Below are 144,179 nucleotides of genomic sequence, written 5' to 3' on the forward strand. Positions count from 1 at the left end.
GACATCGGGCGGCAAAACCGTTAGAACCGGCCGCAGGTGTTCCCCCCCCCCCCCCCCCCCCCTACATTGTTTAGCAATCTAATGTGGCAGAACATTAAACGGCCAAGAAGAACTATTGTTTGGTGCATCCAGCTGGAACTTGTTATCATCCATCTCCGCATAGGAGAGGCATAGCTCCCAACTGTCCCTTTTTAATGCTGGTAATTCACGGGTCGATTGTGGCGCTCGATTCTGCACCCGATCGATTCTCTCATCTTCCGCTCGTTTTCATCTTTTTTCAATTCGCTTCAATGAGAAAGCGGCAAAACAATTGAACGGTGATTAGACATGTTGGAAATTATCTATCGAGCCATCTTAATGGCTCAAAATCGTGCCGTGTATTCCCAGCATGAGGGGACAGTACTCTTTACTTCCTCATTTGTCCCTCTTTCAGGACTGAATGATGTACAGATCTATGTAAATATATGTATTTTTCTACTGAAAACCTGTTTATTTTCTAAATTATATATAATTATGAAGGATTAATGATGATATAGAGGATTAATGTGGTATAAATTTTAAATCTTCTTTTGCGCTCTAATTCTTTTTGGTATCAGTGACTAGGGGTGTGGTGATGCATGATTAGGGGTGTGTCTTAGTTTCCCTCATTCCCCCTCATCTCAAAAAGTTGGGAGGTATGGGACAGGCTACCTGGCTATAGCCAGGCAGCGTGTCATACACAGCATTCATTCCTAAGGGCTGGTTCAGACAGATGGCTGCGTGGCGTCGTGTCTGGGGGCATTGTGGCGGCTGCGTGGTCAGGCTTTCTGTAGCCTTTGGTCGCGTTCCGATGCGGTCACGGTTTTTTTCTTCCCCTAGGGGAACATTAGCCGTCGCGGTTGGCCGCTCCCTGGGAGCTACATGTTGATTCCAGGGGCAGCTCGAACGCTAACGAAAATCGGGACTCGAACGCCGCGTTTGGGTAAAAGCGTGCAAAAGCTCGGTGTAAACGCTCACATTCACTTGAATGGGAGCATTTACCGCGACGTTCCGAACGCTTGCTGTAAACGCTCCGCAAGCGTCCGTCTGAACCAGCCCTCAGGCTGCCTTCACAGTGGGATGTTACAGGCGCACGTTAGAGCAGCCTGTAACGCAGCCCCACCACACAGCAATGATAAATTGATGGGCTGTTCACAGTGCCCACGTTGCGTTGGAGTATAACGCTGCACGTTCAATGAAAGTGCAGCGTGCTGTGCGTTATACTCTTATGTGGCTGCGTTCAGATGTTTGCACATGCTCAGTACTGTTTTTTTTTAAAATTAAATTTGACGCATGTGCCGTTTTCGTTTGATAGTATGCGTCAAAAAGTACGCATCACGTACGATCATGTACGCATGAAGAGACGCATAACGCGGCTCTATCTCTATATGTAACGTCCAACTTCAAAGCTAACGTGTTGCGGTAGGGGCACGTTATGCGACCTTAACGTCGCATCTAACGCAATGTCTTGGTGTGAATGAGCCCTAAAAGTATCACCCAGAACAATTGATAACGATCATCTAAGTGGCAATTTTTTACTATTTGTTTAGGACTAGTTCAGTGTTCAGTCACTTTTCAGAATCCTTTTGCATGTAAACTCCCTGCTCATACAATTCTACGAGCCTGGTCACATCTCTGCATTGTAACCAATAGCGTTTTTCTAACTCGCTGCATAGAGGCTTTCTATTAAAGTCTATGTCCAGTCTCCATTGCAGCTCACACAGGTTATAACGTGTGTGTGTGTGTTATGCAACTGACCACTGTGAATCCAGCCTTAAGCTTGAGATCATTGTTGAAGATCAAGAGAAACTGTAGTGAAAATAGTAAAATGAATAAAATTGCTTAATCAATTATTTAGTCAGTGTTTGCCAATAGTAAAATATTTACTCACCCTGATTTACATTGTAAAATTTATCAGAGGTGATGACATCTTTAGTCCTGTCAGGTGCAGCTTTGTGGAAAATGTACCTTGTCTCCCAGAATGCTCTGGTAGGAGAATTCTGTATAATTAAATAGCCTAGGCTAAACATCACTGGGAGGGTGGGCTTACATACCAATATACAGCAATACAGTAGAGTGAGTTATCCAGCACAGACAGGGATTGGCAGATGTTGCATGTATGCTTTCTGGCTGCTTGAGACTCGGAGTTAAAAATAAGCCTACCTAATACAGTATTATACTCCACTGTATGTACATACCATGAACTCTGTGTTAAATGTTTAAAGAGGATCTGTATTAACAAAAAGTGCCCCTGTGAGGTACTCACCTCGGGAGGGGGAAGTCTCTGGATCCTATGGAGGCTTCCCCATCCTCCTTCCCACGGCGGCAGTGATCGAGCTCCCCGAACGGCGGGGATTTACCTTCCCGGCTCCAGCGCAGTAGTGGCTCTCTGCTCCAAAATAGGCGGAAATAGCCGGTCCCAGTCAGGTCCGCTCTGCTGCGCAGACGCAAGACTCCTGTGCAGTAGAGCAGACTCGACTGAGATCGGCTATCTCCCCGCTGGAACAGGGAAAGGTAAATATTGCACAGCCTAACAAATTGTCAGCTGTGCATTCCATGCGTCAGAGCGAGACCACCGTGGGACAGAGGAAGACAGGGAAAGCCTTGGTAAGATCCAGAGGCTTCCACCTCCCGAGGTGAGTATCCCCAAGGTGTGTTTTTGTACAGCGTCTCTTTAAATATAGTAATTGAATTGTCCCCACAGCAGCATTGTGATTTTTTTTTTTGTAAAATTTTTTTATTGAAAACTGGTTGCATATAGCATTTTTTGGAGCAATTCAGCATGAATGAATGTGCAAAAACGCTCATCCATTCAAAAGTCGCTCTGAAAATCCCTGTCCAAAATCACTTGGCAAAATCGCTAAGTGCTAGCGATTTGGGTGTGAAACAGGCCTAAGGCTCAACACACACCATACAATCTTGGTTGTTCAATCTTACCACTTTCATGTAGTATAAGAGCTTATCCAATCAATCATACAAGGTATTTTCAATCTATTGGCCCTTATACTACATAGATTTGGTAAATCTGTACAACCAAGATTGTATGGTGTGTGTTGAGCTTTAGTGATATTGTAACTATGACCTTCATGTCTTTGAAACAAACTTACATGGTGTCACAGAGGATAGCACTCTTGCCTTGCAGCAATAGGTCGCCATATGAAATCTGCATGGAGTTTTTACTTTCTCCCCATGTTTGCATGAGTTTCCTGCAACACCCCCAAAACAGACAGATTGGTTAACTGGATTCCCCCAAAATGTGCCTTAGTGTTTGATTGGAGATACTGAGGCTCTGGCTATGCTCATTTACATCTTCAGAAACAGTCATGACTGTATTGTGACCCGATTACGCTGGATCAGGTAAGTATTTCAGGCTAAGACCCCCCAGCCAATCCGTCAGTGGCATATCTAGAAAGGTGAAGGCATGGCCTGTGCCATGGGTGCCACAGCACCATGCCTGCCCCATCATACTGGGGGAGCTATTTATACTGAGATACACCTCTCATAACATTTACTTGTAACACAAGTAACTTCTGCAATTTTTTTCTGTCATTTTCAGCTGGCCCTGGAAGGAACATGGTGCTTCCAGTTGCGTCTCCCTGCGGGGGTGAAAAAACGCTGGAAGCCACCAATGTTTTCCTGTATGCTTACAGATAAGTATTTGACTTATGCTGAGCATACACGGCTATTTGTGCAGGTTTATCAATCGAGCCTGATAGCTCGATTGATAATATCCGACAGGTCCGATGACCTGCCGGATAGATTCCCCGTTCGATCCCCGCTGGCGGACAATAGCGGGGAATTGAGCGGCTGATTAGGAGCGCCCGCGGGGATGAGCGGGGTTCAATTCGTGCGCACTAATCGGCTGCCGGATCGACCCATGCATGCCCAGCATAAGACTGTACAATCAAGATTGTATCATTGCTTGGGAAACCAATCACTGGCTATCATTAGCAATGATTTGGCTAGCAATGGAAACCAGTTTGCCACTTTGATCTCTTCATGTATGTGAATGAATGTTGTCATGTGTCCAGGCCATGCTATAGCTCAGGAAAAGGCTATGCCATTTCATCTGGACACATTTTCTGCCTTTGACAACGTTTCTGCCACTAGCACAAGAAGAAGCCATTGGTGCAAGTGCTGAAAAGACTCCTAGGATATTATTACAGATTTCTCTTGCCCTTACTACAGAGAAACAGACTGCATTGTTTTTCAGGCCACTTTTCACTCAGGAGAGAGACCCCTCTCCCTCCTCCACAGGGCGGCTTGTCCCCTTTAAGTGGGCCCAGGGGCCGTTCCTGCCGCTCGCGAGACTTCCCCGATCAGATCTCGCGAGCCCGGGGGCCGTGGCCGCGATTGGCTGACGAGCTGTGAATGTAAGATGGCGCCCAGGGAGCTGTGAGGCGAAAATAATCTACCCGAGAGAGGACGGAGCGGAATCACGCGGAGGCGGCGGAGCGGGAGAGAGCTGCAGGCAGCAGAGCCGGGTCCGCCGGGCGTGAGGCGGAGGACAGCAGGCTCGGGACGAGCAGCGGCCAGGGGAGGTGAGTGCTCCGGCGGGACCAACCTGGGCGGCCGCTCCGCCGTACCCGCATCCTCCGCTCGCAGCTGCAATGAAGAGGAAGGGGGAAAGCCCGGCAGCACCGGGGACTCCCGTTCTTCTATTCTGCAGACGGTGCGCGCTCCCGCCGCTCCCCTGTCACAGCAGCCCCGGGTGGCGCGCGCGCGCCCCCTCCCGAGAGAGAAAAAGCGCGGGATTCGCCGGCTCGCGACACGTCATGCAAGGCGCGGGAGCGCGCTTGGCTGTTCCACCTCTGTGAGCGCCGAGTGAAGCGAGGCCGGCAGATTCGTTTTTTTTTTTTGTAGACAAGAGAGAATAAAATATAATTTTTAGTTTTTATAGTCTGCAGGGGGGGGGGGGGGGGGGGGGGGCTCACGTGACCACACCCCCTCCCCCCTACGACGTTCTGAAGAGCTCCGAGCGCGCGTCGCGCCTATTCCTCTGACGTGCGCGCGCAAGCTACGTGAAAGGCGAAGGCGGGGCTTCATTCATGCACAGCGGTGGAGGGAGCGGGAGCGCGCCTCGCTGCTGAAAGGGGGTTGGGAGGAAGATGCACTGTGGTCCCCTGACAACAGGGCTGCTGGGCTCTAGAGATGGGAAGTTCGGATCTTTTCAATGATCCGGATGATTCGAATCGGATCATTGAAAAGATCCGGATCTTTGATCCGAATCTCGGATCATTTTACTACCGAAGCATTCGGGGTGAAATGACTAGCAGGAGAGGGTTTTCCCTGCTGTGGACAGGAGAAGGGGAGGGGGGTGGACACACAGAGAAGGGGAGAAGATGGACAGAGGGCAGGGAGTGGACAGAGAAGGGAGGAGGGAAGCAGAGAGCATAAATGTTTGTTTGCACACAATACCCACATGCTGCAATCATATACTTTACATATATTTCACCTACATGCTCATCTGTATACTCTGAATGCAAATGTCGCACAGTGAAAGAAAGCATTCCCAGAAGTGAAGTGCAGCTGTTTAGAGCAGAGTCTGGGAGGATCATATTACATAGCAAACAGTGCCTGCAAAGTTACTGAGCTGTGCTGAGCTGAGCCATAAGCTTCCCATGTGATCATTGTGCACAACTACGGAACAGCCAGCCTATAATGAGCAGCACGTCATAGCCAGTATATGTGCTCTACACATATCTGGCAGTGCCACCCATGTCCCCTCTCTCTAATCTACCTGTGTGGCTGCAAGGCTGGCTCCCATCCAACAGAGCGATCCATCTCAGCTCTGCTTCCAGGACCCCGCTGCCCGCTGAGAGGGGGCGTGTCGCTTCTGGCCCCGCCCCTTTTTGCGATCCGAATCACTCATTTTGATGATTCGGATGATCGACTCATAAAATAGATTCGGATCAAAGATCCGAATCGTTCATGATCCGGACAACACTACTGGGCTCACAGAAAGGATGTGATAAAGCAAGATGTGTTGATGTTTCTTCTTGTTTGCATTACATGTATATTGTAATACAGTAAATTATTTGCAATAATAGAAATGTATTAATTGTAGTCCTCACTGAAGCGTTTAGCCTCCATGATTTTTCCTTTACCAACAGACAGCTGTTACCGCATTCCCATGCCTCCTCCTACTCTCCCCAGCCACCCTGATTGTGTTCTGACATCACTGTGCACACTGATCAGTGTTCTGCTACAGAGGTGTGATATGGGCCTAATCTGCTGTTACAGCATTCCCATGCCTCTTCCTGCTCTCCCCAGTCACCCTGATTGTGTTCTGACATCACTGTGCACACTGATCAGAGTTCTGCTACAGAGGTGTGATATGGGCCTGATTTGCTGTTACTGCATCTCCATCCCTCCTCCTGCTCTCCCCAGCAATCTTGATTGTGTTCTGACATCACTGTGCACACCGATCAGTGTTCTGCTACAGAGGTGTGATATGGGCCTGATTTGCTGTTACAGCATTCCCTATGCCTCCTCCTCCTCCTCTCCCCAGCCACCCTGATTGTGTTCTGACATCACTGTGCACACCGATCAGTGTTCTGCTACAGAGGTGTGATATGGGCCTGATTTGCTGTTACAGCATTCCCTATGCCTCCTCCTCCTCCTCTCCCCAGCCACCCTGATTGTGTTCTGACATCACTGTGCACACTGATCAGAGTTCTGCTACAGAGGTGTGATATGGGCCTGATTTGCTGTTACTGCATCTCCATCCCTCCTCCTGCTCTCCCCAGCAATCTTGATTGTGTTCTGACATCACTGTGCACACCGATCAGTGTTCTGCTACAGAGGTGTGATATGGGCCTGATTTGCTGTTACAGCATTCCCTATGCCTCCTCCTCTCCCCAGCCTCCTTGATTGTGTTCTGACATCACTGTGCACACTGATCGGTGTTCTGCTACAGAGGTGTGATATGGGCCTAATTTTCTGTTACTGCATCCCCATGCCTCTTCCTGCTCTCCCCAGCCACCCTGATTGTGTTCTGACATCACTGTGCACACTAATCAGTGTTCTGCTACAGAGGTGTGATATGGGCCTAATCTGCTGTTACAGCATTCCCATCCCTCCTCCTGCTCTCCCCAGCCACCCTGATTGTGTTCTGGCATCACTGTGCACACTGATCAGTGTTCTACAACAGAGGTGTGATATGGGCCTAATGTGCTGTTACTGCATCCCCATCCCTCCTCTTGCTCTCTCCAGCAATCCTGATTGTGTTCTGACATCACTGTGCACACTGATCGGTGTTCTGCTACAGAGGTGTGATATGTGCCTGATTTACTGTTACTGCATCTCCATCCCTCCTCCTGCTCTCACCAGCCTCCCTGATTGTGTTCTGACATCACTGTGCACACTGATCAGTGTTCTGCTATAGAGGTGTGATATGGGCCTAATGTGCTGTTACTGCATCTCCATCCCTCTTCCTGCTCTCCCCAGCCATCCTGATTGTGTTCTGACATCACTCTGTACACTGATCAGTGAGTGTTCTACACAGATATGATACTGCTACAGAGGTATGATCTGGGCCTAATGGGATGCTACTGCCTTCTCCTGTTCTCTCCAGCCACCCAATTTGTTTTCTGACATCACTGTGCAGTGTTTTGCTATACTGGTGTGATATAGACCTATTGTGGTGTTACTGCATTCACCATGCCTCTGCCTGCTCTCTCCAGCCACACTGATTGTGTTCTGGCATCACTGTGCACACTGATCAGTGTTATGCCACAGATGTGTATGATATAGGCTTAATGTGCTGCTACTGCATCCCCTATGCCTCTCCCTGCTCTCTCCAGCCAACCCTAATGCAGGCATGTCCAAAGTCCAGCCGGGGGGGGGGCAAATGCGGCATGCCAAACCTCATCTGGTGGCTTCCAAAGCCCTCTACAGTTATTTACAGCCACCACTGTAACAGTAGCAGCTACTGATTTGCAGGATTGATATATTAGCTGAAAAAAAAGTTTTTCTTTAAGGCTGCTTCCACACAGGGACGTTACAGGCGCACGTTAGTGCGCCTGAACGCTCCCCCAACGCACAGCAATGTAACACAAGTGGGCTGTTCACACTGCCCACGTTGCGTTACATGTAACGCTTCACGTTGTCGGGAAAGTGCAGCATGCTATGGCGTTAGAGCGGCTGTAGCCACGTTAGACTGTTTGCACATGCGCAGTGGGGGGCGGAGAGGAGGCGGGGAGAGCCAGCTACAGTAGCCGCGCACATGGCTACTTAATATTCACTGCACTGGCGGCCGCTGATTGGCCGGCGGGACCACGTGATGTGGAGTGTCTCGCTCCGCATCACGTGGTCCCGCCGGCCAATCAGCGCCACTCTGGGAGACCTTATAGGGATAGAGCCGCCTAACGCGGCTCACTCTACCGTCCTCTCTTGCAGCACCATACGATGCGTTAGGTGCACGTTATGCGACCTTAACGTGGCACCTAATGCAACGTCTTGGTCTGCAAGTAGCCTAAAGGCTATTATGCTATTGCTTAACTTTTAGAGCAGAGAGGAAGTTTTGAGTTCAGGTCTGCTTTAAATTGATAACTGGAGAGCAGGAAATTGTGGTCATTTATAGCAAGACATTCCCTACTGAATGTCATTTTTGTCTCCACTGCTGAAACTCGTAGACTTCAGTAGAGTCTGTTTACTGCAAATACTGTATTTTCCGGCGTATAAGACGACTGGGCGTATAAGATGACCCCCCCCCCCCCCCAACTTTTACAGTTAAAATATACATTTTGGGATATACTCACCCTATAAAACTACCCCTCTTGACTCTTGGACAGTTGTATACTGTACTGTAGCTATACTGTATAAACCGGTACAGATACTGGTGCTGTACGGTATGTGGTACCCAGTATACAACAACCAACCAATCACGGCAAGCTATGTACCTTACCAGCTATTGGCTGGTTGTATACAAAGCCTTTTGAGCTCCCCGCACCAGATGCGGCAACCATAGATTCTCCAGTCTGGCTTGGAAGTTTCAGCATCCGCCCTATAAGACAACACCCGGCGTATAAGACGACCTCTGACTCTTGAGTAGATTTTCCTGGCTTAAAAAGCAGTCTTATACGCCAGAATATACAGTAAGTCATACACATTGTGACTCTGCATGACTGGGGCATTACCAAAATAAAAGTGGCAGATATCTCCCATTGCTGCAGTGCAAAAAACAGAGCTTTGCCCCCTTTCCTGGGGATAAACATGGTGATCTTGGTTTATCCTTTTGAAAGTAAATTTTCAGGCAATTAGATTAGATAAGCCTAGTAGGATAATCTTGCATATCATCAACTTCAGCATGAATAGTAAATAGTATATTAGGTAAATAATTTTTTGTTTTATTTTGATTAAAAAAAAAATGGGTGGGCCTCGAGCCCTTCTACACCGGCTCCCCATTGCTTGATGCTGCAAGTCTCTACATAGCACCCCACTGCTGCCTATGTGCACACCGCATGCTGCAGAGGGAGGAGCAGGAATGCACACGGGATTGAGTTCAGTTTCCTTTTCCTGCATGGGCTCCTCTTCAGAGGTTGCTCTGTCATATTGTCACCATCTCTGCGGCCACCATGGGATGCAGAATGATAGCAGCCTAGAGATTCTGGCGTTAAAGGGAACCTAAAGTCATAGGAATACGGAGACTGCCATCTTCATTCTTACTGTGACCGGCCTTCCCTCCATGCTGCCAATATCAGGCCTGGAACCCACTAGAAAGCGCTATCACTAGCGTTTTGTGATAGCGTTTTGCAAGTGATTTTGGGAGCGATTGTCCTTGCTCCTATGCAATTCATTAGAATGGAAACGATCCCAAAATGCTGCATGTCCTGTGATTTGCGATTTGCTTAATCGCAATCGCTGCAGTGGAATCTGTCCCGTCCATTTACATTTTTTACATCCGATTGAAAGCGCTCCCTAGACGCTCTAGTGGGTTCAAGGCCTTACTCTTCATTCACAGCTCTTTATGATCTCAGTCAGAACAGGGCGCATGCGCTGGCCACTCTGTGCTCCCTTGTGGATTGTGCTCCCAAATGGCTGTGCAGAGCAGCTGAGAGCGCCCTGGGCATGTGCGCTTCCAGAAGCATCTCGTACAAGCAGCTCTGCAGGAGAGTGCACAAAGACTGGACTAAACGGTGCTACAACTGCAGAACGGAGGGGAGACCGGGCACAATAAGGATTTGTTCACATCTAAAATCGAAATCGCTGATGACAGCCGGTTTTGTGTTTTTTTGTTGTTTTTTTTGCGCATAACTTTCTTTAGCGCCTCCCGGTGCTTACCCGCGCTATTATAAAGTGCTTTTCTAAGTGCTTTTGCAGAGCAATTCTGTTTTTTCACTTCCTGACTTCTACAATGTATTTATTCATGAAAGCGCTCAGGAAATCACTATACAAAGCTTTTTTTTCAAGCGTTTTGCGATTTCCCTATACCTTCCATTGAGGCAAATCGCCCCAAAATGGTACAGGCAGCGCTTTGGTGAGCGGATTGGAATCAAACCGCTCAGATGTGAACACTCTCATAGGGAATCATTTCACAAGCACTTTTAGGGCGATTTTGCAAATCGTCTGCGCTTAAAAAAAAAAGTCGAAAACGCTCCGTTAGTGTGAACAAGCCCTAAGGGTCCACTAAGTGTCTGATTACCCAATAATGTAAACCGGTATGCATAGGAGCCTGAAATGGGTGAAAGTGAGAATACTACATTATAAAAGGTACCGTATTTTCCAGGGCTGTGGAGTCGGTACAAAAATCTTCCGACTCCTCAGTTTATGAAACCACGACTCCGACTCCGGGTAACCAAAATGACTCCTCGACTCCGACTCCTTAGTCTAATATTTAACAGGGGTGTGGATTTTGTACAAAAATCACCCGACTCCGACTCCTCAGTTTATGAAACCACGACTCCAACTCCGACTCTGGGTGCCCAAAATTGCTCCGACACCTCGACTCCGACTCCACAGCCCTGGTATTTTCCGCCGTATAAGACGCACTTTTTCTTCCCAAAAAGCATCTTATATGTCCCAGAAAGCATCTTATACGGCAAAGGCAAGGAATCCCCGACTTACGATCGCCCGCCGATACAAACCGCCGACCCGCCGCCATTGGGATTCCCTGCCTTTGTCGCCACTGTGCCTGTCTTCCCTCCCTGCCTGCGTCTCCTCCCTCCCCCTCGTGTCACGGGCTCCCCCATGCGAGCAGCGGCAGCAGCTTACCTTCTCCATCAGGTCCGCGGCGATTGTAGACATCCAGCTTCTCCGTGCGGCTTTCTCGAGTGCCGGGCTTCTAATGACGCGTCACTAGAAGCCCGACACTAGAGGAAGCTGCACGGAGAAGCCAGATGGCTACAATTGCCGTGGGCATGATAGGGGATTTAAGTAAGCTGCCGCTGCACGGGGGGGGGGGGGGGGGGGGGGGGCGCGTACGACACGAGGGCGAGGGAGGAGGCGCAGGCAGGGGGGAAACCAGACCGAGCAGAGGACACGGGGGCCGAGCAGAGGACACGGGGGGGGGGGGGGGGGAGTCCAGGATATGGGAGAATACAGGGGGGGGGGGGGACATGGGGCATACGGGGGGGGAGACATGAGGGACATAGGAGGACACCATTTGGGGGGAGGACATGTACAAGACGCTCATGATATATGGACGCTCCAGACCAGGTTTCGTTTATTTTTTGCCCTCTAAACCTGGGTGCGTCTTATATGCCGGAGCGTCTTATACGGCAAAATATACGGTAGCTGTTTCCGGTAATAGCTGGATGTGATCAGTCTCTAGTACTACCTGAAGTCTTTTATTGGGGCAGCATCTGTCCACTGCATGTTTATTGTTATGAAAGATTTACTGTATACTAGCCTTCCATGTGTAGCTATACTATCAGGAATACTATAAAGCTGGGTTGTCCCTGAAGCTGTATAGAGATGGTTATCATAAAATGCTAATCATTCTTGCCTTAAAATTTTAATATGTATGTATTTCAGAACTGGCCCATTTCCAAGTAACATGCAGTTAACATTAAAGAGAACCTGAGGGAAGAAACCTATGAAGGCTGACATATTTATATCTTGTTAAACAATGCAAGTTGTCTGGCTATCCTGCTGATCCTCTGCCTCGAATACATTTAGCCATAGACTGAACAAGCATGCAGAGCAAGTGTTTTTGACAAGATTAGCTGCATGCTTATTTCAGGCGTGTGATTCAGATACTGCTGACATGAAAGATCACCAGGACAGCCAGGCAACTGGCATTGTTTAACTTTTAAGCACCGTGTCACGCCGATGGGCATGACCGGGGCCGCAGCCCCAGGACCGCAAAACGCAGATCGGCGTAAAGTCCTGGGGCTGGCTTTTGCAGAAGATCACGCATACACTGCACGCGCATCTCCACTTGGTAGGTGGAGCTTTGCTCCGCCTTCAGTCTCCCTGTGGCGATCGCCGCTAGGAGACTGTTAGACGGCAAAACTGCCGTCTATTTAGTGTGTACGGTGCTGCGATCTAAGGCAGCGCTGTACAGGGGGACAGCCGTGTCACTCTACTGTCCCCTCCAGAGGGCCAAAAGCAATCCGCTGTGATAGCCTGAAGCCTATCACAGCCAATCACGCTGATTGGCAGGCGGGGGGAGGGAGGGTGTGGGGAAGAGAAAAAAAATAGTAAAAAAAAACTACAGAAATAAACACATAAATCTTTAAAAACAAACCCCTGGGGTGCGATCAGACCCCACCAACAGAGAGCTTTGTTGGTGGGGAAAAAAGGAAAAAGGGGGGGAATCACTTGTGTGCTGAGTTGTGTGGCCCTGCAGCAGGCCCTTAAAGCTGCAATGGTCTGGTCTTTGGGGGGGGGGGGGGGTAAAGCCTGTGGTCCTGTAGTCCTGTAGTGGTAAAAGGAAATAAGTATGGCAGCCTCCATAGATCTGTCACCTCAGATCCTTTAAAATTAGTGCGTGCACCGGAATACTTCTCATGCTATTGACCCTCCCCAGTAAACCCCTGTTGCTTGTTTCTTATAAGGCTGTGATACGTTTGGTCATCCTTGGGGGTTTCTGGCCCGGCTGTGCTTGGGGAGAAAAGCAATGTTTGAATTTCTTTCTTCACAGCAGTGAGCAGGCATGCTTAACCTACTTAGCGCTATGGACGAGCTCAGCTCGTCCATTACCGCCGGAGGGTGCCGCTCAGGCCCTGCTAAGCCGATTTTCTCCAAATAAAAAGGTGCACACGCAGCCGGCACTTTGCCAGCCGCGTGTGCTACCTGATCACTGCCGCTTTGCGGCGGTCCGCCGCGAGCAGCGGCGAAAGAGCGTCCCCCCAGCTGCCCGAGCCCTGCGCAGCCGGACCAATCAGTTCCGGCCAGCGCTAAGGGCTGGATCGGAGGTGGCTGACGTCCATGACGTCACTCCACTCATCGCCATGGCGACGAGGAAAGCGAAACAAGGAAGGCCGCTCATCGCGGCCTTCCTTAAGTACGCGTCAGGAGCGCCCTCTAGTGGGCTTTCATGCAGCCAACTTTCAGTTGGCTGCATGTAATAGATTTTTTTTTTATTAAAAAAAAACCCTCCCGCAGCCACCCTGGCGATCTTAATAGACCGCCAGGGAGGTTAAAGGACACCCGAGGTGAAAATAAACTTCTGAAATAAACAATTGTATATATCCTCATTCTCCTAAAATCACTTTTAAAAATATTCCACAGTTTTATTTTATATTTAAATCTACTTTTTAAGTTTTGTATTGTTTTTGCTTAATAGCACATTCATTGAAGTATGCCAGGGCTAAAATGTATGAACCATTAACCTTTTTTTAATTTCTTTCCTGCTCTCAGAAGCCATTTTCTGCTAGGAGAGTGTTTTATAGTTGTAATTTCTTATCAGTGAGGGTCGCACTGTAGTATGACCCAGTCCTGAGTCAGACAGGAACTGCCACTTACATACCTGATGTTTACCTCTTTGAGCCAGAAAAGAAAACAAGGAACACAGCCCTGGTTATTTGTGTGCTTGGCACTGTACATACACATGTCTATCTCATCATGTCACCTCGGATATCCTTTAAAGTGTGGGTCCTCAACCTTTTTCGGCCCGAGGACCACTATCAAGAACAAACTTTTCTCTGGGGGGGTGGGGCCGCGTGTGCGGTGGGTTCCCGGGGAAGGGGGGTTGGGTTCAGCGGAAAAACTATTTGGAGTGTATAGGTTTGTAGGTAGCCAGGTATAGGGTATCTAGATATAGTTGCCGCCAGTACAGGTAGCCAGTATAGTTGCCACTGTATAGGGAGTATAGTTGCTCATTCTGGGTAGTATAGTTCTTCCAGTATAGCTAGTATATTTGCCCCAGTATAGCTAGTATAGTTGCCCCAGTATAGCTACAGTGTTCTCCCCAGGATCAAACAGGTGGGCGGGCCGCCCAATTAAAATCAGTTACCGCTCGGCTGCTTTCCTGGCTATCATCACCACATGCCCAGCTGTCGGGATGTGCCAGGCTCTCCTCCTGAAAAAAAGCAAGCAGCGCTGTCCTGAATTCAGTACCCTTACTGCTCAGCTCTGTGCATGAGATCTCACGCTTCCCGGTGAGCTTGTGCCTTCATTGGCTCAGCGGCTGTAAGAGGTGGGGCGATAGTGCGAGGCTAAGCTCACAGTCTACAGAGGTGCGCGTTACAGGCTGTCTGAGCTGTCTCTGCGTGCACGGACACTGTGACTGTGTTCCCTGCCTCAGACTTGTAAGTATATGCTCTCGGCTTTGCAGAGCAGCTGAACAATATTTCATATATGCATGATATTACTGGTGGGCGGGGGGTCGTTGGGGGCACGTGGTATTGCAATGTGCAGGGGCCATATATAATCATTATATATGGCCCCTACTCACTATCTGCAATACCCCACAAACTCCCTCCCCTCTGCAGGAAAGATCATGCATATGAAATAATATTCAGGCAATGGAAAGAAGAAAAAAATACACAGAATGATTGAAAAAAAAAATTGCTGAAAAATCCAACTGGAAATGTACAATACATGAAACATAAAGGACAAGGGGGTTGATTCATCAAAGGATATAGGGCGAACAACCTTTTGTTGCTCGTGCTAATAAATCAGTGCAACTTCATTATGTTTCCCCGCATGCTATGCGCGATAGTGGCAGCGTAGCGTGTGTAACTAAGCAACGGACGCAGCTTACAAAAGCCGTATGGTAGTTGTGTATCGCTACCGTGATGCTTCACTAGCTCGGCCGCTACTCTATTAACATCACTACCGTGCAGCTTCTGTAAGCAGCGGCTGTTGCTTAGCTACGCTAACACTACAGTGCCTAGCGTGCAGGAAAATTAAGTTGCGCTGATTTATTACCGCGACCAACAGTAGGTTGCTTGCGCTATTTCCTTTGATGAATCACCCCCAAGGAGTCATATTCCGTATTCTCCCCAGGCTCTTTTACCCAAGTGCTCCACCCGGCTAATTTTGGTGACCACCTGGCTGTCATCGGCTCGCCTCCTCACCCGCCTCTTGTGCTGTTAGCAGAGTTGCGCAGAACCTGCATTCTCCCCATCCAGCTACTTTTTCATGCCACTCGGCTGGAAAAGGTTTCTGGGGAGAACACTGAGCTAGTATAGTTGCCCCAGTATCGGGAGTATAGTTTCCTCAGTATAGCTAATATGGTTGCCCCCCTCCCCAAAGACAATATCATCTGTCAGTCTGGATCTCCTGGTGGATCGGGGGACCACCATGCACATGCTAGATCCACTGCAGAGGGGTCCTAACTGGCCACCCCGGCCAAGAACCTAGAGTGTGGTTGTGTGCGGAAGGCTTTATTCTGCATGTTTATAATTCTGAGCTGATGCAAGTTTATGCATATTCTGTATACAAATGTATGCAGCTTGAAAACATTCCACCTTGGCTTGTCTATTTTCAAGCTGCATGCAATTTCATCCAGAATATGCATAATCCTGCATTGAATCCTAAGATTTTTTTTGCATCTCATTGCTCGTCGATACTCAGTTCCCAACAATCTGGATATGGGCAAGCTAAACTCTGTGTCATAGTTGGCATCTGGGACTCCTAGTGATAGCATAGCACAGAGAGTGCAATATGAAGGTAAAGTCACAGCTTATGGCACTGGCTTCACAAGGGGCCTTCTTAGTGTGATAGAGAGCTTTTCAGTATGATTCTTAAACCGGAAATCGCCTTCACAGTTTTATTTTTATAGGTGGTACTTTTTCGTGTTATTCAAGTGTAAATTCCAAAGTAGGGAAGAACTAGAATGACACTTACTATGATGTTTTTTATTTTTTTATTTTTTTTTATTTTTTACCCATTGCAACAACATACTGTGGCGGACACTGCACTGCATTTCTCTTCTCCTCTCTCTGTGATAGGCTGGCTCAGTGGCACAGGTAAAAGCAGAGTACCTCTCTGTGATAGGCTGGCTCAGTGGCACAGGTAGAAGCAGAGTACCTCTCTGTGATAGGCTGGCTCAGTGGCACAGGTAGAAGCAGAGTACCTCTCTGTGATAGGCTGGCTCAATGGCACAGGTAGAAGCAGAGTACCTCTCTGTGACAGGCTGGCTCAATGGCACAGGTAGAAGCAGAGTACCTCTCTGTGATTGGCTGGCTCAGTGGCACAGGTAGAAGCAGAGTACCTCTCTGACATAGGCTGGCTCAGTGGCACAGGTAGAAGCAGAGTACCTCTCTGTGATAGGCTGGCTCAGTGGCACAGGTAGAAGCAGAGTACCTCTCTGTGATAGGCTGGCTCAGTGGCACAGGTAGAAGCAGAGTACCTCTCTGTGATAGGCTGGCTCAGTGGCACGGGTAGAAGCAGAGTACCTCTCTGTGACAGGCTGAAGACAAGCCCCAGCGGGTTTCAGTCCGCTGCCTGCATCATCCCCCATCATGCGCCAGATTGGCTTTGAGCATGCAAAGTGGTCTGTGGGACCACCAGCGTCTGCCCAGTGCTAGTGCCTGTTCTGTTATATTTGCAGGTAGACACATCAGACCCCTCTTCCCCAGAGTATGATGGGGAGTGCAGCAAGAGTGCTGTGAGGAGGCATTGGTATAGACTGACAGCCGTTCTTGCCTCCTGTTACCTCTTTATGGCACGTTGCATTGACTAGCTTCCTTACAGAAGTTCCCTTTTTAGTAGAAATGCAAACATCGGATCCTCATCCTGCCATAGCCAGAGCACTTTGGTGCTTGACAAAAGAGCATTGTTCTGCGGTATTCTGCAGGAGCTCTTGAGCCTGCTTGTGTAACATGAAACAAGGATGTGCCATGCCGTCTAACTCCTCGGCTCCTGCACATGTTCCTGGATGAGCCTCCCTCCCCCTCTCCTTTGTGCACGAGCTTCCATTGTAGTCCTGCATCACACAGGCTCGCTCCATGCAAGCTTAGGCGCTCTTGTAGGAAGGGAATTCCCTGACAGAGGAACAGAGGGAGGGAGTGCGGAGAGCTCTGGGTTCAGCTGAAGGCCACCACATCCCCGGGTCACTCCTGGATGTGACATAAGGCCCCACCTGCTGCACTGTGCTTGTATCAGAGGCACCAGGGTACTCTGATGTTTTCTATGGGGGATTCTTAATCTGCATACTACATATACAATGTTTTTTTCCCCATTATTAAGTTTCAATTATTTACATTAGTGCATAAGAATGGCTGATACACACGTCATTTACCGCTGGGATCTCGCATTTGAGATGAGTGGCAGCATTCTTCGCAATGCATTTAGGTCGATTGCCCTTGCGCTACGGTTGATAGAATTTTCTGAGATGCTGCATGTAGGTTCCAGCTTCCGCAGCATTCGTGGCTCTGTATCCCACAAGAGGCTCAAAACGCGACGATGATCTAGCAGGAGAGGATGCCAAACACTTTTTCCGCTCCATAACAGAAAAATGTTTGTTTGCTATTAGTGAAATGAGTCACTGGCATCCAACCGTGGGAGCCCTAAATGTTTAATTATACAGGTGTAGATTGTTGGATGTAGAAATGTGTCATTAGACAACACCAGATGTATTTGGATGTGTGTATCTTCAGGTCTCTCTTGCTCTACTATTATTATTGTTAATAATAATATGTATTTATATAGCAGTGATTTCTTCTGCAGCACTTTACATAGTTATGTCACTGACTGTCCTCAGAGGAGCCCAGAGTCCTTACCATAGTCATAGTCTAATGTACTATAATATTATTATTTATTTATATAACACTGACATCTTCTACAGCACTTTTCAGTGCACAGTTATGTTAGGCCTTGTTCACACTAGCAAACCCAGATGGCCGTGCATTCCGAATGCAGCACGTGTGATTGCACGCCACCTGATTTGCACTGCTTACCCCATTCACATTAAAGTAAAACTAAATCAAGTAAAAAGAAAGTTTCTTACTTGGGGCTTCTACCGGCCCCCCCTGCAGCCATCCTGTGCCCTCACTGTCTATCTATGATGTTACTGTCACCTGCAGCTCCCCTCTTTCAACCAGATGCACAGCAGCTGTCTATGCGTCTCCCGATCGAGCTCCCATGGACGGGAGCACTCTGCGCAGTTGCAGTATTGGAAAATGTGTACTGTGCATGTGTGAAGCGCTTCTGGATTCAGGAGCGCAATCAAGGATGTGTGCAGCCAGGGCAGCTCATGCGCAGTGGCTGTCTATTTGCCGTGTCACCCAGCAACTGCGTGGGAATTGGGAGGGAGGGGTACTGCGTTGAACTAAAGTATTGCACAGAGACCTTGCAGGCACAGAGCGGCTGCAGGGGGCTGGTAGAACCCTCAGGTAATTTACTTTTTTATGCTTAAAGGGCACCTAAGGCGAAAATAAACGAATGAAACAAAACTTTTGTATCTATTTTCCTTCTCCTAAAAATGACTTTTTAGGATATTTCATAGTTTTATGTTTAAATCTACTTTTAAGTTTTTTAACTTTTATTGTTTTCGATCAATGACACATTCATTGAAGTATGCCAGAGCTAGAATCTATGAACTATTGACCCTTTGTATTTCTTTCCTGCTCTCCGAAGCAATTTTCTGCTAGGAAAATGTTTTATAGTTGGAATTTCTTATCAGTGTGGGTCAGCCACTTACATACATGATATTTAACTCTTTCAGGCAGAGAAAGAAAAAAAGGAACACAGCATAGTTATTTGTGTGCTTGGCACTGTACATACCCATGTCTATCTCGTCATGTCACATGTCACCTCCGGTATCCTTTAACCTCTTGAGGACCGCAGTGCTTAACCCCCCTATAGACCAGGCCTTCTATTGTTAAAATGGCCACTGCAGCTTCAAGGCCAAGCTGCAGGGCCGCACAACACAGTACATGAGTGATTTTCCCCCCACCAACAGAGCTCTCTGTTGGTGGAGATTACTCCCCCCCCCCCCCCCCCCCCCCCCCCCGTTTATTTTTTAAAAAAATAAATATTTGTTGTTAATTTTCTATTTTTTTGAAAACATTTTCATGATTCCTTTTTTTTTTTTTTGATCCCTCCCACCCCCCAGCCAGCCAATAATGGCGATCGGCTGTCATAGCCTTCTGCCTATGAGAGCCAATCGCTCTCATGTGGCCCTGGGGGACAGCCATGTCACATGGCTGTCCCCAGTACAGCGCTGCTGCTGATCGCAGCGCTGTACATGTAAATTCACGGTAGGATTCGCCGTGTAACAGTCTTTCGTGCGACGATCACCGCTCGGAGACTGAAGACGGAGCTCTGCTCCGCCCACCAGGCAGGAGATGCGCGTGCAAGGTGTGCGCGATCTCCTGCAAACTGCTGCCCCAGGACTTTACCCCAATCAGCGTTAGCTGGTCCTGGGGCTGCCGCCGTGGCCACGCCCATCGGTGTGACGCAGTCGGGAAGAGGTTAAGGGCCCGTTTCCACTAGCGCAGAAACCAGGACGAATCCGCAGAGTTTCCCCGCAGGCAAATCGCACAGGAAAACTCTGCCATAGGAAATAATGGTGCCGCCGGCCGATTTGCTTGCCTTAGCGATTCGGCTGCCATTGTCATCCGTTTCCATGCGGGAGGCTGCGAATCCCAGAGCGTGCATGGCACGATGGGATTTGTCTGTGTACCTGCAGTCCAGGAAGTGCCAGCCATGCGTTTCGCAGCTGTGCACGGCACAAGTGGAAACGGGCCATTAGGTTCACTTTAGAACTTTACACGTTCTGCACAGATCTCTGGGTCATGTGACTGTTTTTTTTTTTTTTTTATTCCCAAAGGGAAATTTCTGTGTAAGGGCTGCATCAAATATGAAAGTTGTTGAGTGACGGCGTGGTCACCTATTCACCTTTTCTAAGAATGGAAATATTCAGGGGGGCAGGCCAGGCTTTTATCTACAATGACTTGCATTTTGTTTTATGTATTCCTTCAGCCTGTAATCCCATATTGCCATATATTTCAGCTGTTAAACTTTCTGCGCCATTTCAGGACCTTACGGTGAGCTATGAATAATTCCCTGGAGAACACCATTTCATTTGAAGAGTATGTCCGCATGAAGGCCCGGACGGTCCCGCAGCACAGGATGAAAGAGTTCCTGGACTCCCTGGCTTCCAAAGGGCCGGATGCCTTGCAAGAATTTCACCAGCCTCCCGCCAGCACCATGGTGTACCAGCAGGGGGGCAACTGCATCTACACAGACAGCACAGAGGTGGCAGGATCCCTGCTGGAACTGGCCTGTCCCGTCACTACAAGCGTCCAGCAGCAGAGCCAGCAGGAGCAGCAGATCCAGGTGCAGGCCCAGCAGGTGCAGGTGATTGACAACACTGCCTCTTTGTTTTCACTCTACACCACCATCGCTCACTATGGCAGCAGGGCTAATGTGCTAATGCAACTGATTTCAATGTGGCATGGTGAAAATATCCTTAAACTCTCACTAATCTGAAACCTCTGCAACCGCCATTCATCAATTACTGATCGATGCTCTAAAATGCAACATTACTTTTTAGTATTTATATAGCGCTGACATCTTTCACAGCGCTGTACAGAGTATATAGTCTTGTCACTCAGAGGGGCTCACAATCTGATCCCTACCAGAGTCATATATCCAGTGTAGTCTAGAGGCAATTTTAGGGTTAGCCAATTAACGTATCTGTGTGTTTTTGGGATGAGGAAGGAAACTGGAGTGCCCGGGGGAAACCCATGCAGACACTGGGAGAACATACAAACTCTATGCATTGTGCCCTGGGTGGGATTCGCAACAGCTGCAAGTCGAGAGTGCTATCCACAACACCACCGTGCTGCCCTGTATAACAAGTATTGATTTATATACAAAACATTTCCCACACTCTGCACAAGAATATGGCTTTTCTCCAGTGTGAGGCCACATTTCCCACACTCAGCACAAGACTATAGCATCTCTCCAAGGTTTTGTAAGCAGTCCGCTGTTGCTTCTAGTATAATCTCTCTCCCCGGTTTCCTGTTACTAAACCTATTCGGCCACTACACCGGAAGAGCCCACAGCTTAAGTGAGTGTATTTTCACTGCACATGTGTGACTTAATGATCCGCTTCAGCCAAGTGTACGGAATCGCTCATACGCGCCTTCTTTCCTTTGTGCACAAGCAACCCCTTCTATTGTTTGTGAACTCGGGCATGTCCGGTTCAGATTTGCTTGTTCAAGTCTACTGGGTATTTACGGAGCTGTTGTAAAGGGGGAACAGGAGGGACACTGGAGTTCAGAGTTATGTAATGGAGGCTAACCTATTTATTTAGTTTTAACAATACCAGTTGCATGGCAGTCATGCCTCTAATACTTTTAGCCATAGACCCTGAACAAGCATGCAGATCAGATGTTTCTATCAAAATGTGACAAGATTAGCTGTATGCTTGTTTCAGGGGGCGATGCAACCACTACTGCAGCCAAATAGATCGGCAGGGCTGCCAGGCAACTGGTATTGTTTAAAAGGAAATAAATATGGCAGCTTCCATATCCCTCTCACTTCAGTCGTCTTTTAAGCAGAATTTTTCTTTGGTCATCGGCAAATCGGATCACTTGTTGATCTGGAGTACATATTGTACAGTAGTGTGTACCTTCCCTTTTAGGGCTTTAAGGCCCCGTTCACACTTGCGTTTTGGCAAGTAAACGGACCGGATCCTGATCGGATCAGGACCTGATCCTGATCAGAACCGTACGGTTCCCATCCGGATCCGGTCCGTTTGTATCAGGCATGCATCAGGCTGCCATCCGGATCCTTGGGCAAAAAATAGTGAAATTTAAATAAAAAAATGTTGGGGTCAGCAGAAGGTGCACCTGTAGAATCCGGTTCCTCCGCTGTAGGCCTCACCTCCACCTCCGACATTCTGCCAAACAGCTCCAGCACGTCTGTCACTGCTGCTCCACTCCAGACATGCTTGGCCCATGTGTCCCCATCCGAAATGGCCGCTTGGATACGCATAGGAAGTGGGGTAGAACGTCAGGTTTTTGTAGGCAGTGTGTTCTGTGCCTTCCATTCCCCATTGGTTTCTGTGTTCCGGATGGTGCTGTCAGGCTCAGGTCCGGCTCCGGGTCCGGGTGCGTGGGCCGGAGATCCGGACCCAAAAAATAGCGCATGTTGGAAAAGTGTCCGGAGTCCGGATCCGGTCCGGCTCCGTACTGTACGGGACGGACACGTGTGAACGTCCGCATAGACTTTGCATTGCTATGCGGAACATACGTTCCGTTTGTACAGTATACGGTCCAGATCAGATCAGGAAAATCCGGACAGGGAACGCTAATGTGAGCCGGGCCTTACACTACATGCGATTGGAATCAGAATTGCCATTTGCACTGTTAAAAATGCCTTAGTTTGTTTCCAACAGTCAAATGTTTACAATCAATGTGTTAATTTCTGCTTCCTTTTTACTGTTAAAAAAGTTCATTTCTGCTTCCTGTTTTCTGTGAAGCTTGCTAGAGAAGTCTGTTATTTGAAGTGATCATTTATCCTGCAGACAGGAAGTGAGGTCAGGTCCAGTGAGGACAAACCATTCAGCAGGAAAATGCAGGAGATTGCAGGGTTTAAAGAACAAGCGACACCCATGCTAACCTAGAAATAAAAAACACATACCCTTTTTCCCTGAAAATAAGACCTACCCAGAAAATTAGACCTAGATGGGATTTTGAGCATGGTTGAAATATAAGCCCTACCTCTAAAATAAGCCCTAGCGGAAGTTAAAGAAAAGGACGAGGCAGCAAACAAGCAGGGACACAGCATTGCAGTGCTGTTTGGTCACCAGTCCTGTCATCCCAGCACACAGCAAGGTTATCAGCTGTATGCAGGGATGATAGGGCAGGTGCCTGAGTGATCAGTACAGTAGCATACCTTCCAATCCAGGAACAACTCAGTAAATGTTCTGCTGAGAGACCCTCCCTGATAAAAATATAAGACATCCCCCTAAAAATAAGCCCTAGCACATCTTTTGGAGCAAAAATTAATATAAGACACTGTCTTATTTTTGGGGAAAGACTGTATATAAGTAGATAAATACTAGTTTTACTTACATAAACAGATGTATTGTGCTATCCACGTAATGATTCCTGTGAATTTTATAAAGGAAAAGCAGAAAATTCTAGGCAGTGGCCATCTTGCTAAGCTAACACTGGCATCATATCCTCCCTGACTCTTGTTCCCCCCCCCCCCTTTTCTTGATCATTGTGTATTCATTAGCTGCCCTCCTCCCAGAGTCTTCAGACGCTCCCACTGAGGTCTATACTAGGATCTGCACTGTCTTTTTTTTTTTTTTTTTTTTTTTTTTTTTCTTCCTCCAAAGGCTGAGTCACCTCAGCCTTGCTTGTAAACACAAGTGATCAGAGGGTGTTTCTGATAAGCAGCTAGGCAGGGAAATAAAGGTAAGAGGAGGAATATATTATAGATAAAAAGAACCCCCAGCATTCAACTGTTTGGCACTGACTACTAAAGGGCCAGTGCTCCTCAAGTATGTGATAACTGTAAACCATAACCGCACAAAAAGTTGTGAAAGTTTTGAATTCAGGATTAGCATCTTTATCACTTAATACATTAATTTGATTTTTATGGTGACAATACTGCTTTAAAGGACACATCCAAGGACTTTAAAAATAAAAAATGAAATCCACTTACCTGGGGATTCCTCCAGCCACTGCCAGCCGTCCTGTGCCCACGCCGCAGTTTCACTCCACGCTGGTGGTCCGGGGTCCCCTCTTGCGCAAGATGCCGACTGCGCGAGCGGCTTTGAGTCGCGCTAATGTCATCTGGACTGTACTGCGCAGACACAGTAGTTCTGCGCCTGCGCAGAACAGTCTGGATGACGTCAGTGCGACTCAGTGAGCCGCACAGTGGAATGCAGGAAGATGCCGACCTGGTGAGGTCAGCATCTGCACTGGAGGGGACCGGTAACCACTGGAGCTGCGGTAAGGGCGCAGGTCGGCTGCCAGGGGCTGGAGGAAGCACAAGGTAAGTGAATTTCATTTTTTTAGTTCCTCGGACCTTCCCTTTTAAGGACAAACTAGCTATAGATATATGGAGGCTGCCATATTTATTTTCCTTTTAAACAATACTAGTTGTCGGGCTATCCTGCTGACCCTCAGCCTCTAATACTTTTAGCCATAGATCCTGAACAAGCATACAGCAGATCAGGTGTTTCTGACAGTATTGTCAGATCTGACAGGATTAGTGGCATGCTTGTTTCTGGTGTGATTCAGACACTACTGCAGCCAAATAAACCAACTGGACAGCCAGGCAACTGGTATTGTTTAAAATGAGATAAATATGGCAGCTTCCATATGCTTCTCCCTTCCGTTGGCCTTTAACCTCACACAGGCAGCTGGATCCCGGGATTATTTTTTTTATCGGATCTGCCTGTCTGTAAAAATCCAATTCTATGAAGAGTGCAGCAATTTGAAACAGTCATGGAATGCGGTGGCAGATTTTAATTGGAATCTATTGGAATGTCAGCACAAAACTGCCGTTTTGGTTGAGATTGGGACGTTCTGTTTTCTAAAAGTCACATTTACTGATTGTTTCAGTTGATAGCCATACCTGCTTTGTGCAGTGTGAGAGTTGTTTCTCTTTGCCACATTGAAATCATGTTGTAGAATGTCACTACTGCCTTATAGCGATCGCATGGTTTTGACTTTCTTTACTTATGTATGTCTTGAAATGTCTGCTGACAAACAGGACCTGGTGAAGCGCTGATTGGATGCCCTAGTAATTAACTTTTTATTTACTTGTAGGCTATCCCACCTGACGTTATTCGCTACACTCAGTTGCCCGTTTTTCTAATTTATTTATTTTAATTTTTTTTTTATTGTCGCACGCTGAACATGGCAACCCTTCAGTAATGGGGAAGCCTGGCCAGTCAATGCAAATGTTTTAAGCCCAAACTACACGGACGATTGATGAGCAAATTTGCCATGCAAGCAAGATTACTGGCATTCCCACTGACTGATGGGAAGGCTGGACTGAGGCCTGGACCATCCGCTGCTCATATAGTGCTGCAGTACTTGTTACCATGGGAGCGCACCATTGCAAGAAAATCAATGGGTAGCAGATTAAAGTGCACTGAGCATTTTCACAATGATCCTCTCCATAAGGGAGGTTCATGGTGTGCTGGGAAGGGCGTGCGCCATTGCTTACCTAGGGGAGAGGGGGGGGGGGGATGACAAATTGCTTACCTATAGGGGGGGGTTGCTTCTCTAGCACCCCCGTCCATGTGGAGTGCACTAAGAGCTTGCTTAGTGGGCACCAGTTCAAAGATTCCACCTGTGGAGCGTGTTCCCAGCTGCTGCAATGCATGACTGGAGATGTAGTCAGTAGAAATATCCTCCAATGGCACCCTGCATTACAAACCGCCCATATGCAGAGGTTCATTGTAAGGGGGAAAAAAATTATGCTGGGTGCTCAACACACCTACAAGCAATTGATTTTGTATTACTGCTTACCTAAGCCCAATATTGAACAAGGCAAGTTCTAATAGCATTGTTAGGTCATTTAAATCTAAAGTGTGTGTAAAGAAGCAAAAAGGTAGACTAAATTCATTTTGAATAAGTTGGATTTGCTTGCTAGTGCACTTCAGCTACCTCCCTGGCCCTTTTATATATTCAGCTGGTGGGTGGGTCAGTCAGGAGTGGCTCCCAAATTAGGAAGAACATGAAAGAGCAAGACTACATTTCTCAGGATTGCAGGAGAAAACGTGCCCCGGAAAGTGGTGCTAAAGGGTGATGCGGAGACAGTGGCCAGTGTGGGGCATGTAAGTAGTTTGTACATTTTGTGTTTTCAGCTGCACCTCATCCAGAGGCAGAGCTTGTTGGTCACAGAGGAAATGAATATGGCAGCCTCCATATTCCTCTCACTTCAGGTGTCCTTTTAAATTACAGTCTGCGCCTCTCCCATAAAAAAAAATATCTTTTTGTGAGTGAGTGACCGTGCAGTAGATTAAGGCTGCTTTCACAGTGGGACGTTACAGGCGCACGTTAGAGCAGCCTGTAACGCTCCCCCAACGTACAGCAATGTAACTGCAATGGGCTGTTCACAGTGCCCACGTTGCGTTACATTGTAACGCTGCACGTCAATCTAAAGTGCAGCATGCTACGGCGTTAGAGCGTTAGCCTGCTTGCACAGGCGCAGTGATTAGCCACATGGCTAATTAATATTCACTGTACTGTGCTGACGTCAATGGTGGGACCACGTGATGCAGAGTGTTCCGCTCACGTGGTCTCCACCAGCGCATGCGTACTATAGTACGCATCACGGACACACCAAAGAGCCGCTTAATTCTTTGCTAACGTCCTCTGCCACCACCACCATGCTTTGCGTTAGGTGCACGTTATGCGACCTTAACGTAGCACCTAACGCAACGTCCTTAGTGTGAAAGAAGCCTAAAGCATTTTAACCTCCGCCACATTTTCACATACATACCTCACTTCCTGTCCTTAGGACCATCGGGGCTCACAGTAAAGCCGTTCGTCTCATGGAAACGTAAGTAAGACAAAAATTCCCTAGTAGCGAAGTAAGGTGAACTGCCAGGCAAATTATGAAATCTTTACCAACTATCCAAAATGAGGGGGGGGGGGGGGGGTAGTGTTTGAAAGTGAAGTTGGGTTGGAATTGAGCATGAAATCCTTGCTGCGTGGCTTGCTTCAGAATCCTCTGTGTAGTTGAGGCTTTAATATGGCCAAAGACCTTCAAGAGTTGTTAGTGGCTGAGTTTCCATTGTTGATTTCAGATTCACGAAGCCCTCATCAGGCCCTGGACACTCCACCCCGCCCCTCAGCTGAATCGAATCAACCTCTCCCCTGAGGGGTCGCAGGACTCTGGTATTTCAGAAGATTTATTGGTCAGTTTCCCAAGAGCAGACTAGTGGTATTTATATCTCTTCAATGAATAAAGACTTCCAAGGGAAGAGTCCCCAAACAAATAGTGTAATCCTGGCTTGTTTTGCTTTACAGAGCCTATGGACCCGTATTAGAGTCAGACTGTTGAGTAAATATGAGAGTGGTTTTTCCTTTAGCCTGTTGTGTAACGTGTGTATTTGCAGGACTGGACAGATCACGAGGTCTGGGTAGACAATATAGTTTAGCTTATTTTTATGGAAAACCAGTTTTTGTGTCTTTTTAGAAGTTGAACTTCAGCCAAATACCTTTTCTCTTTGTTTTGGACAGAGTGGCCAAGGCATAGATACTCTAGTGCTGTCTGTGTCTGATTTCGTGGTCTGCCATCTGGTTTCGCCACACAAAATTCTGCAAATAGTTTTGGCTGGGGATTAGCATGGCCTTCTGCTGACTATACTGGAATGCTTGACTTCTGACTAATTTGTCCAGTCCTGCAATCTTCCGTACGTCCATTGTGCTTGTCTTTAGACATCCAGGCTTATCACACTTATTATTTTATTTTTATACAGATTTCTGCTGAGGATTTCACTTTATCAGCTGGGAGATGAGTGAATGTTTTATCGGTTCTATAACCCTTTATTATAACTGTGTCATTTGCTCATATAACACTTTTAACATTTTCCTGCCCTTTTTAATTCTTTTCTTGTAACGTTGCATGCTTTTCTGCCGCCCCCTATAGGCAGAGTAGCGCAAGGAGCATTTTGATATTTACCTATTTTGGGGTGCTGAATCGGGTCTCTTTTTACTCCACCGAGTGGTGCTGTGTGCAGATATGCTCCTTTGGTTCATGATCACGTTATATCATGTGATCAGACCTGGAGGAGGATATCCACATACAGCACTGCTCTGTGGATGAAGAAGAGGCCCGATTCGGTGCCAGGAATAGGTAAATATCAAAGCTCTACTCTACATATAGGGGTTTGCAGGTAGAGTATAGTTGCCCAGGGCATCCCTGTCCTTGAGTTATCTACATTACATAACTCGGGCACAGCTGCCAAAAGGGTAAACTGAGTTTGGTTTATTGAAAGGATATGGGTATTGACTTTGAGCATGTATATCATTGTTTATCCAAAAAAATAAAAAAAAATAATTTCAGGCTGGTATTGCAGGCTGACTCCTGGTGTCTGATCTCCAACCCACTGGTTCTGATGCAAGGAAAATGAGAGCAAAAGTAAAGTTATTGCTTAAAGCAGCCAATCATAAACTGCTGGGACCTAACTGGTTGCACTAGGCCAGTGATCTGCAAACTTGGCTGTTCAGCTGGTAAAGGAGTCATCAGGCAAAACCTAAAAAAAAAGCTTTATTTGCTGTCAAATTGCACATTTTTGGCTATTTTTTCGCATACTGCCAATAAAGTTCTTTGAAATACTAAAAAAAAGCTTTACTCACCTGGGGCTTTCTCCAGCCCCTTGCAGCCGACTGTCCAACTCTGACCATTCGCTCTACGCCGCTGTCCCGGGCTCCCCTCACGGTGCGGAGGCCGACATCGAGGTCATCCTTACTGCGCATGCGTAAAGCGCCGCTGCGCTGTCAATCATGGCCACGTTGTCTGCGGCGTACTGCTAGTACGCCACGAGCAACGTGGCCATGATTGACAGCACCCTTCACGCAGGCGCAGTAAGGACCTCGGCCTCTGCACCGTGCGGGGAGCTCGGGACGGTGGCGGTGAGCGGAGCGGTCAGCGTGGGACAGTCGCCTGCAAGGGGCTGGAGAAAGCACCAGGTGAGTAAAGCTCCTTTTTTTTTTTTTTTTTTTTTTTTTAAGCCTGATGACCCTTTAAAGGGATACTTAGGTGAAAATAAAAACTGATATATCGCCCCCTATGCTGCTATTGCCTTCTTGCCGCAATAGCAGCATAGGGGGCGATATATTGTAGCTGGGAACGCGAAGAATCATTCGCGTTCCCAGCCTGTCGGCGGCTGTCGCCGAACCCGGAAGTAGCCGCCGTCGGGGACAGAAGGATCGGAGCGAGGCTGCGAGGGCACCGGACAGCTGCAGGGGGCTGAGGGAAGCCCCAGGTGAGTAAAAATCATTTTTTTATTTTCACTTAAGTATCCCTTTAAGGAGCTACAAGTCCCATAATGCATTGCGGGAGTCTGACAGCCACAGTCATGATTCATAAAGGCAAATGCATTGTGGGGCTTGTAGTTCCTTAACTTACAGTTCCTTAACAGCTGGAGAGCCAAGTTTGCAGATCACTGCACTAGGCTATTGCTCCAGTTTTTTCTTTACGTCTCTCAAATAATTCTGAGTTGATAGATTATGCAAACTTATGCAGCTTGAAGATGGTCCAATCAGCGGAATTTGATTGGTCCATCTCCAACTCAAAATTATTTGCATCTCATTGGCCTTACCCTCAGATAAAATCCATTCCTCTGTGCTGCAAATAGGAGGGGACTTGGGCTCGGTTCCCACTTGGCATGGATGATGTGTGGCCAGCGGGGAGTGGACAGTGTAGTGTCTGCTCTGATGGTCCGCTGGAGCCCAGGTTAGATGCGTTACTCCCATAGGCTATATGGGAATCCATCTGCTCTTCTGGGATTATTGCGGACTACACAGAAGTGCGGCCTGCTTGATGTTGCTTAATGGCTCATGTATATAAAATAGGAGTAGTCAGTTTTGCAATGAACGGAGAATGGACCAAAAAATGTCAGTTCTCAGTTAGTGGGAACAGAGCCTTAGCTTGCACATAAATCTATACATCTTCATTCCAGTCCTGTCAGTTTTGCATCAGTTTTCTAGCAGTTTTATCTGATGATTGGAACTGTACACCTTTTATGTGTGAACCCAGCCATTTAAAAAAAAAAAACAAAAACACGGATGCAAACTGACAGGACTGGAATGCAACTGTACACTTTTTATGTGTAAACCCAGCTTTAAAGAGACACTGAAGCAAAAAAAGTAAATAAAAATAAATGATGATGTAATTAATTGGTTGTGTTACTAGAGCATTAGTAGCAAAGCAAATATTCTCATAGTTTTATTTTCAGAATATATATATATATATATATATATATATATATATATATATATATATATATATATTGAGATAACAAGCTTCAGAAGACAGAGCTCTGCGACTTTCAAACTCATGGAGCTCAATGGCTCATTTGCATAGATAACTGGCGTTTCTTAACTCTTCCTGTACTGGAAACAATGTTAGACTAATGTCTCTGCTCCTAATGTTTTAGTTCTTAGCTGTACTACACATACAAATCATTATATCATAATTGTTTTTTTCACTACAGTGTCTCTTTAAGGGCTGCATGATTTAATTTAATAATTATTTAATTTTTCTTTTATCTCCTTTTCATATGAAAGCAGTAAGATGCTTAATTTTATTGTGGAACTCCAAACTTAAAGGAATACTGTAGGGGGGTCAGGGGAAAATGAGTTGAACTTACCCAGGGCTTCTAACGGTCCCCCGCAGACATCCTGTGTTGACGCAGCCACTCACCGATGCTCCGGCCCCGCCTCCGGTTCACTTCTGGAATTTCAGACTTTAAAGTCTGAAAACCACTGCGCCTGCGTTGCTGTGTCCTCGATCCCGCTGATGTCATCAAGAGCGCACAGCGCAGGCCCAGTATGGTCTGTGTCTGCGCAGTACACTCCTGGTGACATCAGCGGGAGCGAGGACACGGCAACGCAGGCGCAGTGGTTTTCTGACTTTAAAGTCAGAAATTCCAGAAGTGAACTGGAGGCGGGGCCGGAGCAACGGTGAGTGGCTGCGCCAACACAGGATGTCTGCGGGGAACCATTAGAAGCCCCGGGTAAGTTCAGCTCATTTTTCTCCGACCCCCCCCTACAGTATCCCTTTAAGGAATTTTTACCACCCACTCCTCTAACAAGCATGTCTCTGGCTTGGTACACATGTCCAATTTTAACTGGCCAGTGATTGGCCAATTTTACCAACTCCATGTAGTATGAGCGCTTACCTACACAATCTGTTCATAGTATTTAAAATCTGTTGGCCCTCATACCGCATGGAGGTGGTAAAATTGGTCAGTGATTGGCCAATCAAAATTGCATGTGTGTATGCACTCTTCATTTTATTCTGTATCTGTTGTATTTACCACTATGGCTTGCTGGCTGTTGATCATATGCCAGTCAGCTCCGCCTCCTAGCACTGGACTGTGTTACTGCAGCTCCTCCCTGCTCTTGAAGGCTGTATGAAAGAATGACGTTAGTAGTGGACTGCGCTCCTATAATTATGCACAGATGGGTCTGGTTTCTCCTTCCACAATGATTATTTCCCTCCCCGGTGGCTCAGTTCTTCTCTCTGGTAATGATTATCCCCCATTACAGACGTTCGTTTCCTTTCATGGTTAGTTGTTTGACTTCAGTCATCTGATCTACTTGAATTGAGCGTCTTTCACAACTGTGTCCTCTGTCTCTTTGCTTTTCTCGACAGCCTCCACCTGTTAAGCACTTTTTAGGTTTTTCTATAATTGTCATAGTGAAAGTGATTTTATTTTAAATGTCAAAGTATTTGTATGTTTGTGTATCACTTTAATGGCCAGTGAGCCATTGCTGATGACTGCAGCAGGTGTGACAGGTACTCATGCTTTAAAGCGACTCAGAGCTGAATAAAAGAAAACATTTTTTTACATGCCCGGGGCTTCCTTCAGCCCCATCCGCTTGGATTGCTCCCACGCCTCCGCTTCCCAGAGCTTCGGTACCGTGTCCCCGCACTTCCGTCAGTTGGAGCCATCTGAGCAGATGGGGCTGGAGGAAGCCCCAGGTATGTATAAAACTTTATTTTTAATCAGCTCTGGTACACTTTAAAGAGAACCCGAGGTGGGTTTGAAGATTGTGATCTGCATACAGAGGCTGGATCTGCCTATACAGCCCAGCCTCTGTTGCTATCCCAAACCCCCTAAGGTCCCCCTGCACTCTGCAATCCCTCATAAATCACAGCTGTGCTGTCGCATCACAGCCGTGCTGTCGACACACAGCGTGTCGCAGCGGGCTGTGTTTTTCTCTATAGTGTCAGTCTGCTGCTCTCCCCACCTCCTGCAGAACTCCGGTCCCCGCCTGCATCCCTTCCCTCCCCGCTGATTAGAGGGAAGGGAGGGGGGCAGGGCCCGGAGCTCTACAGGAGGCGGGGGAGCAGCCGAGACTGACACTACAGATGTAAACACAGCACCACAGCTGGGCTGTGATTTATGGAGGGATTGCAGAGTGCAGGAGGACATTAGGGGGGTTTGGAATACCAACAGAGGCTGGGCTGTATAGGCAGATCCAGCCTCTGTATGCAGATCACATTCTTCAAACACACCTTGGGTTCTCTTTAAAGGAGTCATCAGGGGTTTCAAATGAAAATAAGTGCTACTTACCCGGGGCTTCTTCCAGCCCCAAGCTCCCAGCCTGTCCCTCGCTGCAGCTCTGCGGTGAGCTGTTGGCCGCCTCTCCCTCTCGGTCCCCGGCGATGACATCAGGCTGACCTGGAGGTCGGCCTGTACTGGTCGGCTAGTTCTGCGCCTGCGCAGTACGCTCTGGTCCATGTGGTGGTGATTGACAGCGCCGCTCACGCAGGCGCAGTACAGGCCGACCTCCAGGTCAGCCTGACGTCATCGCCGGGGAGGTAGAGGCGGCGAACGGCTCACCGCAGAGCTGCAGCGAGGGACAGGCTGGGAGCTTGGGGCTGGAAGAAGCCCCGGGTAAGTAGCACTTATTTTCATTTGAAACCCCTGATGACTCCTTTAAAGGACACCTGAAGGGAGAAATATGGGGGCTGACATATTTATTTGCTTTTAAATAATACCAGCTGCCTGGCACTTCTGCTGATCTTTCATGCATCAGTACGGTCTGAATCACACTCCTGAAACAAGCATGTGGCAAATCCAGTCAGAAACACCTGATCTGCTGTATGCTTTTTCATGGTCTATGGCTGAAAGTATTAGAGGCAGAGGATCAGCAGGACAGCCAGTCAATGTGCATTGCTTAAAAGGAAATAAATGTCAGCCTCTGTATTCCTTTCATTTCAGGTGTATTTTAAAGGGAACCTAAACTGATGGATATGGATGTTTCCTTTTAAACAATACCAGTTGCCTGGCAGTCCTGCTGATCTATTTGACTGCACTAGTGGCTGAATCACACACCTGAAACGAGCATGCAGCTAATCCAGTCTGACTTCAGTCAGAGCACCTGATCTGCATGCTTGTTCCGGGGCTGTAGCTAAAAGTATTAGAGACACAGGATCAGCACGAGAGTCAGGCAACTGGTAATATTTAAAAAGGAAAAATCCACATCCTTCTCAGTTTAGGTTCACTTTAAAGAGAACCCGAGGTCGGGTTCTGACAATGCTATCCGCATACAGAGCCTGGGTCTGCCTATACAGCCCAGCCTCTGTTGCTATCCAGATCCCCCCTAAGCCCCCCCCCCTGCGCTCTGCTATCCCCCATAAATCACAGCTGCACTGTGCAGGCTGTGTTTACCTCTGTAGGATCAGTCTCGCCCCTCCCCCCCCCCCCCCCCGCCTCCTGCATAGCTCCGGTCCCCGCCCGTGTCCCTTCCCTCCAATCAGCGGGGAGGGAAGGGACGCGGGCGGGGACCGAAGCTATGCAGGAGGTGGGTGGAGCAGCAGACTGACAGTACAGAGGTGAACACAGCCCACTGTGACATGCTGTCGCGGCTGTGATTTATGAGGGATAGGAGAGCGCAGGGGGGGCTTAGGGGGGATTGGGATAACAACAGAGGCTGGGCAGTATAGGCAGACCCAGGCTCTGTATGCGGATAGCATTGTCAGAACCCCACCTCGGGTTCTCTTTAAAGCATACCTGGAGTAAGAAGTATGTGGAGGCTGCCATATTTATTTATTTTTAAACAATACCAGTTGCCTGGCAGCCCTGTGGATCTCTTTGGCCCTTCTGAAACAAGCATGTGACTAATGCAGTGACAACATCTGATCTGCTGCATGCTTGTTCAAGGTATATGGCTGAAAGTAATACAGGCAGATAATCAGCAGAAACCGCCAGGCAATTATTTGCATTGTTTAAAAGGAAATAAACATGTCGCCCTCCATATACCTCTCACTTTAGGTGTACTTTAAGCTAAGACCAAGTGGTTGACTACTCCTTCGGGAGCCCTTGGAAGCACTAATGTTGTGGCTCTGTACTGTCTGTATGCGTGCATGCGCAGAACAGAGCTGCCAGTCTACAGAAGCACTTGGGGGCACAAGGGCTTACGAGGGTTCCCGGAGGCGGCACATTTGAATGGAGGACAGTGCTGCAAATACAAGCTGTATGCAAACTGTGTTCAGCTGGAAAGTGGCCAATCAAATACACTGAGGCAAGGGTCACACTTGTCTTTCAGTTTTCTGCGCACAGTTTTCTGCACACTATGGGCTTGACTCACTAAACTGTGATAACTCAAATTTCACACCTTATCAAAGATCACATCTTATGAAAAGTTATCACACTTTATCAAAGTTAACACGCCTTATCAGAGTAGCATAGCTAGCTCTACGAAGTTATGCCTGCTAATTGGCAATGGCACTCGTCCTGCCCCGGGCCCCCGTGGGTTCGTAGCACTCGCTATGCTACTCTGATAAGGCGTGTTAACTTTGATAAGGTGTGCTATCTTTTCATAAGGTGTGATATTTGAGTTATCACGGTTTAGTGAATTAAGCCCTATGTGCATTTGTATGCAGAAAATGCAAACTGTTTTTTTGTTTTTTTACAGCAGGTTATGTAATTGGTAGAGAATAAGCACTAAATGTGCAGAATTGTGCTGCAGGATGTTTTTTTTTTGGGGGGGGGTGGGGGGTGTTTTGCAGAAAAAGCGCACGAAAATGGGCAAGTGTCACACCTGCCTAACTGTTTCTGATTGGTCCAATTCCAAGCATGCAAAATGCAAATATGTTTTATCTTTGACCAATTCTGTCCCCTGCTGCAGGTGATATCATGAAGGCGGCTACAGTATAGTAAGGCTCTTGCTTACTAACGTATTACTTCTCTTCCTTCTTTATGTTTTCCCTTTCGCAGTAACCACATATTTTATTTCAAAAGGTTACACATTTAGGAAGCCATCTTGATGATAATAAATGTGATTGCGAATAATGCCCATATACAAAGAGAGAAGGATATGGAGAGTGCCATAAATGTATTTATTTGCTTTTAAACAATACTGGTTGCCTGGCAGCCCTGCTGATCTCTTTGGCTGCAGTAGTATGAATCACACTAGAAACAAGCATGTGGCTAATCTAGTCAAACACCTGATCTGCTGCATGCTTGTTCAGGGTCTACAGCTAAAAGTATTAGTGGCAGAGGAACAGCCAGGCAATCTGCATTGTTAAAAAGGAAATAAACATGTCAGCCTCCATATCCGTAGCACTTGAGGTGTGCTTTAAGGATTGCCTCTTATAAGAGACGTATGAGAAAAGTTTTAGCAGTCCTCTTTTGGAAACGCACTAGTTTCATAGCTGTAGTGCTGGTTCTCTGATTCTATTTACTAGGTCACTCCTCTAGAACAAGTATGCGGGTCTGCAATGCTAGGTCACCTGTTCTCTATACTCCTTCTAGCTGAGTGATTTTTAGAGTATTGTAGACAGAGGCTCATTATTACCAACCAGCTAGCTTTTAGGGGGTTAACAGGGAACACTTCCACATTTCTGTCATGACAGGTGCACTTTGGTCTGGGGTTTGGCACAGGGTCAGGGAAGTACAGAGACTGGACTGTCGACATGTGCACAGCGATCCGGTGGCCCTGCAGGCACACAAATAGTTAAGGATGGATCTTATTAGGGGATGTTACTCCTTTTCCTGTAGAGGGTATTTATTTGCCACAGTTGGCTTGCTCAGTAAATTAAAGAGTAAATGTTCAAAAGGCAGCCAGCCACAGCAACCAATCAAAATGTGTTCTGCATTCATGTGACTGAAATGTTGTTTTTTTCATGGATTATATTGCTTAGTTGCGCTGAATAGACTTGTATGTAGGGTTTGAATCTTCTACTATTAAGCAGTGTTGTCTTGTCACACAGGTGCAGCAGTCTCCCCAGCAGGTGTCGGCTCAGCAACTCTCACCACAGCTCAGCGTCCATCAGTCTAACGATCAACCAATCCAAGTGCAAGTCCAGATCCAGGGTGGAGCACAGTCTCAGACGCAGCAGGGTGGCCAGACGATACAGACTCAGTCCCTCCAATCCCACAGCCCCTCCCAGCAACTGTCAAACTCCCAGTTACAGGTGGCCCAAATCCAGGTGCAGCATGTTCAGCCTGGCCAACAGATCCAGCCCTCTGACATTCAGGACGACCACATACAGCATCAACAGATCCAGGCGCATCTGGTGGGACATACGGTCGGCGGTGGCATTCAGATACAGACGGCGGGCGCTCTCTCCCCGCCCCCCAATCAGCAGGGTTCCCCCAGAGAAGGAGAGCGACGATCTAGTTCTTCAAACGTTCTTCAACCTGTTAAGAAGCGTAAAGTGGACATGCCCATTACTTTGTCGTATGCAATTTCAGGGCAGCCTGTCGCTGCTGTACTCGCAATCCCACAAGGACAGCAACAGAGCTATGTGTCTCTGAGGCCAGACTTGCTGACAGTGGACAGCGCCCACCTTTACGGGGCCACGGGCACTATTACGAGTCCCACAGGAGAAACGTGGACCATCCCTGTTTATTCCGCCAATACCCGTAGTGACTTGCCGCAACAGAATATAACACACATCGCCATCCCTCAGGAGGCCTACAACGCCGTCCATGTTACTGGCTCCCCCACCACATTGGCCACCGTAAAGTTAGAGGACGACAGGGACAAAATGGCTAAAAACGCCCACGAGGAAGTGGTGCAGACTCTGGCGAATTCCTTGTTTCCGGCCCAGTTTATGAATGGGAATATCCACATTCCGTTGGCAGTACAGGCTGTGGCGGGGGCCTATCAGAATACAGCACAGACTGTACACATATGGGACCCTCAGCAGCAAACGGCACTTCACGAGCAGGTTCAACAGGCTCAGCAGCACTCGCTACAGGTAACCTAGAGAACTACAGTTTCTTATCCCTTACAAGCTGTGTAATGAAACGGTTCAATTCTTACAGTATATACATTTCACACTGCTTTCTATAAGTAACCTGTTTAAGGCTGTAAAATTGCAGCTACGTCCGATGCGCTCCCTTCAGTAACTGTGCTCTCACCAAGGTAATGGGAGGCTCCAAGGCCACATGCTGTCATGTGATCAGTGATAGGAGGGGCCAGGACTAAAGTGTGACTGTTCTGTGTTCTCATGTGATCAGTTTAATTACACTTGAACTCGGAGAGATATGGAGGCTGTCATATTTATTTCCTTCTAACCCATTATCAGCTTTGAAGGGACACTGAACAGTGCCATAAAAAGGAAATGTGGACTTACCTGGGGCTTCCTCCTAACGCCCGTCCCCCCCCCCCTCCCGTAGCCCGCGAGGTCCCTCGGTGTCATCTTGCTGCCTCCCATGGTCCCGCTGGTGGCTCCGGTAGCCAAAGTCTTGCATGTGCGCCATCACGCTTCCTGCGCATCTCCTATTCTCTAAAGACTGAACCGCGGAGACGAGCGTAATGGTGTGCCGGGGGCGCGTACGCATGACGTAAGCCGAAGTCGCCAGATTGCCGGAGCCACCAGCGGAACAACAGAAGGAACCAAGAGTTGATGGGTTAAAAGGAAATAAATCTGACAGACTCCATATCACTTTCCGTTCAGGTATCCTTTATTAAGCAGGAGTTGTAACAGATGCCTCCCAACAACCTCTTGTAACCACTGTTGACCATTTTGGTGTGTTTTCTCTATACTTTTGCTGCATAGTGTAGCAGTGTGTTGATCATAATTTTTTTGTGCATTTTATAATTTGGATACGAGCAGAAAAAAATGCCCCCTCCCATAAAAAGGTAGAATGGAATGTGTTCACCTGTGTCTGTGCATTTATCATCCAATCATGTGTAAACTGCAAACATAATCGCATCACATGCATTTGCATTTTGTGATTCGCAGTGGACAAGGGCCCTAACTGGGTGCAGCCTGGAGAGGAACAGCAGTGCGGCCATCTGAAAAATGTCCTCCCTATATTAACTTCCCTCCATCACTTCCCTGATGAAGCAGGAAGTCACTCTGGGTGATGAAAATGATAGCATTTCTAAGGCCTCTTTTCCAGGAACAGTTGATAGGTAGTGAAATGCCTCTCAAACTCTCACTGCAGCCTGGTAACTGCTCACTGCTGCCTGATAACGGCTTGCTGAGCACACAGTTCAACTGTCCGTGGAAAAGAGGCCTTAGAGCCCTTTTCCACTAGTAAGTGATGCGAATACGGCTACCTAGCCGCCTCACTTCCACTGCCGGCCGCATCACTTCCGCATCTTCCGATGTGGAAGTGATTTGAGGAGATGGGATGCGGCCGTGTGAAAATCTGCAGCATGCTGCAGATTTTCGGATCGCTTCGCACTGCACCGCACCACACAACATGCACGCAGTGGAAACTCTTCCACTGGCGTGCATGTGTTTCAGCACACTCGCGGTGCGATGCTGCTATGTACCCGCATCGCACCGCTCCTAGTGGAAACAGGCCCTTGCTCTACAGTGCAGGTGACCACATTTTTGAGATTTGAATAATTGTGATTTGCATGCATATCTTATTCAATTTGTATTCAGCTTTGAACTGCACCAATCAGATTTTGATTGGCCCAATTTAATTTGGCCTGATTTTGATTGGTTCAATTCCAGGAGACATGCACTTTGAATTAGTTGCATGCTAGTCATAAAGGTTTAGCATCTCCTTCATGATCTCTACTTTAGCAGCCCTAAAGGTGTACACACACACACACACACACACACTCTCTATTACTGTCACCCGCAGGGATTGGGACTCTCGTTCTGTGCTGAGGCATCACTAACCTACAGACTGGTGACGCGTTCTGTCGCTATGGAGCAGGAGGTGTGACAACAGCATGGCAGGGCGAGCAGAACAGTAGGCTTGGCCAGACAATGGGGTAGTCTAGATCTCTTGCCGAAACATTGGTGGGGGAAGGGGGGAGCTGTACACAAGCTAGTATCTATGCAGGGTTAGCCCTGGCTAATAACCATCTAGTGTGCATACAAGGCTGTAGAGTATGCTTTCTCAACCAAGGTTCTTTGCAGGCGTTTCCTGGCATTTTCCGCTCCCGTGACTGTGGCAGGCTGAGAAAGTTTCAGTAGTACCCCTATGGCTCCTCTGTGTTTTCACTTGTATGCTTGGCCTGAATGTGGTAGGGGCAGACTATAATGGGGGGGGGGGGTGCTGTATGAAGAAGCTCTAAACGGTAAGTCAGAATAATGGGCACATTAATAAAAAGCAATAGAATAGGGAGTCAGTATAACGAGTGGCACCATAATGAGTAATGTAATAAAGAGCACTATAATTATGGGGTCTCTAGCACGAAACACAATATATGCACTAATATAGTAGTAGACGTAAGGAAGAAACATGGAATGGGGCAAACTACAATAAACAACCTCACACACTTTTAAAGCCCATGCATCCTGTAAACAAAAGCCCCAGTCCCCCCACCAATGCAGGGGTTCCTAGAGATCATTACTTGAAGGGTTCCTCCGAGGAAAAAAGAGTTACCAAGCAGCTCAGGGTGACCCAAACTACTAGGAATGTATAGGGGGATAAGAGACCGAAAAGCCCTCCTATTAATAAGCAAAGCTTGGTGCGATTTGCCTTAATGTTTTAGAGCAAAGTTGAAATGCAGGGTTATATTCCGCTTTAAAACAGAAGGAATTTGCAATAATTCAGCTATAAATGAACATTTGTGGTTACCCACAATGCACCACTACTGAATATGTGGTATAACAACAGAGGCGCCAAGTAGAGTAAAATTAGTTAAAATTTTTAAAAAGGGGGAAGTGGGTGGACTCACCTCCCTTCTGAAAAAATGGCCAGACAACGGGCAGGTTACTTCAAGTTTAAAGTAACATTTATTATGAGCTCCAAAAGTGCAACGCGTTTCACGGGTAACAGTCCCGCTTCTTCAGGCAAACAATTTTTGGAGGGAGCAAAGTCGGGTCAAGAGCCAGATATAGCGCCTCTGTCGACAGAGGCGCTATATCTGGCTCTTGACCCGACTTTGCTCCCTCCAAAAATTGTTTGCCTGAAGAAGCGGGACTGTTACCCGTGAAACGCGTTGCACTTTTGGAGCTCATAATAAATGTTACTTTAAACTTGAAGTAACCTGCCCGTTGTCTGGCCATTTTTTCAGAAGGGAGGTGAGTCCACCCACTTCCCCCTTTTTAAAAATTTTAACTAATTTTACTCTACTTGGCGCCTCTGTTGTTATACCACATAACTGTTTAGTCCACCCTTGGTGGAGGGGTGTATCCCCATTTTCTTCTATCTACAGAGAGCGACTTCTTAACCCTGAGCGGGGTCAGGTTACAATTCTCCCCGCCTGCTTATCCAGTGGTTGCCTTGGAGGCGACCCGTCCTTGTGAGTATAACCATTGTGTGTGTTTGCATCAGACATCACCTCATTAACATACTACACCATATTGGGCTCTCGGTTCTCCCCCTTTCTTTCACACTACTGAATATGCAAATTATCACTTTTTTGCCCCGGCAAGCCAGGCTAGCATCCAGAACCGCTGGTGTATAGCAAGCCTATAGCTTGCTATACTCCAAGATAAAAAGGTTGAGAAAGGATGTTTTAAGGTCTGTGGGCCTGAACCTGCAAAACAAATCCAGCTTCATAAAAGACTGGCAGCTGCACCCCAGTTGATGTCATATTTACTTTAGATGCAATTACGTAAATCTTTCTATTCCTTGCCAAGTAATCTGATGTGTTTATCCCTGCTGAAACCATATCAAATTATTTTCTACAGTATAAAGTCTCAGCTGCATCTGTAGGGTAGTGGTCATGTTACAGTTTTTGGTTAATGTTTAGACTGTGGTCACAGGACCCAAGAAGCTGGATTCTGACTAGTGATTGACCTAGCGGCTAATTAAAGGAGTTCTGTGGGGGGTTGTGGAAGAGAAAAACAGACACTTACCTTGGGCTTCTATCAGCCCAGTGCAGCGGTAATGTCCCACGCCGTCCTCCTCCCATCTGCCGTTCTCCGCCGCCGGCCCCGGTCTAAGCGGCATGGGATCCAACTGCGGCTGAGCTAGAGTGGCCGCGCACCCGCTCGCTTCCGCCTGCGTCATCGGAAGCTTACTGCGCAAGCGCAGTACAAGACTCCGTTGTACTGCGCCTGCGCAGTAAGCCTCAGATGACGCGAGCGGAGGCACGGCAACGCGCATTATTCGTCTGTATGTCAGACGAATAATAGCCCGGTGCCGGCTGCGGGGAACGGTGGATGGGAGCAGGACGTCGCGGGACATTACCGCTGCATGGGGCTCATAGAAGCCCAAGGTAAGTGGCAGTTTTTCTCTTCAGAAACCCCCACAGAACCCCTTTAACCTAAAGACAGATCTCTCTCTTATCAGATCTGATTATAGAGGGATCTGTTGGCTGCCCATACACCGCAGGCCGATTCCCGATCAGTTTCAGCATGAAAACACTTGGGAATCGCCTTGTGATGCCGTCTTGCCGCCCCTCGTCGCTGGTCCTGTTAATGATTTAGTAAAATTCCGGCTATAGTAATCGAAGTGTCCAGGTCCGGATCATGCACTGTTATAAGTTTATGGGAGTAACGCCTGGTATAGTAAATAAATCTTATGTTATAGTAAACCTGTTTCTTGGTCGCAGTGTTATTCTGTACATGGCTATAGTGGAAAGTGGGCGGTAGCATGTGTCATACATCAGTTGGAGACCCATGAGCCGTGGATAGGCTGGCAGCCACTTGTAGCCTGCTCGCTATCTGCACACTACTCTGGGCCTGTGTGGATAACCTCAAAAGGACCAACTGGTGGAACCTATCCTTACTGTGTAAGCTGCTGCCTGATTATTGAGGGAGTTGCCTGTCATCTGTGACTTGCTTGTGCATGGCTGCAGCGCTAAAGTATCATCCAGGCGGCACAGACATGTAGCCAGAGCACACTAGTAGTACTGTACCTGCAATAATTGGTGAGACCTATACTTCCTGTGCAAGCTGTTGCGTGATTACATGCAAATCCCTGCATATGGTGCATTTTGATCCAGCTGAGACACTGTGTGCTCGTTTGCTGAAGCATTGAAAAGAAGAAATGACTCACAATTATTGACTGAATTAAAATACAGTACTATTGTACATTTATGTGCTTCAGTGTGACTATTTCTGATATAGTAAACTTCTGATATAGTACAGTGTTCTCCCCAGAAATGTTTTCCAGCCAGTTGGCATGAAATAGTAGTCAGGTGGGGCGAGATGAGAGAATGCAGGGCCGGTGCTTTTCTGCACAACTCTGCTTACAGCAAAGGAGGAGGTGAGCTGATGACAGCCGGGTGCTCACCAAAACTGGCTGGGTGGAGCACCCGGCAAAAAGAGCCTGGGGAGAGCACTGTAGCAAATGACTTTGCCTGGTCCCGTGGAGTTTACTATAAAGGGATTCTACTTTATATGGTTTTGGAGTTATGAAAGTAGAGTGCCACATGTTAGGGTTTTTTGTAGGCCTGTACATGCGTCCTCCCCCCCCCCCCTGATTTCACAGTTTAATCTTGAGTTGTACTCTTCAGTGAATGTGTCTCTGTACCCTGTACAAGTGTTTGCATACGCAGACCACATCTTTGCAGTTATTTTTGGCAGGGTGGTGGGAACATCCCAAGAATATTAAGCAAAGGCCCCTCCCCTCTTTTTGTCTGGACATGGCTGGCGGTTTGCAGCAGCATAAAGCCTCATCTACACAGTACAATTTTACATCAGATAGATGGATCTATTAAGGTGGCCACACACCATACAATTTTTTAAATATCAGTTCAATTTAAGAATTGCAATCAATTTTTCTGACTGATTTTAACATTTTCAAAAAATCTGACTAATGTACCACACACCTGTGTTCAATTTTTTCCCCAATTATGATAAAAATGATTGGGTGTGTATATTGATAAATTGGCAATCTAACACACACCATACAATCTTTAGAGAAATTGAAAAATTTCTGGCATTCCGGATAGATAAAAATCGAAAGAAATGGGAAATCCGATCGGATTTTTCAGTCGAATGAAAAAAAACAAAAAAAAGCTTTCAATGTTTTCGAGAGATCCGATCGTTTTTATCGAATTGCCGTAAAATCGGATCATTTTATTGTATCGTGTGTGTGGCCACCTTTAGATAGATCTAATAAGAAATTGCATCCTGGGTAGGCGTCCAAATTGTTTCAGATCAATTTTGCGATAGATTTTGCCTTGATAAGTACCCAAAATCTATTGCAAAATGTAATGCAATCCGATTGGACCGGTTATCTAATAAATCCGATCTGACGGAGAATTGTACCGTGTAGATGAGGCTTTAGTCTGATCGTGGCACGCATGGCTCTATTAGGCTTCCATGCCAAGCAGACCACATTGAAAGATAAATATTTTCTTTTCTGAAAAGAGAATTAGAAAAAAAGAAACTTTGCAGTATGTTGTAATTGGGGATGGTCAGTGAAACACAATTCAGAGTTGATGCTGCATAAATGGGTATTGCAGAACAGATTTCAGGTGTGTCGTCTAATTTTCAACCACAAGCACTAAGGAGACGCCTTGACCTGTTGGCAGCCCTGCACGCATTATTTTGATAGATAATGCATGGCAGGGTGTCTTCTGATGGCCTATCCTGTTCAGCTGCCTACTGCAGGTGTGCAGAGTGGCACAGGGAGTTTCTTTATATTTACCTTTTCTCGGCGGCTGGATCGGCTTCTCTACTTCATCCACCCCTGGCGCTGCACTCCCAGCATCCTCTTCTGTGTTCTGATCACGTGCTATGACGTAATCGTAACCCATGGTGTCAGCGTTGCAGCTCCCTGCGCTGATCTGCATACCCTGCCAAGCTGAAGGCGGCACACTTCCCTATCAGCAAACAAAAAAAATGCATAGATCTTTGCTTTATGTGACTGCTAAAGGGATAAAGTAATCCCAAGCCGAAAAGATTACAAAGAACAGACACTGTACTTAAACCCCGTTGGGACCAAGGATGTTACCGTTATGTTTTCTGTGTGGCTGCCTGCTGGTGACAGGATGTAACTGTAACATCCTTGAGTCCTGACGCGATCGCATGCACCCAAACCGGGAGATTCAGCTGTCATATCCCCTTGCTTATCAGAAGCCATGGCGATTGGCTCCTGATCATGTGATCAGTAAGTGACGGCAGCAGAAGGAAGAAGAGGACTGGGACTCTCCTCTCCCGACATTCTTCCGGTGATCGTCACTCCCCCTCCGCTCCACCCGGCATCCAGCCCCGCACTGTCTCTATTGTCGGGTCCCAGCTTGATGACCTCATCAAGCCAGAATCAGGAACTTGCCAGCAGTGCACGGCTGGATGACTGGGAGATCTGCTCCTTGCTGGATCTGCGGAGGTTAGTAATGCCTGCTACCTATGCTGGGGACGCCTATCTATACTGGGGATACCTATGCCTGGCTATCTATAATGGTGGCCCCTCAAATGCAAAAACTGCTCTGGTCCTTAAGGGGGAATGATATGCCGGTCATCAGGGTTAAGGAGAGGGAATTCCCATGCCTTTCTCCAGAACTCAGCTGCTGCCTAGGACTCTCTCTTATAAATTGCAACTCTTCTTGCACAAACGCCACCGTGTCTGCACTATAACATGGGACCCGCTTGTTGATGAGCAGTCCCGGCTTAAGGGGCCCATACACTGAGCCGATTTTCTGGCCGACCAATCGATCCAGATCGATCTAACGATTGAAAATCGGTTGGCCAATCGACCGATCGATGGCCGATTTCGATGGATTTCTGTCGAACTGGCAGGATGGAAAATTGAGGTCGATCTGATGAGATTGCTTATCATTTTGCATTGGCCTTAATGGAAATCTGATGGCAAAAAAATGCCATCAGATCGAATTTCAATAGATTTCAAACTGAAATCTATTGGAATTCTATCCTGGTAAAAAATGTTCTAAAAACGCATCAGATAGATCATCAGATGCATTTCTTATCTATCTGCTGCCAATCTGACGAGTGTATGGGCACCTTTACTGTGCGGACGCAGCCATGTAACATATCTGATAAGATCTTGTTGAATGTGCCTGAGGTGCGCGCTCAGCAAGCCTCAGGCACACTTTAAAGCAGTAGGATTAGCCATACTATGCCAGGGGAAAAAAAGCCTTGCTTGTAAACACAAGTGTGCAAGGGATCGTGTTTCAGATAGGCAGCTAGGCAAGGAAATAAATGGAAGAGGAGGAATATATTATAGATAAAAAGAACCCCCAGCATGCAACTGTTTGGCACTGACTACTAAAGTGTCAGTGCTCCTAAGGTATGTGATAACTCCAAATCATAACGGCAGAAAAAGTTTTGAATGCAGGATTAGCATCTTTATCACGTAATACACTCAGTTGCTGTTGAAATTTGATTTTTATGGTGACAATCTCGCTTTAATGGAAGTGGGGAGACCTGCTGAGGAGACAAGTCTGCACAGTCAACACTGTTGTTGTTCATCAAGGGCACCTCCACCAGTGTGTGCAGCATAGTCCATTTTAGTTTATAGTCACAAGGACCTTGCAGTCCTTACAACTGTCCAAGGAGAGCGAACAACCAGCATCTGCTTTGACAGGTAGTGTCCTTAAATTGGTGGTGTTCGAGTCCCATACACATTCAGTACCATTATGAGCAGAGAGTCGTGGTGGTGTTCCACATTGTGCTTCAGGTTGATGCTTCCTCCTCCAAAGCTGGATTATGAAATCAAGTCCTCCTTAAATTGTCCTCCGATTGCTCCCTGATCAGCATTGTAGACATGATCCATTACTTGGTAGATTTGTTTTCACTGCTTAAAGTGGGAGCTAGGTCTACCACTGAGCTGTACATGTGTAATATTGCTTGTTTACAGGATAGAATGGAGCCAGGGGCCATGGTAGCAATAGCTATAGTATTGTTCAACTCAGTTTTTAAAGGAAACCTGACCCAAGGCACAGTTATCTAAGGCAAGCACAGAGGTATCTTCATTCTGGATCCACATACCTCTGTGCTCTGTCCGTTCCGCTTATCATTCCCCAACCCCCCTCCCCCAATCCTCCCCATGTGACTCCTGCTTCACTACCTGAATAAATGGTAGTAGGAATTTTTCTCCATTGCAGTGACATTCGTATGTAGTATATACTGGTGGGGGTTATTTATTGTAGGTGGCAGTTTAGCATTAAATTATTCGTACAAGCTTACTTTTTAGAGAAGCAGTTTGTCACTTTACTTATTATTATTTTTATTTTTTTTTTGGTACTTGCGTATTATCCCGTCTGGAAAGTTTGGCAGCTTTTTTGTTAATGTTCTGTTTGATCCCCTAGGCAGATCTAACCATTTTTGGGAAGCTGAAAGTCCCGGCTTTCCTTTGCACTGGGTCCCGAGTCAATGCGATGCCCCATTCCCAAGTTAGGGGAGGGGGGGTTAGGTGTCCCCTGCACTTTGTTGCAGAGAGCACAGTGGAATTGAGTCTCCTGCCCATGCCAGTAAGACAGAGAGGAGATGAGGGTGCATAGCTGCGCTGCTCCTTCATCTGTAATGAGAGACCCAGGGCATTTGACATAAGTTTTGAAGACACAGATTTAAGCTGCGAAGGAAGAAGACCTCCCGGGTGTGCTTCTTATCATGCCGGGTTAGTCTCGTACTTCTGTAATTGCACTTTCTGCAGCCAAGTTCAGGGGACACCCTTCCTTCAAAACCCCATAACTTGGGAACTGAGCATCATACTGACTCGGGACCCAGTGCAACAGAAAGCCGGGACTTTCAGCTTTCCAGGTTACTGCTGGGTTGGATTGGGAAATCTGAAAGTGCACTGCAATAGTAAGTTTGTGGAACATTCACAGTGCATGCGAAGCGTTGGTATCCAACCGCATAACGCATGGATTAACAGAGGCAGTGAAGCATACTTTTCATTGACTGTATGCCACCTAAAAGTCACATAATGTAAGGGGGCGACTTTTTCCTTCCTTTGCGCTCTTGGTATAAAGTGAATGCAGCGTCCCACTGTGAACATAGCCTACAACTTTCCATTTTGTAACATCAGCAAAAATACATCGGTTCTGTGGCAGGACCTCACAAGTGACGCAATCTGGGGCCCCCCTCTGTTTGCAAATCCAGATACATGACTCTGCTTACGTCAACCCTGTTTACAGAGTAGGTAGCCCACAGTCCTAGTCTAGTAGCTGGCCAGCTCTCACCCAGTTATACTGGCACTCTAGAGTGGTGGTTGCTTTCCTGAGATCTTCGTAGCAAGAGAGGAATACGGGAAAGTGATGTTTCCATTAATAGTCATTTCCAGTAACACATTCAGAGCAAAAACAGCAGCTTGATGTGTTCTCTAATGACCGAGGCCGGGGAAAAAGCTGATCTGGTCCTGAGATTTCCTGCACTCTTGGATTATGCTGCAATCAGAGTTGTGACTGTAAAGCCTCAAAGCACGCCTGAACTGAGAGCTTTGGCAGCTGCCATATTTATTTTCTTTTAACCAACGCTCATTACCAGGCTGTCCCGCTAATCTTTGGCTATAGTAGTGTCTGAATCGCACACCTGAAACAATTTTTGTGACTGAAAGTCCCAGATTTGCTTCAAAGGGAACCTAAACTGAGAAGGATATGGATTTTTCCTTTTAAAATAATACCAGTTGCCTGAATCGCCTGCTGATCCTGTGTCTCTAATACTTTTAGCCACAGCCCCTGAACAAGCATGCAGATCAGGTGCTCTGACTGAAGTCAGACTGGATTAGCTGCATGCTTGTTTCAGGGTGTGATTCAGCCACTATTGCAGCCACAGAGATCAGCTGGACTGCCAGGCAACTGGTATTGTTTAACAGGAAACATCCATATCACTCTCAGTTAAGGTTCCCTTTAAAGAGTAGCTTTCAGCCATACTATCTCAGAAGAAAAAACACATATATAACTCAGAAAAAACACAGCGAGTCGCAGCCGGCTGTTTACCTTTGCCAGTGTCAGTCTAGCCGCTCCCCCGCCTCCTCCATAGCACCTCTCCCCGCCCACGTCCCTTCCCTCCTCTCTGATTGGAGGGAAGGGACGGAGGCGGGGGAGCGGCGAGACTGACATGGCAAAGGTAAACAGCCGGCTGCAACACACTGCGTATCGCTAGCACGACTGTGTGATTCATGGGGGACAGCAGAGCGCAGGGGGGGCTTAGGTGGGGATCACTATAACAGAGGCTGGGCATTATTTGCAGACCCAGTCTCTGTGTGCTCTTAGGATTATTAGAAACCACCTCGGGTTCTTTTTAAGGAGGGAAAAGGTTCTAGGTCCTATTGAGCCCTTGCGTTCCTTTGACTGTCTTCTCATCCAGCGTAGTCATATTTTTATAATAAAAAAATATATACTTATACTGCTACATCTAAGAATACAACACCACACATTCCGGTTAATGCAAATACTGGAATTTTCTGATGCACCAAAGCAGAGTGCGCATTGCTAAAACCCCCTGGCAGATTGTTATAGGTGCCAGGACAAGAAGCGATGCCAGATTATAGAGCAGCTAGAAGTGCAAAGCGGTGCGATTAAATATCTCTCCTGCTGAAGTTCTTCTCGCACATCACTGAAGGAAGTTCAAGAACTGCCTTGTTCACAATAACATTGCTTATCATTCCATAGCACGTCTTCCCACCGCCGCCTCCAGACTAAAAATCTACTCAGCAGCACTGAAAAGGCTTGGTGTTTCTTTAACAGTTTCACAGCATCAGAACTTTTCTCACCCAAGCCTCATTTTTAGCTGCACAGAAGAAAACTGCCCGGGCATTTTTCCCCTGATGCTGTGCAAAGCACAATGGCATTTCTGATGTTGCTCTCCTTCTGCTGTTTTGGTGCAAATAAGTTTTGAAAAATGTTGAATTTGAGATATGCACACAGGACAGTTGGAACTTGTTCATGCTCCCTGTCCCCTCCTTTCAACCAAAAAGATGGCTGTCCCCATGAAATCACAAACATTTGCCTGTTCTTTTAAATCAGGATGGGTAAGAGATTATATTACCTATCTATTTTAATGAACATAACTAATGTAACTTAATGAGTATGTGTGTTTAGACTGAAGTTCCCATTTAACCATTTTGGTGTCTGACGGGCGAAAATAATGATGGGAAATGGTTTGCTGTGTTACTTATGCTACACAGTTCACTGCCCACCACTTTCAACATTCAATCTTCTTTTCTAAAACAAAACGTGTTGCCAGTGCATCATACATTTCATAGCTATATGAAGTTGTCATTATTGAGGTAGGCCACCTCTTATATTTATTTTAGTTGTGTTTAACTATATTTTATGTACCTCTGGGTGCCTCCCAGAGGTACTCCCTGTTGCTTCATTGGAGTGCTCCTGTGATGTAAGTTTACAACAGAAGGATTCCATAAAAGCTGGGAAAAATAAATATCCCCATACCTCTCCATCTACAAATTGCTAATCATCACACTTCTGTCTGTCAGGACCTATCCTAAAGGGTACACTGGTCGATTTCAGCCATAGATCGATCATTCGATTCTATCAAATCGATCGATCAGAAATCTATTATATCAAATCAGCCGATCGTTTTGTGGCCAATTTCGATCGATTTGATCTATCTGACTGGATGGAAAATCCAGGTCTATCTGCTGCTGGCAGCAGATCGATGGCCCATAGAGTTGCATTGGATCTAATGGTCCAATAATGCATTTAGATCTCATTCTGAAATCTATCGGAAATCTATTCTAGTATGTGGCACACATCAGATTCCTGTCAAATTCCTGCAAATCTATAAGTGTATGGCCACCTTTAAATACCAGGAAATGGAATATAGATGGATCACTATTGGGTAATAGTCTAAATGGTATCTAGACTTATTACAAATACAACAAGGATGCACTATTGCAAAGAGCCTAGTAATGTGAAGGACGGACTTGTCAATCAATCCTTACACAGATAATCCAACAAAAGGAGCAAGGGGATTACCAATGGTGGGAAGTCTTTGTTGATACACACACATACACGGCATTGGGGTGTAGCTATTCCCACCGAGAGACTCTCAGGGCTCTTTCAATATAACGCGTGCAAGAGCCGTTCTCCTGCACGCATTATATGGCCTGGGGCGTGTCGTCAGATTGTAGCAGTGCGATGCATTCAGCGGCGGTAGCTATTAATTCACCCAACAGGGAAACTCCAGCTCACGACGATTAAATGCTCCCGGGTGCTTCGAACTGTAAGGCACCGAAACGCAGCGTCGATTGTGAAAGGTCAGATGAGTCTATGGACTTTCATTTTATATTGGTTAATGCAAAGTATTGACTTTACATTAAAACGCTGGAAATGAGTTTTGTGAAAGAGCCATCATTAGTGTATGGTCCCCTCTACAGTGTTCTCCCCAGAATTTTTTTTTCCAGCCGGGTGGCATGAAAAAGTAGCCGGGTGGCATGAAAAAGTAGCCGGGTGGGGCGAGTTGAAAATGCAGGGCAACTGTGCTTACAGCATAGGAGGAGGTGAGCCGATGACAGCCGGGTGATCACCAAATCTAGCCGGGTGGAGCACCCGGCTAAAAGAGCCTGGGGAGAGCACTGCTCTAGGATGCAAATATACGATAAAGAATGCGATCAATGACATGGGGTTTACAAAACATTTGACCGGTCATATAGTGTATACGGATTCATCCAGCCAGCATGTATGAAGGTCGTCAACCATGCACAATTATGTGTTGAAGTGTTCACTACGTGCCCAGAGAAATGGCAATGTGGGCACTGCTTTCTAGATGCATCCTTCACAGCAGGCAATCAAGTGTAGATGGTGGCAATCACATAGACTGGGTGCAGAATATGTACAGTGCAGGTGTAACACTCTACATGTTTCACCCTAAAAAGGACTTTGTCAGGAGCAAATTAACAGTGCAAGATAATAAATAACATAACCCTCAACCAACACAATCAAAGATTCCCCCAGTAACAGCCCAAGTCAGAGATGTCCATTACAAAATGCAGTCCATAGTATACCTGTGTTGAAACCATTGACCATCACTAATCACATTCTCACACGATTTTTGGTTTTCAATCGTCATTTTATGTAAGAATTCTTATTTTTTTACGACCAACACTCCACTGATTTTAGTCCTTAATATCGATCGGAGGATGTGATTTATGGCCCATAGTTGCAATCGCAAATATTTAAATACACTTGAATTTGCAATCAGATGTTTTGTGTTATCGAATGGTTAATTGGGAGACACACGCACACATTAGTGTCAGACTAATGTTAGGTGCTTCCCCTTTAAATAAAGTGATTCTATTAGCTAACAATTGGCTCAGATGGGAAAGATGTAATCTGAAAAATGTTCAGTGAGTGTGAAGTTCGGCTTAATCTATTGGAAAGCATATGCTATGAATTACTCCTTTTTCCGCCTTGGATTGTACAATTGCTGAAGAACAATGAATGCTTTCTGCTGGCACGTCAAATTGCAGGCCAGAAGAAAATTGCTTATTTAACCATATTTATTTTTTGTATTACACCATATCCCAGTGAAACAAGAGACAGACAATCCTTCGATTTCACATTCAGGGAGTGAAGAAACTAATGAAAGGAAAAAAAGAACTGACTGCCCAGATAACAGTACAGAACAGTGAGTATTAAAGAGAACCCGAGGTGGGTTTGAAGAATATTATCTGCATACAGAGGCTGGATCTGCCTATACAGCCCAGCCTCTGTTGCTATCCCAACCCCCCCTAAGGTCCCCCTGCACTCTGCAATCCCTCATAAATCACAGCCACGCTGCTGACAAACAGCTTGTCAGAGCTGGCTGTGTTTATCTCTATAGTGTCAGTCTGCTGCTCTCCCCGCCTCCTGCAGAACTCCAGTCCCCGCCTGCATCCCTTCCCTCCCTGCTAATTGGAGGGAAGGGACGGGGGCAGGGACCGGAGCTATGCCGGGGGTGGGGGAGCAGCTGAGACTGACACTACAGATGTAAACACAGCCTCACAGCACGGCTGTTATTTATGAGGGATTGCAGAGTGCAGGGGGACCTTAGTGGGGTTTGGGATAGCAACAGAGGCTGGGCTGTATATGCAGATCCAGCCTCTGTATGCAGATAACATTCTTTAAACACACCTCGGGTTCTCTTTAAAGGCTTATCCTCTGCCTTTAATACTTTTAGCCATAGACCCTGAACAAGCATGCAGATCAGGTGCTCTGACTGAAGTCTGACTGGATTAGCTGTATGCTTGTTTCAGGTGTGTGACTCGGACACTATTGCAGCCCAACTGGTATTGCTTAAATAAATATGGAAGCCTTGCTTTGGGTTTCCTTTAAGATGACCCTAGACCTTACATCTAGAAATTGATAACGCAGATCATCCCCAATCCACCAGTTTTTGTTTTGTTTTTTTCCTAAAATATGTTGATTTGGTAGACCGTGGCAGCTGGAATATCTTGCTTGATCGGCGGTGGGTTGGGAAGCATGCCGCTAATTGCACTCAATTATGCGACATTTATTTATTGTAATTTTAAAGCTCCAACATATTACACAGCACTGAACATTAGTTAAAGTTACAGACAGTATTTAGGGGTGATTAAAGACGCAGAATCGGAGCTACTCTCGCCTGCCCGCTGGCACTTCCTACTGTGTCTTCCCTCCCTGCCGGCTGCTCCTTCCTGTCTTTTCACTTCCGAGCCCTGGGGTGCCTGTGTGACGTAACAATTGCTAGAGGTCAAATACTTCAAGCCTCTAGTAGTGTTAAGGGATAAGATGATCTTCAGAACGTCAGAGCTGCGTTTTTTGCCGCTACTGGTACCTGCGCTCTGCTCCCGGCTCCCTCCTCCTCAGTTGCATACCTATGTTAAAGCAGAAATCTTCCCAGTAGGTGCTGGAGAGGAGGCTAGTGAGGGGTCAGTTAGTCAGGCCATGTCCCCTCCCTCACAGGTTGACAGCCAGGCTGGTGAATGGGGCAGACATATGAAGGACAGCTCATCCCGCCCCTTTCCCATGACACCATGGTAACCATTGAAACAAATTTGCATAAACAGAAAATCTGTAAATTCCCTTAAAAGACGATAGATATAGTTTTTTTTCTTCCTAGAGTAATAAGCTGCATAATAAGGGAGCCTATTGCTAAGTTCTGCACTTGGGTTAAAGCTTGGTTCACACACCACGGGGTTAAGTGTCATGGATAGTCAGAGCGATCTGATACATCCTTATGTATAGAAAATCATGTATTGAATCGAAATTGCAATTTCTGACAGAAATCGCGTAATTTTTTCCTAACATTGCTCAGGCCTAGCCTCTAAGGGACCCGGCAGACAGTACACACAGAAAATCTATGTGCAGTGTGTAGCGGGATTTGATCCGATAGATCACACTCTGATAAGAGAATGATCTGAGCGGGATATTTCTGATGGGCACATCGACCAGTCTATGGCCACCTTTAAAGTGGACCTGAACTATTGCACAGGACAGAAGGAAGCCTAGAGAAATGCACCCTGTATGTATTTAGAGAGTTAAAGGATACCCAAAGTGACGTCACATGAGATAGACATGGGTATGTACAGTGCCTAGCATACAAATAACTGCAGTGTTCCTTTTTTTCTTTCTCTGCCTGAAAGAGTTAAATATCAAGTATGTAAGTGGCTGACTCAGACAGGAAGTGACTACAGTGTGATCCTCACTGATAAGAAATTCCCCTTTTTATGTCTTTCTTGCTTTTAGAAGCCATTTTCTGCTAGGAAAGGGTTTTATAGTTGGAATTTCTTATCAGTGAGTACTGATAAGTCACTGTATTCACTGTAGTCACTTCCTGTCTGAGTCAGGACTGAGTCAGCCACTTGCATACCTGATCTTTAACTCTTTCAGGCAGAGAAAGAAAAAAAGAAACAAAGCATAGTTATTTGTGTGCTAGGCACTGTACATACCCATGTCTATCTCATCATGTCACATGTCACTTCGGGTATCCTTTAAGACTAATGGTACTTATCCGTTAGCCGGGCGCATCCGGCAGGTGGCGCTAATTACTATTCCCCCTCCAGGCCGACGTGGATAGTAGGGAAAGATGTAACTCTGGTGGAGTTTTGTCGCCACCTAGAGGATGCGCCCGGCTAACTGATAAGTGCCAGACTAATTCCCCATCATCTGTGACTAATCACCAGTGTAATTTGATCTCTCGGCTGTGTTTTTCTTTAAAGGTTATAATGATGTTGCTTATCTGTTAGAGCAGAGAGAAATTTCGGAGTTCAGGTCCACTTTAAGCACTGAGCTGAGAGTAAAGTTATGTAGACGCTATAAAGCACATGTGTCAAACTCCAGGCCTGGAGGGCCAGATCCATGCCAGTGTTTAGGACGGACTGAGAAAGAAAGAAAGGAATGTGCTCTACCTGATGGACCACGCCTTTCCTGATTCAGACCCATCAATTCATTTGAGCTATATCAAAAATGTGTGAGGATCTCGGCCCTTGTAGGACCAGTTTGACATCCCTGCTCTAAAGGAAAGTCAAGGGAAGCATCTGACGCAGGGCTGTGGAGTCGGAGTCGGGGCAATTTTGGGTGCCTGGAGTCGGAGTCGGGAAAAAATGCACAGACTCCGACTCCTAATGAATTTAAACTGTAATTAAAATAGAAAATATGATAAAATGTTCTATTTCTCAGATAATAGTCGTCATAAATAATTTATACATACAGTAATAGCAGTGCTTAGTCCACACAAATAAAATAAACCAATCAAAATTAGTTACTTGTGCTGCTTCAATAAAGCAGTCCCCGTATTTTTAAAGTCAGATATACACATCTGTTTGTGACTGTATATATGATGTGTACACAGGAATCTCTTATATATACTAAATAACATCTATTCTGTAAGTATAAAGCCTGATGTGTAGCCATGTCATTAATAGAGATGGTCAATGAGATGGAAATAATTCTGCGTTGATTCTGATTTATGCAAATGTATGCACTCTCTTTGCTCATGAAATCAAATAATTTGATATGTTAAATTTGGTTTGGTGACTACGAATTAAATGGTACCTGAGAAGAATGAAAAGAAAAGTTTTATACATACCAGGGACTTCTTCCAGCCCCATTCAGGCTAATAAGTCCCTCGCTGTCCACCTCCACCACCTGGATCTTCTGCTATGAGTCCTGGTAATTCAGCCAGTCAGCGCAGTCCGGCCGCATGCCGCTTCCACAGCCAGGAGCGTTCTACACCTGCGTAATAGTGCTGCACAGGTGTAGTACGCTCCCGGCGGCGGAGTGTGTGCATGCGCACTACGCCAGACTGGCTCAAGTACCTGGACTCATAGCAGAAGATCCAGGTGGCGGAGGAGGACATCGAGGGACTGATTAGCCTGAAGGGGGCTGGAGGAAGCCCCAGGTATGTATACAACTTTAATTTCATCTGTTTCAGGTTTACTTTGTTACACAGTATTACTATACTCTACATATGCACTCCCCACAGAGCTGCAGGGAATCCACTGAGAATGCTGTGCACATTGAACACAGAGGTGTTGTCTATCACCCATAAACCTGGTTCAGATTGTGCATGAAGAATGTGTAATAGAGGAAGAATCTCCTCATTCCCCTGCAGAGTACCTGCACATCATTCTTACATGTACCCACAGTTACATTGCCTAGGGCCTGATAGATGTTCTTTGTTCCGGGCTGTACCTTTTACAAGTACTCTTACCAAGGACTAGTTTTAGTCTATGACTAAAGGGAATAAATATGGCAGTCTCCATATCCTTCTCACTTCCGTTGTCTTTTTCAGTTGTCTTTTAAGTGTTGGCAGTTAAGAGACGAATTTCATGTTACATACTTTCAATTAACAAGATTGTAATATGCAAATTAGAGGAGTCGGAGTCAGTGGAATCCTAAACTGAGGCGTCGGAGTCGGTGGATTTTTGCACCGACTCCACAGCCCTTCTGACGAACCAGATTTCATTGCATCGGGTGACAATCATTATGGCATATGAACCACAATGACGAGGGACCAATAGTTGGAAGCATAGGAGGATGAGGAGGTGACCCAATGGCAGCTGGGTGCAGCGGGGAGAACATTAATCTCTGTTCTGTGCACTGACTCTCTCCCCTCCCATTTTCATTTTGGTTGTTGCGGGGGAGGGGGGATTGTTCTTCCAGCGATAATGTTTGGGGCTGTGACTGAGGATTATTACAAGCCATTACTTTCTTCTGATCATTAAATCCTGAAGGAAAACCGGTTATAACCGTCTCGGCAAGCGTGACAGACACATCCTGAACGTTACGTGGTGCATGAGATAACTGTACACTTCAGTGAGACAATGGAAGGACAGGTCTCACCTGAAGGAGCAGAGCCGAGTGCATGACATTATGCTGTATGATTCAATATGCAGGCTGACACACTCACACTCCTGCTCAGAGCTATGGGTGACATCAGCCACACCACATGCCTGCACACGGAACCTTGTCTTGTGTACACACACCATGCACGGCCAGGGAGAACCGATAAGCATACAGTAAATTTAATTTGCTAGGTGTGTGCGCAGCAAGACAGTTATCTAAAGGCTAAAGCCTTGTATGCATGTTGGATAGTAACCTGTACAAAGCATGATCCATCTGCTATGCATTGGACATCACAAATGGTCGGCTACAATCAGAGCCTGTTCTCTCATGAAGCAAGGTGAAACACTTTCATCCGGCGCAGAGATTACAGGGGTGGCATGTTTGTACTGTGTTGACACTAACAGCATGCAGTCAGAGTAGGAGGAGAAGCGAGTGTTCCATTTGACTTGCACAGCAGAAGGGAGGAGGTGGCACTGCTGTCCTGACTGAGGAGGAATGGAGGACGGCCGACAGTTTGTTTGTCACAGACTTGCAGCCAGCCAGTGTGTTATTGTGTTGAGTTGCAGCATTTCATGTCTCAGGGCTCGTTTCCACTATCGCGAATCTGCATGCGTCCAACGCATGCAGATTCGCACATGTAATGCAAGTGGATTCCACTGTAGCGTTGTTGAGGTGCGTTTTTTTCAGCGGTAAAAAAACGCACACAAGAGCCAACGAATTCGCCTGCGAGTGGAATGCATGCGAATCGCCGCTAATGTATTTAATAGGAAATTCGCATGCGGCTATGGTATGCGAATTTTCATGCGAATTCGCATAGGTACCAATGTAATTCAAACAGGCAGTGACATGGTTAATTTCGCATATACCCTCACCTATGCGAATTCGCATGCGAATTCGCGGCAAAAAACACGCAAAAATTCGCATCCGCATGCTAATTCATGGAATTTCAACAGCGGTGGAATCCAGGCGATTCTGCACCGCAATAGTGGAAACGAGCCCTCAAGCTGTCGCATATGCTCCCTTTCTGACTGAGAACATTTTAAATGAAGCAGAGTAAATTGTCCGGTGCTGTGTGATCATTCCAAATCGATAGGGGCATCCTCACTAGTTTGCCTCAAGCAGCAAAAAGTTTAGAACCAGCCCTGGCTAAGATGCCCACTAATGGTACAATCTTGATTATACAATGTTACCACTATGTAATACAGGGGACTACCTAAAGGATCCATTCAAAGTTAATTCATTCAGTTAAGGTAAACTTGTGAATTTCAAGGGACTCTGTAATGAAAAAAAGTCCCCCTGGGGGGGTACTCGCCTCGGGAGGGGGAAGCCTCAGGGTCCCAATGAGGCTTCCCCCACTCCTGTAGCTGCAGACAGTCCAGCGCTGGCTCCCCCGAAGTGTCCCGGAATCCTCCCTAGACAAGCGCTGATTTATTTACCTTTCCTGGCTCCAGCGGGGGCGCTGTTGCCGCTCTCTGCACAGAGATAGGCGAAAATAGCCGATCTCTGTCGGATCCGCTCTACTGCGCAGGAGTCTTGCGCCTGCGCAGTAGTGCGGCCGGACAGCGATCGGGTATTTCCGAGGAGGAGAGCCGATACTGCGCTGGAGCCGGGAAGGTAAATATTTACATCCCTGCTGTTCGGGGAGCTTTATCTCCGCCGCCGTGGGACCGAGAAGGACGGGGGAAGCCTCAATAGGATCCGGAGGCTTCCCCCACCCAAGGTGAGTACCGCCCAGGCGAGGTTTTTAAAGTTAAAGGTTTTCTTTAAAGGCTCGAACACACGTGCAACTTTTCCATCCAACTTTTGTCCAGACACGTCATATGAACACGCGGCAACCGACTACATGAGCAACCGATATCGGGCCCTTGGCTGCATTGAATGCGGCCATATCAAGGCAGGCTGACGTTCCGCTTGTGTTGGCAGTATGCAAATGAGTTGGTCATCCAGTTGGTTGGTGTGCGCAAAAAATACAAGTCATGCAATGACTAGGTCAAGTCGTCGGGTTGGTCATGTGAAAAAGTTGCATGTGTGTATGAGCCTTAAAAAAAGATGAGTTAGATACTTGCCTCACTAGAGTAAAGCCTCTGGATGGCCTTTTGGCTGCAGCCCACCAATCCTTGCCGGGACCCCCCTCCTCATCATGTCCTCGCACCTGTCAGTGTAGAGTATGGCGGCACAAGCGGCTTCATGCTGCTGAGCAGGAATTGCCCACGTGCTGAACTGTGCGCTTCCATTTCATTCATCTTAAAGTGGACCTGAACTCTGTGTCCTCTCTGCTGTAAAAGATACGCAACAGCATAATAACCTTTAAACCAGGGCTGTGGAGTGGGTGCAAAAATCTTCCGACTCCAACTCCTCGGTTTATGAAACCACGACTCCGGGTACCCAAAATGGTTCAGACTCCTCGACTCAGACTCCTTATTCTAATACTTACCAGGGCTGTGGATTTTGTACAAAAATCATCCGACTGACTTCGACTCCGGGTGCCCAAAATTGCCTCGACCTCTGACTCCTCAACTCTGACTCCTCAACTCTGACTCCGACTCCAGTCCTGCTTTAAAGAAAAACATTTCTGTGTTACAGCTGATACAAATCCTGCAATAAATCTGCAGTGTTTCTACTTCTTGATTCATGGAAGCAGACTTAGGCCTAGCGCACACCAGAGCGGTTTGGCTGCGTTTTGCGATCCGCTTGCGGCTGCGGATACGCTTGGGTAATGTATCTCAATGGGCTGGTGCACACCAAAGCGGGAGGCGTTTTGCTGAAATGCATACTCCCGAGGTGAGGCATTTTTTGGATTGCGGATGCGTTTCTGCCTCAATGTTAAGTATAGGAAAAACGCAAACCGCTCTGAAAAATGCCTGTTCAGAGCGGTTTTGCAGGCGTTTTTGTTACAGAAGCTGTTCAGTAACCGCTTTACTGTAACAATACATGAAATCTACTACACCAAAACCGCTACACAAAACCGCAAAATGCTAGCTGAAACGCTACAGAAAAAGAAGAAAAATCGTTTCAAAATCTGCTAGTATTTTGCGGATTTGCTAGCGGTTTTTGGTGTGCACCAGGCCTTATTGTTAACATTCTGTGGTTTCAAATGGGCTTATCTCTGCCTGGCAGTCATGCGACACGGGAGAGGTCAAATTACAAATTGTGATTAGACACAATTGGGGGGGGGGGGGGATGTAACAGGCTAAACTCTCTAAATACAGGGTGCATTTCTCTCTGCTTTCCTTCTGTCCGGTGCACTTTAATTTTTGCTTCCCATTAATTGAAAATGTGCATACTAATTAGTTCAGACTATTGCTGCATACACACTTGAGATAAAAGTCTTTTGAAAATGAAAGATCACAGACCAATTTTACCCCCTTCCATGTAGTATGAGAGCCGTACTCTACACAGTCTATTCTATGGAGCTGAACTCCCCATCAGATAAAATCTTTGCAAGATGCTGCACACAAAGATGATGTACACATTCAACAGATCAGTATCTGCAAAAGATCAGTTCCTGCAAAAGATCCGTTCCTGCAAAATGCATTCATAGTCTATGATATCTGCAGATCCTCATACACACCTTGTTTAACGGACAATTATCTGCAGATCAGATCCACCAGGATGGATTTTCAGATCTGCAGATGATTGCCAGATATGCAGATGAAGTCTGTTAAACCAGGTGTGGATGAGGATCTGCAGATCTCATAGACTATGAATGCAATTTGCAGGAATAGATTTTTTTTGCAGGTACAGATCTTTTGCAGATACTGATCTTTTGAGTGTGTACGGGCATCTTTGTGTGCAGCATCTTGCAAAGATTTTATTTGATGGGGAGTGCAGCTCCATAGAATAGACTGTGTAGGTATGGCTCTCATACTACATGGAACGGGGTAAAATTGGTCTGTGATCTTGCATTTTCCAAAGACTTTTATCTCAAGTGTGTATGAAGCATAAGGCCACATACACACATCAGACCATAGTCTTTTGAAAATGAAAGATCACAGACCAATCTTACCACCCTTCATGTAGTATGAGAGCCATACTCTACACAGTCTATTCTATGGAGCTGAACTCCCCATCAGAAAAAAATCTTTGCAAGATGCTGCACACACAGATGCTGTACAGGACGCCTCCTCTCACAAGGGTATGTGTTTTACTCCATGCCACTTTTGCAAGATGTTGCACGTTTGCACTTTACCTATGCCACAATAAATTGAACACTTGCAGCAGTGCCAGCTTTCCTGCTTTCTTTGTTTGCTTGCTACATGATGTCTTTGCTTGAGCACGCTGAAGAGGTTCCAGAGAAGGGGTGTATTTAAGTCCTCCTGTGCAGACTGCATGTTTCTGAAGCTGATTTATGCATGTCATACTGCTGTAGTGCCCACCGTTTGTTCTCTTTTGGTTCTGCAAAAGATCTGTTCCTGAAAAAGATCCGTTCCTGCAAAATGCAAATGTGAGCGGCGGCGATTGCAGCAAACACGCAGCTGGCAAAGTGCTAGCTGTGTGTTTGAAAAAAAAAAAATTATTCAAATCGGCCCAGCAGGGCCTGAGCGGTGACCTCCGGCGTCTCTGGATGAGCTCAGCTCGTCCAATACGCTAGGGAGGTTAAACAAGGTGTGTATGAGGACCTGCAGATATCATAGACTATGAATGCATTTTGCAGGAACAGATCTTTTGTAGGAACAGATCTTTTGCAGATACTGATCTTTTGAATGTGTGCATCATCGTTGTGTGCAGCATCTTGCAAAGATTTCTATCTGATGGGGAGTTCAGCTCAATAGAATAGACCAGCCTTTCTCAACCTTTTTACCCCAAAGGAACCCTGAAAATAACATTTGAATCTCAAGGAACCCCTTGCAAACTATTTTTGATCTTAAGGAACCCCTGCATTTATTTTGCAGGAGGCATGGTCTTTAGAAGTTGGTGAGGCCGTTTATTTCACTACCCCCTATTACACTGCCACTCATGCTGTCTCCTTATGCTAGTCTTTTTATTAATTTGCTCATTAGTGCCCCAATGTAGTGCTTCCTGTTACAGTACTCCCTAATTTAATGTGCTCTATTATACTTCCCCCACGATGGGGGAAAATACCAAGGAACCCCTGCAGAGTCCTCAAGGAACCCTGGTTGAGAAAACCTGGAATAGACTGTGTAGCGTGTGGCTCTCATACTACATGGAATGGGGTAAAATTGGTCTGTGATCTTGTCTTTTCCAAAGACTTTTATCTCAAGTGTGTATGTAGCATAAGTGTGTGTGTGTATTAAGTGGGTGCATAATTAGCATGCACATATTTAATTAGGACAGGAAACTAGAGACATTTGGCGGCTCAGAACGGAGCTATTTTTGTCATATCTACAGTTGAACACCAGCAGTACTTGGCAGTGATGTCCCCCGGAGACGGAGAGATCCAGGGGAAAGCACCATAGAGGAAGAGCTCTTTTCTTCTCCTAAGTTTGCTGCAATTTTACTTATAACCACCTTAATGGCTTACCTGGAAAAGAAAGCACTGAGGCTTCTACAGAGGGTATCGATATACTGCAAAGTGAGAAGTTAAAAAGTAGAAGCTAGATCAAGAATGATTGATAGTCACTGTGTAATTTTATTCATGTTGTTTGATACACTATGAGCCTGCAGGTCATCATCCTCACTTCTGGCTGACCTGAAAAACCAGACTGTACCAACTGCCATTATCTGTAAACACACTAACCATGTTACACACTCCAATGAGTTCTGGGTCACCATGAGCTTGCTGGTTAGTCTGTACCTCTGGGTGTTTCAAACCCTACTTCATAGAGCCAAATTAATCCATGCCATGCACTGATGAGGATCAACCAATCCAAAACAGTCTGTATGCATGTTGGATTATTATGGCTCTGTACAGCTCCGCCTTCCGCTGCCATCATTCCATCGCTTTCCAGCGATTGGTAAAGCTGTGTGTGCTCGGCCGCTCGCTCGAGTGGATCTGCCCCCGCTCATTAACACTAATACATATTCACTGCTTCTGGCCAATCACAGCGGTATGCGGGCCAGAGAAGCGGGCGGGCACTATAAAAAAAAAACAAGGATACTGACGATCACCAGTTTCGGTTTTAAACCGAAAAACCGTGCAGCCCTACATCATTGCAGTCCAGCGGTTCTGGAGGTGTGTTCAGCTTCTAAGGGCGACAGTGGTTAATATATTCAGCAGCGATGCATTGTGGGAGACCTCTCAGAGCTCACTCCAACCTGAATTATCGCGAATTATTTCTGTTTTAAGAAAGCAAACTTGTTTTCCATAATGTTAGATAACAAAATATATATATAATCTCTATTTCCCACAATGCACCCAAGTTCGCAGGTTAAAACGGTCTTGGCCCTGACATCACACTGGGGGAATGGTTTCAACACAAAGGGCTCTATTCACAAAACTTCTCATCTATGACTTATGTATCACCTAATTGATAAAAAATAAGAAAATAATCACTCAAAGTAAGTTGTTCCTGATTAACTTCATTTTAGTAATACTTTTCTTTAAGGGGTCTGAAAGCCAACATTTCTACTTTGCTCTAAAAGATTCCTCACAGCTTGAAAGCTACTATCCCTGAAAAAAAAATTCTAGCAGAAGATCACTGAAATGGTTAAACAAAGCATTTTCTCCTGCTATTCAGCTTCAAATCTGCATCCAAACTGTAGATAACAGTATCTTTTTTTACTTCTTAACCACTTCGGACAGGCCTGGCCTTAGGGACCAGGGCATTTTCGGTGGAGGGGGGTGCACGCGTTTGGGGGGGTCGGGCGGCCGGATCCCGTCTGTGGCTGGCTGTACTGTCTCCCCCCTGTGTGGCCAAGTGTCCCCCCTGTGCGCAGCAGCTATCACTTATCTTCCAGGCTCCAGCGATGAGCCTCAGTAGCCCCCTTCTTCTCCGGCCGGCATCTCCGCTCCAAATGACGCTCAGGTCGGGTCACGGCTTGATGACGTCATCAAGCCGGGACCCGGCCCTGACGTCAGACGGAGCAGAGATACCGGCCAGAGCAGAGGGGTTCCTCTTCATTTCCCCCCTGCCGCCGCCGCTGTCAAAGTGATCACTACGATCCGACGGCGATCGTAGTGATCACGTGATCAGCAGCCATACGCAATGGCTGCTGATCACTGAGGGGAGATGCCAGCTGTCATATGACAGCTTAATCTCCCCCTCCGGGTGCGCACGATCGCGTCGGGAGCGGTTCTTTAGCGCGGACGTTGAATCAACGTCCGGTCTGAACTGTACAACCCCCTGACGGACGTTGATTCAACCTGCGGCGGTCCCCAATAAGTTAAACACAAATGTATCAACTCTAGAATGTAAACAAACACTGTGAAACTGTCTCTGCTTCAGGCACTCACAGTGTTCAGAATAGCTCATTAGAAGGTTTTAATATATAATAAAAAGAAGTTATAATAGAAAAAGAATAAAATGCAATGGCAGCTTTCAGGGCAAGATAAACTACACTTTTGTAAACGGACAATATTGCGTGTGCACAAAAGCAAATATGATAACTGTAGGAGTAATAAAAAGTAGGAAAACACATTTTTAGTGAATGTTAAGTCAGAGTTTCAGACCACTTTAAATTAATTATATTATATTTCAGTGTTCTCCCCAGAATTTTTTTCCAGCCGGGTGGCATGAAAAATCAGCCGGGTGGGGATGGTCATGCTGATTGCCACTAGGTGGGTTATCGCCAACGCCCCCCCCCCCCCCCCCTCATAAAATTGACAGGCTAGGTTCCATACTGGAATCTCTTAAAGGGATACTTAATTGAAGAAAAATTAGGCTAGATATTTACCTGGGGCTTCTTCTAGCCCCTTAAAGTCCTCCTGCTGCCCTCATCGCCATTCCACACTGCTCAGTTCCTTAGCCTTGCACCAATGCGAACATGCTGCCGTGGCCAGGAGCACTTTGCCTATGCACAGTAGCGATTTTTCGTTACCCCCGAAGTGCAGAATGCTGCTGGTCACGGGAATGTGATGGAGGAGGCGAATGACACGTTGTGGCCATGCATGCAGCATTCAAAGGGGAATCACAGAGGTACAAAGCAGCAGCGCGGAATGACTGCAAGGCACTAGAACAATTTAAGAGGCTGGAAGAAGCCCCAGGTAAGTAGCTGGCCATTTTCTTTTAACAGGTAAAGTGTCTTTAAAGTTCTAACTACCCTTCTGCTGATTTGACAATGAAACTAGCAGCTTTTCCTATATACATGGGTGGTCCCAGTATGGGAAAGAGGATTTATGGGCCATAGCATATGGATAAGCAGGCAGCTTATCAATATCATGCTATGGCACCAGATATCCCCTTACACCACCCATGTATATAGGAAACATGGGAACAAATCTTAATAGTTTCATTTTAAAACCTGGCTGCTGGTTGTAACAACACTCAGTTACAAGGGATATTGCTGGCTATGTGGCTGTCAAGGGGCCAGGGTGCCTCACTAATCACTCGCTGCCTGCTCTGCCCTGTACGAGTCCGTGGCTGTCAGTACAGCGTCTCACTCTCCTCCCTCAGACCAGTCTAGTCTGGCAAGAATCAGAGACCAGGTGACACAGTCACAGGACAGGATAATCAGGGGGTGAAAGGGTTAAGCTAGCATCTTGAAGTTCTAGCTGGCGGGAGGGTCTGCGTTAGATACCCCCCCTCCTCCATTAGCAGAAGTCAGTAAAACTCACAAACACACAGCGGCTGGCAGCAGGATGAATACGGTGAGAGGAGGAAGAGAGCGTCTGGCTAAACATTCTACAGAGAACTGAGCCGCGCTTCCTCTCCGATCTCCTGCTCAGCTAAGTTGCGTGGTGACGTCCTCTGCATTCCCCGCCCCTCCATACAACTGCCGGGAGCTGAGGAGGAGGGCGGAGGCAGCGTCCCTGAGTGACAGCGGCTGGCTGCAATGGAACAGCCGCCGCTGCTCACTAAAGAGCCACACAGAACAGGATAATTTCACCCCGGCGCTCAGAGGAGATCAGCCGGGCACTCAGAGGAGATAAGCCGGGCGGCCCGCCCTGGTAAATGGCCCTGGGGAGAACACTGTATTTTTGCAGCTTAAAAATGTAACCTAGATAAGATGAAAACACTTTGTGAACCATACCGCGTTCACATTAGGAAGCGCGTATGGCTAGGCGTGTGGGACGCAAGCGCACCCGACTGCACGCCATACACGTTGCCGTGCGGCTATTGAGCCTATTCATTACAGTGAATGGGCTCAGCGATGCGATTTGCCAAAAATGCATGCAGCAGTGTGATAGCGCAGCGCGCATAGTATGAACGTCAGAAGTGCTCTGTGATGTTCTTGCTGATCGCATACCATACGCGTCTATTTCATCATGTCGTATCTAACGCTTGCCTTTATGAATGGCTTTGTTAAACTAAACCATTTATTGTTTCACTTTAGAGCCAGTCCATACAAGTTGCAGAGGTTGAGCCCCCTCCGCAGCCTTCCCCAGAACTCTTGCTACCGCACGTCTTGAAGCCAGAAGAGGGGCTGGAGGTGTGGAAGAACTGGGCACAGACGAAGAATGCCGAACTGGAGAAAAATTCTCAGAACCGATTAGCACCCATTGGAAGTATGCTATTCCTTTTATTCCAGAATTCTGTGTCTTGTTATACAAGTACTGAGGGGCATCCGTTGCATTATACTTTCTACTAGTGGAAAGACCCGCTCGTTAAAAACTGGCGCTAGGCCGCTCCTTAAAGTGGACTCATACCAAACATTTTTTTAAATTAAAAATATTTAGTTGCACCACCCTGACACATACAAAGATAAATAAACACTCCTTCAAAACTATGATAATTTCAGTGCATGCTTTTCACCCTTCCCTTTTCATAGCTAGTGTTATACTGGGGGCAGCCATTAGCAATTCCTCCATTGCCAGACACCATCTACTCCACCAGTTTGCCGGAAAAATCCCGGCAATTTGAAAGGAAGGGAGGGGTTCCTCCAATAAATGTAAAATATTTTATATTTGTCATGCAGCTGAAAAAGGCTGCTATTTATTATTATAATTTAGAAAATAGATTTTATTTCTGAAATCTTGTATTTTTAATTTGGGTCCACTTTAACCCACTCCGCTGTACGAAGTTCACCCACGTGCTGCACATGCACGCCAGCCATAACAGAAGCAGAGACAGGGCTTTTATTATCATTACTAGTAGACCCAAGCTCGCTTAAAAACGAGTTCTGGGTCTGTTTTTTTCACAGCGCGCGCGCCTCTGTCAGCGTGCGCACCCGTACACCCGCCCGGCTCACTGTTCCAACGGCTGTCTGGGTCCACAAGCATGCAGCAGATCAGGTGTTTCTGGCATTGTCTGATCTGACAAGATTAGCTGCATGCTTGTTTCTGGTGTGATTCAGACACTACTGCAGCCAAAGAGATCAGCAGGGCTGCCAGGCAATCTGCATTGTTTAAAGGGAAATAAATATGTCAGTCTTCCTATCCCTCTCACTTCTAGTTTCCTACAAATGTTTCAGTTAAAGGATAAAGGTGGTCATATACTTATAGATTTGCGGCAGATTCGACTATCAGATTTCTGTCAGATTCCTTTCAAGTCGAATCTGATGGGAATCTACCAGATTTCCAATAGATTTCAGAATTAAATCTATTGGACATCGATCTAAATGCATTATTGGACCATTAGATCCAATGCAACTCTATGGGCCATAGATCTGCTACCAGCAGCAGATGGACCTAGATTTTCCATCCAGTCAGATCAAATCGATCGAAATCGGCCACAAACCGATCGGATAATTCAATAGAATCGATTTCCGAATGATTCGATAGAATCGATTGATCGATGGCTGAAATCGACCAGTGTATGGGCCTCTTAAGTCCTTTTTATGAAATCTATTAAAATACCTGGTGAGCATTAATGTTCTATAGTATGATAAAACGGCACACTGGTAATAACTTAAGCTGGCCATACACTGGCCCGATTTGCCGCCGTTTCGACAGCAGATTCGATCACTGGGATCGAATCTGCTGCCAATCGTTCGCGCTACATTTCAATCCATTTTGTCCGATCCCATCGATCACTCCGTGCGGAAAATTATCGCCGATTGCCTGCGGGTAGGGAGCGCGTCGCTAGCGGCGTTCGAGTGCCCGACGACCGACGCAATAGAGCGGCAATACATTACCTGCTCCGCCAGCGCGACTACCCCCGGTCACCGCTGCTCCGTGTCACCGCTGGTCTCCGGCATGCTTCAGTTCCTCCTGCCCGGCAGGAAGTTTAAACAGTAGAGGGCGCTCTACTGATTAAACTTCTTGCCGGGCAGGAAGAAGTAAAGCATGCTGGACCTGGAGACCAGAGCGGAGACCTGGGGACTGGAGTCGCACCGGCGGAGCAGGTAATGTATGCGGGCGGGGGGAGCGGCGGCAGCACCACCACAACAGATTGTGAACGGTTTCAGGCTGAAATCGGTTCACAATCTGTTTGCAGTAAAGGTAGCCATACGATCCCTCTCTGATCAGATTCGATCAGAAAGGGATCTATCTGTTCGAATCTGATGGCAAATCGACCAGTGTAAAGGTCCGTACACACGCCGGACTGGAGGCAATGACGGGTCCGTCGTCACCTCCCGCTGGGTGGGCGTTCCAACAACAGTCCGGTGTGTGTACGCACTGTCTGCAGACTGATACGGCTGTTTCTGAGCGATCCGCCGGGCGGATCGCTCAGAAACAGCCGTATCAGTCTGCAGACAGACTGTACACGCGCCGGACTGTCGCTGGAACGCCCACCCAGCGGGAGGTGACGACGGACCCGTCGTTGCCTCCAGTCCGGCGTGTGTACGGATCTTATGGCTACCTTTACCCTTTTCCCAATTTAAATATTTTATCTATGTGTAAACTCACAGCAGCCATGACAGTGCAAGGTAGGATCTGTATCATTTAGCACCCAGGGGAGATAATTGATTACTATTTACGCTTTCAATACTGTCTTATCAGGAGTCTTTGTTCAGATAGACAAAAGTGTTTTGCCTTCTATTCACTTTACAAGAGAGCCTTGGTTGCTCTAATAGCTGTACCTCATTTGCATAGCTAAAGCACTGTTTTTTTAATTAAAAAATTAAATGAGCAGAAACATGCTCTAAAGGTGCGTACACACACACTACGGCCGCCAACGGCGGGTCCTTCAGACCCTCCCGCTGGGCGGACGTTCAGCCGACAGTAGTGCTTGCGTACGCGCTGTCGGCGGACTGATAAGGCTGTAGCGGATCGTTCAGAAACGGCCTTATCAGTCCGCCGACAGCACGTACACAAGCACTACTATCGGCTGAACGTCCGCCCAGCGGGAGACCCGGCGGTAGTGCGTGTGTACGCACCTGAAGTAGTATAGGTACTACATGTACCCAAGTTTATCTCATCATGTCACATGTTGGTTCAGTTACGCTTTAATGTAACAAATGCTCAGCTGGCATGACCCGCAGGTACTCAGAATTTGTGAGATTCTGTATGTCTCTCTCCCTCCACTGCCAGGTAGAAGAAATTAAAACTATGTAACAAATGTGTGTGATTTGGCAAAAGTTACATGTGATCTGCTGAGTTACGTGGAGGGGAATTTGTGGGCTATTGAGTTATAAAAAGTGTAATTTGTAACTTTAGGCACCTATCAGTTTATCTACAAACTCTTTACCAGGTTGACTTTATTGTTACATTTCCAAAAGTTCTTTTGTAACTGTAGAAAAGTGGCAGTTTGCTTCCTCAATGTATCACTTTTCTCCCTATGTGACATAAATAAATGTAACAAGTAACCACATTTGAGCAACTAACCATCAATGTTTTGAGTCAGTACTGGTTGTCCCCTACTTACACATTGTTTTGTGTGGTGGTTTATAATTTTATTATGTATGCTATACCAGAGTGAAGAGATGTGTGCTCTGACCAGTCATCACCTGACATAAATACTGGCTGCCTCAAGTCTATTGGCTAATTGAAATTGACTATTGTCTAATTAAAGTGGCACAGCGTTTGCATGTTGCATTCGCCTACCAGAGCATGCAGGATCTAAAGCTGCCGCCCTGCCGTTCCTGCAGGAGTTTGCGCACGCAAAATACAATGCATCTCAACAGGGTAGCCGCGTGTAGGCCTCCTTGTACCCCCAATAGATGGGGGGCAGCGCAGACACCCTCCCCCAAGCATCCACTGCCTGGGAGCGCCACAACTTCCCCGGGGGGGGGGGGCAAGAGTGCATGGCCGGTACACCCCCCAGACATGGCCGATGTCCAGGGGGGACTAGCCCTGCTGCCCTCTCAGAGGATAGATTCCCTACCTTTGTAGGGTAAAATGCGCATCCTGGGAGAGAACTCGCCAACGTTGGGGCGAGGGGACGGGGAGCGCAGATAAGCCCCCCCAGGAACTGGGGGGCACTATTATGTAGAACACATGCCCGGCTCTCAGCGTGTCAAGTGACCTAAGGCAGGTCAGGTGACACGCAGGGAGCCATACACAGAGGACGTCGGAAAGCTGCTAGGGGCTACAGGAACGGTAGAAGATGGTATGTGGAGGCTCGGTAAGTACTTTGTTTCACAGGGTGAAGGTTTGTGCTTTTTCGGCCGATTGCTCAAGGAACCGGCAAGCACATGTATCTGGCAGCAGACAAACTTTCATACCTCTCACTAATATTATAAATGTGAAAGTTTGGATGTTTGTTACTCAATCACACAACGATGGCTGGATGGATTTGAGTGAAATTTGGCACACACATAGTACATTACCTGGAATAACATAGAAGATACTTCTTATCCCCATAACCAAAAGTGGGCAGAGACAAATACAAATTTCACTTGGAAAATGTAAACTGCAGCCATTCTTACACTGTTAATTCTCTTAACTTTGCACAGTTGGTCACTGGGTGACTGGGATTAATATTCAGAAAAGTGGGTGGAGCCTACAAAAGCCAATCAAAATTCACCTTTTAATTTTCAAGGGGAATATCTAACCACTTAATGACACGCTGACTTATAAAAACGTCCTGCTAGAACCTCTTAATGGCTCCAGGACGTTTTTATAAGTCACAGTGCTGCTGCTGTGCATGTGCATGTGAAAAAAGTGAAAAAAAAAAAACGCCAAAAAAACAAAAAAAAAAAACCCTTTATTTCCAAATGATGTATTGTCACCATGCTTTGTACTAGGGACATAATTAAAATCTTGTGATAACCAGGACAAATTGGCAGATAAAATGTGTGGGTTTTATATACAGTAGCAATGTTTATATTAAAACCATAGGGGATGAAATTGGAGAAATAGTGAATTTTTTCATTTTTTTACTTGTATTTCCCTTTAAAATGCATAGAAAATAAAGTAATTACTGAAAACAAATATAAACCCCAAAAAGCTCAATTGGTGGTGAAAAAAAAACAAGATGTAGATCATTTCATTGTGATTAGTAGTGATTAAGCTATTGGCAAATGAAAGGGATGAACACGGAAAGGTGAAAATAGCTCTTGTCCGCTAGGGTAAAAACTGCTTTGGGGTGAAGTGGTTAATTGCTGCCATTCTTGCACTGTTTTAATGGCACAAGCCTCAAACCTGGTACAGTTGGTCATTGGGTGACTGGGGTTGAAATTCAGAAAAGGGGGTGGAGCCACAGTCAATCAGATTTGTTTCATTTAAATGCAAATTATTGATGCCAAAGACAGCAAAGCTCACAAACTAGTTCATTGAGTAATTGTGTGTTAGGGTTAGAGAAAGTGGGCGGAGCAAACACAGCAAAATACATACCCGGGCAATGCCGGGCCATCAGCAATGAATTCCGATGTGCCGTGGCCTAATACGCAGCAGATCTGTAATGAAAGGGATGTGTGTTTAGTGTTCAGCACGCCTGGTAATATCCTTGTCCCCTGCCTTTGTAGGGCGCCAGCTGCTGAGGTTCCAGGAAGACCTTATCTCATCGGCGGTAGCAGAGCTGAATTACGGACTGTGTCTTATGAGTAAAGAAGCTTGCAGTGCAGAAGGAGAGCCCTACGATCCAGATGTACTATATTACATTTACCTTTGTATCCAGAAGGTGAGCACACGGATGAAATGTGAATGACTCTACTAAAGGCTTGACATGTTCAAACCACAAACGTTTTGTCTATCTAGTGAGACAGCTTTGTGCTGCCCATTGCCCTGCCAGACTGCATAGCTAGTCATGTGCTGTTCCTCCTTCCTGTTGTAGCTTTGCAACTTCCAGTGGCTCCTGAAACAAATTACTCCCTGCTGATTTTATTGAGCAGACGAGACATGCAGGAGACATCAGAGCAGGTACAGAGTAGAAGGGTTTACCTGGCTGATAAGTTGTCTGGCGGGCCTCTCTATATGTGTAAAGTAGGAAGTACAAATTATGTGTGCCAATATTGCTTTCTCGTGGTCCTAATTGTGTACCATTTAAGGTAGCTATACACTGGTCGATTTGCCATCAGATCCGACCAACCGATAGATCCCTCTCTGATCGAATCTGATCAGAGAGGGATCGTATGGCTGCCTTTACTGCAAACAGATTGTGAATCGATTTCAGCATGAACCCGATCACAATCTGTGGAGCTGCTGCAGCTGCCCGCCAGCTATACATTACCTGATCTGGCCGGCGCAAGTCCCCCGGTCTCCGCTGTCTTCTTCTCCGCGCTGGTCTCTGGTCCGGCTGGCTTGCTTCACTAAACTTCCCCTGGACAGGAAGTTCAAACAGTAGAGGGCTGTATCTCCGTTGTATTGCGTCGGTCGTCGGGCATTCGAACGCCGCTATCGACGCACTCCCGACCCGCCGGCGATCAAGAAAAATCTTCCGTACGGACGAATCGACGGGAATGATTGATTTCGGACGGAAATCGATCATTCTGTCAGCATTTGCGCGACGATTTCACAGCAGATTTGATCACAGTGATCCAATCTGCTGTATATCGGCAGGAAAATCGTTAGGTGTGTGGGCCCCTTAACACAGGAACACATGTGTTTGTTTTTTTTTGTTTTTTTTTTACTTTGAGGCTTGGCGCACATTTGTTTTGAATCACATGCATTTTGCTGCAAAGCAGAAATCGTACACAAGTTAATTGGTTTCCAACTAAATTGGCCTTAAAGGGACACTTAAGTCAAACAAAAAAAGAGTTTTACTCACCTAGGGCTTCCAATAGCCCCCTGCAACTGTCCTGTGCCCTCGCCGTCTCCCTCCGATCCTCCTGGCCCCGCCGGCAGCCACTTCCTGTTTCGGTGACAGGAGCTGACAGGCTGGGGACGCGAGTGATTCTTCGCGTTCCCAGACACATTAGCACCCTCTATGCTGCTATATGGTATATGATATATGCTATAGAAGCATAGATGGTGCTATTGTGGCCAGGAACGCGAAGAATCACTTGCGTCCCCATCCTGTCAGCTCCTGTCACTGAAACAGGAAGTGGCTGCCGGCGGGGCCAGGAGGATCTGAGGGAGACGGCGAGGGCACCGGAGAGCTGCAGGGGGCTATTGGAAGCCCCAGGTGAGTAAAGGCAGCCATACACTGGTCGATGTGCCATCAGATCGACCTGTTGACAGATCCCTATCTGATCGAATCTGATCAGAGAGGGATCGTATGGCTGCCTTTACTGCAAACAGATTGTGAATCGATTTCAGCCTGAAACCGATCACAATCTGTTCAGCTGCTCCTGCCGCCTGTCCCCCCCCGCGCATACATTACCTGAGGCTGGCTCCCGGGCATCTTCTCCACGCTGCACCGCTCTGTTCTTGCTCCATCTCGGCGCTTCCTGTGTCACTCCGTGACCAGGAAGTTCAAATAGAGCGCCCTCTATTTGAACTTCCTGGGTCACTGCAGTGACCCAGGAAGCGCCGGGATGGAGCGGGTGCAGCGCTGAGAAGATGCGGAGAAGACGCCCGGGAGCCCGCATCAGGTAATGTATTTTTCATCGGATCAGCCGCCGCTAGCGACGCGCACTTTACCCGCGGGCGATCGAGGGTAATTTCCCGCACGGCGCGATCGACGGACCGATCCGATTTCGGGAGGAAATCGGATCGTCGGCGGCGTTTACCGCGAACGATTGGCAGCAGATTTGATCCCAGGATCGAATCTGCTGTCGAAACGGCCGGGAATCGGGCCAGTGTATGGCCACCTTAAAACTCTTTTTTTTTTTTTTTTTTTTTTTACTTAAGTGTCCCAACCAGGGCTGTGGAGTCGGTCCAAAAATCCACCGACTCCGACTCCTCAGTTTAGGATTCCACCGACTCCGACTCCTCGACTCCGACTCCTCTAATTTGCATATTACAATTTTGTTGATTAAAGGTATGTAACATGAAATTCGTCTCTTAACTGCCAACGCTTAGGAATTTTACAAGACAACTGAAATGAGAAGGATATGGAGACTGCCATATTTATTCCCTTTAGTCATAGACTAAAACTAGTCCTTGGTAAGAGTACTTGTAAAAGGTACAGGCCGGAACAAAGAACATCTATCAGGCCCTAGGCAATGTAAGTGTGGGTACATGTAAGAATGATGTGCAGGTGCTCTGCAGGGGAATAAGGAGATTCTTCCTCTATTACACATTCTTCATGCACAATCTGAACAAGGTTTATGGGTGACAGACAACACCTCTGTGTTCAATGTGCACAGCATTCTCAGTGGATTCCCTGCAGCTCTGTGGGGAGTGCATATGTAGAGTATAGTACTACTGTGTAACAAAGTAAACCTGAGACAGATGAAATTAAAGTTTTATACAGACCTGGGGCTTTCTCCAGCCGCCTTCAGGATAATCAGTCCCTCGTTGTCCTCCTCCACCACCTGGATCTTCTGCTATGAGTCCAGGTACTTGAGCCAGTCTGGTGTAGTGCGCATGCACACACTCCGCCGCCAGGAGCATACTACACCTGTGCAGCACTATTGCGCAGGTGCAGAATGTTCCTGGCTGTGGGAGCGGCATGCGGCCGGACAGCGCTGACTGGCTGAATTACCAGGACTCATAGCAGAAGATCCGGGTGGTGGAGGACAGCGAGGGACTGATTAGCCTGAAGGGGGCTGGAGGAAGCCCCAGGTATGTATAAAACTTTACTTTTCATCCGTCTCAGGTACCCTTTAATTTGTAGTCACCAAACCAAATTTTAACATATCAAATTATTTGATTTCATCAGCAAAGGGAGTGCATACATTTGCATAAATCAGCATCAGTGCAGAATTATTTCCATCTCATTGACCATCTCTATTAGTGACACAGCTACACATCAGGCTTTATTCTTACAGCGTAGATGTTATTTAGTATATATAAGAGATTCCTGTGTACACATCATATATACAGTCACAATCAGATATGTATATCTGACCTTAAAAATACGGGGACTGCTTGATTGAAGCAGCACAAGTAACTAATTTTGATTGGTTTATTTCATTTTTGTGGACTAAGCACAGCTATTACTGTATATATACTGTATATATACATTATTTTTAATGACTATTATCTGAGAAATAGAACATTTTATCATATTTTCTATTTTAATTACAGTTACAAATTCATTAGGAGTCGGAGTCGGTGCATTTTTTCCCGACTCCGACTCCAGGCACCCAAAATTGCCCGACTCCACGACTCCGACTCCACGACTCCGACTCCGACTCCACAGCCCTGCTTTAAACTATGATGGATATATGACTATGGTAGTACTAGATTGTGAGCCCCTCTGAGGACAGTAAGTGACAAGACTAAATACTCTGTAAAGCACCCCTAAAGATTTCAGCATTTATATTAATTATTTTTTAGTATTTATATAGCGTCAACATCTTCTGCAGCACTGTACAAATTATATAGTTTTGTCACTTAACTTCACCTCAGATGGGCTCACATTCTAATCTCTGCCATAGTCCTACTGGTATGTCTATGTATGAATCGTAGTCTAGGGCCAATTTAGGGGGAAGCCAATTAACGTATCTGTATGTTTTTGGGGTATGGGTGGAAACTGGAGTGCCTGAAGGAAACCCACACAGACAAGGGGAGATAGTGCCCTGGCTGCCATTCACACCAAGGTGATTATAGCTGTGTGTGCCCCCCCCCCCCCCTCCTACACTGCGCCCTGCGGCTGGAGCCCCTCTTGCCTCTGCCCCACCCTGATACCTCTTGCCTCTGTATTGGTGCACAGATCCAGACAGAAAGGGCTGGTCAAAAAGCCCACCTAAATCCATAATTGAAAAATTAAATTCTATTGGCAACCAGGTCCAGTGAATGTAGAATCTGCTTTTTACAGCGGTACAGCAGGTTTTCTCTCCTCTCTGGATACAGCCAGTGACCAGGTCCGTTAGTAGTGACCATGTGACATCCAAAGCAGTTAGAAAAAATAAATACCAGACCACACTTCCCTGTATTCATGCATTGCAGTAGAAACAGGAGTATATATGAGGAGGCAGGACTTGTAGTCACAGGAAGTAGATGTTGTTAGACTTTAGGTTAATAACCGGAACCTAGAGGAAGGAGAGGCTTTTATGGATGGGTGCAGAGCTACAGAGTTTATTTTTTGTTTTGTTTATTATTGTTATTATTATTATTATTTGAAAAGTTCAGCTCCAAAGGTAATGGTTCACATTAGCTTTGAGAATTTGCCTTGTTTGATTTGGGGTTTAGCTGGGCTTTATCTTTTTACTTTGTAATGCATTCTGTAACATTGCGGAAATCCAGTTAAGATACTGTAATAAAAAAAAGCACTTCATTTTTACAACAATTATGTATAAATGATTTAGTCAGTGTTTGCCCATTGTAAAATCTTTCCTCTCTCTGATTTACATTCAGACATTTATCACATGGGGGCATTTTTACTGCTGGCAGGTGATGTCAGAGGAAGGAGATGCTGCTTACTTTTTTGGCAGTTGGAAATGGCTGTTATTTCCCACAGTGCAATAAGGTTCACAGCCAGGAAACTGTCAGGACCATGGTCCTGACATCACACTGTGGAAGGGGTTTCACCACAATATCAGCCATACAGAGCCCCCTGATGATCCATTTGAGAAAAGGAATACATTTCTCATGGGAAAGGGGTATCCGCTACTGATTGGGATGAAGTTCTGTTCTTGGTTATGGTTTCTCTTTAAGTAACATTCCCTTGTTTTACTTGCCGACGATTTTTTTTTTCAGTATCTGTGTGAAAATGGAAGAGTAGACGATATATTCTCAGATGCTTACTACCTGAAGTTCACAGAATATCTTCACCACGTTCTAAAGTCATTTCAGCCTCGGGTCACCCCTCTCGGTAAGAACAGACTGGGTTTCTTTAATTCATTTTGTTGTAAATCTGAACAACAGGTACTGGGCATAAAATAAAAAACAATATTAATCCAGTGGAAACTGTATGTGAGAATAAGTAGTTGCAGAGACAAAAAAAATATGTTTACCAAAGAGAGGCCAACTTTGTGCCACCCTCTCCACCTCTTAAAACCTACCCCAAGTTTAGCCTGTGTAATTCCCCCTCATCTGTGGCTAATCACAAGTGTAATCTGATATCTCAGCTGGCTGCCTTGCTAGAGCAACTAATTTGTAAACACGGGATGATAACCCTATGTCTGCTGCCATGAAAGCAAGAAGTAGACGCACTGCAGATTTATTGCAGGATTAGTATCAGCTGTAACAAAGAAATGTTTTTTTTCTTTTACGGTTGTTATGCTGTTGCTTATCTTTTAGAGCAGAGAGGACGTTCTGAGTTCAGATCTACTTTAAAAAGTTAGATACTTGTCTCAGTAGTAGAGAGTCCAGAGACCTCCCCTGTCCTTTTTACTTGTCACCATTCCAATGCTGTGTCCCTTGTAGGCCTAAGTTGATCATCTTAGTTTGTTATAATTCTCTATTATTGTGCTGTGTACTATATTTCTTGTTCTCATGACATTTAGTCCACTCCTCCCTTTGCTGGCATTGGAATAATGTACAGGACAGTATGAGAAGACGAGCAGCACTGGTTGGCGCAGTTTGTAACACGTGGTGTGGGTTATTGTGTTGCAGGATTTGTCATCCCCAGCCATGTGACAGAGGAGATGCTGTGGGAGTGTAAGCAGCTGGGAGCCCACTCTCCCTCCACACTACTCACTACACTCATGTTCTTCAACACAAAGTAAGTTGTGAATATGCACATTGATACCTACGTGCTAATAGGCGGCTGCAGTGTTCTCCCCGGAATTTTTTTCCAGCCGGGTGGCATTAAAAAGTAGCCGGGTGGGGCGAGATGAGAGAATGCAGGGCCGATGCTTCTCTGCACAACTCTGCTTACAGCATAGGAGGTGGTGAGCCGATGACAGCCGGGTGCTCACAAAGACTAGCTGGGTGCAGCACCCGGCTAAAAGAGCCTGGGGAGAACACTGGGCTGTTGTATAGGCAGGAGGCTAGTGTCTGAATTGCTTCTTTGCAGGCATCCTCCACTATGTGTGCTGCTTCTCTTATGCCTCCTCCGGGGCCCCATATTCACCCTCCTGTGTACCCCGTCACGTCCTGTGTAATCATGTACAGAAGTCTGGCAGGCAGGGGATGGTCTGTGCCGGTCTGGTTGTTCCCACTTTGGTCTTGCCTTCTCCATCAATGCAGAGGGCAAGTTAAGTCATACGGGGTGAGGGTTCTGTTAAAAACATATCACATGAGGGTTAGTGATACAATATGATAATCAATGGACACCCCCCTCCCCCACCCCCTTTTTTTCTGCTAGATTCCTATAAGAAGAAGATATATGGAATATTATGTCTGTGCATAGTACATTAATTTATGGCTCTATCATAGTTGCACTTTGGGTGTGTTTTATGTGTACAGTAGTAATACATTTATTATGATTGTATAATTATGGTAGATATTTTTCAATATACATACTTTCCTCTTTTAGGGGTATGTGAGTCCTTCTGTGGCTCCTTTACTCTTTCCTGCTTTACACACTGTATTTATTGTCCTTAATCTCTTTTCGTCTTCATTTTCAATTCTTCCTATAGCCCTTCATTTTCTTTATATACTTTTTCCTAGCTGCAGCATTCTCTTTCTTATACACTAGATGGCGCCCAGTAGTTCCCTATCTAGCTAGATTTGCCTTGTAAACTAAATTGGCCCTTATGCTGGGCATACATGGCTTGATGCTACCTTATCAATCGAGCCGCTGATGGCTCGATTGATAATATCCGACGTGTCCGATCAACGCGGGGATCGATTCCGCGCTCGATACCCGCGGGCGCACAATAGCGGCGAATCGAGCGGAAGATAAGAAGCGCTGGCGGGACGAGCGGGAATCAATTCGGGTGCACGCCGGCTAATTGGACGCCGGATCAACCCGTGTATGCACAGCATTACAGGCCACCGTAGTTAGGGAAGCTGGTGACGCAGCGCAGTTCCGGCTACAGCATGGCCACGCTGTACGGCGCGTCCCCTCCTTCATGATTAGAACCGGATGCCAGGCAGTGTATATAAACCGGGCTACGGCGACACATTGAGTAGCTCTGAGGAAGACTATGTACCGGCGAATCGCGACAGCTTAGCCCAAGGTAGAGTACACTGGGTGTCCCCTTGCGGTCCTTCCTATCACTCTTGCACTTTTGACTCTCATCTGAGCGTCTCCTGTCTACCTCATTCTTTGCACCTTATCTTGGCTCTATTTCCTACTGGTCCGAGTACTTCACTGGGCTACCACCTCTTTTCCTCCTTGACTTGGCATTGTTCTCACATTGCTATTTGCCCACTGGTTTCACCCTGTTTGTATATAATTTGTATTTTGCACATACTACTTGTTAAAAGCGTTATCTGGAAAAGAAGGAGCGCTCTAAGTGCGTTACCAGAGTGGGACTTTAATTGCGCATAAAAGTATTTACTTACAGAATGGAAGATTTAAAAACGCTTATCAGCGGGTAGGCAACCCGCTACACTCCTCTGCGTCAAAGTTGCATGCGCCGTGGCCAGCAGCAGCGTGTCCGATGGAATCAGGAAGTTCGTCTTACGAGGCGGTGGGCGGGGCCTAGGATCGTGGTGCGTGTGACGTCATGACGCGTTTCGGCGCTCTGCGCCTTCATCAGATGACGTCACGCGCACAGGAAGGCGGATTTATATCCGCATAGAAGCTGTTGTTATGACAACTAATGGTGAACTTTTGAACAAACTTTATTGTTCGTTTGGAGTAGGTGCAAGCTAATCAGCCCGCTGTGCCGTTCAAAATTGCATGAGCCAGCTGCCATTGCCTAAACACATGCAATTTTGAACGGCACAGCGGGCTGATTAGCTTGCACCTACTCCAAACGAACAATAAAGTTTGTTCAAAAGTTCACCATTAGTTGTCATAACAACAGCTTCTATGCGGATATAAATCCGCCTTCCTGTGCGCGTGACGTCATCTGATGAAGGCGCAGAGCGCCGAAACGCGTCATGACGTCACACGCACCACGATCCTAGGCCCCGCCCACCGCCTCGTAAGACGAACTTCCTGATTCCATCGGACACGCTGCTGCTGGCCACGGCGCGTGCAACTTTGACGCAGAGGAGTGTAGCGGGTTGCCTACCCGCTGATAAGCGTTTTTAAATCTTCCATTCTGTAAGTAAATACTTTTATGCGCAATTAAAGTCCCACTCTGGTAACGCACTTAGAGCGCTCCTTCTTTTCCAGATAACACTTTGTACACTCCCTCATACGGAGCAGCACAATTTGTGAATTCCTGGTGTGGACTAGAGATTTTCTGGATTTGACTGTTTTTGGTTGCCTGGAGTTAAAAGCGCAAGGAACACACTCTTTTTTTTTTACTTGTTAAAAGCACTTTACAACACCATCAGCACCTTGTATAGTACTCTGAGGACCCCCTGTGGATATATTGTTTATTGGCTGACATATTATTTGTGATATTATTATACCCTACCGTGGATACTCTTTTTTTTTTTTTTAATAGTTTTTAATGTTTTTTTTGATAAATAAAGATGGATATTTATTCACTTATACCAGTCTGGTGCCGTATCTAAAGGCATTCTGTGTTTGTTGGTAACACATGAGGGTTAGTGATCATCACCCAGTGGGGTGTGGCAGGAGGAGGCGTGGCTTGGCTTACAGACCAGTAAGTCCAGCCAAACATTGAGGATCCGTAGAGCCTTGCTAGTGGCAGCTCTGAGTAGTGTAGAGCCTTGCGTATCCTTACTGTACCTGGTTCCAGACCTTGCTAGTTGACATCTACACCCTGTTTGGGAGCTGTTATCCCTGCCAGGGATCCCTGCCAGGGATTTACGCATCCCTGCGTAAATTTCAACCACTAGTGCGACGTGGTTTTGTCGCTAGCGCCGCTGTGCCGTTCCTTCAGCTCCGTCCACTGGTCTTGGCTCTTGACAGTGTCATCACTTAGCCACTCTGTGATCGCAGCTTGGTTTTTCTTTTTTTAGAAAAAAAAGTGATCTGACCCTTTAAAGGGATACTGTAGGGAGGTCGGGGTAAAATGAGTTGAACTTACCCGGGGCTTCTAACAGTCCCCTGCAGACATCCTGCGCCCGCGCAGCCACTCACCGATGCTCCGGCCCCGCCTCCGGTTCACTTCTGGAATTTCAGACTTTAAAGTCTGAAAACCACTGCGCCTGCGTTGCCGTGTCCTCGCTCACGCTGATGTCACCAGGAGCGTACTGCGCAGACACAGACCATACTGGGCTTGTACTATACACTCCTGGTGACATCAGCGGGATCGAGGACACGGCAACACAGGCACAGTGGTTTTCAGACTTTAAAGTCTGAAATTCCAGAAGTGAATCGGAGGCGGGGCCGGAGCATCGGTGAGCGGCTGCGTGGGCACAGGATGTCTGTGGGGGACCATTAGAAGCCCCGGGTAAGTTCAACTTATTTTCCCCCGACCCCCCTACAGTATCCCTTTAAGGGGCCATAGACTGCTGGTCCACAAGTGGTTAAAGGACACGTGAAGTGAATGGCATATGTAGGCTCCATTTAAACAATACCAATTGCCTGGCAGTCCTGTTGATCCTCTGATAGCAGTAGTGTTTGTGTCTCAACCCTGAAACAAGCATGTTGCTAATCCAGTCAGACTGCAGTCAGAGCATCTGATAGATTGAGGACAGGATGTCCCCTACATTAAGTGACTATTGTGCAAAGTGTAATGTCTAGAACTCTTTATTACATACTATATGAAGTCCTCATTAGTTACTAGCCATTTTAATTGATCCAGCTTATGTACCGGTACAAACAGCATGGGGTGTGTGAGCGAGGTGGTGTGGACGGCGTGCGTGTTGGTGGTTGATCAACCAATGTAAGGTCAACTCGTGGTACTCCCAGCAAGTTTTAAATGTCTGTGTGTTGATATTCGCATTTAGTGGATGTTTGCAATAAAGGTTGTATGACATTTGGATGAGTGAGACCTTATGGTCTTCTCTGCTTTGTGGTCTTGAGTTTAGGAACTTGTGTAACTGGCCCGCTCACTCTGTGTAGCAACCCATGGGGTGGATATGGTTTAATCCTGTGTGTGTGTGTGTGTGTGTGTGTGTGTGTGTGTGTGTGTGTGTGTGTGTGTGTGTGTGTGTTTCTAACATTTTGGTAACTTCTAGGCCAAAAACTCATGAAGATTAATTGACCCACTTTTTGCACAGAAATCCAGCAGAAATTGAACGACTGGGAGGTTAAAGGACACCCAAGGTGAACATAGGGTAAAAAAAGTAAATACATACCTAAGAGGTAAGCCTCTGGATCCTATAGAGGCTTCCCACACCATACCTGGTCATCAAGCGCTGACCCCCCCGAATATTACCGACAAGGGCTTGTCTGTAGGAACCTCAGGGCCTCTCTCCTGTTTAGGCATGAGTACGGCAACGCTTGTGCCATTAGCCAGAGCTGCTCATGCTAGTGTGCGTGGGTGCAGCATCATGCCAGAAGAGGAGCGTGGCCCCCGATGTTAAGGAGGGTCCCGGACAGTGTGTGGATCAGGAGGATCTAGAGGCTTTTATAGGTAGTTTGATGCCTCGGATCCTCAGCACATAGTGGGCCAGATTATCAAAGCATTACCAACAGTCTTTTCTTCTTAAACAGTTCTAACCAGCAGGGGAACTGTTCTGCATAAGAAAATTCTTAAATCCTACTTAATAGTGGCAGTTTAGCGTGAATTTCTAGAGCTTCACTACAGAAAAGTGCAAATGCATCCCTAAACTGCTGCAGATTAAGAAGCGCTTAATAGCACTTCTACAAATAGTGCAGCAGTGCAGGCTATGCATGATTTGTGAAGTACTCCTCCCTCTGCTGGATCCTGTGAAGCTATTCTGTGCTTAATCCTTCCAGTGCTGGGCATTGATGTAATGCAGCAGATGTATTGGTTGCCATAGCAACAGCAATTTCCCTCACACACTGCACTGTCAGAGAAACCTTCCTAACTCCTATTTTACAACCGTTTAAGAAGAAAACTGCACTATTTAGTGATTTCTTAATATGTCTGAGACAGTTCTGCCTGGCTTTCTAAAATCCTACCAATATTTTGTCTCAGAAACACTCTTGATGAATGTCCCCCAGTATGTCTTCTACCCTGACACCTCCGTGTAATTGGGGAATGAATACCTGTTACGTGTCTCTGGAATATTCTGCATGTCATTCTTCCCTAAGTAAACCCCTTTTAGTGAACCCCAGCAGTGACCGCTACATTTCTTCCTCTATTGGCACCTCTGTTAACCCTTCTATATCTCTGGCCCATCCAGGTACTTTCTGTTGAAAACGGTGGATCAGCACATGAGGCTGGCTTTCTCCAAGGTCCTGCGGCAGACGAAGAAGAACCCTTCCAACCCAAAGGACAAGAGTACGAGTATCCGGTACCTGAAGGCTCCCGGAGTCCACCAGACGGGGCAGCAGAAAGGTAAATGCGTAAATCCAGAGCTCAGCCCAGAGAGGCAGCAAACTCCTCCTCTTCTCATTCAACTCAGAACTGCTCTCTTTGAGGAGACACTAGTCAAATTACCAGATACTGGAATAACAAGGGCTTGGGGAAAAAGTATTTCAGATATTGAATATTGCCATTTATACTGGTGGTCGTTATACCTCTTACCGACCACCTAACGCCAATGGGCGTCAGGAAGGTGGCAGCCCCAGAGCCAGCATACGCCAAAAGGCGTCAAGTCCTGGGGCAGGGTTTAGTAGTGGATTGTGCGCACACCCCCACTTGAGTGACGGAGCTCCGTCATCTGTCTACCAGCGGTGATTGCCGCTAGGAGACAGTTTGATGGCGAAACCGCTGTCTATTTACATTGTACAGCGCTGCAATCTATGGCAGCGCTGTACTGGGGACAGCCGTGTCACTTAGCTGTCCCCTGGAGAGGCTCAGAGAGCGATCGCCTCTCATAGGCTGATGCCTATGACAGCCGATCGCTGTTATTGACTGGGGGGGGGGGGGGGGGGGAAGGAGGGCGAGGGAAAAAATAAATACAAAATACGGAATTTAATATAAAAAAAATCAAATAAAAAAACAAACATAGCAGGAGTGATCAGAGCCCACTAACAGAGAGGTCTGTTGGTGGACAGAAAAGGGGGGGGGGGGGGGAATCACTTATGTGTTGAGTTGTACGGCCCTGCAGCGAGCCCTTAAAGCTGCGGTGACCTGAATTGTAAAAAAAAAGCCTGGTCACTAGGGGGGTGCAATCCTATGGTCCTGAGGCGGTTAAAGAAAACTTAAAGGGAAAAAAGTGCCCCAATGGTACCCTGACCAGACGTCCCATTTTACCTGGGACACGTCCCAGGTTCAGGGTCCCCTGTCCCAGGCTGCAATGTGTCCCAGGTTATGTCCCACTTTTGGCTGCTGGGTGTCCCAGCTGTGGAACTTTGTGGCCGCATGAGGTATTGTTTGCGTCATTTGCCATTTGCGGAGTCTGAGTAACCGGTTTCTGCTGTTTTACTACATGGTCATAGAGACTGCATTTGCTACTGTGGGGTTATTGTTGCAGCAGTTGGCATTTTGGGGGCTTATGATTATGTAATGGGATGCTAATACTGTAGCATCAGCAGCTTCTGCAGATTTTGTGCACAATCTAATCCCACTATGGTCATAGTCTAATGTCCAACGGTATTATGTATTTATATAGCACTGGCATCTAAGGCAGCAATTTTCAGAGAATGTAGTCATGTCCTTGACGGGGCTGACAATCTAATCCCGGCCATAGTCAAAGTCTACTGTCCCGCCATATCATTATTATTTATTTATGTAGCACTTGCATCTTCTGCAGCACTTTACAGAGTACATAGTCATGTCACGGACTGAGAGCCATGATGCAAATCTCCCATTTCACTACACAATTGTGGGAACACTGCTTTCTTATGTGCTTGGGGAACGTTGCCTAATTACATTTAGGGTCACATTGCCTATCTGTGTTTTGGGAGGAAACTCTGGCCCACTGCCTCAGTTACATTACAGTTCGCTCTGCCCACACCATGTCCTGGACATGCCCATTGTCCCCGCCTTGGTCATGGACACGCCTATTTTTGGTGCAGCGCCCCATCTCCGTCCCAGGTTGAGCCAAGAAAAATCTGGTCACTTTACCCATTGACTACTTGCCTCAGAAGAAGGAAGCCACAGGATATTCCAGAGGCTTCCCCTGTCCCTCTTGCCTCCACCAATCCAGCGGTGGGACCCCACCCCAAACTCTTCGACAAGGGACCTCACAAAGAGTGCACGCGGCCTAGCTCCTGTCGCTGGACAAGCACAGCCACACTGCACAGGATGCCTTGTGCCTACTTAGTGCTGCTGTGCAGGTGTAAGGCATCCAGTGCAGTGCAGCTGGGAACCTCTAAGGGGTCCCGGCATTCAGAGGTGGTCTGTAGGAAGACATGGGGAGTCTCGGGAGGAGGCGAATATTTTTGTTTATTTGTAAGAGGCATGTGGCAGCTTCTTCAGTTTGGCTGTGTTCAGTCCCCTCCGAACACCCCACTGCTGTGTGTGTGTCTAAATCATTTACTTCTCTGAGATCCTTGCCCCAAATCTGTGAACTGTAAACTACACATCAGGTGTGGCGGTGATACAGGCAGGAACACAATGGATTACAGAGATCACCCAGGGATGCTCTTACTCGTAATAGACATGGTAATGAAGGGGTGATTAAAGGGAATCTGAAGTGAAAATAAACTTATGATATGATTTGTATGAGTAGTACAGCTAAGAAATAAAACAACATTAGCACAGACATAAGTCTCATATTGTTTCCAGTACAGGAAGAGTTAAGAAACTTCATTTATCATCTATGCAAAAGAGCTTCTTTGAGCTCTGTGACTATTGCTAGGTACACACATACAATTTTCTGGCAGACTTGCCTGCCAGATCGATTATTTCCAACATGTCCGATCTGAATTTCTATTGATTTTCCAATTGATTTTTGTTTAGTTCTATAAAAATCCATAAAAAAAGATTGAAAAATCAATTGACATTCAGATCGGACATGTTGGAAATAATTGATCTGGCAGGTAAATCTGCCCAAAAAATGGTATGGTGTGTACCTAGCATTAAAGTCGTGGACAGCACTGTCTTTTGAAGCACTTATCTCAACTGTCTCTCATTGTTTCTTCTTTGTTTATGGTTTTTCTGCAGAGAAAAGTTCAAAGGGTCATTAGCCTGCTGTGTGAAATCATTTAGAATGCTGAGTGTATTGTGGAAACTGCAATTATTAGAGAATGATGCAATGTTATAAAAAAAAAGCTATATAGCTGAAAATAAAAATGACACTATTTTCTTTGCTACTAATGTGCTATTAATTATCCGTATTACACAACCAATTCATTATATCATGAGTTTTTAGTTTTGTTTTTTTTGCTTCAGTGTCACCACGGGTGATGGGGGGGGATGGTTGACTTACCCAGAAGTCCACAGGATCCTCTGCGTGCCATTCACATCATGGGCTTGATTCACTAAACCGTGATAACTCAAATATCCCACCTTATCAAAGATATCACGCCTTATCAGAGTAGCATGGCGAGCGCTACGAACTTATGCTTGCTAATTAGCAATGGCACTCGTCCTGCCCTGAGCCCCTGCGGGTTCGTAGCGCTCGCTATGCTACTTTTGATAAGGTGTGATATCTTTCATAAGGTGTGATTTGAGTTATCACGGTTTAGTGAATCAAGCCTCATATGCGAAGTGTTGGCCGAGATCTACGACTTACTACTGTGCTTGCTTCCAGCTGGACGCGTAGCTACTCATAGGAGCATTCCTGATCACTGATTGGGCAGATCACATATGCATAAGTAATACTGAGGCCCGTCGTGGCTGAAGGAGTTGCCAGTCAATGGGGTGTTGTGAAAGTGGGAGAGTGGCCCAACTTCACACTCCATTTTCAATAATTTTCCAGGTTTTCCGATTACAGATGACATGTATGCAGAGCAGACGGAGAATCCTGAGAACCCGCTGAGATGCCCCATCAAACTTTATGATTTCTACCTCTTCAAATGGTACGTGATCTATTCTTTACTATTCATCACAACAGCATTACTGTGTTTCCATCAAGTGTCTGTATAGGGGAAGGTTTCATGATACCCGAATAGGGATTTACAGTACGGCTACGTTTCCACTAGTGCGGTGAGATTCCGTTGCGGAAAACGCCTAAACTAATTTGCATGTGGATGCGAATTCGTACATGTTTGTATGCTAATTTTAACACGAAAACTCCTGCATTTGCGCGTATTTTTGTAAGTATGCGAATTTAACCATGTCAGTGCCTGTGTGCTTTTACATTAATTTTAAATTCGCATGGACAACGTGCATAGCGAAAATGCGAATCGCAAATTATGCTTGTGGTGTGCGAATTCTGATGGCGCTGCTGCGCAGATTTTTTTTTTTTTTTTTTCTGCTAGTGGATACAGGTCCATTGACTTGTATTGGTTATGTGAATCTGCATGCAGAAAATGCATGCAAATTTGCGCTAGTGGAAACGGTCCCTATGTCACTGACTACAACAAAGGCCAGATGCAGTTATCGAATGAATTCTTCATTTTTCATTCATGCACAAAGCTATATTGTTGTCCTTGTTTACCAGGCTGTTCGTTTTACTGTAAATCTAGGACAAAAAGAAACCAGTTTATTTTTAGTTACACACTGCCCTCTAGTGGTTATCATAGAAAGTGCAGCTTGAAAATGAACTCTAATCCAACCTTAGCTTTGTTCGATTAATCAATTTAGCTGCATATATTTATATAAAATAAATGCATAATTCTGCATAAACTAGGGGAATAAATGGGGGAAGCAGCCAGGGTCGGCGCTTCCACTAAGATGGGGGGGGGGGGGTGTATTACCCCCTGCCTCAGTGGAAGCGCCTGCTTCCATGAAAGCATGAAGTAGACACACTGCAGATTTATTGCAGGATTTGCATCAGCTGTAACAAAAATGTTTTTCTTTAAAGGTTGTTATGCTGTTGATTTTTTTTAGAGCAGAGAGGAAGTTCTGAGTTCAGGTCCACTTTAATGTAATATTTATTACTGTGATGATTCTAATAATTTGACTTCTCCTAATTGAGCTCCTGAAAAGCCCCGTACCTCTGAATTTGGGGGAATTCACTTCTCCTATTTCTTTCTCTCAAGCAGGGTCACACTTAAAGGGAACCAGAGACGAAGCACCCAGGTGTATTTTACCATATATATCAGTAAGAACATTAGAGAAAACACTTACCATGCTCTCTGTTTCATCCTCACTGCTAAATCTGCCTGTTATCAGCTGTGATAAGAATCCCGGACTGAGCATTCAGTCTGGCTTTGCAGGGAATAATTATAGCTGAGTCATTATAGCAGAGCCACAAGCGGGCAGGCTTGGGCTTGAAAAGACACTACAGAAGACAGACTCAGCTATAATCTTTCCGTAGAAAAGCTAGACTGAGTGCTCAGTCGGGGATTCTTATCAGAGGTGATAACAGTCAGATTAAACAGAGAGCAATGAAACAAAGAGCAGATTAGGTGTTTACTGTCATGTTCCCACTGATTTATAAGGTAAAATACAAGAGGGTGCTTCATCTCTGGTTCTCTTTAATTCAATTGCATGTGTTTTCCACTATGTACTATGGTGAAAAGCATGCTATTCTGCTAAAGGTGTCCACACACTCGTTAGATTAGCAGCAGATAGATCATCAGCTAGATTTCTGATCTATCTGATGTGTCTAGGAACATTTTTTTACTAGGAACAGATTTCCAATAGATTTCAGTTTGGAATCTATTGAAAATCGATCTGATGGCATTTTCTTTCCATCAGTTTTCCATTAGGGCCAATGCAAAATAATAAGCAATCTCAACAGATCGACCTAGATTTTCCAGCCTGCCAGATCTATTGAAATCGGCCGCAAATCGGTTGATTGGTCGATCGTTTTTGATCGATCGGCCAAAAATCGGCTGAGGGCTCTTTCACATCAGAGCTTGCGTTGGAGAACGCTCAAAGCATACGTTTTGTTGTATGCGTTTTAATGCATTTTGATATGCGTTGCACTGCAGTGAGTGTGCGTTTTTAATCCGTTTTCAATGCGTTACAGCACATAGGAAAACGCAGGTAATTTTTTTTTCTTTTAGTTTAGTTTAGTTTTCAACTTTCTACATTGTTCCTCTGTTGCATTCTGGGACTGATTGCCTGCGTTAACGGATTAAAAACGCTCTCGCTCCTATTCTGCCCAGCCAATCCGCCGTGTGTCGGGCTGCCTATGCTACGCAACGGCAAGCATAAGCTGGAGGAGGGCGCGTCATGATCCTTCTCTTCGGCTCCTGCTTCTGATGCATTCAGGAGCAGTGACGCGCCCTCCTCCAGCTTATGCTTGCCGTTGCGTAGCATAGGCAGCCCGACACACTGAAGTCTCCCTCTGGGGCGGATTGGCTGGTCAGAATAGGAGCGAGAGCGGTTGTCTCTCGCTCCTCATAGCAGGCTTCGGCGGGTCACTCGCTGTATAGTGCGCTCTGATGTGGGGGAACATGAAAGTAGGATAATGCACTGCCGCACTGTAAAAAAGGAATCTCCTCTCACGTAATGAGCTGCCCCATTACCCGTCGCCGTCAGTGTGTCAGATGCCGTCTATAAGGTATATTTAAAAAAAAAAGCTACACTGCACAGCAGAAAGATATGCTGTTTTCACACAGACTGTTATTGCAATTTTGATTTCTGCTACAGACAAAAATTGGTAAAGTTTGATAGTACTCCTTTAATTAGGGTGAATTTCTACTAGAATATGGTGATTCATCACATGTATTTATAAAACTGCTCCTATGTACATTTTTATGTGTGTGTTTCTTTTTTCAATTTGAAGTACATATGGGAGGGGGGGTTGTATGCTGTCAGAATTATTTATTTTTTGCATGTAACAGGCGCACCCATAAACTTCAGTTGGTAATTGTTACACACGGAAAACTATTGTTGGCGTTTGAATGGGAAACCTGTTACAGGGGGGGGGGGGGGGGGGGGAGTTCATTTACATGTGCTTCATGTGACTCCGATACGTCCTCCTTTCTGCTTTGGCTGTATGGAGTCACATGAAACGCAGGTAAGTGAAAGCCCCTCGATCCTGTCCTCGGGCTCCGTGCTGGAGTGGTGGTAGGGTGAATTATTCAGAATAATATTCCAGCACTTCTGAAAACACACACATTTGATGTAGTGGAAATTCAGCCGGCTCTGTGAAGCTATCCCGCCCCCCCTCCCCCCACCCCACCCTTCCTACAGTCAACAATAAAGATTCTATCCTGTTTGGTTAGTGATACATTTGTCCCCTTCTCTGATTTCCTTCTTCTAATTTGTCCTGCAAATGTTAAGATTTTTCTGCCTTGATTTTGAAGCAATTATTTTCCCCCAAACAAGATCTCCACCCAGCCCCGTACAACGGCTTACAGACTTGTGCTTATTTGTGCTGCCGCTGCAAAAAAAAAAAATCATTCAGTTTTTGGGTTATTCAAGTTTTTATAAAGGTTAAAAGTTCACTCAGCCTTTGTACTGATGGGGGGGGGGGGGGGGGGGCTGAGTGAACTTTTAACCTTTATGAAAACTTGAATAACTCAAAAACTATAGAAGACTTAGTGATGATATTTGCAGCACAAATGAGCACAATCACAGCACTACCCAACCTTACCAGTTTCATGCCCCCATAGGCTGTTGTATGAGAGCTGAGTGATGTCTGCGAAAAAAATAAGTGCTGTTATTTTCAAAGCCTAAGCAGTCCAAATATTAAAGAGGAACTTTTAACTTTGGATTGTACTTCATCCCAATCAATAGCTAATACCCTCTTTCCCATGAAAACAGATCATCAAACAGATCATCAGGGACATCTGTATATTGTGTGACCTCCCACAATGTGATGTCATGACCAAGGTCCTGACAGTACCTATCTGTGAATCTGGTTGCATTGTGGGAAATAACAGCTATTTCCAACTGCCCAGCGTACAGCACTCCCTTTGTGAAATGTTCATTTACTGAGAGTTCTATGCACAAACATCACCTGACAGCACTAAAGATGTCACCACCTAAGATAAATGTCAGAATGTAAATCAGGGAGAGGAAAGATTTTACAATGGCCAAACACTGACTAAATCTATAAATATTGTGTAAATAATAAGCAATTGTATTCATTACGTTCTATTCACTGCAGTTCCTCTTTAATTTTTGTAGCACTAACCAAACATGGTGGAAACCTTATTTGTGCTGGAGGGGCATTGTGAAGTTGAATCGGCCTCAAGGTGGCCACACACGATACAATACAAGATCCGATTTTACGGCAATTCGATTAATATGATCGGATCTCCCGAAAAAATCGAAAGGTTTTTTTTTTTTTCATTTGACTAAAAAATGCAATTGGTTTCCCTTTTTTCACCCCAATTTTTATCGATCTGGAATGCTGTAAATTTTTCTTCATTTTTTCTAAAGATTGGTGTGTGTTAGATCAGTGGTTCTCAACCTTTTTAGCACGTGTACCCCTTTGTGAGTCATCCCTTGGCAAATGTACCCCCTACCGAAGAAGGCGACAAAGTGGGCGTGGCCATTGCATTATGTGGGTGGAGCCAAATGTTAGGGAAATACAGGTAGTCCCTGGTTAACAAATGAGATAAGGATCGTGTCCATTTTTAACCCTAATCCATTCTCTTTTGTCCCCTGTGCCTTTTTGACCACCTCTGTCTCATCTCTGTTCCCCCTAAAACCTATCTTCTCCCCCTCCGTGCCTCTTTTGCCCCCCCCCCTCTAGGTCCCCCTGTGTCACCTCTTGACCCCCTGTCCTAGCTAGGTGTAGGTGCCCCCCATATAGGTATCCAGGTATAGGTTCCCCAGAATAGGTAGCAAGGCATAGATGCCCCCAGTATAGGTATCCAGCCATGGGTGCCCACAGTATAGGTTAGCAAGGTACAGGTGCCCCCAGCATAGGTATACGTGCCCCAGTGTAGGTAGCCAGGTACAGATGCCATAGTGTAGGCAGAGAGGTATAGGTGCTCCTGTATAGATAGCCAGGTACAGGTGGTGCCCCAGTGTAGGTAGCAAGCTATAGGTGCCCCAAAATAGATAGCCAGGTGCAGGTGGTGCCCCAGAATAGTCAGGTACAGGTGGTGCCCCAGTGTAGTTAGCGAGCTATAGGTGCCCCAGAATAGCCAGGTGCAGGTGGTGCCCCAGAATAGTCAGGTACAGGTGGTGCCCCAGAATAGTCAGGTACAGGTGGTGCCCCAGTGTAGTTAGCGAGCCAATAGGTACCCCAGTATATTCTTACGTAGCCCCGTTCCCGTGCAGACTCCTCTCGCTGTGTATTCCCGCTATGGTTACTTCCGGCAGCAACTCTGATGTCACGAGAGGCTGCCTGGGAACCATGGCAACTGGACGCGAGGCGGCGATGGAGAGCCTGGACAAGAGGAGAGCCCCGCGATAGGAGTCCACGCACCCATGCCTCCGAGCCTTCCTGCTTGACACTTCTCTCCTGGGGGCGAGATCTACCATTTTGTCTGCGGCCCCTGGGGGACCCCCTGACAGCTGCCAATGTACCCCCCGGGGTCCGCGGAACACAGGTTGAGAACCACTGTGTCAATTTATTAAAATACACACCCTAGCAATTTTCTCAGTTTCCAATCATTTTTATCATAATTGGGGAAAAATTTAACGTGTGTGTGGCACATTGGTCATGTTTTTGAAATTTTACAATCAGTCAGAAAAATTGATTGCAATTCTTAAATTGAACAGATATTTAAAAAAATGTATGGTGTGTGGCCAGCTTTAGGCTGTGTTCGCACTTGAGCTGAGAATGGACATTTATTTGTCCTTTTTCCACTCATCGGGACACTGACAATGAGTGAATCCTATTTTAAAAATAGGAGCCGCTCACACTAGTCAGTGTGCAATGGGTCCATTGGATGCATTGCAGTAGGTGGGCCATACTTCTGTACAGTCCACGATAATCCTGGGCAGGCAAATGCATTCACTACATAGCCTATGGTGGTAACTCATCTGCCCCTGGCTGGCTATAAGTGGACCATCAGAGTGGACACTACACTGTCCACTCCCGCTGTCAGCACATGGTCCAGCGCAAGTGAGAGCTGAACCTTATTACTTTTTGTTTCATCACCTCTAACAAAGCATTTTCCCTTCTCTCCCCAGCCCACAGAGTGTGAAAGGTCGGAACGACACATTTTACCTTACACCGGAGCCGGTGGTAGCCCCAAACAGTCCGATCTGGTACTCCACCCAGCCAATCAGCCGAGAGCAGATGGAACAGATGCTGGCCCGAATTCTGATTGTCCGTGAAATCCAGGAAGCCATCGCGATCTCAAACGCCACCAACATGCACTAAGGACCCCGATCCCACCCGCGGAGGGGAATGTGACATTACAATACAAACGTGTACAGACTTTTACACTAAAAGAAGATGCCTACTTTTTTTCTGTTTTTTTTTTTTTTTTTTTATTATAATTATTATTGGTGTAGTTATGAAGCCCTTTTAGGCTTCTGCTGTTTAAAAAAAGAAAAAAAAGTAAACAAAAAAAAATAAAGTATAAGACAATGTTCAAAAAAGTGCATCTTGACAAACTATTGAAAGTTTATTGCCGGAGATGCCGGGATCCAGAAGAATCTGGATGGAGAATGAGGACTGAGTGGGGTCCCGTTTGTATACATAGCAGCCTAAAGACAATACATTTTGTCTTCCTGTATTTTATGGGGGGAGGGGGGGGGGGTGCAGGGTTGCCAGAAGATGAACTTTCGTGGGCGGAGCTGCTTCATTTCCAGCCTACGCTCCATAAAGACTTTTATTCTGTTTCTCTAGCAGGGAAAAAAAATCTTGACGGTTTAAATCATTTTTTTTATAATATTCTGTGTATACAAAAAGGAAAAAAAAAACATTCTGACAAAGATAACTATCTCCTAAGCCGAAATCTATTGATGTTTTCCTCCGGCCCAGATATCAAGGCCTTAAACTGCAGGCGTGTGAGCCCTTGTACATTTATTGTAAAATAATCTTGTGTATCTACTGCAGATATATTAAGAATTCTCCATTTTGTTCTTATTGCTCCTTGTTTTATTAAGAATGACGCATGTCTTTTTAACATGCCACTGAGCAGTGTGGTTTATTTGGCGTCTGGGATTGTGTGTGTGGGGAGATCTCTGCGTATTTGCAAGAGGTAAACTACAGTATAATCTTGTTATAGTAACACCAAGGGACCAGGAAAAGTGGTTTACTATATCAGAAATTGTCCTAAAAATGGCCCTAGAATGCCATGGTACATACTCTGCTGTAAAGGAGCAACTCTGTCCTCCCATTGGAGATACAGTACAAACACACATTTGGTGGACTACAAGGTTAAAGTGAACCTCCGGACTAAAAATCTACTCAGCACTGAAAAGGCTTGGTGTTTCTTTAACAGTTTCACAGTATCAGAACTTTGTTTTTCTTACCAAAGCATCATTTTTAGATGCATTTTTAGCTAAGCTCCGCCCCATCAAAGAAAACTGCCCAGGCTTTTTTCCCTGATGCTGTGCAAAGCATGATGGGATTTCCTATGTTGTTGTTAACGTTGCCTAGCAACTGGGAGGGGTGATCAGCACACAGGACAGTTGGAACTGTGTCTCTTGCTCCCAGTCACCTCCTTTCAACCAAAAAGATGGCTGCCCCCATAAAATCACAAACCTTTGCCTGTTCCTTTAAAACAGGGTGGGTAAGAGATATTACCTATCTATTTTAATTAACATAACTAATTTAACTTAATGACAGTATGTTTGTTTAGGCTGGAGTTCCTCTTTAGGGCTGCATAGCCAGGCTGGAAAAATCGCTTCTACACTATCCAGGGCTCCATGAAGATTGCAGCAGTCACTGAATAGAGGCAGCCACTCGCTGTGAGTGGCTCTGATACTTACATGGGCGGGAGTTGCAGCACGTGTCCTGCAAAACGTTCTGCTCACACTTGGGCCAATCATGAAGCCTCTCTTCAAAAAGCAGCTAATCATAATAAGCCACTCTCACCTGTAATGCAAGTGGCTCTGATACCTCTGTGGGCGGAACTTAGAACTCTCCTCTCCACTCTCCTTAGTTTTGCAGCAAGTAGGCCTGCTCTTATCTTCAGTACAAGTGAAAGTAGCCTGTACTGTGCTCCACACACTACCAGGGGTGTCGTCACTAACAAGGGAAGATATAATCACGTGGGAGAATTGTGATGATACTTTTATCAGTGATTGCAAAGTGGAAGTGGTAAAGCAGCCCATACACTCAGCCGATTTTCTGGCCGACCGATCGATCGCGATCGATCGATCGATCGCAAATCGGTTGGTCAATCGACCGATCGACGGCCGATTTCGATCGATTTCGATGGATTTCCATCGAACTAGCAGGGTGGAAAATTTAGGTCGATCTGATGAGATTGCTTATCAGTTTGCATTGGCCTTAATGGAAATCTGATGGCAAAAAAATGCCATCAGATCGAATTTCAACAGATTTCAAACTGAAATCTATTGGAATTCTATCCTGGTAAAAAATGTTCTAAAAACGCATCAGATAGATCATCAGATGCATTTCTTATCTGTCTGCTGCCAATCTGACGAGTGTATGGGCACCTTAATGCTGCACCCTCTTGTTTACATTATTCCTCATTTTCCCCAGGCTGGTTATTTGTACAGTACTGTATATCCAGTGCCGGTGCCATTCTACTTGTCTTACAAATGTTATCAGGCATCAACTCGCCTGCAAGCAGCCTGAAGAGAGCTGCACACCGTGGGTTTCACACTGTGTCGCATGCACCGCTCACTGTTTACTATGAGGCCTTGCTCACATCATATATCGCAATCGCTGACGCCAGAGTTTTGCGATTTTGTCCGCAATTCTTTTTAGCACCTCCCGCCGCTTACCTGCGCGTTACCTAGTTTTTGTAAAACGCTTTTCTAAGCGCTTTTGCAGAGCTATTCGTTTTTTCACTTCCTGACGTCCATCAGGAAGTGAACTCTTTCACCCGGTAATAAATACGATGAATTTATTCAGGAAATCGCTATACAAAGCGCTTTTTTAAAGGCTTTGTGATATTCCTATACCTTCCACTGAGGCAAATCGCCCCAAAAATAGTACAGGTAACGCTTTGGTGCGCGGATCGGAATCAAACCGCTCAGATGTGAGCACTCATAGGGAATCATTGCGCAAGCACTTTTAGGGCGATTTTAAAAATCGTTGGCGCTTAAAAAAAACCAAAAGCGCCCTTAGTGTGAACAAGTCTTCACAGAAGTTTTATTATATCCGGATTTACTATACCAGTCGTTGTTCCCATAGACTTATAATGGAGAGTGACCGGGACGTGGAGAGGTAGTTTACTATAGCCGAGTTTATTAGGAGATTATACTGTATAGGCAAACCTGAGGGCAGGATATGCTGTGAGGCAAATGTGCTGACTGCTGCAGCTGTGACAGGAGTCACATGACCAGCTCAGTAGCTTATGAGACAGAGCCCTTTTCTTCTATACAGTTCAATCTGATTAGACAGAAAAATTAGTATGGTGAACACATTATCGACAAATATTTAGGTGTGTTGCATTAAGACCCACATCTATAGTACATAGGTGTGCCATGTTGATATTAGGAGAGCATCCTGTTAAAATGCACTTAAACCTTGGGGAATATGGATTGCCTGGCTGTCCTGCTAATCCTCTGCTATTTCATACAGGTGTGTCAAATCCAAATAAAAAGTGGGACAAAACTGAACACGTTTGACCAAGTTGTGGGCCAACCTCAATGTCTAATGGCCACCTCTCTGCCTTATAAAGTTTCCTGGTGTCTAATGGCTCCCCTCCCTCTCTTATACAGTTCCCTGGTGTCTAGTTACCCTTCCCTCCCGTATACAGTCCCCTAGTGTCTATTCCCCCTATACAGTTCCCTGGTGTCTAGTGGCCCCCTCCCTCTTATACAGTTCCCTGGTGTCTAATGGCCCCCTCCCTCCCCTATAAAGTTCCTTAGTGTCTATTCCCCCCCTATACAGTTCCCAGGTGTCTAGTGGCCCCTTCCCTCTCTTATACAGTTCCCTGGTGTCTAGTGGCCCCCTCCTTCCCCTATAAAGTTCCCTAGTGTCTAATCCCCCCCATACAGTTCCCTGGTGTCTAGTGGCCCCTTCCCTCTCTTATACAGTTCCCTGGTGTATAGTTACCCCTCCCTCACCTATACAGTTCCCTGGTGTCTATACTAATAATGCTAACATTTGTATAGCGCTCTTCTCCTGTAGGGCTGCAGCCACTAAGGACGTGCTCAAGGGGCCACCCTGCAGTGTTGGGAAGTCTTGCCCAAGGACTTCTTGCTCACTACCTCGGCATTACTCACTAGTTACTGTCATATAAGTCTAGTGTTTCCCCCTCCCTCTCGAACGCTTTAAAAACAGCGCAGGAGACTTGGGCACAGCCGGCGCCACCATAGGCTGTATTAGGAATTACGGCTATAGCGACCCTCCGTGAGTAAATTGGGTGCTGCTGAAAGACATAGCACACATTGCTTAAAAAAAAAAAGTAATTTGCCACTAATAGCTTGCAGCCGAATTACATCTTTCCCCCACTATCCATGGCATCCTGGAGTGGGAATAGTAATTAACATGGCCCAGACTTGTGCCGGAGCAGGGTGAGCAGTTTATCGGCTTTACCCTGTGCCCAACTCTCCTGGCGGCTGTATAATAGGTATGCCCCTCCCCCTTATTGCTTCCCTGGTGTTCTGGGGCTTCATCTCCAATATAGCTTCCCTGGTGGTCTAGAGTGGGCCAAACATAATGCAAAGTGGGCAATCCAATTCAATGCAGTGTGATCTCTGCCAGCTGCAGGGACTGCTTAGGTAACACGGGGAGTCCAGTGAGCTGAGAGGTCCATCAAGCCTCACAAACCTAAGCAAGTGATTTGCAGCATCCACATAAGACTTGACCCTTTCAAGGTGAAATGTACAGCGTATTTTTATTTGTACATTTGCGGTGGTACAGCACAAATAGACAGCACAACGTTTTGGGCGGAGGCCCTTTATCAAGTGCTTGATAAATGTACAAATAAAAATACGCTGTATATTTCACCTTGCAGGGTCAAGTCCTATGTGGATGCTGCAAATCACATAATGCAAAGTGGAGAAATAACTTGTGGGCCAAATGTGATGGCTCTGCAGGTCAGTGTTTGATGTGCTAATACGTTTAGCCATAGACACTGAACAAGCATGCAGATCAGGTACTCTGACTGAAGTCTGACTAGATTAGCTGCATGCTTGTTTCAGGTGTCAGAAACTATTGCAGCCAAATAGATCAGCAGTAAAACAAAAGAAAAAACAGGGCACCGAGAGCCCAATAGTGCAATATAGTTTTGACAAAGAAAATCTGTGTAGATAGTTCGTACAGAATTATACTCACAAAAAAGGGTCACCAGCAGGCAACCACTTGAAAGGCAGGTGGGGAGAATTGGTACCCGACCCCACTCGGGTATAAAAGTCGCTCTCTGTAGATAGGAAAAAAAGGGGGCGTACCCCTCCACCAAGGGTGGATAAGTAATATGTATCAAACGCAGATAGAACAGAGGCGCCAAAAAGAGTAAAAACATTATTACTTAAAAAGAGGGAAGGTAAGGTGGACTTACCTCCCTCCAGCAGTGGACAACAAGACTCTGAGGTAGAGTAGAATGCATTTATTAAACAGTGTAACTCTTAAAGATGCAACGCGTTTCGCGGGCCACAGCACCGCTTCCTCAGGCTATACAGGAGTAACAGACAGAGGCGCTCATTCAATACTTGGATTGGATACAGCTTTTTTGAACTCCTGTATAGCCTGAGGAAGCGGTGCTGTGGCCCGCGAAACGCGTTGCATCTTTAGGACTTACACTGTTTAATAAATGCATTCGACTCTACCTCAGTCTTGTTGTCCACTGCTAGAGGGAGGTAAGTCCACCTTACCTTCCCTCTTTTTACTGTTTTTAAGTAATAGTGTTTTTACTCTTTTTGGCGCCTCTGTTCTATCTGCGTTTGATACAAATAGATCAGCAGGGATGCCAGGCAACTGGTATCGTTTTAAAAGGAAGTAAATATGGCAGCCTCCATATACCTCACGCTACAGTTGTCCTTTAATCTCTCACACTGCCCACACATCTGGCAATCAGAACAGTTAATTGTCTACTTCATTTGATACATTCATAAAAATCAATGGTTTTAATTACAAGGGTTTTCATTCAGTATATTTCCTTCTGTTGGTGAGCAACATGATTGGCTTCAGTTGGAATAATGGAAATGATAAAAATGTACATGGTGGGAAACTGTTGGCGGTATCAGATCTCGGAGCTTTGGCCATACACATGGCAGTGTTTGAGCGATTGCTCCATTTCACTAGGTAAGATTGCTTTGAAGCTATTCTTATTGATTTATAAAGTGCCAACCTATTCTGTGGCGCTGTACAAAGTCATAAAACAACAAGGGGTACATCATGATAAATATAAAATATGGACACTGGCACAAAATACAGAACTTGTGGTTACAAGAACAGATATAAAATACAGAGTGCAAGCTATGAAATGTACAGCAAAATTCAATACACACAAGGGTGAGAGAGCCCTGACCTTGTGAGCTTACAATCTAAAGGAATGGGGGGTTATGGGACACGAGGTTGGGAAGTATGCAGTATACATACAGGCACAGTGCCTGTTAAGATTATCTAGAAAAGAGTAAAACTTGAGAGGTTGAAGGGAAATGGCCTAAGGTAGAGCGTATGCTTGTCGGAAAAGTGACTTGAGGAAGCATTTACAGATTTCAAAGATTGGAGAGTGACTAATGTGCTGTGGAAGGGCATTCCAGAGGAGGGGTGAGGCACGTTAGAAGTCTTGCATACGTGATTGCAAGAAGGTGATTCTAGAAGAGGACAAAAGATCTGAGAAGTTGGGTTTTTGTATTTATTCTTACAGCCTAACAGTAGAATCCCTTTAAAGAGACACTGAAGCGAGTAAAAAACTCGCTTCTTCTCTTATATTCAGCAGGGGCATGTGTGCCCCTGCTAAACCGCCGCTATCCTGCCGCACAACGGGGGTCCCTTACCCCCCAATTCCCCCCCCTGCAAAATCAACGACCAAATTGGTCATAGATTTTGCTGCTCCTAGAGGCAGGGCTAACTGCTGCAGCCCTGCCTCACAGCGCGTCTATCAGCGGCGCATCGCCGCCTCTCCCCCGCCCCTCTCAGTGAAGGAAGACAGAGGGGCAGGGGAGAGGCGGAGATACGCGCTGACAGAGGCGCGCGAGGCAGGGCTATAGATATTAGCCATGCCTCAATGCGGACGAGATCCCCGGCGAGGACGGAGGGGATTTGGGGGGTAAGGGACCCCCGTTGTGCTGCGCGATAGCGGCAGTTTAGCAGGGGCACGCATGCCCCTGCTGAATATAAGAGAAGAAGCGAGATTTATACTTGCTTCAGATTCTCTTTAAAGGACACCTGAGGCTGAAATAAACTATTGTGTCTACAGTGGGATGCGAAAGTTTGGGCAACCTTGTTAATCGTCATAATTTTCCTGTATAAATCGTTGGTTGTTACGATGAAAAATGTCAGTTAAATATATCATATAGAAGACACACACAGGGATATTTGAGAATTGAAATGAAGTTTATTGGATTTACAGAAAGTGTGAAATAATTGTTTAAACAAAATTAGGCAAGTGCATAAATAAAAAAAAAAAAGAAATGAAATCAATATTTAGTAGATCCTCCTTTTGCAGAAATTACAGCCTCTAAACGCTTCCTGTAGGTTCCAATGAGAGTCTGTATTCTGGGCGAAGGTATTTTGGACCATTCCTCTTTACAAAACATCTCTAGTTCATTCAGGTTTGATGGCTTCCGAGCATGGACAGCTCTCTTTAACTGACACCACATAATTTCAATTATATTCAGGTCTGGAGACTGAGATGGCCATTCCAGACTGTTGTACTAGTTCCTCCGCATGAATGCCTTAGTGGATTTCGAGCAGTATTTAGGGTCGTTGTCTTGTTGAAAGATCCAGCCCTGGTGCAGCTTCAGCTTTGTCACCGATTCCTGGACATTGGTCTCCAGAATCTGCTGATACTTAGTGGAATCCATGCGTCCCTCAACTGACAAGATTACCATTCCCTGCACTGGCCACAAAGCCCCACAGCATGATGGAACCACCACCATATTTTACTGTAGGTAGCAGGTGTTTTACTATGTTCTTTTTCCTCCATGCATAACACCCCTTGTTATGCCCAAATAACTCAATATCCATCATATTCATCAGTTCACAGCACCTTTATTCCAAAATGAAGCTGGCTTGTCGAAATGTGCTTTAGCATACCTCAAGCGGCTCTGTTTGTGCTGTGGGTGGAGAAAAGGCTTCCTCTGCATCACTCGCATACAGCTCCCTGTGTAAAGTGCGCCGAATGTTTGAATGATGCACAGTGACTCCATTTGCAGCCAGATGATGTTGTAGGTCTTTGGTGCTGGTCTGTGGGTTGACTGACTGTTCCCACCATTCGTCACTTGTCTATCTGAGATTGTTCTCGGTTTGCTACTTCGAGCCTTAAAGGAGAACTGTAATGAGAGAGATATGGAGGCTGACATATTGAATTCATTTTAAGCAATACCAGTTGCCTGGCAACCCTGCTTAGCTATTTGCCTGCAGTAGTATGGCAGCCTCCATATACCTCTCACTACAGTTCTCCTTTAAATACTTTCTCATAATTGGATTCACCTGTGTATGTAGGTGAGGGGTCACTAAGCTTACCAAGTCAATATGAGTTCCAATAATTAGTTCTAAAGGTTTTGAAATAAATAAAATGACAAATTTATGCACCTGCCTAATTTTATTTAAGCAATTATTGCACACTTTCTGTAAATCCCATAAACTTCATTTCATTTCTCAAATATCACTGTGTGTGTCTCCTATATGATATATTTAACTGACATTTTTTATCGTAACAATCAAAGATTTATACAGGAAAATCATGAGGATTAACAAGGTTGCCCGAACTTTCGCATCCCACTGTATCTTCCTTCTCCTAAAAATAACTTAAGATATTCCAGTTTTATTTTATGTTTATATCTACTTAAGGTTTAACTGGTTCATTGTTTTTGCTCAATGACACATTCATTGAAGTATGCCAGAGCTAAAATCCATAACTATTGAACCTTTTATCTCTTTCCTGCTCTCAGAAGCCATTTCTGCTAGGAAAATGTTTTATAGTTGGATTTTCTTATCAGTGAGGGTCACATTGTAGTCACGTCCTGTCTGAGTCAGCCACTTACATACCTGATATTTAACTCTTTCAGGTAGAGAAAGAAAAAAAAGGAACACAGCCTAGTTATTTGTATGCTTGGCACTGTACATACCCATGTCTATCTCATCATGTCACCTCAGGTATCCTTTAATGTAAACTCCAAGGGACCAGGAAAAGTTAGTTTATTATATCAGTTTTACTATATCAAAATTGGTTAGCATACATTGTAGTTGCTGGGACCTGAGGACTGAATTTACTATATCCAGAAGTTTACTGTATCAGAGTTTATTATAACCAGATTCTACTGTAACTAGTGCACTTTCATTTAGATTTGTGTTCTAAGTCAATCAAAGCCGACTGAATTTGCCACCCTGAGCTTCACCCTGCCCTATGAAAATAATCTGATTCAGTTGCAGTTTACTATTCTGCCTGAGGCTGCATTCACAGTGGGACGTTGCGGAGCTGCGTTATAAAATCTTATGCTGGGTACACACTATGAGATTTTCTGGCCAATTTACTGTCAGATCGATTATTTCCAACATGTCCGGTTTGCTTTCTGATCGGAAAGTAAATCGGACATGTTGGAATAATAGATCTGACAGTAAATCGGCCAGAAAATCTCAGTGTGTACCCAGCATAATAACACAGCTTACCGCACTACAATGAAAATAGTGTGCGATGTTAGCGTTATGGCTGCAGTACATTACCAGGTGCAGGAAGGCATGTGTTTTCATTGCCTGTAGGCTTTACTGTATGTACTGTATGCAACGGTAATGCAATGTGTGTTACCACTTTTTGTTGCGTTGCAACTTTACAATGCAACGTCCCACTGTGAATCTAGCCTGATGGCACAGACTGTCAAACATATTGAAATTATTGAACTACTGTATTTTACAGAGACACTGAAGCAACAAAACAAAAAAATGATTTGTATGTGTAGTACAGCTAAGAAATAAAATATTAGGAGCAGAGACACGAGTCTAATATGGTTTCCAGTACAGGAAGAGTTAAGAAACTCCAGTTATCTATGCAAAAGAGCCATTGAGCTCCACGACTTTCAAAGTGGCAGAGAGCTCTGTCTTCTGAAGCTTGTTATCTTTCTCAACTGTCAGTCACTGTATTTTCTTTTCTCTCCAGAGAACAGGTCAATAGTTCACTGGGCTGCTCTGTAAAATCATTTAGAATGCTGAGTAGTGTGTAAACTGCAAATATTCGAGAATGATGCAATGTTATAAAAAAACAAAAACAAAAAAAAAAAACCTATACAACTGAAAATAAAAATGAGAATATTTTCTTCGCTACTAATGTTCTAGTAATTATCCGTACTACACAACCAATTCATTATATCATTTTTTTTCGCTTCAGTGTCTCTTTAAATGCAGCAAAAAAAATTCAGAGTTTTAACAAAACAATGGTACCTATATATGAGGTGAAGTATGATAAGCAGTCATGCAATCTGATCAGATAGAGATCTGTGGCTTGCCCATGCACCACAGACCTATTTCAGATAGATTTAAGAATGAAATCCATCAGGAATTGGCCTAGATCCATAGTCTGCCTGGCCAACCCCCTAGTGTTAAATGTCCCGTTATTATCCACACCTTTCTGTTCAGCAGGAAGGAAGTCACTGGGTGGCAAAGGGTGCGCTGGGGGGAATGTAGCAATGCATATGACCTTGTCAGAGCACTCTGCCGAAGGGTCATATGAAATACGTTTTCTGCATTGCAATGGGGCGGAGCATCGCAATGCATTGGCCAGGTGTAAAACTAGCCTCAATCTGGAGCAAAGGGGTGTTAAACCGTGACCAAGAATTGAACTTCATCCCAATCAGTAGCTGATACCCCCTCTCCCATGAGAAATCAATTCCTTTTCACAAACGGATCATCAGGGGGCGCTGTATGGCTGATATTGTGGTGAAACTCCTCCCACAAGAAACTGAGGACCATGGTCCTGGCAGTTTCCTGTCTGTGAACCTTGTTGCATTGTGGGAAATAGCTATTTACAGCTGTATCCAACTGCCAAAAAAGCAAGCAACAGCAACATTACCTGCCAGCAGTAAAAATGGCACCATGTGATAAATGTCAGAATGTAAATTTAGAGATTTAAAAGATTTTACAATGGGCAAACACTGACTAAATCAGTTATACATAATTATTGTAAAAATGAAGCATTTTTTATTACATAGTGGCTGGATAGTGTAATGGTTAAGGGCTCTGCCTCTGACACAGGAGACCTGGGTTCGAATCTTGGCTCTGCCTGTTCAGTAAGCCAGTAATTCAGTAAGGAGCTCTTTGGGCAAGACTCCCTAACACTGCTACTGCCTACTGAGTGCGCTCTAGTGGCTGCCTCGCAAGCGCTTTGAGTCTGACAGGAGAAAAGCGCTATACAAAAAATTATTATTATTATTATTTTCACTGGAGTTCCTCTTTAGGAGTTTACTTGCTGCTCTGCATAGCAAATTATTCATGCATGAAGACAGAAATCTGGGAGTACAGACCACTCCCTCTTCTGTACAGAACATTATTGTTGCCATGGATACAAAAGAAAGAAATGCTGGTAATTTTAGAAACACACAGTTGTGTGTAAACTGAAAAAGTCAGATGTGATCTGTTGGCTATAAGTGGAGTTGGATGATGATTTCTGTCTCTTGACTTACCTGTCTTGGACGTGGGCTCACCTTGGGAGGTTTTTTGTGGTTGAATTCTTCACAGTGAGAAAAAATAAGTGACCCCTCTATGGTTAAATCACTGATTTGACATTACATTTTATAACTGGATATCAGAATTCACTTATTTCTGAATGCAGCAGGCTACAGTATTCTTAAATAGAAGAAAATCTGAAGTATGCTTACTTGCAACTATGATAACTGTTTGGCTGTCAGGCAGATCTGTTTACCATTCTCGCTCTCCCTGCAGAATCCCACAATGGCCCATATTCAATTCACTTTTTCACCTTAGTTCTCTCCTAGGTGATATTTACCGTATAAACTTGTCAATGTCTTAAGTCACCAGCGAGCAAGAAAATACTCGAAATAATGTTGATAGTACTTTTTCACCTACTTTTTGGTACTTCAATTAAAGTGTAGAAAAGTTATTTAACCACTTTAGGATCCTTGGTACGCATAGCCACGCCCCTTTAAACTACACGTGCGGATCAGGGGGGTAGATATGCGTACTGCTGCCTTACCGTCGCGTTCACGAGCCCCACGCTGTTTACCGTGGATCCACCGTCGCAGCCCCCTCCATCTGTGATCAGGATGTGAGAATCTTTTGATTCTCAATCCCGATCACCGTTCCCGTGTCTTCGGAGAGCTTGTTAATGTCACACAAGCTCTCAGACCCGACACTTCCGTGTTTGGCTGTGTTCTATTAATAGAAACATGGTCTCAGTAGCACCATCTTGCGGCCAAAAAGTAAAATACACCTATTAATGCCACTATACTGTTTTACATAGAAAGTTTATTAAACACTTGTTAAAAAAATGTAAAAAAAATACATCATTTAATTTTTTTTTACATAAATAGTTACCTTAGGGACTTTTCTAATACTAATGTCATGAGAGTATATCACTGTTAATTTTGCAAAAAAAAAGATCTTGTAATAAGTGAAAAAGTATTAAAAATCCCTAAATGGAAAAATGCTCCTTTATTTCCAGATAAAATATTATCACCATACATTGTACTGGGGACACAATTTAAATGTTGTAATAAACCGGACAAATGGGCAAATAAAACGTGTGGGTTTTATGTACCAAAGCACATTTTATTTTAAAACTATAATGGCTGAAAACTGAGAAATAATCATTTTTTTCCTCATTATTCCTTTTACAATGCATATAAAATAAAATAATTCATAGCAAAAACTACCACCCAAAGAAAGCATACTTTGTGGCGAAAAAAAACTATATATAGATCATTTCAGTGTGATAAGTAACAATAAAGTTATCGCTGAATGAATGGGAGGAGCGCTGAAATGTGAAAGTTGTTTTGGTTTTTAAGGGAAAAAACCTGTGATCCTGAAGTAATTAAAGTGAAGATGGAAAAATTATCTCCTAGGAGCAAACTCAGAAGGAAATGGGCCCATGTGTCTACATAAGGGGGTGGAACGTGCAGTTGCGGGAAGTATTTAGCAGTTGTAAGACCTTAGTATATCAACTACAAGCATGAGAACTCTTAAAGGAACACTATCAATTACAGTGGACTCAAACCAAACATTTTTTTAATTCAAAATATTTTGCTGCACCCCTCTGACACATACAAAGATAAATAAACACTCCTTTAAGCCTATGACCATTTCAATGCATGCTTTTCACCCTCCTCTTTTCATAACTAGGGTTATACAGGTGGCAGCCATTACTTCTGAGCTTAGTAGGAGGTTTTAGATCATGGGTGTGTTTGTCATCAGCTACCCTCCCTCACAGGGGCGTCGTCTATGTGAAATCTCACACAAGCTGAGATCACCTCCCCTGTGACATCATCAGTAGCAGCCTGTGTTTTGTTTTTGTTATTTATCTCCTCCACCAGTTTGCCGGAAAAATCCCGGCAATATGAAAGGAAGGGAGGGGTTCCTCCAATAAATGAAAAATATTTTATATTTGTCATCATGCAGCTGAAAAAAAGACTTCTATTTATCATTCTAATTTAGAAAATAGTTTTTATTTCGGAAATCTTGTATTTTTAATTTGGGTCCACTTTAACATGTTTTTTCAATTTAGATAGGAAGTGTTTGGGGAGTGCTGCTAAGTACTGGTGTATACATTTAAATCCTGATCTCTTTGTTTACGGTTATCTAATTCCTTTCAAGCTTTTCTGAAGGCTGCTGTAATCTGATGTGAGAGTAGATGTAATGTATCTTATGTTCAACATAAACATTTGTAATTGTGTGTGTGTGTGAAACCTGATACCCGTTTTCATATATCTCTGCTTCAATATTACACTGTTCTTAGCATGTCAGACTGCAGAGATTCACCTTTGCAAATGAGACATTCCAAACATAGCTAAAATGTACACACAATGAATCACAGCTTTTGCCTCTGATAGTTAACATGAAAAGTAGGAAAATGTTTACACAGCTACTTAGGCAGAATCACACAAGTATTCCCCATAGAATGCGATTCTGCTAATTGTGACCCTGGCCTAAAGGGCAACTGTAGTGAGAGGCATATGGAGGCTGCCATATTTAGTTCCTTTTAAACAATACCAGTTGCCTGGAGCCCTGCTGACCTATTTGGCTGCAGTAGTGTCTGAATAACACCAGAAACCAGCATGCAGCCAATTTTGTCAGATCTAACAATAATTTCAAACACCTGATCTGCTGCATGCTTGCTCAGGGTCTATGGCTACAATTATTAGAGGCAGAGGATCAGCAGGATAGCCAGGCAACTGGTGTTGCTTAACCTCCCCGGCGTTCTATTGAGATCGCCAGGGAGGCTGCGGGAGGGTTTTTTTTCAATAAAAAAAAAACTATTTCATGCAGCCAACTGAAAGTTGGCTGCATGAAAGCCCACTAGAGGGCGCTCCGGAGGCGTTCTTCCGATCGCCTCCGGCGCCCAGAACAAACAAGGAAGGCCGCAATGAGCAGCCTTCCTTGTTTGGCTTTCCTCGTCGCCATGGCGACGAGCGGAGTGACGTCATGGACGTCAGCCGACGTCCTGACGTCAGCCGCCTCCGATCCAGCCCTTAGCGCTGGCCGGAACTGATTGGTCCGGCTGCGCAGGGCTCGGGCGGCTGGGGGGACCCTCTTTCGCCGCTGCTCGCGGCGGATCGCCGCAGAGCGGCGGCGATCAGGCAGCACACGCGGCTGGCAAAGTGCCGGCTGCGTGTGCTGCTTTTTATTTGGGGAAAATCGGCCCAGCAGGGCCTGAGCGGCAGCCTCCGGCGGTGATGGACGAGCTGAGCTCGTCCATACCGCTCAGGAGGTTAAAGAACAAGCGACACCCATGCTAACCTAGAAATAAAAAAACACATACAGATCAAAAGTTTTGACACCTTCTCATTCAAAGAGTTTTCTTTATTTTCAGGACTATGAACATTGTAGATTCACACTGAAGGCATCCAAACTATGAATTAACACATGTGGAAGTATAGTACATAACCAAAAAGTGTGCAACAACTGAAAATGTCATATTGTAGGTTCTTCAAAGTAGCCACCTTTTGCTTTGATTACTGCTTTGCACACTCTTGGCATTCACTTGATGAGCTTCAAGAGGTGGTCACCTGAAATGGTCTTCCAACAGTCTTTAAAGGACTTACGAGGCCAAAATGTCTAAAAAAGCAAAGTACCTGTAAGCTGTTTAAATGCACGGAGGACGCCGTCCGCGCCCTCCGTGCAGTTCCGCCGGGTCCCCTTCCTGAGATCGCCCCCCGCGCCGACCCCGACCCCCCAGGCCGGGTCGGGCTCTCGTGCCGCGGCTGCGCAGTCCGCCTGGCCGCGAGTGCGGCTGCGCAGCTCTACGGCCAACCCCTCCGATCCACGCTACAGTGCGTGGTTCGGGGGGTTGGCCGTAGAGCTGCGCAGCCGCACTCGCGGCCAGGCGGACTGCGCAGCCGCGGCCAATGGAAGCGGCCATATTGAGAGCGGCACGAGAGCCCGACCCGGCCTGGGGGGTCGGCGCGGGGGGCGATCTCAGGAAGGGGACCCGGCGGAACTGCACGGAGGGCGCGGACGGCGTCCTCCGTGCATTTAAACAGCTTACAGGTACTTTGCTTTTTTTAGACATTTTGGCCTCGTAAGTCCTTTAAGGAGTTCCCAGAGATGCTTAGCACTTGTTGGCCCTTTTGCCTTCACTCTGCTCACCCCAAACCATCTCGATTGGGTTCAGGTCTGGTGACTGTGGAGGCCAGGTCATCTGGCGCAGCACCCTGGTCAAATACCCCTTACACAGCCTGGAGGTGTGTTTGGGGTCATTGTCCTGTTGAAAAATAAATGATGGTCCATCTAAACGCAAACCAGATGGAATAGCATGCCGCTGCAAGATGCTGTGGTAGCCATGCTGGTTCAGTATGCCTTCAATTTTGAATAAATCCCCAACAGTGTCACCAGCAAAGCACCCCCACACCATCACACCTCCTCCTCCTCCATGCTTCACGGTGGGAACCAGGCATGTAAAGACCATCCGTTCACCTTTTCTGCCTTGCACAAAGACACGGTGGTTGGAATCAAAAATCTCAAATTTGGACTCATCAGACCAAAGCACAGATTTCCACTGGTCTAATGTCCATTCTTTGTGTTCTTTAGCCCAAACAAGTCTCTTCTGCTTGTTGCCTGTCCTTAGCAGTGGTTTCCTAGCAGATATTCTACCATGAAGGCCTGATTCACACAGTCTCCTCTTAAAGGGAACCTTAACTGAACGGGGGGTAAAGAGTTTCACTTACCTGGGGCTATTACCAGCCCCCTGCAGCAGTCCTGTGCCCTCAGCGCCGCTCTGGAATCCTCTGGTCCCCCGCTGTCACTTAGTTTCATTTTTGACGACTCACCAGTCGCCGGCCGCCATGCGTATTATTGGACGCATTCACCAATGCAATTAGCGCTATTGCGGATCGCAACGCATACAAAAATACGCGTTGCCGCATTCCGCACGCGTAGATATGCGGCAACGCGTATTTTTGTACGCGTTGCGGTCCGCAATAGGGCTAATTGCATTGGTGAATGCGTCCAATAATACACATGGCGGCCGGCGACTGATGAGTCGTCAAAAACGAAACTAAGTGACAGCGGGGGACCAGAGGATTCCAGAGCGGCGCCGAGGGCACAGGACTGCTGCAGGGGGCTGGTAATAGCCCCAGGTAAGTGAAACTCTTTACCCCCCATTCAGTTAAGGTTCCCTTTAACAGTTATTCTAGAGATGTGTCTGCTGCAAGAACTCTTTGTGGCATTGACCTGGTCTCTAATCTGAGCTGCTGTTAACCTGCGATTTCTAAGGCTGGTGACTCGGATGAACTTATCCTCTGCAGCAGAGGTGACTCTTGGTCTTCCTTTCTGCATGTGAGCCAGTTTCTTGGTAGCGGTTTTATGGTTTTTGAGACGGCACTTGGGGACACTTTAAAAGTTTTGACTGACTTTCATTTCTTAACCTATTTTGGTTCCTGGACGTAGAAACTACGTCCAGGAACCATGCACGCTACCGGCCCGCGGTTCGTTAGCCAGGCAATCAGTGAATCGGGCTATGGTGCCCGATCACTGATTCCTCTCCCCCGCTGAAAAAGCGACAGCTTCTCTCGGAAGCTGTGCTTTTTCTGGCTGTCGCCTCCCCCATGCGCCACTCTAAGCGTGTGTTACGCTTAGAGTGACGTCATGTAAACAAACTCATGGCCGCCATCTTGTGGTCAAAAAGTAAAACTACAACTAAAAGTTAAAAAAAAAATAAAATAAAAAATAAACACACATTTACATTAAAACCTATAGTTTCCATCCCACCCTCCCAAAAATACCCACACAAAATGTTTAATATATATATATATATATATATATATATATATATATATATATATATATATATATATATATATAAAACATTACAATAAAAAAAAAAAAAACATGTAACTATTTACCTAAGGGTCTAAACTTTTTAAATATCAATGTAAAGATGAAATATTTCTATATTTTTTTTATTTTAAACTTGTAAATAGTGATAGATGCAAAACTGAAAAAATGCACCTTTATTTCCAAATAAAATATAGTCGCCATACATTGTGATAGGGACATAATTGTAACGGTGTAATAACCGGGACATATGGGCAAATACAATACGTGAGTTTTAATTATGGAGGCATGTATTATTTAAAAACTATAATGGCTGAAAACTGAGAAATAATGATTTTTTTCCATTTTTTTCTTATTCTTCCTGTTAAAATGCATTTACAGTAAAGTGACTCTTAGCAAAATGTACCCCCCAAAGAAAGCCTAATTGGTGGCGGAAAAAAACAAGATGTAGATCAGTTCATTGTGATAAGTAGTGATAAAGTTATAGGCTAATCAATGGGAGGTGAACATTGCTCAAGTGAAAACGACGGAACGCGAATGGGTTAAAGTAATGATGGCCACTCGTTTTTCTTTACTTAGCTGCTTTTTTTCTTGCCATAATACAAATTCTAACAGTCTATTCAGTAGAACTATCAGCTGTGTATCCACCTGACTCCTCCACAACGCAACTGATGGTCCCATCCCCATTTATAAGCCAAGAAATCCCACTTATTAAACTGACAGGGCACACCTGTGAAGTGAAAACGATTTCAGGTGACTACCTCTTGAAGCTCATCAAGAGAATGCCAAGAGTGTGCTAAGCAGTAATCAAAGCAAAAGGTGGCCACTTTGAAGAACCTAGAATATGACATATTTTCAGTTGTTTCACACTTTATGAATTAACACGTGGAAGTATAGTACATAACCAAAGTTTGTATGCCTTCAGTGTGAATCTACAATGTTCATAGTCATGAAAATAAAGAAAACTCTTTGAATGAGAAGGTGTGTCAAACTTTTGGTCTGTACGTGTATATAAGTAGATAAATACTACTTCTACTTACATAGCAGATGTATTGTGCTATCCACGTAATGATTCCTGTGAATTTTACAAAAGAAAAGCAGAAAATCCTATTCTAGGCAGTGGCCATCTTGCCAAGCTAATGCCGACATATCCTCCCTGAGGGCTGGTGCACACCGAGCAGGTTTTTTAGCGTTTTTGCAGCCGCTTGCGGCTGCAGATACGCTTGGTCAATGTATCTCAATGGGGTGGTTCACACCAGAGCGGGAGGCGTTTTACTGAAACGCATACTCCCGGGGTGAGACATTTTTTGGATTGCGGAGGCGTTTCTGCCTCCAATGTAAAGTATAGGAAAAACGCAAACCGCTCTGAAAAACGGCAGTTCAGAGCGGTTTTGCAGGCGTTTTTGTTACAGAAGATGTTCAGTAACAGCTTTACTGTAACAATATATGAAATCTACTACACCAAAAACGCTTCCCAAAACTGCAAAATGCTAGGTGAAACGCTACAGAAAATAAGGAGAGGGAAGGCTCTGGGTCCTATAGAGTCTACTCGTTTCTCTCACATATCCCCCGTTACAGCGCTGGCTCCCCAGTAGCAGTATTCAACCAATTTGGTTAAATGCTGCGGTCTCTGCTGCCGAAGGGAGGCTTCTAAAGTCTTCAGGAGCCCGAGTGCTCCCGAAGACGGGCCACTCCAGACTGCCCATGTGCGAGTGCCCTCTCTTGCACTCGCACAGTATGCAGCCGCCTGTCTTCGGGAGGACTCGGCTCTCGAAGACTTCCGAGGTCCCCCGTGGTGGGGATTTGATCAGAGGAGCTGCAGCCACAACGAGGGCACTAGGAGAGGAGCGGGAAGACTCGTTTACAATACGGTTCCCATGAGCTTTACATACTATTTCCCCTCCAAGTTGTCGCAACTCGGAGGGAGAAGTAAGTCGGGCGCTGGCAACCGCCGGAGCCCCAAATTACCACTACTCGGGGTGCGCATCATAGCATTGCTGCTATGACAGCGTCCAGCTCCAGCGCCACGCGCCAAAATAACTTGCTTCGTTACTTTCGGTTTCTTTTAGGCTTTGTTCACATCATAAATCACAATTGCTGACGCCAGCGTTTTGCGATCGATTTTTTGCGCATTAGAGATTTTTTGTAAAGCGCTTTTGCAGAGCGATTCTTTTTTTCACTTCCTGACATCAGTCAGGAAGTGAACTCTTTGACCTGGAAAATAATAAATACAATGAATTTATTCTTAAAAGCAATTGGGAATTCGCTATACAAAGTGCTTTTTCAAGCACTTAGCAATTTCTCTATACTTTCCTTTGAGCCAAAACGCTCAGAAAATGGTCCAGGCAGCACTTTGGTGGGCGGATCGGAATCGAACCGCTCATATGTGAACACTCTCATAGGGAATCATTGCACAAGCACTTTTAGGCCCCCTGCACACTGCAAATCCGATTTGCGATTTCGATTTTCCATGGATGCTATCAAAAGAAAAGCGCAGAAAAAATGCAGCATGCAGTAACAATTAACAATCGCAAATCGGAATGTAAAATCGTGTCAAACTCTGGATCGAAATCGCATGTAGTGTGCAAGACAGCAATTTCAGAAATAGTCAGCGATTAAAAACCCCCGAAAGCGCCCTTAGTGCGAACAAGCCCTTAAAGGTCATCCGAGGTGACATGACGAGATAGACATGTATATGTACAGTGCCAAGCACACAAATAACTAGGCTGTGTTTATTGTTTTCCCAATCTTTAAAAACATCCAAGACCCCTGGCCCGGATGGGTTTTCACCCCTATTTTACAAAAAATTTGCGCTTACAGTAGCCCCATTATTGAGGCAGACTTTCAATGAGTACAGGGAAGGCAACATCCCCTCCCCAACCTCCCTTCTAGCAGATATTGCTATGTTGCCCAAATCTGACTCAGACCCACTTGATGTCACTAATTTCCGGCCCATATCTCTCTTAAATGTCGACATAAAACTATTGAGTAAAATACTAGCCACTAGGTTGAATACTTTCCTCGAGAATCTGATACATAAAGATCAAGTGGGCTTTGTCCCTGGCAGACAAGCCACTGATGCAGTTTTTCGTGCCATCCAAGTTTTTGAATGTCTGAGAGCCAGAGGGATCCCAGGAGTATGCCTTAGCCTCGACATATACAAGGCTTTTGACACCCTCTCGTGGGACTATTTACAGTTTGCATTGCAACGCTGGGGATTTGGCTCTCCATTCATTAAATGGATACAAGCCCTCTACTCCTCGCCTCGAGCCAAAGTGCAATACGCTGGATACTCTTCAGATACTTTCCACATAGAAAGGGGAACAAGGCAGGGCTGCCCCCTCTCCCCCATCTTGTTCATCCTTGCCCTGGAACCACTGGCACAGGTAATCAGGGATGCAGCGGAGGTAAAAGGTTTGGAACTGGCGGGTATTCAACACAAGATCAATCTCTTTGCTGACGACATGTTGTTATTCGTCACAGACCCCCAATCTTCACTCCCACACTTAATGACAATATTTCAAAACTTTTCACAGGTATCTGGACTGACCATCAACCCTCATAAATCAGTTCTCATGAACATATCAATGGATAGTATCTCCTGGTCCTCTTTAATAAAGGATTACCCTTTCAAGACAGCCACAGCACATTTAGAATACCTAGGGATACGCCTCACTTCAAAATATGATTCCCTATTTCAAGCTAATTACTACCATCTTTCTAAGCAAATCACCACTTTAATAGCCCGATGGTCCCCCTTACAGTTGTCCTGGCTTGGGAGAATCCACTCCATAAAAATGACCATCCTGCCCAAGATTCTTTACTTATTTAGACTTCTCCCAGTTAGGGTCCCCCCGCACTTTCTAAGGCTTCTGCAAGCTAAATTGATGAATTTCATTTGGGGAGCTTCTAGGCCCAGGATTGCTAAACCCACTCTCTTCATACATAAGAATCAAGGGGGTCTAGGTTTCCCAAACATTATTAAATACTATCAAGCGGCCCAAATCACTCCTTTAGTGAGCCTTTATAAAGGCCCAAAAATGCCACTTTGGTCCCTATTTGAAATTGTAGCTGCAGCCCCACAGTCAGTCCAATGCCCTATATGGCTCCCCCCTAAGTCCAGACCCCCCACTCTGGGTAAAATCTTTAAACACTTGCTCTCGGTATGGGATTCCTTCAAGTATTCCCAAGGCCTCCTTTCCCCTACTCTCCCACTACTACCCATCTTGGAAAATCCGCTTTTTGCCCCGGCTTACGAAAGCCCGGCTGCATTCCGCTGGTGGGTTTCTAGGGGGGTGCTCCTGGTTCGGGACCTGATTAAAAACTCCAAGACTATCCCCTGGTCGGACCTCCAGGAACGATACCAGGCCCCGAGCTCTGAGTACTTTCGATACCTCCAGCTGAAGCACTGGATTGACTCCCTGCTAGTAAATCATCAAAACCAGGATATTAATCTCTCTTGCTTTGAAAGAGCGTGCATACAAAATCCAGGAGGCCGAAGCCTAATCAGCACCCTCTACTCTGCTTTAAATAGCCCCCCAGATGGCTTTGTCCACACATACGCCAAAAAATGGGAACAAGATCTACGAGGCACCAAACCTATAGAGGATTGGAGGATGTCCTGGGACACCATTAATCATATATCAATTAATACCAACCTTATTGAATCTTCCCTAAAAGTCCTAATGAGATGGTATTGGGTGCCAGCTAGACTGGCTCATTTAGGGGGCTCTGGCAACTGTTTCCGAGGTTGTACGGTCAAGGGTGACTTACTACATACCTTTTGGAGATGTCCCATGATAACCCGCTTTTGGACCAAGGTATACAAACTGATACAAGCAGTCTTCCATATCTCCTTACAGAAAGACCCTTGGTCAGCTTTACTACACTTCCGCATAGATTCCCTCTCTAAACACCAAAGGGCCTTGGTACACTTCATCTTTGTCGCCGCCAAACAAACAATTGCCAGAGCCTGGAAGCAGCAACTAGTTCCCTTTGAGGAAGTTAAAAACAGACTAACTAATTTTATGACCCAGGAAAAGCTAGCAGGCATCCTCCTGGACAAGCTAACTAAGGTAGAGAAGGTATGGCAACCATGGCAGGACTATTTGGTCATAATAGGGAGAGGTTAATGCCATCTAGGTGAATGATGACTCTCTAACTCCAGAGGTGGGGGTATCTGACCTCCTGTCTAGGTCCACTCTATCCTTTTTCTCTTCTTGATCTCCTGTTTCCTTTCTTTCCTTCTTTTCTTCTTTCCTTTTCCTTTTATGTTGTTCCCCCCCTCACCACTCCATTGGGGTGGAAGGGATGGGAAGGGGTGTGGGAGGGAGTCGGGGGGGGGGTGGGGGTGGGACCCGTGGGTGGTGGGAGGAGGTAGGGTGGGCAATGGGTAGGGGATTACCGGTTTCGCACTCTGTAGGGATCTCGGCCATTCTGGGTCGAGCTCCCCAGCCAGCTGATCACAGGCTACGCCTTAGGCGTACCCACTTTGATGTTGAAACGGGTCCTCATGACAACATTAGCCATGTGTAAATGTTATGCATTTCTCTTTATGTTCTCATTGTCATGTGGTCCAGTTCTGGGTGAACATTGATCCCTTACTGGTGTTGTACACTTATTTCTTTGAAAACCTTTAATAAAAATTTTGAAACAGAAAACAGTTAAAAATCAGGTATGCAAGTGACAGTTTCTGTCCGGGTCGGACTATAGTGTAACCCTCAGTGTTAAAAAAAACCTGAACTGAAAATTAAAAGTCAAAATAAGCATACACAAGTCATACTTACTTTCCATGTAGTCTACTCCTCAGTGTCTTTCTCCTGTCCCGCGTCCTGTTTGTTCACTGTGATCAAGGGAATTTTCCGTCCTCCATTTTGAAAATGGCCATTACCCATAACAGTTGTCTGGTCAGCACACAGTTAAACTGTAACATCTCCCACTTGAGCCATAGGGAAACATGGACATTTACCTGGTACATCAGTTTTCCTCTCAGCTGTAACTGACAGCAACTGATATTTTACTGACAGCAACTGATATATTTCAGATCTGACAAAATATTGTCAGAACTGGAAGGGATTATTGTCAGAAGAAAATGGTGAGTTTCTGAGAGGAACGGATGGCAAGGTAACTATGTAATGTTCATTTGAAGTTACCTCATGTGTTTATTTTAAATATTTTTACTCAGTACAGGTTCTCTTTAAGGAATTGCAGCCATAAAACACTTTCCTGGCAGTAAATGGCTTCTGAGAGCAGGAAATAGATAAAAAAGGTCAATAGTTCATAGATTTCAGCTCTGGCATACTTCCACGAGTGTGTCATTGAGAAGAGGTCATGAAAGAGTAAAACCTTAAAAAGTAGATTTAAATATAAAATAAAACTATGGGATATCTAAAAAAATCATTTTGAGATTAAGATAGATAGATACAATTGTTTATCTCAGTTTATTTGCACCTCCGATGTCCTTTAACTACTTTGGCCTCCTGGACGTACTAGCTACGCCCAGGAGGCCATGTGCGCTGCCGCACGCCCCCGCGGCCGATCGCGCGCGTGGATGCGCACTCCTGGCCCGCAGTTCGCTAGCCAGGCAATCGGTGAATCGGGCTATGGTGCCCGATCACTGATTGCTCTCCCCCCGAGAAAAAAACGTCAGCTTCGCATGGAAGCTGAGGTTTTTCTGTTCTTATTTTCACTCTAAGCGTCCGTGTTATGCTTAGCGTGACGTCATTGTAAACAAACTCAAAGCTAACTGCAGGAAAATGCAAAAAAAAAAATTAAAAAAATAGACCAATATGTCCTAAAAAAAATTTATTTGCATCCCACCCTCCCAAAAATACCCACATAAAATGTTTACTAATTAAAAAAACAAAAACATTACAAAATAAAAAAAACAAAACACATAACTATTTACCTAAGGGTCTAAACTTTTTAAATATCTATGTAAACCTGAAATATTTATATATTTTTTTAATTATAAGCTTGTAAATAGTGATGGATGCAAAACTGAAAAAAATTCACTTTTATTTCCAAGTAAATTATTGTTGCCATACATTGTGATAGGGACATAATTTAAACGGTGTAATAACAGGGAGAAATGGGCACATACAATACGTGAGTTTTAATTGTGGAGGCATGTATTATTTTAAAACTATAATGGCCGAAAACTGAGAAATAATGCATTTTTTCAGTTTTTTCCTTATTCTTCCTGTTAAAGGGACTCCGAGCTCACGAAAAAAAGAAAAGTTGTACTCACCAGGGGCTTTCTCCAGCCCAGTGCTGGTCGGGAGGTCCCACGCCGGCGTCCTGGCTCCTCTCCTTCTCCCCGCTCCGGTATAGCTGACAGGCCGCAGCCCGGGCGACACTCGGTGGAGTGTCGGGCTGCAGCTTCCGCGTATGACGCGGATTACGTCACACGCCGGCCGCCTCGCGTCATCACGGCGGCCGGCGTGAAAGTACTGCGCATGCGCGCTTTAATCGCGCATGCGCAGTACTTTCACGCCGGCCGCCGTGATGACGCGAGGCGGCCGGCGTGTGACGTAATCCGCGTCATACGCGGAAGCTGCAGCCCGACACTCCACCGAGTGTCGCCCGGGCTGCGGCCTGTCAGCTATACCGGAGCGGGGAGAAGGAGAGGAGCCAGGACGCCGGCGTGGGACCTCCCGACCAGCACTGGGCTGGAGAAAGCCCCTGGTGAGTACAACTTTTCTTTTTTTCGTGAGCTCGGAGTCCCTTTAAAATGCATTTACAGTAAAGTGACTCTTAGCAAAATGTACCCCCCAAACAAAGCCTAATTGGTGGCGGAAAAAACGAGACATAGATCAGTTCATTGTGATAAGTAGTGATAAAGTTATAGGCTAATGAATGGGAGGTGAACATTGCTCGGAAGCATAAAGTGAAAACGACTGAAGGCTGAAGTGGTTAAGGCAGTGCTCCCCAACCCTGTCCTCCAGGCCCTAGTGATGGGTCGTTCGCGATAGAGTCGGCTCTAAGAGCCGGCTCTTTGCTGCGAACGACAAGAGCCGGTTCTCAATTTTAAAAGAGCCATGCCTCAGCCACCCCACACAGCTCTGCTTTGCTCTGTAATAAAGGGCGCTGAGGCATGCTGGGAGATGTAGTCCTCCTCTTGCAGCTTGTAGGAGTGTATGGGGCGGAGCAGAGCAGTAGCAGGAGGGATTGCCCCAGTCAGAGAAGCAGTCTGGAGTTGTCATGGAGACGGGCGGGGCTTTTACTCCGATTCTGAGTGGTGTCCAGTGATATTTAATGAAGAGCCGATTCAGAGCTTTAAGAGCCGGCTCTTTAATGGGAGCCGATTCAGAAGAGCCGATTCTCCGAGAAGAGCCGGAATTCCCATCACTACCAGGCCCACCAACAGTGCATGTTTTGTGGAAATCACAGAGGTAGTTAATCAGCTCAAAATTACCCCACCTGTGCATGTTTGTGGTTTTATGCTAAACCTACTGTTGGTGGGCCTTGAGGTTGGGGAACTCTGCTGTAAAGGCTCCAGAGCATTCCCTCCTGTTGGGTGAGTATCTTACATTTTTGTTTTAAAAGGATACAATTGTCATTTAAAACATTGCCATTGCATTTAAGCCCTGCCATAAAACTGCTGAGCTCATGTCAGTAATCTTCTAGTTACACAGGGAGGGTGGGGGTCACACAGCTCCCCATATCACAGGTCAGCCTGGGGTCACAGTACTCTGGGATCACAGAGCTCCCCATGTCGCAGAACACCCTGGGGTCACACAGCACCCCATGTCATTGAGTACCCTGGGGTCACACAGCACCCCATGTCACTGAGCACCCTGGGGTCACACAGCACCCCATGTCACTGAACACCCTGGGGTCGCACAGCACCCCATGTCACTGAGCACCCTGGGGTCACTGAGCAGCCTGGGGTCACACAGCACCCCATGTCACTGAGCACCCTGGGGTCACTGAGCAGCCTGGGGTCACACAGCACCCCATGTCACTAAGCACCCTGGGGTCACACAGCACCCCATGTCACTGAGCACCCTGGGGTCACACAGCAGCACCTCATGTCACTGAGCACCCTGGGGTCACACAGCAGCACCTCATGTCACTGAGCACCCTGGGGTCACAGCACCCCATGTCGCAGAACACCCTGGGGTCACACAGCACCCCATGTCACTGAGCACCCTGGGGTCACACAGCACCCCATGTCACTGAGCACCCTGGGGTCACACAGCACCCCATGTCGCAGAACACCCTGGGGTCACACAGCACCCCATGTCACTGAGCACCCTGGGGTCACACAGCACCCCATGTCGCAGAACACCCTGGGGTCACACAGCACCCCATGTCACTAAGCACCCTGGGGTCACACAGCACCCCATGTCACTGAGCACCCTGGGGTCACACAGCACCCCATGTCACTGAGCACCCTGGGGTCACACAGCACCCCATGTCACTGAGCACCCTGGGGTCACACAGCACCCCATGTCACTGAGCACCCTGGGGTCACACAGCACCCCATGTCACTGAGCACCCTGGGGTCACACAGCACCCCATGTCACTGAGCACCCTGGGGTCACTCAGCACCCCATGTCACTCAGCACCCTGGGGTCACACAGCACCCCATGTCACTGAGCACCCTGGGGTCACACAGCACCCCATGTCGCAGATCAGCCCGGGGTCACACAGCACCGCAGCACCCCGGCGTCCCCACGTGCAGCAGAGGTCGCAGAGAGATGAAGTCACCTGTGGGTGGCGCTGGGAGGCTCTTTATAGCGGAGCAGCGCTGGTTTGGCCGCCTCTTGGCGGGGAGGGACTCCTCGTGCTGCAGTGTGGCCGCTGTCACCGCTCTGTGTCCGGCATGGCTGACTACCTGATCAGCGGGGGGACCGGCTACGTCCCGGATGACGGGCTCAGCGCACAGCAGCTGTTCGGGGCCGGCGACGGGCTGACCTACAAGTGAGTCTGGGAGTATCAATGTCACCCCGTGTGGTGGCACTACATGTCCCAGGCTGCTCTGCTGCCGTAGCTGTGAGCCAATAAGAAGTCCTGATCGCCTCCTGTAGTGGCAGATGTTTGCTACATAGTTGCAGATAGTATAGCACACAGATGGGGGCTGTGTGGTGCTGCTGGGGAGGGCAGAGGTGGCTTGCTGAAGGGGGGCTGTGGGGTCCTGGGGAGGGCAGGGAAGAGCATAGGGGGCAGTGAGGTGCCAGGGAGGGCATGTGGGGTGCTGAGTGAGGAGGGCAAAGGGAAGCTGTGGGGTGCTGAGTGAGGAGGGCAAAGGGAAGCTGTGGAGGGCAGAGGAGGGGGGGGGGGTGCCAGGGAGGGCAGAGAGGGCTGTGGGTCCTGAGGTGGTCTAAGGGGTGATGGGGAGGAGGCTGGGTAGGGGAGGGCAGAGGGAGTGCCAGGGAAGAGTGGGGTGTCAGGGAGGGCAAAGGGGGGCTGCGGAGTGTTGGGAAGGGCAGAGCGGGTTGCGGGGTGATAGTACTGCGTGGGGGAGGGCAGAGGGGGTGCCGGGCAGGGCAGATGGAGTCTGCAGGGTGCCAGGGAAGGCTGAAGGAAGTTTCAGGGTGTCTGGGAGGGCAGAGGGAGGCTGCGGGCTGTTGGAGATGGCAGAGGGGGGCTTCAGGGTGTTGGGGAGGGCTGTGCGGTACCAGAAATGGTAGAGGTGGGGAGTTGGGGAGGGCAGGGGGGTGCTGCGGAGGGCAGAGGGGGCTGCGGAGGGGACAGAGGGTGGCTGACAGAGCTGCAATTCCTTATCAGGCTGCTGGTGGAGGTGGCCCAGCACTGATTACCTGTTACCTGAGCTGTCACTGCAGCTGGCAACGCCATAACCTAGCAACCTTGCCATAAATTATAGTTGAATATTTTTTTAATTCCAGGGTTTAGAGTGATCACTACAAATTGTTGGACCACCTAGTAATCTCCACAGGCCTACTAGCTATACTGGTGCAACAATGTGCTCCCTCTTCTCTCACCCATTATCATTATTAGTATATTGTGTATTTAGATAGAGCTGACATCCAGGTCCGGTGCTTCCGTAAGGCCCACTGGGCAATTACCCAGCTCCCCAAGCCTATTTAGGGCCCTAAGTCAGGGACTGTACAAGTCACAAGTTTGCTGTTTGTTCAGTATGAAAATGTAAAGGGGCCCCAGTATTCCTGAAGCTAGCCATGCTGACCTCTTCATCTATACTTCCCTACAATAGTCTCATGTCCTTACCGTAGTCTAAAGGCCAATGTGCTAGAGTTTTCAGTTAGTTTGGGCGCCGGGGAGGGCAGAGGGGGCTGTGGGTCCCAAGGGGGGATGCGGGATGCTGTAAAGTTTAATTAATTTGTGTAAATTACCTGTGTGCATTCATTTTTGAATTTAATTTATGTATTAGCTTTGCTAACTCTCAGCCAGCAATCCGCCATTTTATATGGTCTACAGCAGTGATGGCTAACCTTGGCACGCCAGCTATGGTGGAACTACAAGTCCTTTGAGGCATTGCAATACTCTGACAGCTCTAAACATAACTCGGAGAGGCAGAGGCATGATGGTATTTGTAGTTTTGTCACAGCTAGAATGCCAAGGTTAGCCATCACTGGTCTACAGCCTGTCATCCAATCAAGTGTAATATAAGTATACATCCGTGTCTACAGTACCAAATCTAGCTGGAGTTGCATAAGTCCAGCAAAATTCAGGGGTGAGGGTTAGGTCGGACATAATTGTAGACTATGTGACCAGCAGGGGAAATACCCTCTCAATGCCCCCCTCCCTAACCCGCCTCTGCATACTGGAAGCTGCAAAAAAGAAATTTAAAACCACAAACACTGATGCACATGATAGAAGGGGGCCCCGGCTCTGCCACCACCTGGGACCCCCATGCGACCCCAAGACGGGAGATTAACCCACACTGTCCCTATCTAAATGCTGAATGCAATACACACAAGAAGCAAATGCCCACTGCCATTTTACATGGTCCACAAACAGCCCATCGGCCAATCAAGTGCAATAGTATACACCCGTGTCTGCAGTACCAAATCTAGCAGGAATTGCCTAAGGGCCTGTTTCCACTTGAAGTGATGCGAGTGCGGTTATTAAGCCACATCGCATCACTTTCGCTTGCAGTTGCGTCACTTCCACATCTCTCGATGCAGAAGCGACTGGAGGAGACGAGGCATGGATGCGGCCGTGCGAGAATATGCAGCATGCTGCAGATTCTTGGATCGCTCCACATAAGCAGCATGCAATGGAAACCATTTCATTGCCATGCATTGGTTACAGTTCAGCCGCAGTGCGATGCGACTATGTAGCCACATCACACCGCGTAAAGTGGGAACAGGCCCTAAGTTCTTGTTCACATTGCGTTCCGATCCCGTTGGGTGTTTTTGACTTTTTTTTTTGCGAGGCACTTGGGTGGGCGGTGCATTTTTGTTAGAAGCGCTTTTCTAGAGCGGTGTTTTATTTCACTCCCTGACGCAAGTCAGGCAGTGAACTCTTTGACCCGGAAAATAATGTATTTATTCTTAAAAACGCAATCGCTGCACAAAGCTATTTTGTGAGCTTTTGCGGGTTTTTTTTCCTATACCTTCCATCGAGGCGAAATGGCTTAAAAAAAAAAAAAGGTTCAGGCACCGCTTTGCTGAGTGTATCGGACACGAACCGCTCAGATGTGAACTCTCTCTTAGGGAATCATTGCACAAGCGTTGGTGTTTTTTGAAAATCGCCTGCGTTTGAAAAAAAACGGCAAAAAAATGCCCTTAGTGTGAATGAGCCCTTAGTCCAGCAAAATTTAGTCGAGATGGTCCTGTCAGACATAATCGTTGACCTTGTCACCAGCTGGGGGTACCACCTGCTGGTATACCCTCTCAATGCCCCCCTCCTTAACCACTTACCCGCATCTGCATACTGGAAACTGCAAAAAAGAAATTTAAAAACACAAACACTGGTGCATATGACAGACGTGTGTTTTGCATTCCGCATTCAGATAGGGACCATGTGAGTGAATCTCCTGGAGGTCGGAGTACTGGGGCTTGCTTGCATTTGTCTTGGTGTTGCAGGGGATTTGGGGGTCCCGGGCGGTGGAAGAGTCTGGGGGCCCCCCATCTGTCATGAGCACCAGTGTTTGTGATTTATTCGCTTTGGAACCGCACTCAAGGGCAAAACCCCTTCCAGGGGTGAGATGTGCTGGGCCCTCCACCTGGGTACCGCCAGAGTCCTCACAGAAATCAAATTGAAGTCCGGCACAGGCTCCAAAAGTTACCAAAACTTTATTCGTACATAATAATTAAAACTGTTTTATTTTGTACGAATTAAATTTTGGTAACTTTTGGAGACTGTGCCGACTTTAATCAATTAGCTTTGGAACAAAACCTTTCAAATCTATTATGTACCTCTGCTTGCACCTATCCCTACAGGGTTAAGGCCTGGTATACACTATACAATGTCCCATCAGATCAACTGGTCTAATCAATAGTTTCCGACAGGTCCATTCAGATCCCTATCCACAACTGGATCGATTTTGTGAAGTAGTGATTAAAAACTTTATCCCGTTATCAGGCGGGACCTGATCTGACCTGTCGGAAATTATCGATTCGAAAAAACCCCATCTGGACAGTGAAAAAGATATTCTGCTTCTATACACTACCGTATATCTGCCTATCAACTTGATTGCTAATAGAATTTACCGCGTTTAAACTTGAGTTTATTACGCTTTAGCATCCCTGCTGCCTACAAACACCTTCACGTTGGAATAACTGGATCAGCCACCTACCAGTGTGGGAGGGAAATGGGAACACCTGAGAGGAGAATGCAGAAATTCCAAACCGCTAGTGTGTGTAGCTGCAAAGCAAGAGTCCTAGCCACTCAGCCAACGCTAATCCCTTTTTCTTTTCTTTTTTTTTTTTTTTACACTATTATTTTTATATGGAATGAGGGGAGGAGTGGAAGGGCTGTTACCTTATTGCTGCTGTTGTCTGTTTTTCTACTGGGGTAATTTCCTTTTATCTCCTGTCCCTGAGACATCCGAGATGCTGCTGTGGGTGACCTGATTCCTGTATTTCAGGGAGCTGTGTGGTTGATACAATACAAAATACAAGGAGTACCAGTAATTAGTCAGGTGCTCCCAGATAAAAGAAAATTCTAGAATTACCTAATGTCACCATTCTAAAGTAGGTGGTCAGGAGCCCCCTATCCAAGGCATTTCCTTTAGTCAGGAGCCATGTATTTCAGGCATTTCCTGTGCTGCACAGCCTGTCCCAGGAGTTTCCCGTAGTGCAGAGCCCATCACCCTCACCCCCCCCCCCCCCCCCGGCCTTTTCTGTGATGTGTGTGAGCCACCCTCACCCCGGACCCAGGCATCTCCTGTGGTGCAGAGCCTGTCCCAGGTGTTTCCCGTGGTGGAGAGCCCATCACCCTCACCCCCGGGCCTTTCCTGTGGTGTGTGTGAGCCACCCTCACCCCGGACCCAGGCATCTCCTGTGGTGCAGAGCCTGTCCCAGGAGTTTCCCGTGGTGCAGAGCCCATCACCCTCACCCCCCCCCCCCCCCCCGGCCTTTTCTGTGATGTGTGTGAGCCACCCTCACCCCGGACCCAGGCATCTCCTGTGGTGCAGAGCCTGTCCCAGGAGTTTCCCGTGGTGGAGAGCCCATCACCCTCACCCCCGGGCCTTTTCTGTGGTGTGTGCGAGCCACCCTCACCCCGGACCCAGGCATCTCCTGTGGTGCAGAGCCCCCCATCCCAGATGTTTCCTGCTGTGGGAAGCCCCTACCCAAGGCATTTCTCTCCTACAGCTGTAGGCTGGAGTCCTCTTAGGGCAGGGTCACTCTACAATTAGCAGGATAGCATGCGGTTCCCCTGTAGCACATAGTGGAAAATGCATGTGATTAAGGCCTCCTTTCCACGGACTGTTTCTAGGCAGTGAAATGCCTCTCAAACTCTCTCAACTGGTCACTGCTGCCTGGTAACTGCTTGTTGCTGCATGATAACTTACTGCTGCCTGGTAATTGCTTGCTGAGCACACAGCTCAACAGTTCGTGGAAAGGAGGCCTTAGTGTGACCCTAGCCTTAGGACACCTCTGTTTGGGCCCTGCCCCTATGTACTTTGTACATCGTCATGATGCTAAACTGTTTTTTGCCCGTCTGCCTAACTACTTCAGCTGGGCTGCTTTCAGTCACATGACCTTTTAAAAGCAGGATTTTTTTGCTGCAGAAAATGTAATATTTGCGCAATCTGCTCACTTAACTGAGCGTAAGTTTTTAGATCCGTATTGGTAGTTTGGGTTTAATGCAAAGCTGATGGTTTAGAAGCTGCTTTAGTATTATAAACAATCGTGTTTCCCTGCAGTGGTGAGCAGTGATGTCTGGGAAGTCCTGCAAGCTGGTGACACTTGTCTCTCAGGCATGACAGAAACCTAAACTCGGTCTGTCCTGCGCCTGTAACTAGACACCGCCAGTGTTCTGTGTCCACATTGGCTCACGTGGGATCCAGTCTTTCTGCTATCGTGTGTGTGTGTGTGTGTGTGTGTGTGTGTGTGTGTGTGTGTGTGTGTGTGTGTGTGTGTGTGTGTGTGTGTGTGTGTGTGTGTGTGTGTGTGTGTGTGTGTGTGTGTGTGTGTGTGTGTGTGTGTGTGTGTGTGTGTGTGTGTGTGTGTGTGTGTGTGTGTGTGTGTGTGTGTGTGTGTGCGCGTACACCAAAGAGCTTGGGGCCCCAAGCACTTTATTGATAGGGAGCTCTAAACCTACCCAGGACAGCTGCAGTGTCAGATGGGTGTAATCAGAGTAAGGAAACACAACTGAAGCAAGATGGATATAGAGGCTGCCATATTTTATTTTTATTTTTTAAGCAATACTGGTTTCCTGGCTGTCCTGCTGATACTTGCTTCTAAAGCCCAATTGACACGATACGATTCTTTGTGCGATATGATTACGATTCTATTTACGGTCCGATTAAATCCGACATGTCCAATCAGGATTCGATTCAATTCGATTTGCCATTGTTTTGCAATGGCAAATCAAACTTAATCGAATCCCAATCGGACATGTCGGATTTAATCGGATCGTAAATAGAATCGTAATCATATCGCACAAAGAATCGTATCGTGTAGATTGGGCTTAATACTTTCAGCCACAGACCCTGAACAAGCATGCAGCCAGATCAGTTGTTTGACATTATTCTCAGATCTGACAGATTTGCTGCATGCTTGTTTCTGGTGTGATTCAGACACTACTGTAGCCAAATAGATCAGCGGGACAGCCAGGCAACTGGTATTGTTTAAAAGGAAATAAATATGGCAGCCTCCATATAGCTCTCACTTCAGAACCTGAGGTGGGCAGATGGGACACAAAGGCATGAGGCATGTTCTCTGCCTCATAACATACCTCTGTGTCCCAACACCGCCGCTCTCTGCTTCCCCACCGCCGCGCTATAGCCCCCCTCCCCCCCCCCCCCCCCCCGAGATTGGCAACATTATTTGTCGCCATCTCGGAGGTAAACACAGGGAGAGGGATTCCTTGTTCAAAATGCCCGCCAGGGGCGTTCCTGCAGGGATTCCAGAGCAGCTATTGGGAGCTCTATCTCCCCCTGGCTGTGCCCCCTGCCCCGCCCTGAGAACGAATCTCTCGAGCAGTGAGGAGCAGCGTTTTATGTGGCTACCTGATCCACTCAGCCCCCCGGATCAGATAGCCTAGTTTTTTTTTTTTTTTTTTTTTTTTTAGCCCACCTTGGGCTCTCTTTAAGGATTACCACAATGCACGTATAGAGGTGTTCATAACCAGCATAATACAAAGCTAATAAGATGGATGAAGGAGGGCCCCTCTAGTCCAGGGGCCCCGGTGCAGTCGCAACCTCTGCATCCCTTATTACTATGCCACTGTGTAATGGTGTGATGCCACTCTATGGAGCCAGGTGCAGCAACATAAGCGATTACGTGAGGCATAGAGGAGACTGCAGACATCACGTCTGGCAGAGCAAGCAGAAATGTACTCAGTGAGCTTCTTATTGACACTGGAGGTATTATTATTGTTTGATATTTATATAGCACTGACATCTTCTGCAGCACATTACAGAATACATAGTCATGTCACTGACTGTCCTCAGAGGGGCTCGCAATCTAATCCCTACCATAGTCCTATGCCCATTGTAGTCTAGGGCTAATTTTGGGGAGGGAAATGCAGCAAATGCTGGACTACATTTCCCAGAATCCCCGCTTTACAGTTAAAGAGAAACTCCAACCAAGAATTTAACTTTATCCCGAACAGTAGCTGATACCCCCTTTTACATGAGAAATCTATTGCTTTTCACAAACAGACCATCAGGGGGTGCTGTATGACTGATATTGTGGTGAAACCCCTCCCACAAGAAGCTCTGAGGACCACTGTACTTTTGACAGTTTGCCACAATGTAACAAGGTTCACAGACAGGAAATAGCTGTTTACAGCTGTCTCCAACAGCCAAAACAGCTAGCAGCAGCTACATAACCTGCCCACAGTAACAATGTCACCATATAAGAAATGTCAGAATGTAAATCGGGGAGAAGAAAGATTTTACAATAAGCAAACACAGACTAAATCATTTATACATAATTATTGTAAAAATGAAGCACTTTTTTTTATTACATTATTTTCACTGGAGTTCCTCTTTAAAACCATGTGTCCACATGAGGAGGCAGGACTTACAGTGACAGGAAGTGAGGATTGTGCAGTTGTAATACCTCAGTTTGGTAACAGGATGCTAGAGGCAGGAGAGGTCTTAGGCCTGTATAGATGGGTGCGCAACCTAAAGAAATATACAAGGAGTCCCCCGACATATGAACATCCAACATATGAGCGGCCTGCTGATACAAATGGCCTGCTGAATGGTTGCAATGCTTCAGACTCAATGTCTTGTGCTCCCCCAGCCCCCATTCGGATGCAGTAGTGCTTGTCTAACCTGCTCTGGCGGTGCCTTAACCGATGAATGCACTCTTTGGCCTGGTGCACACCAGAGGAGTTTTTCTGAGCGTTTTGAGTTTTTAAATCTGCTGCTAATGTTATCCTATGTGTCTGTGCACACTGGAGCAATGAGGTTTTGTAAAAAAAAAAACCATAGCATTACATTGGGAAGAGCTTTTGAAACCTCTAAAAGCTCTTACCAATGTAATGCTATGGGGTTTTTTACAAAACCTCATTGCTCCAGTGTGCACAGACACATAGGATAACATTAGCAGCAGATTTAAAAACTCAAAACGCTCAGAAAAACTCCTCTGGTGTGCACCAGGCCTTTCTCAGTCCCACAGCTCCCCCTAGTGCCGGTGTCACGTGTAATGACGCGACCTGGAGAAGCCAGCACTTAGGGGAACAGTGAGGCTGGTCCACTCATCCTTGGAGCAGGTGAGACCAGCACCGTTTCCAGAACACGTACTCTGCACTGAGCTGGGGGTGCACAGGAAGCATAGGGTCGAGGCACAAAGGGGGATAAAATGAAGGGGAAGATGTCATCGCTATATAAATACGAAATAATAATAAAGTGAGGCACGGGGACAGAGGTGGCACAGAGGGGAACACTGAGATCTGAGGGGAAAATAGGCACAAGGGGACAGAGGAGACACTGGAGGTACAGGGGACAGAGATGGCACGGTGTTTTGACTTGAGAATGGACTTAGGTTAAGAACGAACTTACAGTCCGTATCTCCTTTTTTGTTTTAATACCCTAATTTCCTATAAACTAAACAAGCCTCACTCACAGATTTTCAGGGAGCCTTGGCATTTTCAGACAGTAGCAAGGGCTCATGGGAGCTCAGTCTGGGCAGGAGGAGGGGGAGGTATTACTAGCCAGAGATTTCAGAGGGAGGAGGAGGGGGGATTAGGTTTTTTTCACAGGCTGAGTGCTCAAGATGCAGATAAGCTTGCCCGTGTGTAATGTTTACAAACAACATGGCTGCTGTCATTGTATCACAGGAAGAAATAATCATATTCTATTGAAATTGTTTGCAGCTAGATTTGCTGTGTAAACTATCTAAACTTTAGATAAGATATATCGACAAGTTACTTGTTATAGATAGTTTTTCATCTCGGATCTGCTTTAACACTTCATGTTCCCTCTCCAGTTGACTCCTATAGGAAATTGGCACAGAGATGAGGAATGTACAGCACTAGCTTCAGGCATAGCTCATGTTGGGGCAGCAGTCCTACTTCCAGAGGTAGGGCAGAGCTATAAAAATTGTTCCAAAAAATAAATAAAACGTACTGACCCGTTACCTAAAACCTGTTTATTGAAGAGGACTGTGGCAGCGCGCCCAGAGGCGTTCATTCTTCGCAGTGGCTGGCATTGCCTCGGGCACAGCTCAGAGCTGACAGCTGGAGGCAGGCTTGTTGCACTGTGTGTGAATCATGTCTGCATGAAGTGATATTTTTATATGGTAGATAAGTTTACTTCTTTATTTACTGATGAGAAACAAGTATGCTCTTTTCTGTGATCTGGACACCATTTCCTGCGTCCGCTGTCAGTAGAGCTCCATACACACATTAGATAAAACTCGGCCGAGGTGGCTAGCAGATTAGAAACACCCAAATAATTCCGACTGCCGCTGTTCAGCACCGAACAAGCGGACGGGGTCAGAAGGAGATCACTGCCTTACGAGTCACGGCGCGTTTCATGTGACTCCGATACTTTGTCTTTCCGTTTTGGAAGGAGGAAGCATCCAAGTCACCTGAAATGCAAAGTTACTTGTAAGGCAGTGACCTCTTCCTGAATAGGGCTGTGGAGTTGGAAAAAAATCTTCCGACTCTTCAGTTTAAGAAGCCTCCGACTCCAGGTACCCAAGATTACCGACTCCTTAGTCTAATTTATACAGTCCATGGCTTGGTTCAAAATATCATCCGACTTAGACTCCTCACTTTATTGAAACCACAGACTCTGATTCCAGGTACCCAAAATTGCTCCGACTCCACATCCGTGCTCCTGACCCTGTCAGCTTTTTCGGTGCTGAACAGCGGCAGTCAGGAGTATTTGGGTGTTTCGAATCGTCTATTCCAAATTTAAACACAAATAACTGCAGCCCCTGGCCGCTCAGACACCGGTCATTAGTGAAGGACTGTCAACGTCGGGGGACATCTGTGCTCAATTTAGATCTGTGTCCAAGATGTTCATAAGGAATTTGTAAGGTATAAAGGAAAAATCGAGAGCCCACTATGGTGTAGTATTTTTAACCAATTAGCAAAAAAGTTTCTGTATCGTGTTAGCCAAACAAATTTTGTAGGTAGAAAAAACAAAGTTTTGTAAAATCAGTTAGCCATTAACCTCCTTGCCGGTTATCCCGAGCTCGGCTCGGGGTAACCTGCGCAGGAGGATTTCTCAGGCCCCGCTGGGCCGATTTGCAAAATTTTTTTTTCCTACACGCAGCTAGCACTTTGCTAGCTGCGTGTAGTACGCGATTGCCGCCGATTCGCCGAGCCGCCCCCCCCTCTCCCCAGACCCCTGCGCAGCCTGGCCAATCAGTGCCAGGCAGCGCTGAGGGGCGGCTCGGGATTCCCTATGACGTCGGTGACGTCATCCCGCCCCGTCACCATGGCGACCGGGGAAACCCTGCAGGAAAGCCCGTTCTCAACGGGATTTCCTGCATACTCGGCGATCGAAGTGGGTGGGGGGATGCCGCCGCTCAGCGGCTATCATGTAGCGAGCCCTGGGCTCGCTACATGATTTAAAAAAAAGAAAAAAAAAAGTGCGGCGCTGCCTCCTTGCCGGATTTTTTAGACCGGCAAGGAGGTTAAAAGGTATTTTACAAAACTTGTTTTTTTTTTCGTACCCACATAACCAATTAGGAACAAAGAAGTAGTGTAGAGTTATACTCACCAGTGTGGGCTACCAACAGGCAACCACTTTTTAGGCGGGTGGGGGGGGGGGGATCTTCTGTGTGGAGGTGAGTACTACTTCCCTTATTTTTACTTATTTTAATACTGTTTTATCCTGATTGGCACCTCTGTTTCATCCTCATAACATACATCGCATCTACCTACAGTGGAGGGGTCTACCCCCATTTTCCTTATCTATAGAGAGCCCAAGTTCCCCTGCTGCCTAAAAAGTGGTTGCCTGTTGGTAACCCATACTTGTGAGTATAACTACACTACTACTTTATTCCTAATTGGTTATGTAGGTAGAAAAAAAGTTTTGTAAATGTAATACTATTTAAAGGGAATTTGAAGTGAAATTAAACTTATAATGAATTGTACATGTAGTACAGCTAAGAAATAAAACATTAGTAGCACACATGAGTCTCTTATTGTTTCCTGTACATGAAGAGTTAAGGAACTTCAATTCTCTATGCAAAATGACTTCTCTGAGCTCTCTGACTAATTTAGTCAGAGAGCAATGCTATTTTCTGAAGCACTTATCTCAACACTCTCACTGTTTCTTGTTTGTTTAACGTTTTTCTGCTAGAAAGTTGAAAGGGTCATTAGCTCTGCTCTGTTTCATCAATTAAAATGCAATGTGTAAATTGTAAACTGCAAATATTATAGAATTATGCAATGTTATTAAAAAAATCAGCCATATAACTGAAAATAAAAATGAGTCTTTTCTTTGCTACTAATGTTCTATTTCTTAGCTGTACTACACATACAATTCATTATATCATAAGGTTTTTGTTTTTTTTTCCTGCTCGCTTCAGTGTCACTTTAATGACTAACTGATTATGGTAACTGATCGGTTAGCTTTTAAAATGTAATACTTTTAGAAAACTTTTTTTTTTTCATCAACAGAAGGGGTGGGTAATTAGTACAACGTCTTCAAAGAGCTTATCTAGAAGGAATGTGTGAAGATGGCCTTCTGCTCCCTCTGTAAATAAGGAAGGCAGAAAGGGGAGGGGGGAACATAGCATCTTCTATAGCTATTACAAACCAGGAGAAATTCCAGGGAAAGAAAGGGTGCTTAGTTCCCTTCAAAGCCTACTGGATGTATACAACCTCTAAATAAAAGCAGGGACATTCATCACATTCATTCTACATTTTATGCAGCAATAATTGTTTTCCATCTTGCAGTGACTTCCTCATCCTCCCCGGGTACATAGACTTCACAGCTGACCAAGTGGTGAGTGATAATATCTGTTGTATTTCGTTATTTTATTCTGTTTTTGTTATGGATCATGTCCAGTGTCTGTACTGATTTAATTCTGTGTAATTCGAGGACCTCACCTCAGCTCTTACCAAGAAGATCACATTAAAGACGCCACTGGTCTCCTCCCCCATGGACACTGTAACCGAAGCCAACATGGCTATCGCAATGGCGGTAAGGGGAAGGGAACCTTTGATTCTGTTTTATGATGTCCTAACCCTGGTCAGGTCTGCTGAATAACTCTCCTCTTGTGCTCCAGCTCACTGGTGGAATCGGCATCATGCATCACAACTGTACGCCGGAATTCCAGGCCAACGAAGTGCGCAAAGTGAAGGTGAGTGACACCTTTGTCAGGTCTGTCATTAGTGAAGCACCGCCTGAAGTCTGACTCTTACCTCATATATCTGCTTCTTAAAGGGGAACTTCAGCCTAAACAAACACCCTGTCATTACGTTACATTAGTTATGTTCATTAAAATAGGTAATATAATCTCTTACCCACCCTGTTTTAAAAGAACAGGCAAATGTTTGTGATTTTATGGGGCAGCCATCTTTTTGGTTGAAAGGAGGTGACAGGGAGCATGCGACACAGTTCCCACTGTCCTGTGTCCTGATCACCCCTACCAGTTGCACACGCTAGGCTTCAAATCTCAAATTCAAAATTAAAAAAAAAAAAATTTGCACAAAGTTCTGATGCTGTGAAACTGTTAAAGAAACACCAAGCCTTTTCAGTGCTGCTGAGTAGATATTTAGTCTGGAGGTTCACTTTTAAAGTACAACTGAACCGAGAGGGATATGGAGGTTGCCATATTTATTTCCTTTTAAACAATACCAGTTGCCTGGCAGTCCTGTTTCTCTTTTGGCAGTAGTGTCTGAATCCCACACCTGAAATAAGCATGGGGCTCCAGCCTGACTTCAGTCAGAGCTTGTTTAGGGTCTATGGCATAAGGTGCTCATACATCAGACGATGTGTGGGCAGATCGACCAAGAGACAGATCTCTCTCTTATCGTAGAGAGACCTGTTGCCTGCCCATACACCACAGGCCAATTCCCAATAAATTTCATACTGAAATCGATCTGGAATCTGCCTTGTGATGCCGCTTCACCAGCCTAGCGCTGTTGTCCCCTAATGTTCAACCAGCTCCTCTGATACCCATTACCTGTCTGTGTCCGCGCTGACTCCGTGCTCCGTCCAAAAATGCACCCCATGTGGTTGCCGGAGTAACATGGGGAGTGTGTATGGACTGAGCCGGCAGCGGACACGTAATGTATAGTGCATGAGGGGGAGGGGGAACCATGGTCCTGACATCACACTGTGGGAGCGGTTTCACCACAATATCAGCCATACAGACCCCCTGATGATCCGTTCGTGTAAAGGAATAGATTTCTCATGGGAAAGGGGGTATCAGCTACTGATTGGGAAGTTCAATCCTTGGTTACGGTTTCTCTTTAAAGAGATCCAGAGGTGGCATATTATAATCCTAATAGGAGCCAGAGGCATGTTGTGTGCACAATGACATGCCTCTGGGTCATTGTACAGCCTCTGCCAACACCCTAATTCAGCCTCACATAAATTGTCGCTAGGCTGGCGACCTTTTAAGGGGGTGCAGCGCAGCGGGGGCGGGGCTGGCAGCAGCGGTACATTGACCCAGTGGCATGGCATTGTGCACATGACATGCCTCTGGCTCCTGTTAGGATTATAATATGCAACCTCGGGTTCTCTTTAAGGCTTATTATACTGTTGCTTATCTTTTAGAGCAGAGAGGAAGTTCTGAGTTCAGGTCTGCTGTCTTTGACAGATAAGAAGGGATATAGTGGTATAATAATCTGTTTTTACCTCGTAGAAATATGAACAAGGCTTCATCACAGATCCAGTTGTCCTGAGTCCCACACACAAAGTACGAGACGTGTTTGAAGCCAAAGCTCGGCATGGCTTCTGCGGAATTCCAATCACAGAAAGTGGCAAGATGGGTGGGAAACTAGTGGGCATCATCTCATCCAGAGATATCGACTTCCTGACCACATCAGAGCATGATCTGCCACTCAGAGAAGTGAGTAATTACAGGCTGGAGGCCTCTCTCTAAACATGGCTTCCCCTTACAAAATGGCTGCCTTTTCTGTAATCCATGTCCTCAGTAGAAACCGATCTCGCACAGAATATTCTAACATTTTACTTCTCTAATAATCAGATCATGACCAGACGAGAAGATCTTGTTGTCGCACCGGCGGGAGTTACATTAAAAGAAGCCAATGAAATTTTGCAGAGAAGCAAAAAAGGTATTTAGAAAACTTCAGTCCTTGACATCCATTGCAAATTAATATGAACCATTAAATAAATCTGCATAAAAGAGTTTCTTGGCATCCAGTCAGGTTACAGCTGCTGTGGCCCAGTCCAAGTGTAGAATGCTGAAGTCTTGATTGTCCTATTTCTGGCCATCTTCTGGGACAACTCTAGCTGGTGTTACATGTGCCAGTTTGATTGTTCAGTTGATCTTGTGGTTGAGTAAAAAATATCAGTTCAGTGGACACAGAAAAAAACGGGAAGGTTCTAAGGGGTCCAGAGCCTTCTCTGCTTTTAGGTGAGTATATAACCTTTTGTTTTTATTGGTTAAAGTTGTCCTTTAAATAATTTGAACTGTTTGGTGTCTTTAGATGTTCAAGTTCCCCATGCATGTAGCTCAGCTGCTCCTCCCAGCCTGATTAGTCTTGAAGAATGATCTGCAGACCTCTGTTCTTATTTTCCCCCTTTTAGGCAAACTACCCATTGTGAATGAGGACGATGAGTTGGTGGCCATCATTGCACGGACAGACCTGAAGAAAAATCGTGATTACCCACTGGCCTCAAAGGATTCCAAAAAGCAGCTGCTGTGCGGAGCAGCCATTGGAACGCACGAGGATGACAAATACCGCCTGGACCTCCTGGTGCAGGCTGGGGTGGATGCCGTGGTGCTGGTCAGTGCCTGACATATACATCACTTTCTAGGCCCGAGGTGCCCACACTTTTTCGGCTTGTGAGCTACTTTAAAAAATTAACAAGTCAAAATGATCTACCGGTGTACAATTTTGGGAGCACAATTGTATCTACAGAATGGAAAATGTATTGAGGTGTTGGGATCTACCATGAGTCCTTTGCGATCTACTGGTAGATCACGGATCTGCCTAATGGGCACCCCTGTTCTAGGCCATTGTAGGAATATATGTAGCATACACAAATCTCCTCTCCCCCCTCCTCCCCCCCCCCCCCCCCCACCCCTCACCCCTCACTCCCGCAGGGTCATCAGCTTCAGGGTTGACATCACTTCCTACTCCATCCTCCACACTAGTAATTACTGGCAGCCTTTCTGGAACATTGAGGCGTAGAGCTAGAAAAAAGAAAACTGGCCACCGCTTGAGGTTTTCTCGTCCCTTAAGGTGGACCCTAACTCTTGCACAGCAAATAAAGTCTTTCTTTGTTTTCCCCACATATACTGTAGTCACTGAAGAAGTTCACTTCTTTGTGTTCTGTGTTTGTTACGAGGATGTTTGGCACATTGCACATTGCACAGCCAGAACCAATTTGGACTTCTGTAGGCTTTCATGGCACAAATGGAATCCCTTCCACTAGTCAGCCAATGACAGCCTCTGTTACTGAGTGGGAGTGTCTGACATAACATATAACAGCCATACTGATAGGTTCTCTTTAGGCAGATGTGAGGACATGACTGAAACGTTTATACTCTCCCTTTCCAGGACTCCTCCCAGGGAAACTCCATCTTTCAGATTAATATGATCAAGTACATTAAGGAGAAGTATGACTCGCTCCAAGTGATCGCCGGGAATGGTAAATCTTTATATTTTACTGTAGTTACATGAGGATTTGGAAGGAGTGTATTTATTATGATTATTGATTTATAAAGCGCCAACATATTTCAGGGTGCTCATTCACACTTGAAAAACCGCAAACGCAAGCATTTTTGTGTGCTTTCCCCCCCTCCCGGCGCTCCACTGCGCGCTGTATGTTGGAAAAATTGTTTTTCTAAGCGCTTTGCCAGAGTGGGTTTGAGATTCACTCCCTGAACTTTGTCCCGGAAAAAACGAATACAATTTATTTAATAAAAAATAAATCGTCGCATAAAGGGGCGTTTAGCGCTCTTCCTATACCTTCCATTATACGAAAATTGCCCCAAAAATGGTACAGGCACCGCTTTGCTGAATGCACAGTGCACGAACTGCGCGGATATGAACCTTCTCATAGAGATTCATTGCACAAGCGTTTTGTGGGCGATTTTAATAATCACCTGCCCATGATAAATGTCCGAAAACGCCCCTAGTGTGAAGGAGCCCTCATTGTTTTTGCAAAAAGACACATCCGTTGAAGTATGCCAGAGCTAAAATCTATGAACTATTGACCCTTTTTATGTTTCCTGCTCTATCACCATTTTCTGCTAGGAAAGTGTTTTTATAGTTGAAATTTCTTATCAGTGAGGGTCACACTGTGGTCACTTCCTGTTTGAGTCAGGACTGAGTAAGCCACTTACATACCTGATATTTAACACTTTCAGGCAGAGAAAGAAAAAAAGGAACAGAGCAGAGTTATTTGTGTGCTAGGCACTGTACATACACATGTCTATCTCATCATGTCACATGTCACCTCGGGTGTCCTTTAAGCAGGAACCTCACTTGGCAGAAGGTCAAGGCCAAGTTCAGGTGACTTGTAATCCAGCCGGCAATGCCAGACCATCCGGCAGGAAGGGAGTGGTTTGGAGAGTGAGCATTTCTGCAGGGTGGGGTCAGGAAACATGCGCACATGTTATGAACTACCCAAGTCAGTGGGCGCACTCGTGCAGCTGCAGGGGACTGCCCATGTGAGTGACAGGGCTGTTGGGTGAGCTGGCTGCAGCTGCTGGGACTTTGACACAGAGACTGTGAATTAAATTGGGGAGGAACTTGGCTAAAAGTAGCTCCTACATAATTTGTGCTGTCCAGATATATTCTGGAGCCCCTGAGTCAGTCTTCTGCTGTGTCATGTGATATCTGAGCTCTCAGCAGTGTGGTCATCTGGGTACAGCACAGAGCAGTCACTGAGCTCTGGTTAGCAGAGGCATGACTATTCGTATGAAAAGTAATGCTAAAAATATATATTTTTTCCCAGTGAGAAAGCAGTCCATATTCAATTGGTTTGACTTGTTTCCTTAAAGGATTATCAGACAAAAAAGAGTTTCACTTACCTGGGGCTTCTACCAGCCCCATGCAGCCATCTTGTGCGATCGTAGTCACTCACTGCTGCTCTGGTCCCCCTCCGTCAGCAAGTTTAGTTTTTGCCGACCTCGGGGTCAGCGGCCGCATTGCGTACATTTTTATGCATTCCTGCTGGTGCAGGAACATTAAAGGTGGCCATACACTGGTCGATTTGCCATCAGATTCGACCAACAGATAGATCCCTCTCTGATCGAATCTGATCAGAGAGGGATCGTATGGCTACCTTTACAGCAAACAGATTGTGAACCGATTTCAGCCTGAAACCGTTCACAATCTGTTGTGGTGGTGGTGCTGCTGCTGCCCCCGCCCAGCCCGCATACATTACCTGCTCCGCCGGCGCGACTGCAGTCTCCCGGTCACCGCTGCTCCGTCTGCGCTCTGGTCTCCAGGTCCGGCATGCCTCACTTCTTCTAGCCCGGCAGGAAGTTTAAACAGTAGAGGGCGCTCTACTGTTTAAACTTCCTGCCGGGCTAGAAGAAGTGAGGCATGCCGGACCTGGAGACCAGAGCGCAGACGGAGCAGCGGTGACCGGGAGACTGCAGTCGCGCCGGCGGAGCAGGTAATGTATGCGGGCTCTATTGCGTCGGTCGTCGGGCACTCGAACGCCGCTAGCGATGCGCTCTTTACCCGCGGGCGATCGACGGTTATTTTCCGCACGGCACGATCGACGGGATCGGACGAAATGGATCGAAATTCGGCGTGTAGCGTGAACGATTGGCAGCAGATTCGATCCCAGTGATCGAATCTGCTGTCGAAACGGGCGCAAATCGGGCCAGTGTATGGCCTGCTTAACACATACATTTTTACGCATTGAACCACTAACGCGCAAAAAATGTATGTGTTAATGTTCCTGCAGCAGCTGGAATGCATAAAAATGTACGCAATGCGGCCCGGTCGGCAAAAACTAAACTAGCTGCCAGCGGGGGACCAGAGCAGCAGTGAGTGACTACGACAGCGCAGGATGGCTGCATGGGGCTGGTAGAAGCCCCTGGTAAGTGAAACTTTTTTTTTTTTTTTTAAATATCCTCATTTTTATTTTCATAATATTGCATGCAACATTTTCATAATATTGCATTATTATCTAATATGTGCAGTTTAGACAACACTCAGCATTCTAAATGTTTCTACAGAGCAGGTTGTGAACTAATGACCTCTCCTCTTGAAGAGAAAAAGAAAATCCTTGACTTACAGCTCAGATAACAGCCTTCAGAACTCAGGGCTCTCTGCGACTTTGAAAGTCGTAGAACTCAATGGCTTTTTTGCATAGATAACTGGAGTCTCTTAACTCTTCCTGCACTGGAAACAAAATTAGACTTATGTTTCTGCTCCTAATGTTTTCTTTCTGAGCTGTACTACACATACAAATCATATCATTATTTTTTTTCTGCTTCAGTGTCTCTTTAAAGGAAATCTGTAATAAAGTTTAAAAAAAAAAAAGTTGAACTTACCTGGGGCTTCTACTGGCCCCTGCAGACGTCCTGTGCCCGTACTGGGACAAAACGATCCTCCAGTCCTACGCCTAAGCTCATTTTCAGTTTTGCAGTCGGCAGGCTCTGGCCACGCGCGTCCTCACGCCTGCTCACGTCGCTTGGAGTATCCTGCACAGGCGCAGTATGAGAAAACATCCTCCGGTAACAAGAGCATGAACGAGGATGTGCGTGGCCAAGGCTGCGCAAGCGCAATGGCCATCGACTTGTAAGTCGGCGAAACCAAAAGTGAACCGTGGCGAGGTAATGGAGGATGGTTTTGTTCTGGCGTGGGCACAGGACGTTTGCAGGGGGCCGGTAGAAGCAGGGGTGTCATACTCTAATACAAAGTGGACTGAAATTTAACACTGGGACCAAGTCACAGGACAACCTCAATGTCTAGTGGCCACCTCCCTCCCCTTTTCTGTTCCTTGGAGTTTCGTGGTCCTCCCTCCCTTCCCTGTACAGTTCCCTGGTGTTTAGTGCCCCCCCCCCCCCTTATGCAGTTCCATGGTGTCTAGTGGCCCTCCTCCCGCCCTTATGCAGTTCCCTGGTGTCTAGCAGTCCACCCTCACACCCCCAAACCATTTCCTGGTGTCTAGTGACCCCTTTCCCTCACCTCTACGGTTCCTGGTCTTCCTCTCCCTTCCCTATAGGGCTTCCCTGGTGGTCTAGGGTGGGTCAAACATAATACAAAGTGGGGACACCACTTGCAGGCCAAATATGATGACGCTGAGGGCCAGAGTTGGACATGTATGATGTAGATTGATGTAGTAGTATTTTATTATTTTAGAATTGGCAGAGTCCTTTTCTAAACTCCCTCTCAATTTGTTCCCCCCCACCCCACCCCCATATTCCTCTGTGATGATCAGGAGCTGGTGGTGGGGCAGAGAGGTCTGCAGCCTAGTCATATGGTCACGCTCCTATGAGGACTGTACTGGCCACAGTCTGCAGCATTGACAGATCTCTGCACAGTCTATAATAATCACTCTATCCCCTCCAGAGTGACACATGACGCTCCCCGCTCAGTTGCTTTGATGGTCAGGGACAAGTGTGACCTGGAAGCAGAGGAGGAGGTGGTAACTAAGAGCTATCTTTATCCTCTGCCACCATAATACATTCCATTTTCAGTCACATGCAGGGAGGACAGTCATCACAATACTGACCCTGCCCAGCAGCGGCTGATGTGACAAGTGATGCCCGGAGGCTCATGGGCTGTGACTGGCAGCTGTGGAGGATCTGTTTGTTATTATGTGCTCTTCCAGGCATAGAAACAGACCTGTGCTGGGATTATACATCCTGCTTATTGAACAGCTTGCAGTCTATGGACTGTGCTATAGCCATGGAGCTATTTAAAGGACAACTGAAGTGAGAGGGATATAGAGGCTGCCATATTTATTTACTTTTAAGCAATACAAGTGGCCTGGCTATCCTGTTGATCCTCTACCACGTTTAGCCATAGGACCTGAACAAGCAGGCAGCAGATCAGGTGTTTCTGACATTGTCAAATCTGACAAGATTAACTGCATGCTTGTTTCTGGTGTTATTCAGGCACTACTGCAGCCAAATACACCAGCAGGGCAGCCAGGGAATGTGCATTGTTTAAAAGGAAATTAATGTCAGCTTCCATATCCCTCTCAGTTCAGGGGTGTTTTAATTGAACAGAGATGCAAATTGGCACTCTATGGTTATGGAAGGCAATGCCACCCTAAATATTCAGTTTGCTTCTTTAATAACCACTTAACGACCGCCTAACGCCGATAGGGGGGCTCCGTGAACAGCCTGCAAGCCTCTGATCGCGGTTCGCAGGCGAAATGTTAACACGCGGGGAAGAAATCCCCGGTGTTTACATTGTATGGCGCTGCTGTCACAGCAGCGCCGTAAAGGAGATCGGTGATCACCGGCCTCTGATTGGCCGGGGATCGCCGCCGTCTGATCGGCTGAAACCTATCAGCGGCACAGGACAGTTCGCCATCCTGTACCGCCCATAGGAGAGGGAGGGGGGAATAGCACTGTGGAGGGGGGCTTTGAGGAGCTGATCGCCCTGCAGCAAACACGATCTGTGCTGGGGGCTGAAGCCTATCAGAGGCGGTAGAGGACGGATCACCGTCCTGTACTGCCCATAGTGAGGAGGAGAGGGAGGGGGGAATAGCGCTTCCGAGGAGGGCTTTGAAGAGCCCCCCTCTCGGCACACGTGAGCGGCGGCGATCAGACCCTCGCATCCTCCCCCCCCCCCCCCCCCCCCCAGCAGGACATCCCCCTAGTGGGGGGAAAAAAAGGGGGGGGGGGAGTCTGATTGCCCTGCCTGCCTGCCTGCTGATCTGTGCGGGGGCTGAAGAGCCCTCACAGCACAGATCCTCCAAAACACCCCTGGTCCTTATGTGGTTAAAGGAGTGATGAAATATTAAAAAGACAGCTATGGTGGTTTGAAATGAGATTGACAGTTCTTACATAAATGGGCACTTTAGAGTTTAAAGTAAAACCTGTGAGGTTAGTTGAGATATAAAAATGAGATCCTCCAGAGGCTTCCCCTGTTCTACTCCACCAATCTGCTCCAGAGCATGGACCCCCACAGCATGGCCGCACTGTACCTGCGCAGTGACATAAACCTGGTCGGGCTCTGCTTTTCCTGCCGGAACCTGATCGGGTCTGTGCTTCTCCGCATGCACAGTGGTTTTGCAGCAGGAACAGCGCTGCAGTGGCCCAATGGGGGAAGACTGGGGAAGCATTTGGGGGATTCAGAGACTTCCCTCTCCCAAGATGGATACCCGTTTGGGGCACTTCCTTCCCCCCCCTCACAGGTTTCCGTTAAAGTGCAGTGATGTCATGTGAAACACTATGATAGCATCTCAGGATCCAGGCTGTTACACAAAGTGCCTGCCGTCCTAGGTTGCCCTGTTGTGTGTGATTTATAACTGCTCTGTCTAGTGCAAGCTCTGCTGGTACAGACCCTTATGTCACTGGCTTGTTCTTTGTTAAGCATTGTTGCTGTTCCTTCACAGTGGTGACGGCCGCGCAGGCAAAGAACCTGATTGATGCCGGAGCAGACGCATTGCGAGTCGGGATGGGAAGTGGCTCAATCTGCATAACACAGGAAGGTAAGCCAGCATCTGATATACAGTTATTAGACATATTGAGGTGGATCTACCCACTCACTCCCTTCCTAATCAGTCAGAAGTCCTGCCTCCTTACAGACTGTCAGCCAGTAGGGGGCGTGGCTTCAGCCCACAGAGCAGCAACCTCGACCACACACATACACACACTTCTGCCTATGTGACTCGAGGGTGGGGTCAGCCAGCCGGGGGCGTGGCTTCAGCCCACAGATCGGTAACCCCTACCCCACACACATACATGTACTTTCTGCCTATGTGACCGGAGGGTGGGGTTTATAAGCTCAATTCCAGGTAAATATTTATATTAGTTTTGAATATTGTTGTGAGAGGTTATAATTACTTTTGGAGTTTTACTGTTGTCTTGTGTCCCCACCTGAGTGTTTTAATCACTTTCTGCTCAGACTGAGCGACTTCTCCATTTTTTAAGAGTGAAACAGATGGCAACAAATTAACATTTTGTTGAGCAAGAAAAAGTTTGTCTCCCCATATAGGGTTATAGTAAAAGCAGAAACCGTCACAGATGAACAGGAAGTGAAAGACACAGACAGCAGTAAAATCCATCAAAAGTTTCCAACGCCACATTATTCATAAACAAAATAACATTTCCTGGTATTGGGCCTTTTAAGGCTTTTCAACCCTGTTTTCAAGGCCCAGTAAGGCCTAGTGCACACCGGAGCGTTTCCGCTGCGGTTTGCGATCTGCTTGCGGGTGCGGATCCGCTAGGGTAATGTATTTCAATGGGCTGGTGCACACCAGAGCGGGAGGCGTTTTGCAGAAACGCATACTCCCGGGCTGCTGCAGATTTTGGATTGCGGATGCGTTTCTGCCTCAATGTTAAGTATAGGAAAAACGCAAACCGCTCTGAAAAACGGCACTTCAGAGCGGTTTGCCAGGCGTTTTTTGTTACAGTAGCTGTTCAGTAACAGCTTTACTGTAACAATACATGAAATCTACTACACCAAAACCGCTACACAAAACCGCAAAACGCTAGCTGAAACGCTGCAGAAAAAGAAGAAAAAGCGTTTCAAAATCTGCTAGCATTTTGCGGATCTGCTAGCGGTTTTTGGTGTGCACCAGGCCTCAGGCCCAGTGCATGTTTTGCAGAAAACCACAAACATGCACAGGTGGGGTAATTAGTGTCTCAGCAGAGCTGATTAACTACCTCTGTGGATATCCACAAATCATGCACTGTTGGTGGCACTTGAGGACAGGGTTGAAAAGCCCAGCTTTAAGATACCCATTAACGATTACATTTCCTGAACGATCAACCGTCCGATCCAATCATTGTTTGGGCCCACCAATGACTGGAAAAATGCTAAGCAATCTGATCAGACTAAAGAAATCATTCGGATCAACAGAACGATCATTCATCGTTCAACAGCATTAAAGGTACCTGATCTGATCGATGGTTCCGGAGTTTGTACCATTAATGCGCACCTTTAGGCTTTCTAGGAATGAGCAGGCAGTTGCCTGTCGTTTGGTGATCTATGACATGAACTTTTTAAATAAAAATTTGCATAATTATTAATCATAATAATTAATTGTAATTATTTAGCAGCTTGAAATGAATCCTCTAGTTTGATGGTGTACTGCTTTTTTACCTCAGCGTGCGGAACTCCTTGTGCTGTAAATTCTTGGAATGCTTTGATATCTTTCTGCTAGCAGAAGA

General features: G+C 46.2%; 2 protein-coding genes across 7 annotated transcripts in view; both read left to right on the plus strand.

The window, feature by feature from the left end:
• Nucleotides 1-4,359: 4,359 nt before the first annotated feature.
• QRICH1 (glutamine rich 1) lies at nucleotides 4,360-94,037 on the plus strand. 4 transcript variants are annotated; one of them, XM_068252661.1, is made up of 12 exons: nucleotides 5,106-5,156; nucleotides 5,968-5,994; nucleotides 20,394-20,715; nucleotides 27,143-27,253; nucleotides 36,289-37,281; nucleotides 66,018-66,189; nucleotides 71,472-71,626; nucleotides 76,693-76,807; nucleotides 77,551-77,659; nucleotides 83,227-83,381; nucleotides 86,854-86,953; nucleotides 93,087-94,037. In XM_068252661.1, exons 3-12 carry the CDS (start codon nucleotides 20,410-20,412, stop codon nucleotides 93,277-93,279), a joined length of 2,409 nt encoding a protein of 802 aa, XP_068108762.1. In that variant the 5' UTR covers nucleotides 5,106-5,156; nucleotides 5,968-5,994; nucleotides 20,394-20,409; the 3' UTR covers nucleotides 93,280-94,037. The 4 variants fall into 4 exon arrangements, with proteins under 4 accessions (XP_068108760.1, XP_068108763.1, XP_068108764.1 ...); XM_068252659.1 differs by lacking the exons at nucleotides 5,106-5,156; nucleotides 5,968-5,994 and adding an exon at nucleotides 4,360-4,559; XM_068252662.1 differs by lacking the exons at nucleotides 5,106-5,156; nucleotides 5,968-5,994 and adding an exon at nucleotides 4,360-4,559 and having other exon boundaries at nucleotides 86,869-86,953.
• A 26,361-nt stretch (nucleotides 94,038-120,398) lies between these two features.
• Nucleotides 120,399-144,179, plus strand: part of IMPDH2 (inosine monophosphate dehydrogenase 2) — a 49,328-nt gene continuing 25,547 nt past the window's right edge. Inside the window, exons 1-9 of one of the 3 annotated variants that reach the window (XM_068252664.1) lie at nucleotides 120,399-120,579; nucleotides 132,622-132,670; nucleotides 132,767-132,868; nucleotides 132,954-133,028; nucleotides 134,538-134,744; nucleotides 134,883-134,970; nucleotides 135,446-135,645; nucleotides 136,423-136,513; nucleotides 142,400-142,495. In XM_068252664.1, coding sequence (XP_068108765.1) covers nucleotides 120,482-120,579; nucleotides 132,622-132,670; nucleotides 132,767-132,868; nucleotides 132,954-133,028; nucleotides 134,538-134,744; nucleotides 134,883-134,970; nucleotides 135,446-135,645; nucleotides 136,423-136,513; nucleotides 142,400-142,495 — 1,006 coding nt within the window. In that variant the 5' untranslated portion in view covers nucleotides 120,399-120,481. Of the gene's footprint in view, nucleotides 120,580-129,741; nucleotides 129,786-132,621; nucleotides 132,671-132,766; nucleotides 132,869-132,953; nucleotides 133,029-134,537; nucleotides 134,745-134,882; nucleotides 134,971-135,445; nucleotides 135,646-136,422; nucleotides 136,514-142,399; nucleotides 142,496-144,179 lie in introns of those variants that run through there. The other 2 variants (XM_068252666.1, XM_068252665.1) reach the window with 2 other exon arrangements.

The sequence above is a fragment of the Hyperolius riggenbachi genome, chromosome 9 (assembly GCF_040937935.1).
Source record: "Hyperolius riggenbachi isolate aHypRig1 chromosome 9, aHypRig1.pri, whole genome shotgun sequence".
Classification (NCBI taxonomy): Eukaryota; Metazoa; Chordata; class Amphibia; order Anura; family Hyperoliidae; genus Hyperolius; species Hyperolius riggenbachi.

Bases quoted from the DNA above. Each gene is read 5' to 3' on its own strand.
- QRICH1 (XM_068252659.1), top strand. From the start codon at position 20,410: ATGAATAATTCCCTGGAGAACACCATTTCATTTGAAGAGTATGTCCGC. The intron at 77,660-83,226 runs GTAAGTTGTGAA...TGGCCCATCCAG, and splicing joins CTCATGTTCTTCAACACAAA to GTACTTTCTGTTGAAAACGG. The intron at 86,954-93,086 runs GTACGTGATCTA...TTCTCTCCCCAG, and splicing joins GATTTCTACCTCTTCAAATG to CCCACAGAGTGTGAAAGGTC.